General features: G+C 46.2%; 1 protein-coding gene across 3 annotated transcripts; it reads left to right on the top strand.

The window, feature by feature from the left end:
* The first annotated feature begins 9,973 nt into the window (after window positions 1-9,973).
* On the top strand, window positions 9,974-101,177 carry CYTH1 (cytohesin 1). Of its 3 annotated transcripts, none has more exons than XM_032176469.2 (13): window positions 9,974-10,044; window positions 65,039-65,121; window positions 66,498-66,562; window positions 72,406-72,472; window positions 72,770-72,888; window positions 73,255-73,335; window positions 74,561-74,673; window positions 76,072-76,220; window positions 76,663-76,774; window positions 82,516-82,592; window positions 94,213-94,284; window positions 94,913-95,067; window positions 99,050-101,177. In XM_032176469.2, the coding sequence occupies exons 1-13, from the start codon at window positions 9,984-9,986 to the stop codon at window positions 99,126-99,128; spliced, it is 1,233 nt and encodes a 410-aa protein (XP_032032360.1). In that variant the 5' UTR covers window positions 9,974-9,983; the 3' UTR covers window positions 99,129-101,177. The 3 variants fall into 3 exon arrangements, with proteins under 3 accessions (XP_032032360.1, XP_032032362.1, XP_058284432.1); XM_032176471.2 differs by lacking the exon at window positions 9,974-10,044 and adding an exon at window positions 38,064-38,274; XM_058428449.1 differs by lacking the exon at window positions 9,974-10,044 and adding an exon at window positions 51,473-51,830 and having other exon boundaries at window positions 76,663-76,775; window positions 82,514-82,592.
* The last annotated feature ends 18,922 nt before the right edge of the window (window positions 101,178-120,099 follow it).

Genomic DNA, 120,099 nt, shown 5'->3' with positions numbered 1-120,099 from the left:
ATGTGCACAATGTGCAGGTTTGTTACATATGTATCCATGTGCCATGTTGGTGTGCTGCACCCATTAACTCGTCATTTAGCATTAGGTATATCTCCTAATGCTGTCCCTCCCCTCTCCCCCCACCCCACAACAGTCCCCAGAGTGTCTGCCTGCCAGGTTCAGGCAGTTTACCTGCCTCAGCCTGCTGCGTAGCTGGGATTACAGGCGGGCACCACTATGCCTGGCTAATTTTTGTATTTTTAGTAGAGATGGGATTTTGCCATGTTGGGCAGGCTGGTCCCAAACTCCTGGCCTCGTGTGATCTGCCCACCTCGGCCTCCCAAAGTGCTGGGATTACCGATGTGAGCTACTGCGCCTGGCCAGTTTTTGTATTTTTAGGAGAGACGGTGTTTCTCCATGTTGGCCATGCTGGCCTCGAACCCCTGAGCTCAAGGAATCTGCCTGCCTTGGCCTCCCAAAGTGCTGGGATTACAGGTATGAGCTCCCGCACTTGGCCATTTTTTACCTTTTCTTGAGTCTTCAAGGCTTCTATTTCAGAAGCATGCCCTTACCTGGCATTATTAAATCTGTGTTATAATTAGTAGTGTTAGGTATGAATGATGGAACTGGCTAAGGCTATTAAAAAACCTATTTTCGGTCGGGCACTGTGGCTCACGCCTGTAATCCCAGGCCAAGGCAGGTGGATCACGAAGTCAAGAGATCGAGACCATCCTGGCCAACATGGTGAAACCCCGTCTCTACAAAAATATAAAAATTAGCCAGGCATGGTAGCGCATGCCTCTAGTCCTAGCTACTTGGGAGGCTGAGCCAGGAGAATCGCTTGAACCTGGGAAGTGGAGATTGCAGTGAGCCAAGGTCACGCCACTGCACTCCAGCCTGGGCGACCAAGTGAGGCTCCGTTTCAGAACAAAACAAAACAAAACAAACCACCTATTTTCTAGTAATATCACAGGTTTCTTTTTTTTCTTTTGTTTTGTTTTGTTTTTTTTGGAGATGGGAGTTTTGCTCTTGTTGCCCAGGCTGGAGTGCAGTGGCACGATTTCGGCCCACTGCATCCTCCACCTTCCAGGTTCAAGTGATTCTCCTGCCTCAGCCTCCCAAGTAGCTGGGATTACAGACACCTGCCACCACACCTGGCTATTTTGTATTTTTCTTTTTTTTTTTTTCTTTGGAGAGGAAGTCTTACTCTGTCATTAGGCTGGAGTGCAGTGGTGTGATCTCGGCTCACTGCAACCTCTGACTCCCTGGCTCAAGCGAGCCTCCTGCCTCAGCCTCCCGAGTAACTGGGATTACAGATACGCGCCACCATGCCCAGCTAAGTTTTGTATGTTTAGCACAGACAGGGTTTCACCATGTTGGCCACGATGGCGTCTATCTCCTGACCTCGTGATCTGCCCTCCTCGGCCTCCCAAAGTGCTGGGATTACAGTCATGAGCCACTATGCCTGGCCAATTTTTGTATTTTTAGTAGAGACGGAGTTTCACCATGTTGGCCAGGCCGGTTTCGAACTCCTAACCTCAGGGGATCCACCTGCCTCGGCCTCCCGAGGTGTCAGAATTACAGGTGTGAGCCACCGCATCTGGCTCACAGGTTTGTTTCTATGAGTAGTTTGTAATTGTTTATTCAATCAACAAGCATGAGTGATCATTTCATACCATGTAGTCCGTGTTGTCACCGATGCTTTGAGTCTAGAAGGAGGAGACAAACATGGCAGCAAGCTGTGAAGGAGCATGTCACGGTAGATGTGGCAGGTGTGTGCATGAAAAATGTGGGTAAACCAAGGAGAGCAGTGCCAGTTCCACCGGCGTTGGGATGGCACTGGATTGGCCAGGGGAGAGTTTGTAGAGGAGCTGGCCCTTGGGCTGGATTGTGAAAGATGAGTTAGTTCCAAGTAGGAGAACATTGCAAAGAAATATGTATCAAGCAAAGAGAATGAGAGGACAGGAGGTGTGAAGCAGTTTGGCCACTTGGAGCGACAAGTGGTTCTTTGTACCTGGAGAGCAGGCTGTGAGCAGAGGGAGGAGGCCAGAGGCAGGGTTAGAAGAAATGGGGGACAGTTATGGGGGGCTTCAGTATGTGTTGTTACACAGGACTTACTCTCTGGGACACGGAGCTATGAGAAGGTTTAAACCAGGGGTATTTTATGCTGATTATTTTGCTTTTTTTTTTGAGACATAGTCTTGCTCTGTTGCCCAGGCTGGAGTGCAGTAGCATGATCTCAGCTCACTGCAACTTCCGCCTCCTGGGTTCAAGTGATTCTCGTGCCTCAGCCTCCTGAGTAGCTGTGATTACAGGCATGTGCCACCACGCCTGGCTAATTTTTGTATTTTCAGTAGAGACTGGGTTTTGCCATGTTGGCTAGGCTGGTCTTCATCTCCTGGCCCCAAGTGATTTGCCAACCTCAGTCTCCCAAGGTGCTGGTGTGAGCCACTGCGCCCACTCTTTTTTTATTTTTTATTTTTGCCAAGAGGGAGAAGGGAGGTTTCGCAGGTGGAGGAAAGGAGAGGGAGAAGCAGAGCATTCTATTGCATTTTAGAAAGATTCTTCTGACTTAGTGTGGCTCAGATTGGCAGTGGAGAGACCCTTAAGGAACTTCTGGAGATAGGTGAGCTAGGTGATGAGGGCTTGAATTCAGGCTGTGGGAGTAGGCGGTAGGAGAATATAAATACAGGACCAGTGAAGGACATGAAACTGATGGATTTGGTTGCCAGTGTTTGGGAGGGACATAGCATTGAAAGGAGATAAAGGAGACAGAGTGACGAAGGTGAGTGCTAAGTTTCTGTCTTTGGATGACTGCTTGGAGAGTTTCCATACTGAGAATAGGACTTCGGTTTTGGACGTAATCTATGGAGTTTTGTGGTACTTGTACAGTGTCCACTTTGAGAGACCCATTTAAATAGTTGAATTTGAACCTGCAACTCCAGAGATAATCAACGCATGAGTGGGAGTGGAACCTAGGGGTGAGTGATGCCACGGGCTGCTTGAGGAGTCCAAGGATGTCGTCTTGGAATACTACCACTGAAGGGCTGGATGGAGGGAGAGATCTGAAAGGGGAACCTTGAAGGCAAATGTATGTAACTCTTCAGGTGATTAGATGGTAAATGGAAAGAGAGAGGGCAGGAGCTGGAAGTTGATACAGAGTGGAGAGCTTTTTGTTTTTACCTGGGGGATATTAAGACTTTTTTTTTTTTTTTTTTGAGATGGAGTCTCGCTCTGTCCCCCAGGCTGGAGTGCAGTGGCGCAATCTCGGCTCACTGCAAGCTCCGCCTCCCAGGTTCACGCCATTCTCCTGCCTCAGCCTCTCCGAGTAGTTGGGACTACAGGCGCCCGCCACCACGCCCAGCTAATTTTTTTGTATTTTTTTAGTAGAGACGGGGTTTCACCGTGGTCTCGATCTCCTGACCTCGTGATCCGCCCGCCTCGGCCTCCCAAAGTGCTGGGATTACAAGTGTGAGCCACTGCGCCCGGCCTATTAAGACTATTTATAGACTCTTTTTTATACCTTTGGATGATGATTCCAAGCCAGTCTTGAATGAAAACATTCATAGGTGATGTGTTGTAAACCTCCAGGACAATAGGTCTCACATTTCATTTTGTCTGTTCTGGCTTCTGTATGCAGCAGCTGTAGACTATATGTGTTTTTGAAACGTATTTAACTTACTTTCTTTTGTGTTCTCTAATTCTCTGAAATATTATTTCCAACAACCCTAATGATTGAAATTAAGAGAACGTTTGACTCTTAGCTATATTCTGGCATTTTCAAGTGCTTCCTGCACATTTCTCCTTCGATACCCATCATTGTCAGAGATTCAGCATGTCCAAGGCTTGCTCCTGGCCCTTTCATTCTGGTGTTTCCTCTAGACCTCTCTAATTTTTAAACTTTTATCACCATTTACTTATCACTCCAATCATTCAGGCTTGAAAAAAACACTGCATTCTTTTCTCTTTCCTGCCATTTAAATTGTTTCCCATCCGACCATCCGTTTGTTCATCTCTTCATCCATTTGTTAATCTCTTCATCCGTTTGTTCATCTCTTCATCTGTTTGTTCATCTGTTCATCCGTTTGTTCATCTCTTCATCTGTTTGTTCATCTCTTCACCCGTTTGTTCATCTGTTCATCTGTTTGTTCATCTGTTCATCCGTTTGTTCATCTGTTCATCCGTTTGTTCATCTTTTCATCCGTTTGTTCATCTCTTCATCCGTTCGTTCATCTGTTCATCCGTTTGTTCATCTCTTCATCCGTTTGTTCATCTCTTCATCAGCTTGTTCATCTCTTCATCCATTTGTTCAGACTTTTTAAATTCTTTGTGTCAGGGTATTTGCTTTATGCTCAGAGTGTGAAGAATTTTAAGATATAGGCCCTGCTTTCTAGAAGCGCACAGTGTAGGGTGGTTCACGTGGAAATTTGCTGTGGTGGAAATACCAACAAATGCTATGGGAGCCTGGGGACTTTTGGCTTTCACTGTGTTCTGAGTGAGGTGTACTTTAAAAATATTGTTTTAAAAAATTTAGACATGGGGTTTCAGTATGCAGACGAGGCTGGTCTTGAATTCCTGGCCTCAAGCAGTCTTCCCATCTCGGACTCCCAAAGTGTTGGGATTACAGGCGCGAGCCACCGTGCCCGGCTGAGACGTACTTTTGAGCAAACCCAACAGGCAGTTACCTATTGGGATGAAATGAGATGGGAACATGCCAGAGTAGGTGTCACTGCTCCAACTGTTCCCACACTAGCAGTTAACTGCTTGCCGCACATGAAGTTCATTGCTGAACATTTTTCGTAAGTTCTCATTGAACCCTCACGGTTACCCTGTGGGTGGGAATAAATACTGTACTGATTTTATAGGTGAGGAAATGGAGTTGTAGAGAGATTCTAAAGGGACATAGCTGATGAGTGGTTGAGCTGGCACCACAAGCTAGATTTCTCAGGCTCCACGCAAAGGCCATGCTTTGAATGGGCTTTTTCTATACTGGCTGCTCATTCACACCCCCTCTTCATTTTTATGTACTTGCGCTTTTACATACCTTATATGCTATTTGTGTCTTTTCTTTGTTTTTTCTTTTTCTCAGATCTCTCAAGAGATGAATTTATGTACTTTCTAAACTTTATTTCTCCTGGGAGTGGGATACAGAGTTTTATATCTTGATACAGTTTGGACAGAGTTTTGGTTAAACCTGTGTTGCTGGTTATTAAACACATTTACGTTGAAAGAGCCATTGTTAATCTTAGCGTTGAAATTTGAGGAGTTTGTAGGATCATGCAGTAAAGGCAGTATCTTTTTCCTTAATCCTCCGGGTAGCATTTAGTTTAGGGGCTGCTGTTTCCTCCCAGGGACTCTGGTAAACTGGGTTTGATGTTGTGGCAACAAGAATTACGCAGCCTGGCCTTTGATGATTCCCTGGAGCCAGAACATGTTTTGTGGTTGGGCCACTAGAATTTATGAGGTAACCAGGTAAAGGTTAACGAATCTTACTGAGCTTGTCTCTCAGCCATTTTCAGGGGTCTTTTCATGGCTTCTCTTGGCCTTTTTGCCCTTTATGACTAAATAAAAAGGCTGCTGAAAGAACTCATTTAACAGTGAGACGGGAGAACACTAGCAGAATAGCGTTTCTTCCAAGGAGTTACAGAGCATCTTCCAGAGTCTTCCTGCCCGAAGCCCTGACTTGGAAGCTTTGTCTCCTGCTAGAGGAGGGGCTGACCATTTTTTTTTTCTGTAGAGATGGTATCTCACTATGTTGCCCAGGCTGGTCTCAAACTCCTGGGCTCAGACGATCCTCCCACCTCCCAAAGTGCTGGGATTACAGGTGTGAGCCACCGTGCACAGCCTAAGGCTGGTTTTTTTTTTTTTTTTTTGAGACGGAGTCTCTCTCTGTCGCCCAGACTGGAGTGCAGTGGCGCGATCTCGGCTCACTGCAAGCTCCGCCTCCCGGGTTCACGCCATTCTCCTGCCTCAGCCTCTCCGAGTAGCTGGGACTACAGGCGCCCACCACCACGCCCGGCTAATTTTTTGTATTTTTAGTAGAGACGGGGTTTCACCGTGGTCTCGATCTCCTGACCTCGTGATCCGCCCGCCTTGGCCTCCCAAAGTGCTGGGATTACAAGCGTGAGCCACCGCGCCCGCCCGCCTAAGGCTGGTTTTTGACAGGGCCTCATTGGAACGTGAGTACTGTGGTAGGGTCACCAAGGATCTCAAGACCTTCTAGCTTTGCATGTTCAAAAATGGACTTTAGGACTTGGATTTGTGCCAATTTATTCATGCTATTGCAGGACTTTAAAAAAATCAAGTTGTGATCATTTGCCTGCTCTCAGCTCAGCTGTGGACTCTGGTTCTTGGGGAGCACATCCAGGGAGCCCTGGAAACACCATTGTCTTGTGCTGTGACACCTCTTGGTTTTTGTCTTCTGGGGGACCATCATTCTTCAGTCAGCACAGCAACCTGACAATAAAATAGAGTCAGATACAGCTTTTGAGGGCTTGCCATTTGTCTTGCTTGGCATTGAAACCCTCTTGGACTCCTGAATAGCCCACTTCAGGCTTGTCTCCTCTACTCCACACTGACTTTTACTGATTTATTGAAGACGGAGACTTCTTCAACTTGTTCTCTAACTTTGACAAAGACTTCTACAATTTCTCTGTGTCCAGACTGCAGTGACAAAGCATGGAGGAAATTAAATTCCAAAAAGATTTTTAGAATTATAATTGAAATATTTATTTTATGGGTTTATCATATCCTAAAATAAATAGGGATTCCAACCTAGACTTTGGGGTCTACCTTTAGAAGGAGCCCCGTTTTCTGGGTGTGTTCCGTGGTCCACTGAGGAAGGCTTCTCTTTGAGTCTACTGATGCCTCAGGGAGGGCCTCCCGATGATCCTGCTCCTGTTACTTGGGACCCATCAGGGATACCCATGCCCCTCTGCTCATGCACTCAGCAAACTCCTTGCGGTGCTTGGTACACACCAGGCACGCTCCTCAACTCGGGCCTTTCTCCAGCTATTCACTGTACTAGGGATGCTTTTCATCCAAATAACTTCATGCTCAGTTCCCGCACTCTCTCAACAAGACTTCCCCCATTTGCTTAAGCAGTCAGTGCCCCCCTCCTCTCTGCTCGCCACCCTCCTCTCTGCTCGCCACCCCACCCTTACCCTGCTTGACTCCCCCATAATCCTCATCCCCCCTGCCACACTGGGAACCTACTCATTATGTTTATTATACATGGTCAGTCTTCTCCAGCTGAAGTGGAAGCTCCACAAGGCAGGAATATTCATCCCTTTGTTACTCTCCCCTTTCCCACGTGCATGCCAAAAACAGGGCCTGGCACATTATAGGCTCTCAGAGCTTGTTAATTGAAATCCATGCTCCCCCCACTCCCTCTGCTTTTGATATAGAAACTAAGGTCACTGAAATTGCTCATGGAAACTTGTGAGTTGCAGTTAAAATAGATCTCTCTTACCTCATGCATGCATCTAATTTCATTCTTCCATTGTTTTGGGGTTTATTTATAAGCCTGGTTCTTGCTGAAACAGCTTATGTTGATAACCAGTTAGTAAGTTTCTCACTCTTGACTTGCTGGGAAGTTTATAGAGACATTTTTTATGCATTCAGAGATTTCAGTACAAATCTTGGAAAAGGGACATTTAGGCCGGGCGCGGTGGCTCACGCCTGTAATCCCAGCACTTTGGAAGGCCGAGGCGGGCGGATCATGAAGTCAAGAGATAGAGACCATCCTGGCAAAAATTAGCTGGGCGTGGTGGTGGTGGGCACCCGTAGTCCCAGCTACTCAGGAGGCTGAGGCAGGAGAATCGCTTGAACCCAGGAGGCGGAGGTTTCAGTGAGCCGAGATCGTGCCACTGCACTCCAGCCTGGCAACAGAGCAAGACTGTCTAAAAAAAAAAGACATCTAGATGGAAATATTATTCTATGGTATTAGTTGTGAGCATATAAAAAGAAGAAAATGATTATTCTATGTTTTGTTTTTTCTTTGAGACAGAGTCTCGCTCTGTCACCCAGGCTGGAGTGCAGTGGTGGGATCTTGACTCACTGCAACCTCTGCCTCCCGGGTTCAAGCGATTCTCCTGCCTCAGCCTCCCGAGTAGCTGGGATTACAGGCGCACACCACTGTGCCTGGCTAATTTTTTTATTTTTAGTAGAGACAGGGTTTGGCCATGTTGGCCAGGCTGGTCTCAAACTCCTGACCTCAAGTGATCTGCCCATCTCAGCCACCCAAAGTGTTGGGATTACAGCTGTGAGCCACTGCGCCTGGCCTATTCTATGTTTGAAAGATGAGTGTAGCAAATAAATTCTTGAAGAGGGGGCTAGCATACTTTCCCCCTTATCCATGGTTTCACTTTCCATGGTTTCAATTATCTGCAGTTAGCTGTGGTTTGAAAATATGTGAGTATAGTACAAGAAAGTATTTTGAGAGACTACACTCACATAACTCTTATTACAGCATATTTTATAGAACAATTTATAATTAACAATTTATTGTTCTTTATTTATTATAATTTAATTGTTCTTTATTAATTATTAATCTCTACCTACTTTATAAATTTTATCATAGGTACGTATGTACAAGAACAAACATGTTGTATATAGGGTTCACTACTATTTGTGGTCTCAGGCATCCATGGGGGGTCTTGGAAAGTATCCCCTGTGGATAAGGAGGGACTACTCTATAACCTACAGTAAGGTGATTTGTGGTGTGAGTCCACTTTGTTCTAGGAAGTATTAAGGTGTTTGACAAATGTGTGTATAAATGTGTGTATCTTGAGAGGGATTAAAAGTCTTTTTTTTTTTTATTTTTTGGCATGGCCTCGGCTCACTGTAACCTCCGCCTCCTAGGTTTAAGCGATTCTCCTGCCTCAGCCTCCCAAGTAGCTGGGATTACAGGCATATGCCACCACTCCTGGCTAACTTTGTATTTTTAGTAGAGATAGGGTTTCACCACGTTGGCCAGGCTGGTCTCGAACCCCTGACCTCAGGTGATCCACCTGCCTCTTCCTCCCAAAGTGCTGGGATTACAAGCGTGAGCCACCGTGCCTGGCCAAAAGTCTTTTTTTGAGATTAAAAACATCCAGAAAGCAGCCGGATGGACATTTCCATTGTATTAGTTTTCCTGTTGCTGCCATAACAAATTATCACAAATTTAGTGGCTTAAGACGATATACATTATTATCTTGTAGTTTGGAGGCCAGAAGTCTGGAATGGGTCTCACTGGGCTAAAATGTATTTCAGCAGGGTTGTGTTTCTTTCTGGAGGCTCTAGGGAAAGGTCTCCTTCCTTACCTTTCCGGCTTCTAGAGGCTGCCCACACTGCTTGGCTCTTAGCTCCTTCCTGCATCTTCAAAGCCTGCAGTGGCTGATTGAGTCTCACCTCTCATCACTCTGACACTGACTGTCCTGCCTCCCTCTTCCATTTGGAAGAATCCATGTGCTCACTTGGATAATCTGGGACAATCTCCCTCTTCTAAAGTTGGCTGATTAGGAGATTTAATTCCATCTGCAAACTTAATCCCCGTTTGCCACGGAATTTAACATATTCACAGGTTCCAGTGATTAGGACATGTATATCTTTGGGACCATTATCCTGCCGACTACATCTACCTTAGTGCCTTTGCTCATGGAATGTTTCTTGTGAGGATGGGCAGTTTAATCCTTCCTGCATATCATTTTCTTCTTATGGAAGTGTGCCTCATGGGTATTAAGTATTGCAGTACTTTGTAGACTTTGTCTGACTTTGTGAAGCGTTTCTAGTTTTAGAAGAGTGCTCCTAATTCAAAGGTAGGGGAAGGCATGTGCAAAAAAGCCACCCCTTCCACTCTGTATTCTGCTGATCAGCAACACTATTTGTCATCAAATTACCGGAACAGAGACTATCTTGAGTCAGAAGGTTATGTTGTTGCTCTCTGTTCTTAGGAATGTTTTTGTACTCTGAGAGTAAAGATAATTTTTCCTGTTGTCAGGTAATGGAAATGTCCCTGAACAATGGACCTTCATAGGAAAAAGAAGTTTATTATTCTAGAAGATGTTGGCACAACATTATTTGGTAATTATTTTTCCAGAAATCTGCTGTTTTCCCCCATGTCACATGATGGACACCTCATTGTATGGAGGAAGCGGGCCAGATGCTGTTACTCTTTCACACGTTTATGTTAAAGCCTCATTTGGTTTAATTTCCACTCAGAATAGATGTTAAGGATACAAAACCTAATGTCTAGCTGACTACTACTGTTCTTTCCCTTTCCTGCTCTTGCTTTAGACTCCTGTTTTCTCAAACATATAAATGTGTATGTATAGCATTCTAATAAGAGGAATTTAAGCTTTAAAAAGTTTTTTAAAATAACACTTTTTTTTTTTTTTTTTTGAGACAGAGTCTCGCTCTGTCCCCCAGGCTGGAGTGCAGTGGCGTGATCTCGGCTCACTGCAAGCTCCGCTTCCTGGGTTCACGCCATTCTCCTGCCTCAGCCTCCAGAGTAGCTGGGACTACAGGCGCCTGCCACCACACCCGGCTAATTTTCTGTATTTTTAGTAGACACGGGGTTTCACTGTATTAGCCAGGATGGTCTTGATCTCCTGACCTCGTGATCCGCCCGCCTCGGCCTCCCAAAGTGCTGGGATTACAGGCGTGAGCGACCGTGCCCGGCCAAAATAACACATTTTAATGGTAGAAATTAGTGGATGGAGAAAAGCATACAGTTAAAATCTTTTTTTTGAGACGGGGTCCCACTTTATCCCCCAGGCTGGAGTGCAGTGGCATGATCATGGCTCACTGCAGCCTCAACCTCCTGGGCTTAAATGAGCCTCTTGATCCTTTCTCCTTTCTGAACAGCTGGGACTGTTAGGGGTGTGACAGATACCTGAATTACTGCCCAGTCTGCAGCAACCTCAGTTCTTGCCTCCTCAGAAGAAAGAATTCGACTGAGGGGCAGAAGGCAGAAAAAGAGACCTAGGCAAGTTTTAGCGCAGTAGTAGAAGTTTATTAAAAAGCTTTAGAGCAGGAAAGAAAGGAAAGTACACTTGGAAGAGACCAAGTGGGCAACTTAAAGGACATATGCCCCATTCAACATTGATCCTAGGATTTTATGTGCTGGCCGTGGCCGGCGTCTTGAGCCCGTTTGCCTTCATTCTTCTCTAAGGGTGAGCTGCCCACAAGCGCGGTGCCTATCTGAGACTGTCTTCCCTTTCCGGTGGAACGCCCCCAGAAGGTCATACTCCATCATTTTGTCTCTTAATGCGCATGCTTGAGCTCACTTATCCAATTCCTGAGATTTTATTGGAAGCTGATTACCAATTTCAAGTGTTAGTATCTATTTGGGAAATTGCCTCTCCCTGGCGCCAACTGTCAAATATCACTTTAGTGTAACAACTGTGGACCATCAGGAAATTACCTCTCCTTGGCGCTGGCTGCCAATTATTTTATTTATTTATTTATTTATTTATGAGACAGAGTTTCGCTCTTGTTGCCCAGGCTGGAGTGCAATGGCGCCATCTTGGCTCACTGCAAACTCTGCTTCCCAGGTTCAAGCGATTCTCCTCCCTCAGCCTCCACAGGCATGTGGTACCACACCCGGCTAATTTTTGTATTTTTAGTAGAGACGTGGTTTTACCATGTTGGTCAGGCTGATCTCAAACTCCTGACCTCAAGTGATCCACCCCCACTCGGCTTCCCAAAGTGTTGGGATTACAGGCGTGAGGCACCACTCCAGGCTTTATTTTTTATTTTTTGAGACAGGGTCTGGGTCTGTTGCCCAGGCTGGAGTGCAGTGGCACAATCTTGGCTCACTGCAACCTCTGCCCCCGAGGCTCAAGCCGTCTTCCCACCTCAGCCTTGTGAGTAGCCGGGACTACAGGTGTGCATCACCATGCCTGGCTAATTTTTGTATTTTTTGTAGAGATGGCGTTTTGCCATGTTGCCCCGACTTGTGAGCTCAAGTGATCTGCCCACCTCATTCTCCCAAAGTTCTGGGATTACAGACATGAGCCACCATGCCCTGCCAATTATCATGTTTAGAGAGGCAGCTTGATAACCACTGAACTATCACTTGATGATCGCCAACATTCCTGCTGAGGGTGGGGGGGACGGGGAGCCCTCTCCTGACCCGCTCGTGCCTGTACAGGACTACCTGTAACAGGACCACATGTGTATGCCATCGTGCCCGACTAGTTTTTTCATTTTTTGTACAGATAGAGTCCTGCTGTGTTGCTCAGGCTGATCTCAAACCCCTGGCCTCTAACAGTCCTCCCACCTTGGCCTCCCACAGTGGCTCCTACAGGCATGAGCCACTAAGCCCAGCCTCTTTTTTTTTTTTTTTTTTTTTGAGACAGAGTCTTGCTCTGTCGCCCAGGCTGGAGTGCAGTGGCGCGATCTCGGCTCATTGCAAGCTCCGCCTCCTGGGTTCACACCATTCTCCTGCCTCAGCCTCCCGAGTAGCTGGGACTACAGGCGCATGCCGCCACGCCCAGCTAATTTTTTGTATTTTTAGTAGAGACTGGGTTTCACCGTGTTAGCCAGGCTGGTCTGGATCTCCTGACCTCGTGATCCGCCCGCCTCAGCCTCCCAAAGTGCTGGGAGGGTTACAGGTGTGAGCCACTGCGCCTGGCCCCTGCCTCTTGATTTTTAAAGAGGTTTTAATAAGCTTTGAGTAGTGTGAGTGCTTTTAGTTCCCTATATTATCACATTCCCAAGGTCAATTGATTTTAATAGAAAAACAGGTTACATATCACCCCATTCCAGCCTAGAGCAGAAGGACTAGAAAAAAACAGTTCCTGTGAGAATTAGTTCCCCTAGAGATCTGAAACTTGGAGAAAACAAGAACCTCTTGAGTTGGGACTCAAAAGGTGGGGAACTGCTGATGTGTACCAGAATGTGTGCACAAGGGTGTTTATTGTAGCATTGCTATGTGACTGAAAACTTGGAAATCGCGAGATTGGGCGCAGTGGCTCACACCTGTAATCCCAGCACTTTGGGAGGCCGAGGCAGGTGGATCACAAGGTTGGGAGTTCAAGACCAGCCTGACCAACATGTTGAAACTGTCTCTACAAAAAATACAAAAATTAGCTGGGTGTGGTAGTGTATGCCTGTAGTCCCAGCTACTCAGGAGGCTGAGGCAGGAGAATCATTTGAACCTGGGAGGCGGGTATCCCATTTATCAAGAAAATATATACAGACTGTCTCTGACTTATGGTTGACTTCACGATGGGTTTATTGGGAAGCAACCCCATTGTAAGTTGAGGAGCATCTGGGATATATTTTGATTTTGAGAAGTGATGTCATCAGACTTACTTGATAGCTGTAACTTTTAGAAAGATAAGTATATGATGCTTTTTGTATAAAATTACTTTTCACTTCTATTTAAAAGTCTTAAGGTCACATAGCAATGCTACAATGGGATTTTTGATTTTCTTGTGTTTAGAAAAGAGGGTTTTAAGATAGTAGAATGTTGTTGCTTTCTTTTAAATTAATTTTATATATATATATATATATATATAAACCCTAGCTATTTGGATAGAGGCCAGAATTAAAACATCAGTAGTCAAGAGGGAATTCAGTGTTTCTTGAGTTTTTAGCTTTATACATCTAAATTTGTAAAATTCAACCATGTATTTTCCGTTCCACATGGGCACCTTTTGCAATTGTGGTAGTTAGATGTCCTAGGCAGATGAACATGCAGAAGTGGTTTGTTTAGCCTACCCTTTTAAAGTTAGTAATCTAGTAAATTTGGGTTAGAATGGTGGTTCCCATACTTGACTAACCTGCAGAATCCATGGAGGAATCTTTCAAAAAAGCCATTTATTCTGGGTCCTTACTCTAGCCATACCAAATGTACCAGGATCCCCAAGGTCAGATCCACGAATGAGTGAATGAATGAATACATACATACATGCACACGCTTGTACACACATGCACACAAATATACTTTTAATACCCCTAAATTTGGGGACCCCAGGTGTGGAAACCCACGCTTCGGAACCTCAAACTGTTCTCTTCAAGGTCATATCACACAGGCAGGCTCTGGTTTGAGTTGGCCCGGCCAGACGTGGTTCCCTTCATTTCCTGTGTTGAGTGTATAAAATGATTTCACAAGAATTTGTGCGTCCATGATTGTAGGAAGGGATGGCTGAGTGTTTAATGCATTTCCTCAGCTGTAACTATCTAATTTATGTGGTTTTGCTTTAAGCCATTCAGTATTCCGCATGGAGGGTTTTGAACTTACGGAGGTTTTTAAGAAGAGGCTCAACAGATGAAAGAAGCAAAAATAACCAACCTTGGATTTTTTTTTTTTACTCCTTTATCATAGCTACCAAGTGTATAGCTACCTACCCACTTTAGCTTCCCCACGTGTCTTTGTGTGGTTTTCTGTTTTGTTCCTTTTAAGAGATACCTTTTCTTTATGTTGCAGCTGTTGCTAGGCAGCCACTGGCCAGGTGCCAGTTTTAGAGCACTGATCTGTACAACAGTGAGGAAGTGACCTAAAAAGATCCCTTTGCCTATCCCTGTTGGATGAAAGAGGGGCTTGGCACTGGGACGTAGACTGCTAGGCGCACGAGACCTACGAAGAACTGAGGCTGCATCCACTTACCCAAAGTGTCTTTGGAGAGTACCTTTTAGTCCTTCCTCGGGGCAGTTGGCATATAGTCTGAAAGTGAAGCCACCTCAGGCAGTGGGCTTCAGTTGGCTATAATTGTGCCCTTCTTACTTTAGCACTTTGGCAAACATTGAAAAAATTATTATTATGGAAATTTTCTTTCTGTTTTGAGACAGGATCTCACTCTGTTGACCAGGCTGGAGTGCAGTGGTGTTGTCATAGCCCACTGCAACCTCGATCTCCTATGTTTAAGCAATCCTCCCACCTCAGCCTTCTGAGTAGCTAGGGCCACAAGCACATGCCATAACTCCATGGATGCCGAAAGTAGATAACGAGACCTACTGGATCAGAATGAGACAGATTAGTACACATCGCACAGCAAATAGGAGGAACATCAGCATGAGAGTGCTGGTGCCCCTGACCTCAAGTCTCGTGGGGCGACGTGATGGGCCCAGATGATGTCTATGCGTGAATTGGGTTTGTCTACAGCTGAGGAACCAAGGACCACCAAGGGCTTAGCACTTTCCTTTCTTTTTTTCTTTCTTCTTTGTTTTTTGAGACGGAGTTTCGAGTTTCACTCTTGTTGCCCAGGCTGGAATACAGTGGTGCAATCTCTGCCCACTGCAACCTCCGCCTCCCGGGTTCAAGCAATTCTCTTGCCTCAGCTTAGCGAGTAGCTGGGATTACAGGCATGCACCACCACGCCTGGCTAATTTTTTATTTTTAGTAGAGACGGGGGTTTCTCCATGTTTGTCAGGCTGGTCTCGAACTCCTGACCTCGGGTGATCCACCTGCCTCGGCCTCCCAAAGTGCTGGGATTACAGGCGTGAGCCACCACGCCCGGCCTGGGCTTAGCGCTTTTTATAGCAAGTGGTAGACAGGCCAGGCCTCTTCTCCTCGGTGGGGGCATGTCATGCTACAGTCTCCTTGACCAACTTCATGTCGCCAGCTACAAGAAGACAGACCTTGCAGTTTGGCACTCAGCAAGGACATGCAGGGATTCTTGGGGCCTCGGCCAAAGGCAGCATGATATAGATGGACCATAGTTTAATTAATCATCCTGTCTTGTTATTTAGAAGTTTCCACTTTGTTCCTGTAAGAAAGAATCCTGTAACATTCTTGTGGATAAAGTTTTGCTCACATTTCCAGTGATTTTCTTAGGCTAGATTCCTGTAAGTGGACTTAGTGGGTTAGAGAGTTTAACTTTGTAGTCTCTGGGTTTTCAGAAAGTGTGAATCAGTTTACACCTCACACTAGTATATGATGATGCTTGTTAATTTATCCTTCCCAACATTGAATTAGTATTTTTTTAAACTTTTTTTTGAATTTTAACTTTTTTTTTTTTTTTGAGGCAGAGTCTTGCTCTGTCACCCATGCTGGAGTGCAGTGGTGCGATCTTGGCTCACTGCAACCTCCACCTCCCTGGTTCAAGCAATTCCCCTGCCTCAGCCTCCCAAGTAGCCATGCCTGGCTAATTTTTTTGTATTTTTAGTAGAGAAGGGGTTTCACCATGTTGGCCAGACTGGTCTCAAACTCCTGACCTCAGGCAGTCTGCCCGCCTCAGCCTCCCAAAGTGCTGAGATTCAGGCGTGAGCTACTGCGCCCGGCTGAATATTTTTTTAATCATTTGGGTTGTTGATATAATTACAATTTTTTCCTGCTTCTCTCAGCATTGGCAGGATGAACTTTGTTCTAAGAACCTTAGCTAGTGTTCACGTGTATTAGAATGGGGAAATTATAGCAGCTTCTTTCCCAGGTTGTTTTTTATTCATCTATTCAACAGATATTTATTGAACACCTATTATGAGCTGGGCATTCTATGGGCCTTGCAATTTAGACATGAATAGAGTTCTCAGGTACCTTACATTCTAATTAGAAGGAGGACTTTGACTTCTAACCAAGACCTGTTTAATTCATAGGAGGGTTTCTTTTCTTTTTTTTTAAACTGCACTCACTGTCATCCCCCCAAAGGATGAAGGTCTCAAGTTATGGTGAAAATTCAAACCTTGTCCGGGCATGGTGGCTCACGCCTGTCATCCCAGCACTTTGGGAGGCCAAGGCAGGTGGATCACGAGGTCAGGAGATCGAAACCATCCTGGCTAACACAGTGAAACCTTGTCTCTACTAAAAGTACGAAAAAATTAGCCGGGCGTGGTGGCGGGCGTCTGTAGTCCCATCTACTCAGGAGGCTGAGGCAGGAGAATGGCGTGAACCCAGGAAGCCTGGGCGACAGAGCGAGACTCCATCTCAAAAAGAAAGAAAAAGAATTCAAACCTTGAAATTCCACCTTGTGAATAATCTTAGTCTAATTTTTGCCGGTGTTTGTTGGAATATAGGCCAGTCGTTGAACTTTGTGTTCCTAACCTCTCAGCATCCTTGTGTCTCCTGGTGATTGTGAAGGCTTTTTTTTTTTAATGAGATCTTGCTCTGTCACTGAGGCTGGAGTGCAGTGGCATGATCATAGCTCACTGCAGCCTTGACTTCCTGGGCTCAAGTGATCTTCTCACCCCAGTGGTATTTTCTAATAGACATCTGTGTCACCAAAATATGTTAAAGACTTTTGAAGATGAGTCCACTCAAATAATGAATAGACAGATTTTTAAATCCTTTTTTAAATCCTTTTTTGTTTTTTAGATGGAGTCTCACTGTGTCACTCAATTCTCTGAAGGACTTCAAATAACCTCAGTAGCAAACTAGGGGTACTAACTGACATTTTCAGCACCTTTAATTGGTGATGATGAGCACATTAATTTCCATTTATCTATTTGCTGCAGACTTTTCAGGATCCTTCTCCTTGTTTTAAAAAAATTATTGAGGTATAATTTACATGGAAAAAATGGTATCCATTTAAAGTGTACAGTTTGGCCAGGCGTGGTGGCTCATGCCTGTAATCCCAGCACTTCGAGAGGCCGAGGCGAGTGGATCACTTGAGATCAGGTGTTCAAGACCAGCCTGGCCAACATGGTGAAACCCTGTCTCTACTAAAAATACAAAAATTAGCTGGGCGTGGTGGTGGGCGCCTGTAATCCCAGCTACTAGGGTGGCCGTGGCACAAGAATCGCTTGAATCCAGGGTGCGGCGGTTGCAGTGAGCTGAGATCATGCCACTGCACTCCAGCCTAGGTGACAGAGCAAGACTCTGTCTCAAAAAATAAATAAATAAATAAATAGTATACAATTTGATGGGATATATTCAACAGTTTTGTACGTCAGTGAAACCACTATAACAATAAAGCACAATATTTTCTTTTTTTTTTTTGAGACAGAGTCTCGCTGTCGCCCAGGCTGGAGTGCAGTGGCGCGATCTTGGCTCACTGCAGGCTCCGCCCCCCCGGGGTTCACGCCATTCTCCTGCCTCAGCCTCCAGAGTAGCTGGGACTACAGGCGCCTGCCACCTCGCCCGGCTAATTTTTTGTATTTTTAGTAGAGACGGGGTTTCACTGTGTTAGCCAGGATGGTCTTGATCTCCTGACCTCATGATCCGCCCGCCTCGGCCTCCCAAAGTGCTGGGATTACAGGCGTGAGCCACCGCGCCCGGCCAATATTTTCTTAACCTGAAAAAGATTCATGGCCCTTTTTGTTTTGTTTTTCTTTTTTTGGGTTTTTTTTTTTTTTTTTTTTTGAGACAATGTCTTGCTCTTTCTCCCAGGCTGGAGTGTGGTGGCATGAACACAGCTCACTGCAACCTCAACCTCTTGGGCTCAAGCAGTCCTTCCACCTCAGCCTCCCAAATAGCTGGGACTACAGGCTTGCACCACCATGCCCAGCTAATTGTTTATTTATGTTGCCCAGACTGGTCTCGAGCTGCTGGGCTTAAGCAGTGCCCCTGCCTCAGCCTCCCAATGTGCTGCCACCGAGCCTGGCCGCTTCATGTCCTTTCGCAGTCCATTCCTCCCTCTACCCCTGGCTCCAGGCAACCACTGATCTGCTTTTTGTGACTACAGATGAGTTTGTATTTCCTAGAATTTTATGTAAGTGAAATCATACAATGTTACAATGTATATTCTGTGTCTGGCTTTCTTTCCTTTTCTTTTTTTTTTTTTTTTTTTTTAAATAAACCCACTGCCAACATCATACGTGTCTGGCTTTTACTCAGAATGATATGTTTGAGGCTGGGCGCGGTGGCTCACGCCTATAATCCCAGCACTTTGGGAGGCTGAGGCAAGCGGATCACTTGAGATCAGGAGTTCGAGACCAGCCTGGCCAAAATGGCTGTCTCTGCTAAAAATACAAAAAGCTACTCTGGAGGTGGAGGCAGGAGAATTGCTTGAACCCGGGACGCGGAGGCTGCAGTGAGCTGAGATTGTGCTATTGCACTCCAGCCTGGGTGACAGAGCTAGACTCTGTCTCAAAATAAATAAATAAATAAATAAATAATATTATGTTTGAGGTTCATTGTTGGGGGTATCAGTTGTTCCTTTTCATTGCTGAGTAATGTTCCACTGTGTGGCTGCACCACGTTTTTGGTCACCTGTTGATGAACATATGAGTTGTTTCCAGATTTGGGCTATTGTGTATAAAACTGCTGGGAACATTCATGTATAAGTCATATGGGTATGTTTTCACTTCTCTTGGGTTATACCTACACATGGAATGGCTGGATTGTGTGACAGACCATTTTCCCCTTAAAAATGTTTTATTATGTATAAACTATAATAGAGGTTAGTTAGGAATGGAATGTACAAATGATATGTAACTAGTTTTAAAATAAGTCTTAGAAGAGCTTTTATTTAACATAAGTATAATATGCAAATCAGTTAAAGATTATTATAAGTATGTTATTTTGCATAAATTAAAAACTGGATTTACCTGAAAAAAGTGACATAAAACTTAAGTCACAAACTAAATGCAAAAATTTATTTTATATTCCTGTACTAAAAATAACAATTTTGGGCTGGGCATGATGGCTCACACCTGTAATCGTAGCATTTTTTGAGGTTGAGGTAGGAAGATTGCTTGAGCCCAGGAATTTGAGACCAGCCTGGGCAACATAGTGAGACTCTGTCTCTACAAATAAAAGAGAAGAAAGTTAGTTTGGCATGGTGGTGCACACCTGTGGTCCCAGCTACTTGGGAGGCTAAGGTGGGAGGATTGTTTAAACCAGGGAGGTCGAGGCTGCAGTGAGCCAAGATTGCACCACTGCACTCCAGCCTGGGCAAGACAGTGAGACCCTGTCTCAAAAAAATAAAAAATAAAAAAATAAAAAAGAAAACAAAAAAACCCACAATTTTGTATTTCCTTAAAATTGAGGGAAAGTCATGTAAAAACTAGAAGTATAAATTCTTATGGGTAGGCAAATCTACATAAGAGGGTTTGTTTTTGAAGCATGGCAGATCAGAGAAGACAGTTGCTCTTGGAAAGTTCTTTCAGCATCACACGCATGCCTTTCCTTTCCGAGTTTATCTAGATGCACTGCTCCTCAGTAGCCAGTGGCTTTGTCCACGACGGTCCGGACACACAATGTGACATAGCTTCACAAAACGGCCACTTTGACCCTCCCTCCCTACTCCACGTGTATCTGGAGGAGAGGATCCTAGCATGTCATCAGCCAGGTGTTTGCAGTATGCTGGATTGATTACATCATTACCACTCAGTGGTGAATCGTTTTAAAAAAGGGGTGAGGTGGGTGTCTCCATGTATTTTTTAAGGGATTATTTTAAAAATCATTTTAGAACAATTCTGCAAGGGTTTTTTGGTGTCTGAAGTACTAGGCTAGACAATATACTTTGGAACTAAGATTTTAATTAAAGGTTACTCTAAAGAATCAGTGATTTATGTCCCCAGATGAGATAGATGGCAGGAGTTAAAAGTAAAGTTTGCAGAAGTTGGTGTTTTCATAATTGGAGTATGGCAAATCACCTATTTAGTCCATTTAGTACCTTATTATACACTGTCTTCTGTCCTGTTATTACTGCTCAGTTAATGTTTATGATCTACTGTTAGATTCCCTAAGGGCAGTGCGCAAACCCCATGTAATTAGGGATGTCAGCAGCCCTCCAACCCTTCGTTGTTATCTTTATTTATTTATTTATTTATTAAGTAGAGACAAGGTCTCACCATGTTGCTCAGGCTGGTCTCAAACTCCTGGGCTCAAGTGATCCTCCCGCAAGTGTTGAGATAACAGGCATGAGCCACTGCCTGGCCAAGAGCATGAGTCTTCTGGGGAGGTTTGGCACTTGCCTGTGGCACCGGCCTTGTGAGTTGTTTTTATTTTTTCTTCCTTTTTTTCCTTATAATTAAATTAGAGATAGGGTCTCACTATATTGCCCAGGCTGGTCTAGAACTCCTGGCCTCAAGCGATCCTCCTGCCTCAGCCTCCCAAAGTGCTAGGATTGAAGGCATGAGCAACCACGCCCAGCCTGACCATTTATTGACAGTCTGTTAGCTGTGCTGGGGTGGCATGAGAGGCTTGCCTCTGATTGTCCTCATGCTCCTGGTGACTCTGGTGCCCCTCTCCCACCCTGCCCTACACTCACTGTCATACATGTGCCTTAAGACTTTGGGAAAAGGAAGAGTAAACTTTAGGGGAGATTTGGTAATCCTGAGTGTACTTTTTCTTGCTTTATGTGTTCTTGTGTGTCCTGTTTCCCAGGATTTTGAATGTCTTGGTAGGACTAGTCTTGAACTAAACAATAACAACAAAATTCATGTGTTACAGTACTACCTATGGCTTTGTATTTAATTAGGCATTTTAACATTTTCAGTATCATATTTAATCTGTATAATCAATAATATTTAAACAAGAGACACACAACAAAGGAGATGCAGCATAGAGTAATTTGTTGCAAAGGAGAAAGACTGTTTTAAAAGTACATTCTGGCCAGTACATTCTGAGAGAAAAAGGATTCATGGTCAGCTACTTATAAGAATGAGACAGCAGATGTGTGGTATTATTTCTGAGGGCTCTGTTCTGTTCCATTGGTCTGTATATCTGTTTTGGTACCAGTACAATGCTGTTTTGGTTACTGTAGCCTTGTAGTATAGTTTGAAGTCAGGTAGGGTGATGCCTCCAGCTTTGTTCTTTTGGCTTAGGATTGTCTTGGCAATGCGGGCTCTTTTTTGGTTCCATATGAACTTTAAAGTAGTTTTTTCCAATTCTGTGAAGAAAGTCACTGGTAGCTTGATGGGAATGGCACTGAATCTATAAATTACCTTGGGCAGTATGGTCATTTTCACAATATTGATTCTTCCTATCCATGAGCATAGACTGTTCTTCCATTTGTTTGTGTCCTCTTATTTTGTTAAGCAGTGGTTTGTAGTTCTCCTTGAAGAGGTCCTTCACATCCCTTGTGATATGAAGTGTGTGACCTTGCTTATATTTACATGGTTAAGATTATAAACTGAAATACATTGTTGAAGTTCTCTGTCTTGGCCGGGTGCAGTGGCTCACGCCTGTAATCCCAGCACATTGGGAGACCAAGGCGGGTGGATCATGAGGTCAGGAGTTTGCGGCCAGTCTGGCCAATAGTGAAACCCCGTCTCTACTAAAAATACAAAAATTAGCTGTGCGTGGTGGTGCGCACCTGTAGTCTCAGTTACTCAGGAAGCTGAGGAAGGAGAATCACTTGAACCCAGGAGGCAGAGGTTGTGGTGGGCTGAGATCACGCCCCTGCACTCCAGCCTGGGCAACAGAGCAAGACTCCGTCTCAAAAAAAAAAAAGTTCTCTGTCCTGTCTGAGATGATCAGCAGCATTGTTTATCCCTGTAGCCCTGGTACTCTTTATTGATAGTAGAGATTTTACTCCAATTAGGTACTTTTTAAAGGAAATTTCTATGAAAATCTCTATTAAAATGCATATTAAAAAACTCCTTTACAGTGGAAAAGAATAATAACTAACATTTCTCTTTTTCCTCCCAAGCTCTAAACCTACTAGAAATAGAAAAAAAATCTGAAAGTGGAGATCATATGATCAGCCTTGTAACTGGTAAAGAGAGGGAGATGGAAGAGTCCTCATTTCAAACATCTAGGAAATATGTTGCAAATTTGTAAAATAGGTTAAATTTCTCCATTTCTTTCCCAGTAATAGGATCTTTGAACTAGACTATTTGAAATTATCATTTGAGGCCGGGCACGGTGGCTCACGCCTGTTATCCCAGCACTTTGGGAGGCCGTGGCGGGCAGATCATTTGAGGTCAGGAGTTCAAAACCAGCCTGGCCAACATGGTGAAACCCTGTCTCTACTAAAAATACAAAACAATTAGCTGGGCATGGTGGCAGGCGCCTGTAATCCCAGCTACTCAGGAGGCTGAGGGAAGAGAATTGGTTGAACCTAGGAGGCAGGGGTTGCAGTGAGCCGAGATCGTACCACTGCACTCCAGCCTGGGTGACACAGCAAGACTCTGTCTCAAAAAAAAAAAAAAACACCAAAAAAACCAAAAGATGAAATTATCATTTGATATAACAATAGCAGAGAGATACCTGTACTCTGCTTCCTTCTTCGTTTATGCAGTCAATCCTTGTTATTTGTGGATTTTGTATTCAGGAATTTTCCCACTCACTAAAGCTTATTTGTAACCTGCAGATCAGTCCAAAGGTCGTGCTTTCGTGGTCATTTCTGGACATTCACAGAGCAGTGAAAAATACAGTTTGCTCAGTGTACAGATTTCCAGCCTGTGAAACAAGGTGACTGATTCTTGTTTCAGCCCTCATACTGTGAACAAATGACCTTTATGTGGTCTATTTAGCATTACTTTTTTTTTTTTTTTTGTATTTTTGTGCCTTTGCTGGTGACTTTGCTCTTTAAAATGGCCCCTAATCATAATGCTGAATTTCTGTCTATTGTTCCTAAGTACAAGAGGCCATGATGTGGCTTATGGAGAAAATACAGTATGTTAGCGAAGCTTTGCTCAGGAATGAGTTACAGTGCTGTTGGCCATGAGTTCAACATTAATGAATCAACAGTTGGCTGGGCATGGTGGCTCACATCTGTAATCCCAGCACTGTGGGAGGCTGAGGCAGGTGGATTGCTTGAGCCCAGGGCTTTGAGACCAGCCTGGGCAACACGACAAAACCCTGTCTCTACTAAAAAGAGAGCCCATGTCCTCCCATGTGCGCCCATGGTCCCAACTATTCAAGTGGCTAAGGTGGGAGGATTGCTTGAGTCTGGGAGGTGGAGGTTGCAGTGAGCCAGGATGTCACCACTGGACTCCAGCCTGGGTGACAGAGTGAGACCCTGTCTCAAAACAAAACGAAACAAAACAATATATATTAAATAAGCCATCTTTAAACAGAAACCCATATAAACAAGGTTATATATTGTTCATTTGACAAAAGCGTGACCAGAGGTCTGTAGGAACCTAACCTGTATTTCCCCTAGGAGCAACGGTTTAGTCTTTTCCAGTTCAGTGCTAGCAACAACTTTTTTTTTTTTTTTTTTTTTTTGAGATGGAGTCTCGTTCTCTCGCCTGGTCTGGAGCACAGTGGTGTGATCTCGGCTCACTGCAACCTCCACCCCTCGGGTTCAAGCAATACTCCTGCCTCAGCCTCCTGAGTAGCTGGGATTACAGGTGCCCGCCACCGCGCCCATCTAATTTTGTATTTTTCATAGAGATGGGGTTTCACCATGCTGGCCAGGCTGGTCTCGAACTCTCACCTTGTGATCCACCTGCCTAGGCCTCCCAAAGTGCCGGGATTACAGGCATGAGCCACTGTGCCTGGCAACAGCAACAACTTTTTAAACAATAACTACTTTGTATAGCAAGAATCAACTATAGCTTAGCCCTCTTCCTACCCCTAAACTTCAGGCTGTGACATCCCAGTGCCACATTTGACATCTCCCGGAGGATACCTACAGGGTCTCTCATAGTTGGCATGGCCACAGCAGAGCCCCTGGTTCCGTGTCCCTCTCAATTCACCCCACCCAAGAAATAGCATATCTGCTCACACAGGTGTTCCCATCAAATGTTTTGAGTGTTTTGATATCAGCCTTCCCATTCTTTTGTTTTCCCTATCCAGTTCATTAGTAGTACTGTTTATTCTACTTCCAAAATGCATCTTGAAGTAATCTGTTTTTCTGCATCTCTGCTGCTGATATGCTAGTGGAGGCCACTGAATTACTTGCCTGGATGCCACGTGAGCTTCCCATAGTTGATGCCACTCGGTGCACCCATATCTCATGTTCCCTTCCTTCTGGGCACGTGGAGAAGCATATTCTCACCCCCTGGCCATTGATTTGCTGTCCTTTTCAGACCCAGAGGGAGCAGGCTAAGAAATATTTTGTGGAATAAGTATGTGGTATTTTAGGAGCATTTGGTATTTCTTTGGGTAATAGTAGCTTCTGCAATTTGAGGACTGCTTCTAAACCTGTTAGGAATATTTTTTGAACTGCAAGGGATTTTTTTTTAGGGCAGATAAACATCAGATAAACATCTGAACAATGTATTAAGTAAAAGCTTGGAGAAAATTTTGGGGGAAAAAAACACTTCAAAAATAGATTGTTTTAGAGTTCTTTTTTTCTGAAACCACCTGCCTTCTAAAGCAAGACAATTAGATTTTAAACAATAGTTTCTGCTTAGTTAGGTTTTTTTTATTTTTTATTTTTATTTATTATTATTATTTTTTTGAGACAGGGATCTCAATTTGTCACCCAGGCTGGAATGCAATGGCATGATCATAGCTTACTGCAGCCTTGACCTCCTAGGCTCAAGCAATCTTCCCACCTAAATCTCCTGAGTAACTGAGACCACAGGCACACCCACCAAACCTGGATAATTTTTAAATTTTTTTTTTTTGTAGGGGGGTTGGAGTCTCAATCTGTCACCCAGACTGAAATGCAATGGCACAATCTCTGCTCACTGCAACCTCTGACTCCTGGGTTCAAGCAGTTCTCCTGTCTCAGCCTCCCCAGTAGCTGGGATTACGGGTGCCCACCACCAAACCTGGCTAATTTTTGTATTTTTAGTGGAGACAGGGTTTCACCATGTTGACCAGGCTGGTCTTGAACTCCTGACCTCAGGTGATCTGCCTGCCTTGGCCTCCCAAAGTGCTGGCTGGTCTCAGACTTTTGGACTCAAGTGATCCTCCCACCTTGGCCTCCCAAAGTGCTGGGATTACAGGTCTGAGCCACTATGCCTGGTCCAGTTTGTTTTTAAATCAGTAACAGGTATCAAGAAGTTTGGACTGGCTGACCTTGGTGGTCCTATCTGCTGCCACCTTTGCTCTGCCCCACACAGTATGTGGATGTGCTGGGCCCGTCTCGCAAGCTCCTCTATCCTGTGATGGTTCCGTCTTCAGGGCTGTGGCAGGACTGCACTGGTTCAGTTTGCTCTGTGTCAGAGTAAAGGAAGGGTGGAGTACACACCAATTTTGTAACTTGTAACATTTGGTCTTGTGGTTTTGCAAGGAAGGGGTGATGTATAATTAGTAAGGCAGGAGAGCAAAGGAAACAGGAAGGGGATCTGCAGTGCTCCTGTATCAAAGTAGATCTCCAAAGCAAAAAGGGACAAAAGCAAGCACACTCCTCCCGCCCACCCCTGTTTTTACTTACTCTTATTTGATCAGAGAACTTTGCTTTCATAAACATCCTTGAATTAAGGCTGGAATTTTTTGGTAAAAATTCCTAACTGAATTTGGTTTAGAAGTATACAGAAAACCCAATGAATTAATTGAATAATCTCCCTTACCCCCTTCTCCAGACAATTCTCCTGTATTCTGTCAAGTAATAAAAGTACTAGAAAGGTCAATTGTACTTATCATTAAATGGCCGGTGCTTATAGTTTGTTCCTTTAATCCAGTTAAAACAGTGAACTTTCCTGATAACCTAGGCATTGTTGTCCGCTACAGTAACCTGGGCCTGTTGGATGTGTAAACATTTTCCTTTGACCCGGGACTGTGTTGAAACCATTTGTTAATCACACAGCGGGATGATCAGTACTTACACCAGCTGACGGGACACCTGGCATGACTACTCAGTGATCCTGTAAAACCAGGTCAAGCTGGTTCCATAGACAGTTTTCATTTTTTTTTTTTTTTTTTTTGAGGCGGAGTCTCGCTCTGTCGCCCAGGCTGGAGTGCAGTGGCGCAATCTCGGCTCACTGCAAGCTCCGCCTCCCGGGTTCACGCCATTCTCCTGCCTCAGCCTCTCCGAGTAGCTGGGACTACAGGCGCCCGCCACCACGCCCGGCTAATTTTTTGTATTTTTTATTAGAGACGGGGTTTCACCGTGGTCTCGATCTCCTGACCTCGTGATCCGCCCGCCTCGGCCTCCCAAAGTGCTGGGATTACAGGCTTGAGCCACCGCGCCCGGCCTCATTTTTGATGATAGGACTCATAGCTCTCAGAATCAGAGAATGTTTAGAGATGAAACTTACCACAAATGTGGGTCAGCATCTTTAGCTTGTTTCCTATGTGTGGGGTGCAGTGGCGGACAGTGAGAGCCATGTGATGGGAGGCGGCTGCAGAGCTGGACTTTGAATAATGGGTAGGGTTCAGAAAAGTAGAAAATATTGTGAAATTTATTTTATTTTATTTTTTTGAACAAAGCAACAAAAACAGATTTATCGAAAATGAAAGTACACTCCACAGTGTGAGAGTGGACCCGAGCATAGGGGCTCAAGGGCCAAAAATATTGTGAAATTTATTTTAATCAAAGTGGAACATAGATATAGTTTTAAAGATCCCATACAACACAAAAATTTACATGCTTATAGCAGCATTTTTCATAAGAACCCCAAAGTGGAAACAACCAGATACCATCAGCTCATGAATGCGTAAAGAAGATGAAGTCTGTCCCTACCAGGGAAGATTCTTTAGTCGTGAAAAGGAATGAAGTTCTGGCCCACATTGCAACATGGCTGAACATAGAAAACATTGTGCCAGGTGAAAGAAAGCATTCACACAAGGCCATGTATTAGGCAAATCTGTAGAGGCAGAAAGTAGATTAGTGGTTGTCAGGGCTTTGGGGATGCGGGAAAGGGGGTGACTCCTATGGGGTATGGGGTTTTCTTTTGGGGATGATGAAAATGTTCTAGAATTAGATAGTGGTGGTGGTTGCATAACTTTGTGAATATACTAAAAATCATGGAATTGTATTGTCTAAAAATGTCCTCCCTCTCCCAGACAGTGCCTCCTCCCTGCAAATGTTGACCTCTAGATCCTTCAAGATTGAGACCGCAGTGCAGTAGTTGAGTCTCCCCAGATCTCTTCCTAAATACCAGAGAATGCTGCCGAGAGTGTGCATTTTCTTAAAAGTCACTCCCCTCGTTGGTATACCTGTGCCACTATCTTCCCACCCCTCCCAGGGACTTTTTCTATTCTTACTCTACGAGCCTGGAATACTCTGGGCCTTCAGAACCTGATCCTTAGCGTGCCATGTAGTTGTTTTTTGTTTGTTTGTTTGTTTGTTTGTTTTGTGCTGCCATTACCTGTGTCCTCCAATGAACTGTTGTGTTTTGAAGGGGGAGATACTTTGTTCTCTTGACCTTTGTAGGTCTAGCTCTTGGCTAACATAGTGCTTAGCACAGTTCAACAGACATCATTTAGAATGAACACATGGTAAAGAGTCAAATCTTTTTTGAATAAATCAGTGTACACTTTTATTATTATTATTTTTGAGACAGAGTCTGACTCTGTCACCAAGACTGGAGTGCATGGGGTGATGACAGCTCACTGCGGCCTTGACCTCCTGAGCCCAGGTGGCATCACCTGCCTCGCCCTCTGACCTCCTGAGCCCAGGTGGTCATCACCTGCCTCGCCCTCTGAAGTAGCTGAGACTACAGGCACGCGCCACCAACACCCAGCTAATTTTTTAGTTTTCTGTAGAGACGGAGTCTCTTTATGTTGCCTAGGCCATTCTCGAATTTCTGGGCTCAAGTGATCCTCCCACCTCAGCCTTCCAAAGTGCCTAGATTATAGGCATGAGCCATCACGCCTGGCCTTTTAGATTATTACTCTGATGAGTAAATCAATATGTGAAGAGCAGCTAGAAAATGGGAGAATCGGCATTCTAAATGTGTTAGGCTCTTTCAGATGGAAAGTAAGAGAATCTCAGGTTACCATGTAGTGATACTTTATCCTAAGAAGACAGAGGAAGTAGGAAACTTGGTTGCTACACTGTCAACTGTGGGTCTTGGAGCTCAGATCTCCTTGTGGGAAAATGGTCTTTGTAATCAAATCTTGCAGATGTTGTATAATTTCATTAGTCTACGTGGTGAGGAATAGAGGAGGTTTAGAGAAGAATATAAATGTATTTTGTATACCTCAGAATTTTAGAAAAGAGAATCCTGAATATGGTTTTTTGGAGGGGTTGAGGAAGAAGTAACTGAAGTTTAAATTTTATCTTTGCAGTGATGCGTGTTCTGACCATCTTATTTAAAACTTAACAATACCTGACCCCACCCCCTGCCACATACTTCTCTTTTCCCCATAGCACCCATCACTTTCTGGCATGTTACTTATTATTTATTGTGTATATAGTTTTTTGCCTGTGTCTGCCTGTATAGTAGAAGCCTATTATCACTATCCCTCAAATTAGCCAGTGTGTGTGGACAAAGGGCAAACCAATGTTGATATTAACAAAGCCCTTTCAGGAAATAAGTACGGTGAATATGCACATAGAAACTGGCACATATGCTGGGTAGAACATGAATTGCCTCTCCTCTCCCTATATATGTTCAAAAGGTAATGGAATTTGTTTTTCTGTTTTTTGAGACAGAGTCTCGCTCTGTTGGCAGGCTGGAATGCAGTGGCGCGATCTCGGCTCACTGCAACCTCTGCCTCCTGGATTCAAGCAGTTCTTTTGCCTCAGCGTCCGGAGTAGCTGGGACTACAGGTGCGTGCCACCACGCCCGGCTAATTTTTGTATTTTCAGTAGAGATGGGGTTTCACCATGTTGGCCAGGATGGTCTCGATCTCTTGACCTTGTGATCCACCCGCCTTGGCCTCCCAAAGTGCTGGGATTACAGGGGTGAGCCACCGCGCCCGGCTAGGTAATGGAATTTTTTGGTGCAATGTCTATGTCAATCTTTTAACAATCTTTTCATACAGCCAGCAGAGGGCAGCACAGATGGAATTTACTACATTCAGTATTTTTGACTTTATTTTAAAGGGCGTTTAAAACTACTGTAGCAACCACTTCTAGGAGTAGTGTGAAGTTTATTTCAATTTCAGGTTTATTCTTATTCTTTCTCGCTTGTGAATTGTGCTGTTTCTGCTTCGTCTTTATGGAGGAAGTTGTTTCTGTTTACTTTATCATCATGAATATGCCAAATTAATACGTTCCAAAGTCTTTTTGACATGTTTCCAGATGTGTCCGAGGGCTGTGGTGAGGTTGGCGATGGTGGGTCCTGAAAGGGCACTGTTCTTTTGCCTCCAGAAAGTGGCAATTACTTGAACCAGAGTTCTTCAAGGTCTTCCCAATGCTCCCAGGCTCCGCAGTGCACAGAAGACTACAGCCCCGGTGCAAGGGTCCTCTCTGAGCATCTGACCAATGCTCTTGACCCTCTTCTCAGAAAGAAAAATCCCCAAAGTGTACATACTCAAAACCACACAGTTTTTCAGTTTTGTGGCAAGTTATGGAACTGATCATGGATTTTCTTGATAGAAACTAAATAAGATCAGTCTTTGTGATGCATACGTCTCTTATTTTTTTTTCTTGTAAGAGTTACTGGTCCTTAGGCAAAAATTGAAGTAAATGCAAATTGTGTACATAAAACAAAGGATATGGTTTAGGTTTTCTTTTTTTTTGACATCTAATCGGTTTTGAGTTTTTCTTTTGATAACAAAAGTGCTAACAAGTCTGTGTCATGAAGGTATGTACTAGCAAATGTGATCAGAAATCCCATAGCTTGCTTTGCTAGGTACAAGGTAAACCTATGTCAAGGAATGGCAAGTTCTTTGAATTCTTGGTGACACATTACATATATCCTTTGTCATCAACTCTTTTTTCCCCCAAGGTCTAATAGATGCATTAATGTCTATAAACAAAAATAGTGTACGTCTATGTTTTTTAGGTAACCAAAGTAGAAGGAACCTTTGAAAGAATGGTGCAGTGTGTCCAGGTGTCTGGATTTCTGCCTGCAGAGGCTGGACAAGTCTTTGTTATGCTCCACCCCACCTTGCAGATGTTCTTCGGGACTTTGGAGGACACTTGCATGATTGTATGCCCTAAGCTGTCTCTCATTGGCAGCTTGTTAGGAAAGGTCTAAGCTGCAGAGAGAGGATACCAGGAAGCAAAATGATTTACCCCCAAATTCCAGAAAAGCTACAGGGTACCCAGGACCTCTGAGAATGGAGATAAGGAAACGAGGGTGGTTTGAAAGTGTTCATTGTGGCAGTTAAGATTCCCAGGTCTTCTCTCCATCTCCTGCAGCAAGGCAGTTTCTCTTGCACTTCTGGTAAACGTGAAGGTTTAATTTCTGAAGAAGGCTGTGAAGATACAGAGAGCAAGTGAAAATCTATATTTATTTTAAAAAATACCAACCAAGAAGCAGCACTGAAAAAGTCTGTATATTTAACTGTGAGATCCCCATCCTTTCTTCCTCAGTGTAGCCCCCACAAATACTGGTCGTCACTTTTACACTCCCCACAGCCCAGGTAGGGGATTGGAGAATACTTCTTTGGGTAACTAGTCTAAGCAAAAATAAGCTTACAGAGCCCTACATGTGGGGTCTTTACACATTACTGCCTTATCATATTACATTGCCACACATCAATCTGTAGGCCATGCCTACCACACAGCTTTTAACCAGGTTGTTAGTGTGTCACTGTTAAATGAGAAGAAATAGACTATGCTTGCTAGAGACTTAAGGAGAACCTTCAGTGTTAGCAAGCAAAAGAGCAAATAGAAGTTTAAGGAAATACGTCATGGGATATGTAGAAGAAAGCTTTAAAAACTATATACTTAAGAGTCTCAGATATTAAATGAATGAAACAATAATAGGCTGCTATCAAAAAGGACTATGGGTTGAGTATTTCTTATCTGAAATGCTTGGAACCAGACGTGTTCTAGATGTCACTATTTTTTGGATTTGGGAGTACCCGCATTGTACTTGCCAGAGCATCCCTAACCTGAAAACTAGAAATCCAAAATGCTCCAGGGAGTGTTTCCTTTGAGTGTCATGTTGGCACTCACAACGTTTAGGATTTGGGCATGTTTCAGGGATTTGAGATTTGGGGTTTGTGTTAGGTAGACAGCTTCAGAGGCCATGACACGGGAGCGAAGCTGGAAAGTAGGTAGGACTGCTGGCTGGAGACCAGTGTGGAGTCTGGTGCACTGTGGACGAAGACAGAGAAGGAGGGGCTGGTGAGTGGATGGAGATGATGGGAGAATTCTCTACCATCCCAGCACCCAGAGATAATGATTGTGAATGTGTTTAGTATATAGTTTTCCTGGCTTACTTCTTTTTTCATTTTTATAGTCTATGCATTTTTGTTACATGATTTTTTCATTTAACAGTATAACATAGACATCTTTCTGTCTCTACAAAAATAGTTACGCAACATTTTCCAATTACTTTTTTTAAGTGCCAAGGAATACTTTTAAGTAATTCACAGGACAAATGCCCACACTAAATAAATACAACAGAAGCTCTGACACCACCACACCACAGAAGCATACACATTAAAATACTACATTATGTCTGTCTAGTTGGCATGTGTTTTAAATGATAATCCACACTGTGCATTTAGCCTGTGGCTAGGCTAGCACTTTATTTTTTATTTTATTGATTGATTGATTGATTGATTGAGAGGGAGTCTTGCTCTGTCTCCCAGGCTGGAGTGCAGTGGCACGATCTCAGCTCACTGCAACCTCTGCCTCCCGGGTTCAGGTGATTCTCCTGCCTCAGCCTCCCGAGTAGCTGGGATTACAGGTGCGCCCACCACCACGCCCAGCTAACGTTTGTATTTTTAGTAGAGACAGGGTTTCACCATGTCGGCTAGGCTGGCCTCAAACTCCTGACTTCAAGTGATCCACCTGCCTCGTCCTCCCAAAGTGCTGGAATTACAGGTGTGAGCCACCACGCCCGGCCTATTTATTTTTGAGACAGGGTCTCACTCTTGCCTAGGCTGGAGTGCAGCGGCACAATCATAGCTCACTGTAGCTTCAACCTTGCAGATTCAAGCGATCTTCCTGCCTCAGCCTCCCAAGTAGCTGGGACCACAGACATGTGCCACCACGCCCAGCTAATTTTTACATTTTTTGTAGAGACAGGGTCTCACCTTTTCTCCCAGGCTAGTCTCAAACTCCTGGGCTCAGTCAGTCCTCTCACCTCAGCCTCCTAAAGGGCTGGGATTACAGGCATGAGCCACTGGCCCAGCAGGCCAGCATGTTAGAAGACAGCTGGTAAATGAAAACAGTTATTTTGGAAATCAGTTTCATAGCAGTGTATAGTGAGCCTTAAAGTAGTTCGTATCTTTTGACCAACTCTTAAGCCCACTTACAGAAATTTAGCCTAAGGAACTAGTAGGAGCTGAGGAGGCAAAGGTTACAAGGATGTTGCAGCATTTTACAGGATATAAGGAAAGAAAAAGATTAATGCCCAACAGTAGAAGTGGTTAAGTAAGTTACAACATATACATAATGCAACCATTAAACATACCGGCTCCTTCAATTCTGTTCCAACCTTAGGGTTCTTTCTAGACTTCCCCGTTTTCATGTTTCCAAATTCCTTTTCCTGACAGTGGGAAACCTGGCCCCCATGATCTGGCTTGAGGGTTACACCCCACACCTTCCTTTTGCCCCCAGCTCTACTTCCTGTCCGGCTCCATCCTGCTGTCTGCCGGAGGCTGTCCTGGAGGGAGTGTGGTTCCTGGTTGGGTTTGACCAGGAGATGGGAGGGTGAGAGAAGAGTGAAGTCAAGGTGATTCTCTCCTGCTGGTAACTGAGGCTTGCTGAATCCTCTACCAACGCTCTTGCCAGAGAGCTCCCATTTGCCACTTTAGCAGCAGTATGGTGCCCTTGCACCCCGTCTGACTTAGCAGTGATGGGGGCTGCCCCTGTTGCTAGTCTGGGGGGCTTTATTACTCCTTGGTGCCCTCTCTAAACTCTGCCCTCACTTTTATAGGTGGTGCCTATCTTACCCTTCTCCACACTCCCGCTCTAGGAATGCTTCTGTCTCTGGGATTATGATTGATATGGGTATTATGCTTTCAAAAAACAAACCTAACCTAGAATGTTATATAAACATTCACGTATTTTTTTCTACTGTCATTTATTTAATTTTTTTGTAGAAATAGGATCTTGCTTTGTTGCCCAGGTTGGTCTTGAACTCCTGGCTTCAAGCAGTCCTCCCACCTTGGCCTCCCAAAGTGCTGGGGTTACAGACATGAACCACAACTCCCAGCCTAGTTTTGAAACATTTTAGGCAATTACATGCTTGTGTATTCCCACTTAATCTATCATGGGAGGGGGTGAGGCTAAAATCTATTTAGGGGATTTATTAATTAAAAATACAGAATGTCTTTGATCAACAACACTTGTATCAAAATGCCCTAATGTGTGCTTTTTAATATGAATGATGAACGAGTGTTTTCTTCTACTTTGTTGATTTATTGCTTTTCACAGGGCCTGTGCTAGCTCCTGCATGTTTCCGATATCATTTGTGCAGACACCGCTCTGAGGCCCTAGATTATTGTTCTGGTTTTGTAATGTGCCATTATTTTTTTAGTTATTTTAAAGTGTACTTTGAAACTTTTAAAAAGCTTCCATTTAAATAAATACACAGTAATCTAACACTCTGTTTGGGATTGATATTATAGATGTGCCTCATGAGCTGGGTTATTATATGTTTTAATTTCCCAGAGACAATCCCAGTTTATGCTGACTGGCTGATGTGATTATTAATAGTACCCATTTGTAATCTCAAAAATATCTCAATATGGATGATAAATTATATGGTCACTTATAAGTGAGTGAAACATGCAATTTGGTGATGCAGTGGTTAAATGTCTATCTTAAGGAATTGGAGACATGAGATTCATTATTTCCTTTTTTAACAAACAGTGGTAATTGTTGTACTAGTGATGACAGTGTGGTGTTGAGCCAGGTATGCCTTGCCATGCTTCCAGCTTTAAGGGACTCTCCCTGGCCAGGAGCCTATGAGGTGGCCTGCTGTGCCCATGGGTGGAAGGAATGATGGGGCCTGTAAGGCAGAGGCTGTGGGGAGTGGAGACGGGGGACCTGGTTGGCAGCATACCAGAAGATAGCAGCTCCAGGCCTGGTGCAATGGCTCACCTGGTGCAATCCCAGCACTTTGGGAGGCCGAGGCGGGTGGATCATTTGAGGTTAGGAGTTCGAGACCAGCCTGGCCAACATGGTGAAACCCCGTCTCTACTAAAAATACAAAAATTAGCTCAGCATGGTGGCAGGCACCTGTAATCCCAGCCACTTGGGAGGCTGAGGCAGGAGAATTGCTTGAACCCAGTAGGTGGAGGTTGCAGTGAGCCGAGATTGCGCCACTGCACTTCAGCCTGGGCGACAGAGCGAGACTCAGTCTCAAAAAAAAAAAAAAAAGAAGAAGATAGCAGCTCCATTCTTTCACTTGCCAGGCCAGAAAGCTTGGAGTCACCCTTGACTTCTCCCTTTTACACCTCACATGGACTCCATTGGGACATCCTTGGCTGTACTCTGAAAGTAAATATAGCAAGAATATGGCCACTTTTATCAAGTAAGCCGCCAACCCGTCTCACCTGGATGACTATAGCAGCCCCCCAACTGGTCTCCAGCTCCTGTGCTGGCTTGTCTCCAGTCTGTTCTTCCCCATAGCCAGAGTGGTCTTGTTACAAAGGAAGCCACAAAATGCTCTGTTGCTCAGAACCCTGGCAGCAGCTATGCATCTCACCCAGAATGGAAACCAGAGTCCTTAAAATAGCTGCCAAGGCCCCATGCAGTTCGCCCACCGCCCTCCTCACCTCTGCGACCATATCTTCCACTCCTCCCTACACTGTTCTTCCTGCTCCAGCCACAGTAGCCTCCTGGCCCTTCTCAGCAGAGGCCTTCCCTGACTGCACTTCCACTTCCCCCACTCCGCAGTACTTACCTTCAGACATACTGCATATTTTACTTATTTCCCCACCTTTCCCATCTCCATAGAGTGGAGACGCCATGAGGGCAGGCGTTTTTGTCTCTTTAGTCCTCTGATGTCTCACTAGTGGCTGGCACTTAGTGTGCTCAGTGAATGTTGAACGAAACAGATAAGACAAAAGATACAACTATCTTTGTAAAAACTTTTTAAAAACAAGTGACAGGTTATGACAAAATATTTGTAACATTTCATACAAAGGATTTGTAATCTACAAATCATTTAAAAAATGATAAGCGATAGAAAAGTGGGCAACGCCTTTGAAAAAGCAATTCACGAAAGAGGAAATACCTCAAACTTATGAAAAGATAATCAGCATCATCAGTAGTCAGGTCAGTGCAAATGATCAAAAACAACGAGAAACCGTTTCCCACTGTCTGACTGGCAGAAGTTAAGTTTGATCCCATCAGGGACGTGGCAAGCATTTTGGCAGCATCTGTGAAAGCTTTAAGTACTCAGGCCTCATGACCAGCTTTTCTGCCTTTGGGTGTCTATTCCAGAGAAATGCTATACCATTTGACAGTGGGGAGAAAATAGAAGTGACCTGTCCTCTTATAAGTTGGGATCACTGGCTGTGAATCACACCTGATACCAGAAGATAGAAATGCTGTCTGGGAATCATTAAACATGGGTTTTGAAATGGTGCAGGGTGGGACTTACAACTGTGATTTTGACATACTAAACCAAAAGGTGACACGTTGGGTTTATATTAATTGCCTCTACAAAACAAAGTACTTTTTTTTTTAAATACATGCGTGTGTATTTATTCAACTGTTACTAGGCGAGAAAGAAGAGAATGTGATGAAGTCTTTGCCCTGGAGTCACGTCAGCACCTTCAGAGTCTGACTGGAGACAGCGCCCTGTTGTCTTGCCGTAGATGTGCGTGTTCCCAGCTCCCCAGTGAGACTTGCCCAAAGTCTAGCACTTCCTGCAAAGCTGCTGCAGGTGTTTGCATTTACAACCAAGACTAATAGGAGAGGGGTTTGGGAGTCCAGCAGAGAGCAGGGTGTGGAGGTTGAGCTCTGCAGCCAGGTCTCGTGCTTTGGCAAGCCGTGTAACGTCTCTGGGTGCTAGCATCCTCATCTGTGATCTGGGGATGGCAAGGACACTCACCCTATGGGATGTTTTCAGGGTTAGATGAGTTAGGTCACATCAAGCTAGGCACAGAGGAAGCGTGCAATAAATGTTATCTATTATGATGATGCAGTGGGAAGCTATATCTGGATCCAGCAGTTCTCCTTGGGAGAATTTTTTTCTATGCAGATGATTAAAGAGATGTGCCAAAACGTGTGCACACGTGTATTGAGATACAGAGAAAAACTGGAAATCGCTTAGAAGTCTTACAATATGGGACTGGTTAAATATTATGTCTAGACTGAGAAGAATAATAAATGTGATAGATGTCCATTTACAGTCATGAAAAAATGTTATAAGTAAAAATAGGTAGCTATAAAAGGACATACAAAATATCGTGTGTGTGTGTGTGTGTGTGTGTGTGTGTATCTATAGAAGAGAGAGAATCTATATAATACTTACAACAAAAGTCTGGAAAATGTCTACCAAAATGTCATCAATGGCTATCTCTTGGTGATAGGATTAAGGTGTTTTTTTTCCTTGTTACTATTTTCTAATCTTCAACAATGAATATGTGTCATGAACATAATAGGACTATGCAGGCAAGAATCTTTGGGTACAGCATATTAGAAATCATAACGGAGATAAAACTGAACTTAGATTGGGAGTTTGGCCCTTGGATATTTTTTTTTTTCTCTAATATCTGCTTTCTGCTTTTAGCCTGCGACCTCATAACATGCTGTAATGATTACGATCTTAGTCATGCTCTTGGGAAATGGGCTGTTATCTCATTGTGAGGGGACCAGGGATTTTAATGATTCCATTTTAAGAAAATGTAGTCAGCTTTCCATGGGCTCCCCATCCATGGATTTAACCTATTGTGGATGGAAAATATTTGGAAAATAAAAAAAGGTCACACCTGTACTGAACACATACAGTTTTTTCTTTTCCTTTTCTTTAAACAATATAGCATAACAACTGTTCACATAGCAGTTACATTGTATTTGGTATTAGAAGTAATCTAGAGATGATTTAAAGTATATGAGTGGATGTGTGTAACTTATGTGCAAATAATTAAGGACTCAAGCATCCGTGGGTTTTGATGTCCATGGGGGTTCCTGGCACCAGCCCCCCTTGGATACCAAGGGACAACTGTACTGGAAAGTGAAGAGAAAAACAGCAGTGAGCCCTGGCTATGACTTTGGATGAGTTTGAGAAAAGACTAGAAGTGTGGCTACTAAACTAGTTTGACTCCAGTGTAAGATTGCTTTCAGGGAAGCAGATGGTTAACACATTCGGAAGGTGCTTGAGCTTGACTTCAGGAACTGGGTGGTGGCACTGACTGGGAGTGCCACTTCTTTGGAGGCTGGAGGTTGATTGGCCCAGGCATGCAGCCAGCCATTGCTTGTCTGTTCAGGAAGCAGCTCTGAGCTGCCCTAGTGGCTGGACAGCTTCACAGGTATCCCCGGCCTCTCCCAGTCAGACCCCACAGGAAAACTTGGCTCCCAGTAAGTTACCGCTCTCCTGGAAGCACAGAACGGACTTTTTGTGTCCTGCTGTAAGGAAACAAGATGGTCCTTAAAACCAAAGAGGAGGATGGTGAGTCACAGCCACAGCCCCCCAGCCTGGACTGATGCAGCTTGGGGTATATGGAGTGGAGTTTTAGGTATCTCTTTTAATTAGCATGTGAAATCCTATGAGGATAGTTTACCGAGCCTTTTGGGGAGGAGTTAAGGACCAACCTAGACTCTGGTTTTTATCTTACTGATTTCAGGAGAAAGACTGCATAGTCTCTTAGTGGTTAGGAAGCTGAGGCTCTCTCGGGGGTGTGTGTGTGTGTGCGTGTGAGAGAGAGAAGAGAGAGAGAAAGAGCGAGAAGAGAGAGAGATAGTAAGGTAACTCAGTGTTTTTAAACCAAAGAGGTTCCCCTCCAATCTTTGCTTTCGTTAGAGTTCCGCCTTGGGTGTTTCTTGGTAGATTCCACTTCATACTTGGTGATTGTGTCTACTTCCTGTATCGAAATAACAGTTCGTCAGAACTTCTGGGAATTCCACAAATATCCAGAAAGAATCTGATACTAAAAAGTAAAGACATATCGGATTGAAAGAACCAGTGAAGACTTGAGATAAATAATACTTGTTTTATTAAATAAAATGTATCTAAGGGAAGGCCGGGCGCAGTGGCTCACGCCTGTAATCCCAGCACTTTGGGAGGCCGAGGCGGGCGAATCACGAAGTCAGGAGATCGAGACCATCCTGGCTAACACGGTGAAACCCCGTCTCTACTAAAAAAAAAATACAAAAAATTAGCCGGGCGAGGTGGTGGGCGCCTGTAGTCCCAGCTACGCGGGAGGCTGAGGCAGGAGAATGGCGTGAACCCCGGGGGGCGGAGCCTGCAGTGAGCCGAGATCGCACCACTGCACTCTAGCCTGGGTGAAAGAGCGAGACTCCTTCTCAAAAAAAGAACTTCCTTTGTCTGCTCCACACCCGTACTGTAAACAGTGGAGCTATGAGTAATGGGATGACAAGCTGTGCCTTCTAAATCCCAAGAGATTCTGCTGAAGAGCTGTGTCTTAAAGCCCTGGGTCAGCACAGGAGTTGTGTTTGTGGACGTGTGTGTGTGTTATTGTATTTTATTGTGGCACCTTTATCAGATGGTGATGTTGTAATGCTGTAAGACAAAACAGTAAAATGTGTACTGGGTTGTAGCTGGTAATGTATGATATATTTAAGTTTGGAATAAATATTTGGCTGTGTTTCAAAGTGGATTTTGTGAAAGTTATAATAAAACTTGGGGGTCCTCTTTAGGCTTTTCCCACTCCGGTTCACTATAAAGCACATATTTTAAATCCCCACCTCTAAGTGCAAATGATCCTGGACAGTGTCCATGGGCAACACTGAAAGCTGCAGCATGCATTGGGGATGCTGGGAGGGAAGCACGCACAGGTGTCCATCACGATACTTCTGTATCTGAAGAGGGGTCAATAGTGAGGGGATGTGCCAGGCCAGGGCTGAACTGCCTGCTTGGTGCTTTTCTAACTGAAAGGTGAGTCCACACTAGCCAAGATCTAGTTCCAAAGGGAACACTTTTGAGAGTGGAAGAGGACACTAGTGACTATGCTGGGACAGCAGGAGTGAGCCGGGCCTGGCCATGGTCCCTCATGCTTACTTGCTGCTGGTCCTTCCGGGTGAGCCTAGCTTCAGTCTCACTGGAGGTGCTGTGTAATAGTCACTTTTTATCCTGGAGGCTTTAAAAGTCAACATAAACTACCCTATTCAACAGTGGGAGTGATGGGGGTGGGGCATGAGGTTAGGGGCTGGGAGCTTAGAGGTAGAATTACTGAACAGCTTTGCTTTGACCAAGTAACCTTAAAGAACTGGTGCTTCTCCGCTTCCCTTACCCCCTCCCACGGTGTTTCCTTGTGTTGTCACCTGGCGAAGGCAGCGTTGCCCTTTAAACCACTGCTAAAATAGATGCCCTTAGACATTGCCATGAGAGACAGAGTGGCATTTAGGTAGGTGTAAAAGGAGGGGAACAAATGGAGTTTCCTCTGGCAGGTCCCTGAGATCCCAGGGGAGGGCAGAAGTTAAGAGTCAGTTATGCTTCCCATAGAGCTGCTTTTAACTAGACTTAATGCCCTAAAGAACACGCCTAAGAAAGGGTATGTGGGGGTTTTTGAAAATATTCTTTAAGGAAGTCAGACTCTTCTGCTGCGTTAATCTCAAACCCACAATTTTTAGGTTAAAAATATTGCTTTCTGGCTGGGCGCGATGGCTCACACTGGTAATCCCAGCACTTTGGGAGGCTGAGGCAGGCGGATCACCTGAGGTCAGGAGTTCCAGACCAACCTAGCCAACATGGTGAAACCCTGTCTCTACTAAAAATACAAAAATTAGCCGGGCGTGGTGGCAGGAGCCTGTAATCCCAGCTACTTGGAGGCTGAGGCAGGAGAATAGCTTGAACCCGGGAGGCGGAGGTTGCATTGAGCCGAAATCGTACCACTGCACTCCAGCCTAGGTGACAGAGTGAGACTTTGTCTCTAAAAAAAAAGGCCGGGCGCGGTGGCTCATGCTTGTAATCCCAGCACTTTGGGAGGCCGAGGCGGGCGGATCACGAGGTCAGGAGATCCAGACCACAGTGAAACCCCGTCTCTACTAAAAAATACAAAAAATTAGCCGGGTGTGGTGGCGGGCGCCTGTAGTCCCAGCTACTCGGAGAGGCGGAGGCAGGAGAATGACGTGAACCCGGGAGGCGGAGCTTGCAGTGAGCCAAGATTGCACCACTGCACTCCAGCCTGGGCGACAGAGCGAGACTCTGTCTCAAAAATCAAAAAAAAAAAAAAAAAAAAAAAAAAAAGCTTTCTGCCTTTTTTACCTGGTACACTGGTACATACATTAGTCAGTTTTCATTCTGTATATGTGTGTTAGTGAGAATTAACCAGTTTAATTAATTGGGCACTATTTTCTTAACTGCCCTAAGTTATTATTATTTTTAGCTATTTCATCTTGTTAATGGTCAGTCCCCCTTGATTTGCCTTTTTTTTTTTTCGAGACAGAGTCTCGCTCTGTCGCCCAGGCTGGAGTGCAATGGTGCAATCTCGGCTCACTGCAACCTCTGCCTCCTGGGTTCAAGCGATTCTCCTGCCTCAGCCTCCTGAGTAGCTGGGACTGCAGGTGCATGCCACCACACTCGGCTAATTTTTGTATTTTTTGTAGAGACAAGGTTTCGCCATGTTGGCCAGGCTTGTCTTGAATTCCTTGATCCACCCACCTTGGCCTCTCAAAGTGCTGGGATTACAGGCATGAACCACTGTGCCCGGCCTTGATTTGCCTTTGAATGCTCTCTTTGGCATCTCTTTGGGATAGATTCCAAAATCTTTGGTGTGGGACCTGAGGCCCTTCACAGGCAGATACTAAGCCCCTTTCCGGGTGCCACTTCAGGCCTGCTGTGTCCTGGGCCCTGCCCCGTGGTGTGCCCATTGTTACTGGCCTCCGTCACTTCCATACACTTTATCTTGCTTGGTATACACCATTCTCTTCTTGTCCATCTGGGGAATCCGTTGGTCCTTCAAGTTCTGGCTCACAGGCCGGCCCCTCTGAAGCCTCTTGGCATCGCCTGGAATTCTGTGAGTACTTACTACACTTGGCCGCTGTGGCCGGGTGTGCTGCTGCTACGGGCTTACATGCCTATGCCCACTGGCCTTCACTTTTTGTGCAGGCCAGGGACTGGAGCTATTTAAATCCCAGCTCCAAGCACAGGCTGCGCCTATGGCAGATGCTCAGTAAATGCTGAGCTGAAGTGAATCTGTGTATTTCAGTAAGAGAAAAGAAAAAGAGCTGAGGATGCAGCCGGTGACCTGAATGTGAATTGGGCTCTATTAGTAGTGTACCTGAGGTAGATTATTTGTACTCATTGAGTCTTTATCTTACCTGTAAACTGATGAGAACAGGGTGTAGTTCATTGTCAGAAATAACGCAGAGTTACAGTTGAGCTTTGTTAGAAAGTTTAAGAAAGTGGAAATGAGAAAATGTTTTAAGCTGTAAGATAGCATGTGCGTATAAACTAGTATTATTTGCAGGAAAATATGCCAAATAGAATAAAGTATAGGCTTCCTCACTGGGACACTGGGTTTTCAGATTGCATCTAAAATGCTGTCCTTGATATGAACTTTCCACGTTATCCTTTTTTTTTTTTTTGAGATGGAGTCTCACTCTGTTGCCAGGCTGGGTGCAATCTTGGCTCACTGCAACCTCCGCCTCCCGGGTTCAAGCGATTCTCCTGCCTCAGCCTCCTGAGTAGCTGGGACTACAGGAATGTGCCACCACGCCCGGCTGATTTTTGTATTTTTAGTAGAGACAGGGTTTCACCATGTTGGCCAGGATGGCCTCTATCTCTTGACCTCGTGATCTACCCGCCTTGGCTTCCCAAAGTGCTGGGATGACAGGCGTGAGCCACCGCGCCCGGCAGTTATCCCACGTTTTAATGCGTGCCATGTGATTGTGGTAGTCTCTAGTTGGACAAGCTGCTTAGGTTGTGGTGTTTGCAGGAAGACCTGAGGTGCTGTAACTATCAATTCATATCCCCCTAGATATTTCTCACTCCCTTCCTTATGGATTTTGTATTTTGCAGAATCAAAAATGGTTACATCCTTATTTTTAAGCAGGAGCATGTTTGGCATTGTACAAAGCACACATCATAGCAAGAAACCTGTATCACCATCTGCTGTGACAAGTTTTGAAGAAGATTCACTCTGGTTTGAATTTTATAGGCTTTCCTGTTGAGTACACCAGAGATGAATGCTCACAGTATTACACAGAGGATTAGAACTGCCCTTTCTTCTTAATGAAGGTGAATAGAAACAAGGGCTTGGATTCTGCCCCTCTGAAGAAAGCTGACCCTTATCCATTGTCTGAGTCTTTCTGTAGCCTCACAAGTTTTTTCTTCATTATGGAATGTGAAAGCACAGGACTGGCTGTGGGGGGTCAAGACCCAAAGTCTGATTAGGCAGGAGGGATGTGGAAGGCAGCAGGTGGAATTTTCTAAGAAGTCAGTATCGGTGGAGAGAAAAGGCAGGTATCGTAGGTCTTGGTAGGCACAGGTCTGGGCATTGAGAGCCTTTATCAGCCTGCAGCGTGGTCAGCTGAAGGGAGGACAAAGTCAGGGACTGTAGATGCAGATAGGAGGTAGAGTTGAAGCAGGAGTGGCCCTAGGAAACAGGAGAGATTCCCGTTTTCATCCACCCCTCCCTGTGCTTCAGGAGGGTTCTCAGGAACGTGTGTGTGGCTGCAGGCTGACAGAACCTGCAGTGCAGTATACTGCTGGTTAAATCAGAGATGGAGGGCTAGACCTTCTGGAAATTTTTAATAGTATCCATCTCTCATTTTTCCCTTGGATTTTGATAATCCTGCAAAGGCAACTTTACTGGATTTATAGTGTTCTTGTCTCTGCCTTTCTTTCTGTTTTCAGCCCAGCTGAGATTTCCTTTTTAGAAAAGGACTCTTAGAACTGCCACCATCTTCTCCTGTTTACCTTCGGAAGAACTTTAACTTATGGGGAATTCATATGGGTTTTTGTGTTACAGCTGGAGCCATTAAGTAATTACCTGGGACAGAGTCACTAACAGTAGTGTAATCACAGACTCTTAAAGCCATGAGTGCCTTAGAAGTTATCTAGTCTAGCCCTGGTCAGTTCTGCAAATGAAAGCCATTGCTGTGGCTCCTGGGAAGGACTCTGAAAACTGAGCCCAAATCAGCCAGGATTTTAAGTTTCAACAGCCACTGTTGAGTTATGCTGATCTCATGCCTTCATATATTCCAAGTTAGCTTTTTGTTTTTCTCCTGACTACGTGATGGGTTGATTCTGTAGACCTAGGTAATATACTAGGGGAAAAATGGAGACAGAAAAGTCAAATTCTGCTTTCCTGTAGATCAGCTGGTATGTAAAGACATGCCCTAGCACATTCACTTCTTCCATAATAAAATAATTTCGTGCTGAGCGTGCTGGCTCACGCCTGTAATCCCAGCACTTTGGGAGGCTGAGGCAGGCAGATCACGAGGTCAGGAGATCGAGACCTTCCTGGCTAACACGGTGAAACCCCATCTCTACTAAAAATACAAAAAATTAGCTGGGCATGGTGGCGGGCGCCTGTAGTCCCAGCTACTCGGGTGGCTGAGGCAGGAGAATGGCGTGAACCCAGGAGGCGGAGGTTGCAGTGAGCCGAGATTGCGCCACTGCACTCCAGCTTGGGAGACAGAGCGAGACTCCATCTAAAAAATAATAATAATAATAATAATTTCGTAACTTGTATCATGTTCTTCCTTCCTCTACAGAGGAATCATGGAAGCTCAACTTCTGACCTAAAAAAAGATGCAGTGAATTTCTTTTTTTGAGTCAGTGACCGTCTTTTTTTTGAGACAGAGTCTCGCTGTCGCCCAGGCTGGAGTGCAGTGGCGCGATCTTGGCTCACTGCAAGCTCCGCCTCCCGAGTTCACACCATTCTCCTGCCTCAGCCTTCAGAATAGCTGAGACTATAGGCGCCCGCCACCATGCCTGGCTAATTTTTTTTTTTTTTTTTTTTTTGTATTTTTAGTAGAGACAGGGTTTCACCGTGTTAGCCAGGATGGTCTTGATCTACTGACCTCGTGATCTGCCCGCCTTGGCCTCCCAAAGTGCTGGGATTACAGGCATGAGCCATGGCACCCGGCCTAGTCAGTGACTATTGACGCCTTTCCTTCTGGTGTCTAAAGTCTCTTTTTTCCCTTTGTATTTTCTGTGAAGAATCGGAATTCTGAGTCACTGAATTCAGACGAGAGACCACATATGAAATCACAGCAGAATGGGTGTAGTTACAACAGGCACTTCATGGGCATTAAAACAGGATCCAAGGATGTTTCTTCTATAATAGAAATATTGGGCCAGTCTGAGCAAATGTAAGTGGCTGGGGGCATTTCTGTATTTTCTTTGAATAAAAACTTCAACATCAAATTTTGTGTTAGTTGTGGATCCAGATATACAGATAGGCAGAAGAGGAAGAGTCCAGGCCTCCCCCGCTCTCTTTCCACAATCCTTGCTTTGAAAGGTGATTCCTGCTAGCAGTTTCAAGTGCGTCCTTCTCAGAAGCTCCCTGTGCGTTGAGCAAGCCTAGGTGTTACTTGTGAGAAGGTATTCTGTGCCATCCTGTTTCACCAGATGTGTCTTAGAGATCTTTTCATATTAGCCTTTACAAATCACCTCATTCTTTTAAATTACCAAATAGTTCTCAGGTAGTTTAAAATTTTTGGAATTTGGGGAGCATATCCACTGAATTTAAGAATCAAATTCATAAGTTTGATTCAAATCAAATCAAAAGGTGTGTGCTCTTTATGTTTTGCTAGTGCCAAAGGTTGTACTAGTTTACACTCTCCCAGCAGCACGGGAGACTGCCTGTGTAGCTCACTCCCCTGACAGTATTTTATCTCATCTGGCACTCTGATTCCTGGCAGACTAATGGAAAATGGTATGTTATTCATGTTTTAATTTGCATTAAACACAGAGTGACTGTGGGCATCTTTTTCTGTGTGACCATTTGTATTTCTCTTTTTGTAATCTGTCTTCTATATCCTTTGTTCATTGTATTCATCTTTGCTATACTAATTTTTATGCTGCTTTCTTTGTGACTTAAGTAAATTAACCCTAGCCAGGTGTGGTGGCACACACTTATAGTCCCAGCTATTCTGGAGGCTGAGGTGGGAGTATCGCTTGGGGCCAGGAGTTTGAGGCTGCATTGAGCTATGATCACACCACTGCACTCCAGCCTGGGTACAGAGTGAGACCCTCTCTCTAAAAACAATAAGTTAATTTATTTTAAAAAAAGATATTAACCCTTTGTCATATGTTTTGTGAATTTATTGTCCTAGTTGTTTACCTTTTGGCTTATGGGATATTATTTCTCACTCAGAAGCTTTTCATTTTCATGTCGCAAATGAACAGACTCACCAATATTATGACTATATTAATTCATGCTCTATTCTAGAATTATTCAGGTTTTATTTTACATTAACATCTTTGATTAAGCTAGAATTCATTTCAGCTTAGTTTTATCCCAAATGGCTAGCTGGCTATTTATTTGCCCAGCACCCTTGACTGAATAATCCTATTTTTCTTTACCAATTCAAAGTGCTACCTGTGTGTTTCAGTATTTCTTGAGTTTGCTTTCTGGTCTTTTTCTTCTGTTGCAGTTTCAATTACCGAAGCCTCACGTGCTTTAATCTCTGTTAGCTACACCCTCACATTACCCTTTCTCCCTTTTGTATTTTTCTGAATATTCTCATATATATATTTTCCCATGTGAAGTTTAATATCCTTTTTATTATATTTCTGTAAACATCATGTTGGTAATGTAAATAATTTTTTTTTTTTTTTTTTTTTTGAGACGGAGTTTCGCTCCCGTTGCCCAGGCTGGAGTGCAATGGCGTGGTCTTGGCTCACTGCAACCTCTGCCTCCCTGGTTCAAGTGATTCTTGATCATGTGCCACCACACCCAGCTAATTTTGTATTTTTAGTAGAGATGGGGTTTCACCATGTTGGTCAGGCTGGTCTCGAACTCCTGACCTCAAGTGATCTGCCCACCTCGGCCCCCCAAAGTGCTGGAATTACAGGAGTGAGCCACTGCATCCGGCGTAAATAATGTTTTTAAACATCGTGGTGTATATACGAGAACTTTGATTACTGGGGTCCTTCTACCTTTGCTCAGGTCCCCTTTGTTTTCCGTGTTTCTTTTTCCTGTCTAGATGAGAGGCTGGCCCTGCTGCAGGAGCCAGCCTGACTTGGGGAGGATTTACCAGTGTTTGGGTTAGAACAGAGTTTGTCCAGAGAAACCAACTATATCATGCCACCTAGATGTGGGCATCTGTTTGTCGTGGAGGGAGGCCATAGGACACGTGTCCTTCATGTTATCAGGGATTCACTGCCCTCTCACGGGTCAGCGCCTCTTCAGCTAGTTCTGGAGCGGGTGTGCTGCCCTGGATCTCAAAGGTGCGGAGTGTGGCCTGCCTTCTGCTCCTCCTCACTGCTCTCCTTGGCTGCCCCTGCCACAGGTCTCCTCTTTCTGCCTCCTAAAGTTCTGCCCTCTGCATGGGCAAGAGATAGGGGATGGTCCAAGAGCAGCCTCATGAGAGCAGCCAAGACAGAGAAGAAGCCCGCCCTCCTAGCACACTGAGTTGGCACCGGAAGGATGCACTGGCCAGGAGGCTTGGGTCGGCTGTGTCTGCTCCAGCCTTGCCCTGCTGGTAGGTGGAGGCAGGGGGCCAGTATCCCGGGCCTGCCCGTGACTTGGAAGGCTGGTGCCCTAGTCAGCTCCTTCTTACGCCTCTCCCAAACTTTTGCAAACCCGGACTCGGGGCAACTCTGGTAAGGGTGATGTCTGGAACAGGGAGCCAGTTTGTTTCCGTTTTGAGGTGAAGGTAGAAATGACTTCCCTTTCAAGAGATCTTCAAGGCCTTCTCAGAGCAGGAACAGATGCCAGTTTTTGCTTCTTTGAAGAAGGATTTTATGCTCCTAGCGTTTACTAAAGAATAATGAGGCATTTTAAAGTATAAGGAGTGGAATAGAGTTTAAAGAAACAAGTAAAAAAATCCCAGGCCTCTGTTTTCATGGGACACAGAAGGAGGGAGATTGAGAATCCTGACTCGCCTAAAAGCTTTATGCTTATCATGTCTGTGGTGCTTGGAGCCTGTGGCCCAGGTGATTTGGGGTTTGGGGACGCCTTATGGGCGGAGAGGACCTTGGAGCAGCATTGTGAATTCGTGGGTTTGGGATGCTGATGCAACTGCGAGATTTGAATGTATTCCTTGCGCCTCATTTTCCACTTTAGAAATAAAGTGATTGATGCACATTGCCGTTGCCCGCTTGTCAGAGGGTCACTTTCTGTTTCCAGCTGTCCTTGCACCTGAGAGAGAGAACTGGAAAGAGGATGGGAAGTCAGTATCGGTTTGGGGAATTAGTGCTGGATAAGGATGGTAGTTGAAGGTGTGAGCTGGAGTAGGGCAAGAAAACACTTATTTCTTTGCTACCACTTCTGAATGGAAGTGCAGACCGCGGTGCAGTGAAGACTACGCAAAGCTTCCAGTCCTTTTTCTATCTCATGGCGCCTGGCTGCCGCTTCTTGCTCTTCCAGAAGAGCTTCTTTATCTCTCGCCCAACTCAACAACAGAATAGAATCCACCTGTCTCGGTGTCAAATTCAAAGGCACCACAGTCTGCCTGGAGCTTGCCTTCCAGACTCTGTGCCTTGTGCTGTCCTTTCCACCTCTGCCTGGACTGCCCTCTCCCAGGCTCTCACGTGGAGCCATCTTGAACTAACCTGGGCCCTGCTCTTCTCTGACCCCCACTCCACATAGCACCTTGCAGACAGCATTTATTTGGCATTTACGGGCTGCCTGTTTCTTTTTTCTTTAAAAGGAATAGTAACACATGAGCTCTTGGAGGGCCGAAACCATGACTTTTCAGCATTGTGTCTTCCACAGTAACTGACAGGGGGCCTCGTTTCCATGCAGTGAACTTTTTAAAACATTGTTGAAGCTGGGTGCGGTGGCTCATGCCTGTAATCCTAGCACTTTGGGAGGCCGAGGCGGGCAGATCACAGGGTCAGGAGATCGAGACCATCCTGGCTAACGGTGAAACCCCGTCTCTACTAAAAATACAAAAAAATTAGCCAGGCGTGGTGGCGGGCGCCTCTAGTCCCAGCTGCTGGGGAGGCTGAGGCAGGAGAATGGCGTGAACCTGTGAGGCAGAGCTTGCAGTGAGCCGAGATGGCGCCACTGCACTCCAGCCAGGGTGACAGAGCAAGACTCCATCTCAAAAAAAAAAAAAAAAAAAAGACTTGAGTTATGAGTCTGAGAAATTATTTTTTAAAACGTTCATTTTCTCTGTTGGTCCTGAGATTCCTATTCTGTGGCCAGTCGTTTCCTGTGATTCTCTCTGATGGCTGTGGTTTCATAAGCTTGATTGTGCGGTATATATTGTGGCATCTGTTTTGTTCAGATATGAGGAGGGCCCCACTGCAGACTTCTTGGTTGCAGCTTTTTTTGTAACTTCTTTGTCCGCTGACATCCTTTTCTCATGTTGTCTGTGCCTAGAATTAACTGAAAGTGCAGGTTTTTGCCACCTGCAGTCTCTGGCCTGGGTCAAGCTAAAGCCTTTGCCTAGGTTCACACACCGCAGGTAAACCCCGGCTGTGATCCACTCTGTCGGCGTAGTGGAAGCTGGCCATGTTAAAGGGAGAGCCATAGTGAGCCTTGCACATGATGACTGAGTCTTCTGTAGAGAGTCACGGGTCAGTACTCACCTGCTGGGCTCTTTCAATCCCTAAAGAGAGTGTGTATGTGTATATGTGTATTTGTGTAAAAATCAGTGATGTCACCTCAAAATAAGACAGCCCTTAGGACTATGAAAAGTGCTATGAGAATATTTACGGTACAAGATATTACTGAAAAGCAAGAGCTTAATTTCAAGTGAAATCCCTGGGAAACATGGTGGTAGATAACCAGCGTGGATAGTCCAGGCTGTCTTCTCTGAGTTTGTTTTTATCACGTAATTTATCACCTGGTTATTTACCAAGTGATAAAGAAGGTCATCAGGTGATGGTTAATATGTGTAAACTGAGCAGGGAGCATGGCTGGAGGAATCTGAGTTCTCCCTGTAGGAGGTAAGACTCGACGGATGGCGAGGATGAGCTTCTGAACAAGACGTAACTGAGTACTCCGGTGGATCCAGGGAAAGTGGAATCTTCTTGGACTGGGAGGAGAGGTGGGATGGCTTACTAGACAGTGAGAAGGAAGAAGACAGGGGCCCAGGGACGTGTTGCACTGGGACTCTCAATATACATTTTGTAGAATGTAGAATTTTAGAATTTGTTTTTCATGGACTTAGTATGATTGTTTTAAATGAGTACTACTCTCGACACTAAAAGAAAATTGTTCACGCTATGGCTGTTTCTTGAAAGACAGGATGCAACGCAGAGCCAGGGTATTTGGGTCAGGCCTGGTGGCACTGCCTGGTGATGAGAACGTCTGTTTGCATTCCCCAGCCAGCCCAACCCCCATGGCATGGCAGTGGAGGCAGGGCTTGCAGAGGGGCGGGTGCCTTCCATGACTGATTTCCTAATGGCAGGAGACTGGAAAGGAGGGAGGGTATGGGAGTGTTTTTAGGATTCCCACCCCCTCTTCCATTGTTTATCTAGAGCAATGGTTCTTAACCAGGGCAGTTTTGCCCCGCAGGGGACATTCAACAATGCCTGGAGACATTTTTGGTTGTCAAACCTGATTGTGGGGAATCGGGATGGGGGTGCTGCTGGCACCTAGTGGGTAGAGGCCAGGGACGCAGCTAAGCACCCTGCAATGTACAGGGAAGCCCCCACCACAAAGAGTGACCTGCTCCCTGTGCCAGTAATGCCCAGACTGAAGAACCGTGCTCTAGCACAGTGATTTCCCTTTTACTTTCTCTCCTTGGTTATTTTAGAATTGTTTAAAAAATATCTCCTCCCTTCTTAGTCAAAAGCTGTGTGTGGTCTGCAGTAACCCTGTATTCTGTATCACTTAGGGGCCTGGGTCTCTGGAGTTCATGCTTTTGGGACCGGGGTCCCAAATCTGCATGTTTAACAAGTGCCCTTGGTGATTCTCGTGCCCTCTGAGGTTTGAGAGCTGCTATCCTCAGGCTGTAGCCATATTTCTTGTTACCAGCCATCTTGTATTATCATCCCCAAGGTTCACTTGCCTAACATTCCAACCTGATAATAGGCAAGTGTCCTCAAAGGCAATGCCGCAGCCTCTGGTGAAGAAAGAACCATTGGTGGCTGCGAGTGTACTGAGTAGGAGGCGAGTCCTTCTTGGTAAAAAGGCTGGAGTGTCCCTCGTGGAAGTGGAGGGCATGGGATCCCTGGAGGAAGGGAGCAAAGGATACTCCTCCTGAAGCCCCTCCAGGACGGTGTTGGAGCAGTCTGGTCAGTGCCACTTTGCCTGCTGACCTGATGCGGGGCAGTGGGAAGGACTAGGCTTGTGCCTTCGGGGTGACAGAGCATCCACCCCCTAGATCCAGTCTCTTGTTTATCCATGCAGTAAGGAGAGGGCATCTGGAGTAAGGTTGGCATTCTTGCAGTGAAAGCAGGCATCAGGCTTTTGCTTCTGAGGGAGAGAGGAAAGCAAGTGCAGCCTGTGCGCAAATGCTGGTGGTGCCTCCCCTCCCCCCCGGGAGGCCGGGAATGGGGGATAGTAGGAGGGGCTGGCTGTGACTGCATTCATGGAAATGAGCCTGGAGGAGCGGAGCAGCACACACTCGGAGCGTCTGCTAGGGCTGCAGCTCTGCGCGTCCATCTCTGCGCTCTGCGCCAGCCTTCCCCACCAGGCCCAGCGAGTTTCCACCTGCAGGGCCGGTGCTCTCAGCTTTTGTTTTCTCGGGACACCTTCTTCTTTACCCCTGCTGTGCTGGCGCACACATGCTGTCCTTGCTCTGGCTCTCCCTGCACCTACAGCTGTGGGAGCTCCCGGCAGCCTGGGACTGTGGGGTTGCTGCACGGAGCCACCATGGCCTCTGACGTGGAGAGCTGTGACCTGCCGAGGCTTTGATGTTGCTGCCCAGGGCTGGCCAGGACACTGGGGCCGCAGGAGAGGGGACTCACCGTGGGTAAGAGGCTGGTGGATGGCGTGTGGAGCCCTGTCAGCAGATTTCCCATTATGCGTTGCTGCCTGCCTGCCTCTCCCACCCAGCAGCCAGCAGTAGGAGCTGATGTGTGCGTGGTTGTCTCTCTGCATGTCTGTCCTTTGGGTCTGCATTCTGTGCTCTCCTCTGACAGTTTTTCCACTACACCTTTGGATAGGTATCCAGGCATTCAGTGTAGTTTCTTCTAAGCCTGAGACTTAGGAACACGCCAGTAGTCAATTTCCTTGGTCCAGCTTCCGTGAGGTTTGAAATAGGGGGGCAGAAAGCAGAGGGACAGATTCAGGGTGATCTCCCCTCTAGGCCCGCCACCCGTGGAGTTTCTGTTTTACTCAGCAAGGACTTGGGAACCTTTCCTGGGCACGAGTAGTCCTCTTTCCATCAATACACATAGAAAAGGAGTTGGAATTGTACATCGCATTTAATGCTAGGGGTCCTTTCCAGCTGTCAGACTGAGGGAGAATATTTCAATGTACAGAAAAATCCAGAGCATTACAAAGGGCTAGCAAACAAATAGATTTTAGCCACTGAGGGTAAAGTGAGAGAGAATTGACTTCCAAGCCACCAAGCCTCTCTTTTGGACACGGAAAGGGTGTGGTGGCCCAGCTGTGCAAGCTGACAGTGGTTGCAGCTGGCAGGCACGGGGAGTGGCAGCTTCACCCAGGGGACAGGAGCCTGCCTCCTTGGGAGGAGGGGCAAGCAAGCTGATTTGGCTTGTTTGGAGGAAGAGGGAACTCCAGGCTTTCCCTGGGAGTGAAGGAGCAGGCCGCCTGGCTCAAGGAGGCTAGGGCTAGAAAATGGTTCTTCCTTGTGGAGCTCTGCGTCCAGTCCCTGGGATCCTTTCGAAACAGCAGTGGAGTACCAGAAAGAAGCTGCTGGGAAACCCCAGCTATATCAGCTATATCAGGTGTTGTCACTGTGAGCTTTTAGAAAAGGTTAAGGTTCTTAAAATGGTTGTTTTCTAGTTTTTAGCTTTTATTGAAAGCGGATGTTAACTTTATTTTTCTAAACCAAATTCATAGGATAAAATTTTGTCACTTAGGTTCTGTTACTACCTTGAAATGCAAGCTAAGTCTTTGAGTTCTAGGATTTATGAAATTAAATTTTTTGATACCTTACTTTTTTGTTTTTTGAGATGGAGTTTTGCTCTTGTTGCCCAGGCTGGAGTGCAATGTTGCAATCTCGGCTCGCTGCAACCTCCGCCTCCCAGGTTCAAGCGATTCTCCTGCCTCAGTCTCCCAAGTAGCTGGGATTACAGATACCTGCTACCACGCCCAGCTAATTTTGTATTTTTTTGATAGAGATGGGGTTTCACCATGTCGGTCAGGCTGGTCTCGAACTCCTTACCTCAAGTGATCCACCAGCCTCGGCCTCCCAAAGTGCTGGGATTACAGGCGTGAGCCACTGCGCCCAACCAATACCTTCCTTTTATAAGATAGTTGAGAAGGGCTGGGTGACATCCTCATTACATAAGTGAGGAAACTGAGGCTGGAAGGGGTCATTGTTTGCTCCAGGTCACAAAGTAGTGAGTGAAAGCCCGGGCAGCATCTCCTGTGAACGTGAGGAGCTCTCAGGTGAGATGGCTCCAAGACTGAGAAGAGGACAGAAGTCTTCCCTGAAAATGTAGTAGTAATAAAAGTCTTTAATAGATTTACTGTTAGTGGGGAAACTGGGTAGTTTTTACATGGAAGAAATTTAAATTAGAATAGTCTAAATATTCATATTGGCAATTTGCTGGAAGGCACCTCTGCCTCTATGTTGAATACCATTTCTGCTAGCTGCCTGCTAATTTAACTCTTTTTGGTCCTGGGTAGTGTGTGTAAATTTTTTTATTTTTATTTTTATTTTTATTTTTTGAGACAGACTCTTGCTCTGTCGCCTGAGCTGGAGTGCAATGGTGCGATCTCGGCTCACTGCAACCTCTGCCTCCCAAATTCAAGCGGTTTTCTTGCCCCAGCCTCCCAAGTAGCTGGGACTACAGCTGCATGCCACCACGCCTGGCTAATTTTTGTATTTTTAGTAGAGACAGGGTTTCACCACATTGGCCAGGCTGGTCTTGAACTCCTGACCTCAGGTGATCCACCTGCCTCAGCCTCCCAAAGTGCTGGGATTACAAGGCATGAGCCACCACACCCAGCCGTAAATTCTTTTAAGAAATGTCTTAGGCTGCAAATTGGTGGTGAGATACTTACTCTAAAATGCACTACGCAAAAGTCAAATCATAGTTTCTTGGGAAAGGGACTAAGGTAAGCAGACAGAGAAGTTAGAATATTGCTGTGAAATTTTTGTTTATTTTATATTTTTATTTTTTTAAGAGAGGATCTTACTCTGTCACCCAGGCTGGGTGCAATGGTGTAATCTGGGCTCACTGCAACCTCCACATTCCAGGGCTTATGCGATCCTCGCACCTCAGCCTCCTAAGTAGCTGGGACTACAAGTGCGTGCCACCACACGTGGCTAACTTTTGTATTTTTTGTAGAGATGAGGTTTTGCCATGTCACCCAGGCTGGTCTCAAACTCCTGAGCTCAAGCCATCTCCCTCCCTCAGCCTCTGAAAGTGCTGGGGATGGCTGGGTGCAATGGCTCACGCCTGTAATTCTCCAGCACTTTGGGAGGCTGAAGCAGGCTGCTCACCTGAGGTCAGGTGTTCGAGACCAGCCTGGCCAACATAATGAAACCCCGTCTCTACTAAAAATACAAAAATTAGCTGGACGTGGTGGCAGGCGCCTGTAGTCCTAGCCACTGGGGAGGCTGAGGCAGGAGAATTGCATGAACCCAGGAGGCGGAGGTTGCAGTGAGCTGAGGTTGTGGCCGTGCACTCCAGCCTGGGCGACAGAGCAAGACTCCATCTCAAAAACAAACAAACAAAAAAACAAATCAAAGTGCTGGGGGTATTATAGGCATGAGCCACCATGCCAGGTCTTTATTTTTAATGGTGGTAAAATACATATAACAAAAAATGTAACCATCTTCAGCCTGTTAAGTTCAGTAGTACATTCATACGTTCATATTATTGTGCAATCCAGTCTCTAGAACTTTTTCATCTTGCAAAACTGAAACCCGCCATTAAACTTTCACTCTCCCACTCCCCCTCTCTCCAGCCCCTGGCAGCATCCATCCCACAGTCTGTCTCTATGGTAGTTTGACTACTCCAGGGGCCTCTTAACAGTGGAATCCTTCAGTATTTGCCCTTTTGTGACTGGCTTAATGTCCTCCAGGTTCATCCATGTTGAGCATACATCAGAATTTCCTTCCTTTTTAAGGTACTAAGTTTGAAAAGTATTACTGTGTTTCTGACTCAGTGAGTGGGAAACTTAATTGGTTTCCCAAAGTAGATAGACTGTGTGAAGGTGTGAACCCTTCAGTGTATTATTGGCAGAAAGTGTCACCTGGGCTTCCCGCTCTAGTCACACCCCTTTGCTACATCCATCTTTCTTCATCCTCTAATCCTAACAGTTATCCTGAGGACTGTCTCGAAATTTCAGGCTTCCAGTAAAATCCTGGTATCATTACAACTGTTTGCTTTACATCTCTCTTCTGTTACATTTTACCTGAAAGATACACTGGATTTTGGTTGCATTCTTATCCCTGCCTTAAAGATCTGACCCCACATATTTGTAATGTCAGCATGGAGTTTTGTGAAAGTTGAAAATTACTTTTCTCAGTGAGGGAAAAAGTTCCCCTGTAGCAACCCATTCTCCATTTGTAGTAATGATCTGCAAGAACTTTATCTTTCACTCCTCAAGTGTTTTTTTCTTCTTGTTTGCTGCCTTACCTGCAGTTGTTAGCCATGCCTCACAGCACTGCCTTCTTATCCTATAGTTTTTAACTTACCAGATTCTGTATTACTATGGGTTATTTGTATGTTCCCCATGTGATATAAAAGCTGTAGTCATTTTAAACAGTACCCTGCTCTGGAAGTAACCTCTTAGCTTAACTGTTTGCTTTGAGGCACAGATAGGGGAAGTAACTTGCCCCGGGTCATCCAGATGGTGAGTGTGGCCCCAAGCTAGGCTTAGGACTCAAGATCACTCCCTGTAGAGTGGCAGTCCCCAGATCCGTCCCAAAAGTTGGGTGAGGCACCCATGCTGTGGATTCATACAGCCTTGTGCATGATCCCTCGTTGACACGCACACCTGAAGTCATCACCTTCTCAGTGGATGCTTCCAGGGACTGCTGCTCCTGCCGGAAGGAATCAGATCTGTCTCTTCAGTGTTGTACCCCCGCTGCCTTCCACCTAGTAGGCAAGCAGTAAACGCAGGCTGAATGCGTCAGTGATGACATTGTTAGAAAGAAGCAAAAGAGGAAGATGAATTGGGTATGCAGATAAAGGAAAAACATTTGGCATTTGTTGGGCACCTGTTTGTGCTCGCAGTTTTATCTTTTCCATCACGCATTCCTCACAACAATGCTAACTGCAGTGCCATTTTACAGCTGGACAAAACTGAGGCCCAGAGAGATTAGCAGTTTGTTGAACATTGGTATGTCTCCAAAGCGTGAGTTCTTTCCAGTATTTTGAAGTTTTTCAAATTATAAGTCACTGGGATTTTCTGGGAGACAAAGTGACTTACACCCATAGGGTAGTGCAGAGGGAGGTGGACACGCTGGTTTGTTGGGGGTCTAACTAGTAGGATTGACACAGGTATGTGGCGAGTAAGTGCTGAATACTGGAACCAGTGCTAAGGACATTTGGAGTTTCTTAGCCCTCACCCCGTGATCACTGTATCTTTGGAGGTTGGAGGAACAAGATGGTTTCCCAGATGCACGCTTTTGAACCCAAAGCCTGGTTTGTAAATAGCCAGTTGTTCTCCTCTGAGCAGGTGGCAGTTGCTGTAGAGGCTGTAGAAAAGCTGGGTGCTTTATTTCACTACTACCACTGCTGTTTTAGGCAGAGCTTAAGGTTAAGAGAGAAGAAGCGTGTGTGTGTGTGTGTGTGTGTGTGTGTGTGTGTGTGTGTGTGTGTATTCAGTGTTTATGAAACTTCCAGGTCTGTAAAGGGGTGTGGCCGTGATTAGCAGGCGGGCACCCGTTGGCAGCAGGCCAGCTGGAGGGGATGAAAGGGAAATGGCAATGACCTCCTTGGCCTGGGAACAACTCTGACTAAGGTAGTTACTTTTTGTATGTTTACCTTCTCCGCAAATGAGGGCTCACTCCTTGATTACTTTATAAAATGTTTCCCTGCGTTGTTGGTTTAAATATGGACCTTTTTATCCATTGAAGGGCAGAGACTATAAGAAAGATGCCGGTTAATCATTATGGTGGAAAAAAATAAGGCAAGTGATGTATTTTAAAGCTAGGCAGAGGAGTCTGGTGCTAACTGGATGACCTCAAAGAGACATCTCGGTCCTAAAGCATGCCTTGGACACATTCATTTGACGGTACCTACGGGGATTTAGGACAGTGTGGTCCTGGCAGCTGCTATGTGTCTGCCAAGCAGAACCTGCTGTCAGAGAGCTGCGTTTTCCGTGGAACTTCATGGCGTATCCCCGGGCATCTGCCTGTGGCCAGTGGAGCGCGGGTTGCAGGATTTTAGACTAGAGCCCGCCATGTGCTCATGTATCGTCCTCTGGCTTGGAAAGAGGGCTCTGTCCCTTTAAGACAGTCCTCCTTTGTATGCCACTGGCTGGAACCCATTTCAGCTCTGGGTTTCTGCCGACTGTTAAAATCTGCAAAGCAACATTTAAATAAATAAATAAATGAAAGCTTCCCTTGTGTGGCTTTCCTATTCACAGCCAAGCACAATAGCGCCTTGTTGTTTTTGTCACTTTAATCCCCTTCATTAAATTGTAACCCTGGAAAGAAATGGTGATGGGGCTGATGCTGGACCGTCCCCCTGACTGCCAGCCGGACACCTTGCGGATTAACCTTTGTGGGCATGGATTCTGGGTGCCCCTCTGGCAATGGGCGAGGAGGGCGAGCGAGCAGGTGGTGTGTCAGGGCAGCTCCCCCTCTGGTTTGTCTCCATTGTGCTCAGGCTGCTGGCAGGGACAACCTGCTGCCCTCCCCAGTGGCCATTCTTTTAAAGAGCAAGGGGTTCAGCCGCCTCCCTGGCACACTGCCTCCCTGGCACATAAGCGTGGCTGCAGCACGTGGCAGTGGGGGAGGGAGGAGCTGTTTGTTGTGCTGCCATCTGGCCCATCTGAGCCGTTCTTTTGCAGTTTAACCCTAATGGCTACACAGGAGAGAAGTGGCATGAATAGACAGGTTTCCCAGGGTGTGGACGGTGCTTTCCCAGAAACTCCTGGGGTATGAGGTAGACATGGGTATTTCTGACCACCACCTTTCTTGTTCCAGCTGTGGCCTTCGCAGCATCCTGAAGACACTAGCCAAGATTGTAGGAATCAATCACACCTCAGCTCTCCAGCGATAGTGTTGATTCTTTATGCTGCTACATGAAATTAAGCATTTTGTCTTTGGATGTTTTTTCTGTCTTTTGATGTTGCATTGTTAAGTTTATGCAGAGGAAAACACTTATTAAAATGTTAGATTTTGCCTCATCTCAGAATAGAATTCCACTGGAAAAATGAGGTGTAGTTCAGCTTCTTAAAATAAAGTTCTTGAATGATTTGTTGAGCCAGAAGGGAAGCAGCATTATGATTTAAAGTTAGTAAGTATGGAATGGAGAAGTAATTTAGCAGTCAATGTGGCAAATGTCAGGAGATTGGATCAAAATAAATGTAGATAAATGTCTTATTTATTCTAGCTACAAATTGGCCAGAAGCGTTTTCTGTCTGACTCCAAGGACACAGAAGGGCTATCTTTTCTAGTGACCATAGTTGTACATTTTTAGTCTTTTGTTTTCAAATTGTCGTAGTACATATGTCTATGTATTTTAAAGCAAGTATTCAGGGGCTTATATGTCCTGTTTCTCTATTCCCAGACCCACTCCCCAAAGCAGCCACTATTAATTCACTTTTTTCTGCTTTTAGGTCTTCAGTGGGTGCTGCCAAGTTCTTAAATTGGTGATTATTTTGTCAAAATCAAAGATTATCTCCTGCCTTCCACCTGTGATGGATGAGGATGCAGCTCACACCATTCTCTTCCTTTCTTCTCTCACTGTCCATTTTTGGTAGTTGATGACAATTTTCAGTTCCTGGATTTTTACCTTTGGCATGTTTACAGCGTGGGTTTCTTGTTCATGATCCTTGTCCATGCCTGTGGTCTCCAGTGTTGTAGGAGGAAGCTGTGGGGACCATTTGGGACCCTGCTACCCTCTCCACTTTGCTTCCCTCACTGTGGTCAGCTCTTCCCTCACCTCGGTAACAGATAGCTTTGCTTCTCCAGCCTGGGTTGGTCTTTCATGCTTTGTCTATAGGGTGATTCTGCAAGTTAACTGCCAGCGACCAGCACCATGACAGGAATGTAGATACCACTCACCGTAGAGCCAGGTGCCCACTCAAAGGGAGCTGTTCCTAGCGCCCCTGATGGCCCAGAGGACACCACTCGGGGGCATGTTTCATTTCTTCTGTGATTTCCTGTAGTTGAGTTTTTCCTGTTTCCCAGTCCATTTTATTCTCTTGAGAGGAAACCGAATGATGCCTGTTGATATCACACGTGTTTCTCAGCTGCTTTCTCCTTCGTTCTCTGGTTTCGAGTCTGATTTCATTGTTTGTGATGGCATTCCTCTGGCAGCCCTTTGGCTTCCTGCTGTGACCCGGTCTGATGGCAGTTGTCCATCAGAGTTGATGGCGCTTGCTGTCCTCAGGCTCCTGAGTCAGTCCCGTTCCTTGATCCACATCTTGCTCCTGAAGTAGCTTCTTCAGAAGGGGTGTACAGGAGACAAACTTTCTGATCCTTATGTGTCTGAAATGAGTCTGTTTTACCCTCCTACTTGACTGAGAATTCGGGGTTCAGATAATTTTCATTTAGAATTTTGAAAGCTCCACTGCACTATCTTTAGTGTGCGGGCTCTTATACTGACACCAGCGAGATCTTCCCTCGTGGGTGGTCTGATTAATCACTCTCCTTAACCCCTGTGGAGGTTTTAGGATCATCTTTATTCCTGGAACTTCTGAATTTTTCCTATGAGTATTTCTCTGTGGGATTTAAAAATATCTTTATTCAACCGAGTTGATTTTTTTGCTTATATTTCCAGGTTTGCTTATATTTTCAAACCTCTTTTTTCTACAAGAATGCCCCAACTTTAGCTTTTAATCCTTTGTTGAGTTTTTTGATGTGGGGGACAAAAGTATGTTTAATTTGCAAGGTTGTATTCTTTTTCTGTAATTGTCCCTTTTCCAGAGTTTTCTGTTCTTTTAAAGGTTTTTTTCTTTCTTTCTTTTTTCCCCCTAATTATCTCTGTTTGCTCTAGGGTGAGTTTTCTGTTCCCTGTCTTGTCCTTTCTCACTCCTGGCATAGGTGTGGTTATCTCTGTAAGTGTAAGAGTGAAGCAGTAGATGTGTTAAGCGGAAGCTCTGTGCACGGCTAGGCCTTGTGGGCGGGGAGGCTTGGCTTCAGGGTGAGTGGAGCAGAGCCTGCTTGGGGATAGGGTCCTCTCAGGTCTCCGCTGTCCACGTATGGAGGCTTTACCCTGGACACCAGCTCCACGCTTGTCTGCTCATGAGAAAGTTGGCTCCGTTCGTGTGTGTGTGTGTGTGTGTGTGTGTGTGTGTGTGTGTGTGTGTGTGTGTGTGTGTGTGTGTGTGTGTGTGTGTGTGTGTGTGTGTGTGTGTGTATGTAATCCTTAGTGTGCTAGACCCTGTGCTGGGTGCCACAAACACAACAGTGTACAAGGCATACAGTGTCCCTGCCTTTGTGGAGTTTTTATTCTAGAAGATATTAGCACTTAGCACTGTTTCTTTCCTTTCTCTGTTCTGGAAATTTGTTGAAATCTCTTCTGATGGCCCTTCTCTGTGTACTCTTTGATATTGTAGGTTTATGGATTTTTTTATTCCTTTACTATTTTTTTAAAATTTTTAAATTTTTTTGAGATGGAGTCCTGCTCTGTTGCCCAGGCTGGAGTGCAATGTTGCCATCTTGGCTTACTGCAACCTCCGCCTCCGGGGTTCAAGTGATTCTCCTGCCTCAGCCTCCCAAGTAGCTGGGATTACAGGTGCGCACCACCATGCCCAGCTAATTTTTGTATTTTTAGTAGAGACAGGGTTTCACCTTGTTGGTCAAGCTGGTCTTGAACTCCTGACCTCACGTGATCCACCCTTCTCAGCCTCCCAAAGTGCTAGGATTACAGGCGTGGGCCACCGCGCCTAGCCTATTCCTTTACTATTTTAAAAATAGTATCTTGGAAGGTAGAGGACTAGAAGGGCATTTTGAAGTTATATTACAGAAGCTGGATTGTGTCCTTCCAGAAAAATTGTCATGTGTGAATATTAAACCCAGAATGGTTGCGTGCTCAGATTCTGAAAAGAAAGCAACGATTTAGAGTTTGCAGTTTAGAATGATAAAAGTTGGCTTCTCAGGGTATATAGCAGTCTTGAGATAGGAATTTCTTTTATACGATTGTTCTGTTTTTCATCAGCCTCATATGGACCTTGGATTTAGTCTTGCTTCTGTTGGGTAGAGATACATTGATGATCTGATTAAGCCAGCTCTGTAGCTTCAAAATCAAATCTCAATTATTGAGCCTCTTGCAGAGCAGCTGTTTTTAAAAAATGAATGTTGCCTTAATTTCAAAACCATGTTATATTGGAATGAATATGTATCTTCTAGAACCTGAGGAAATTAATTTCTTAAAGGGGTCTTCTACTTGGACTAGAAATTTTTCTGGTCTGTGAAGCATAGAAAAATTGGAATGAACTGCTTTAAGCATGCGTTTCTCTAGAATGGTGTGCATATCCGTAGAGTTGAAGTTGTTTTTCAAAACGGCTTTTGCTTTAACCAGAGCTCACTTATTTTTCTAACTTTTTCCTGAAGCAGCCATTTTAATATTTTTTTTTTTTTTTTAATGTTGGGAGAACTGTTCAGCCTGGGAAGAAACGTTTGGGGTGGTGGGTTTGGCGGGGGGTGCAGGGTTAGAATCCACATAATGCTGATGGATTGCTGAGCTGGCGACCTGGGTCTTGACACAGGAATGGGACTGGAGAGCAGGTGTGTAGGTGAACTTACTTAAGGCTCCATCCTCCAATACACACACCTGAGTGGTCACCCTTGAGTTCTCAGGGATGCAGTTTAAGGCCCACTCTTGTGAAGGTGACCTGGGTTGGATTTAGTTGGTCTGTTGAGATCTTTAGAGTGGCTGTCTCTTCCAGCCTCTAAAGGAAGAGTGTTTTTCAAACCACAGGACTCAGTATATTAGGTAATTATACAATTACCTAATTGATTACGAAATGATTATTTTATTATTATTATTATTATCATCATTTTTGAGACAGAGCTGTGCTCTTGTTGCCTAGGCTGGAGTGCAATGGCACAATCTCAGCTCACTGCAACCTTCACCTCCCAGCTTCAAGCGATTCTTCTGCCTCAGCCTCCCGAGTAGCTGGGATTACAGGCACCTGCCACCATGCCTGGCTAATTTTTTTTGTATTTTTGGTAGAGACAGAGTTTCACCATGTTGGCCAGGCTGATCTCGAACTCCTGACCTCAGGTAATCTACTCACCTAGGCCTCCCAAAGTGCTGAGATTACAGGTGTGAGCCACCACGTGCAACCATAAAATCAGTTTATTGGACTAAACCACTGTTAAGAAAGTTCACAGTGAAATAACAGACATGGTGAGGTATTATTCTTGATACTTTTATGTATGGTGGAGATTGGGTCATGATGTAAAATGCATTTCTTTTTTTTTCTCTTTCTCTTTCTCTCTCTCTCTCTGTCTCCTTCCTCCCTCCCTCCCTCCCTCTTTCCCTCCCTTCCTTCCTCCCTTCTTTCCTTCTTTCCTTCTTTCTTTCTTGTCTGGCTCTGTTGCCCAAGCTGGAGTGCAGTGGTGCGATCTTGGCTCACTGCAACCTCCACACTCCAGGCTCAAGCAATCCTTCTACGGCAGCCCCCCGAGTAGCTGGAACTACAGGCATGTGCCACCATGCCCAGCTAATTTTTGTATTTTGTTTTTTAGTAAAGACAGGGTTTCACCATGTTGCCCAGGTTGGTCCCAGTGGGCTCAAGCAGTCTGCCCACTTTGGCCTCCCAAAGTGCTGGGATTACAGGCGTGAGCTACCAGGCCTGGACTAAAATGCTTTTCTTATTTTGGATTTTGAGATGTTTAAAAAACACTTTTTTAGAGAAGGATGGGGAAAAACTAGGTTAAAAAAAAAAAAAGGAAAAGTCGACTTTTCTAACGTACCTAATTAACCCACTCTGTAAGCTTCACTGTAGTCTATTGTTTCTACCCCCTTGTTGTGATTTTTATGAAATATTTGGGGAAAGTAACTGCTCTCTGAGTGTAGTAGATTAAGTTTTAATGCCATGGGCAGAAGGAAAGTATGTGTATCCTAAGTGTGCTCTCAAGCAGAGATGTTATTCCAACTCTATGCTGTCTAGAAATATAATATGAGCCATAGATGCACTTTTATTTCATGCTAGTTCCTTTGAGATCAATTAGAATATACATTTCATTAAGTTATATCAATGTGCAGTCAATATGAAATATTATTAAAAAGTCATTTTCCTTTGTTTTTGTAGAAAGTCTGGTGTGTGTGTGTATGTATGTATGTATGTATTTATTTATTTATTTATTTATTTTATTTATTTATTTATTTTTTGAGATGGAGTCTTGTACTGTCTCCCAGGCTGGAGGGCAATGGCGTGATCTCGGCTCACTGCAACCTCCACCTCCTGGGTTTACACCATTCTCCTGCCTCAGCCTCCCGAGTAGCTGGGACTACAGGCACCTGCCACCACACCTGGCTAATTTTTTGTATTTTTAGTAGAGACGGGGTTTCACCATGTTAGCCAGGATGGTCTCGGTCTCCTTACCTCGTGATCTGCCCGCCCCGGCCTCTCAAAGTGCTGGGATTACAGGAGTGAGCCACTGCGCCCGGCCTCGGTGTGTATTTTATACCTACAGCACATCTCAAACTGGGTGGTCACATTTCAAGTGGTTAGTGTCACGTGGCGCTCCTGGCCGCCATATTGTACAGTGCACTCAGGCTCACATAGGCACCCACTGAAGGATAGAAGGATCCTCAAACCACCCCTACCCTTGAGAGTGTGGGTGCCCTTTGCTGTGCCACAGAGGGAACAAGAGCCAACACTTCTGAGCTCCTGCTCAGCACCAGGCAGGGTTTGAGGCACTTTAATTACTCTACATCATCCTCACAGCAGCCTTATCAAGTGGGTGATGGTGGGGCCACTTCATTGATGATGAAATGTGACCCAAATAGGTTACATAACTTGTCTGAAGTGACCTAATTTGATATTTGGTAGATTGGAGCTAGGATTTGAACCTGGTTTGTTTGATTCTAATGCTTGTTCTTCTCCTTTGCCCACACGGCTTCCCATAGCATGCTTGAAGGGTCATTTTAGAGGGTGTCTGTCCAAATCTCCTGTTTGTGTAGGTGGGGGAGATTGAGCCATTGGAGGACTGCAGAAGTATTTTGTGGTGAGAGCTGTGATCTGGGAATTAAGTAACTTTGTTCTGATGATAAGAGCACATTGTAAAACATCGAAACAATGAAGAAAGGTATGAAGCAGAAAGAGAAAGTCCCATAATCCCAGTTCCCAGAGTTAAGCACTATTTTAGGTGTATATTCTAGACTTTTTTTATTTCTCAGTGCATACATAGTCTCTTTCTCCAAACCCCTCCCAGAGATGGCACACAATTGTTCGTACATGTTGCTTTGCTTCTTGCCTCCCTTTCCCACCTCAGGGGGTTATGGACATCTTTCCATCTTGGAGGCTCTGTTTTTGACCATGAGGGAGGTGAGGCCTAGAGAGATTAATTAAATGTCAGCCTGAAGTCTCCCAGCTGGAAGGGATGAAAATGGCCAGGCACTCAGCTAATATTCATCCTTTTTCATTCATAGCCAACCTAATTTAACCTTCAGTAATCTCTTCTCTCCTGTTTTTCCTTCTAAGAGTTCCTTCCTCAGAGCTCTTCTGTGTGATTTAAGGGCCTTCCTTTCTTTAGAAAATCTGATAAGAAATTCTTATCACTCAGTCATTTCTGAAACTGACTTCTAGTTTCTTTCTTGATGTCTTTCTCCTTTTGTGCCCTCTGGATCTTCCTTGATTTTTGGCGAGATAAAAGCTTTCTTGTAACATTGCCCTCCATTTTTGTAGTTCCCAGTGACCTGACAGCAGAGGAGCGTCAAGAACTGGAGAACATCCGACGGAGAAAACAGGAGCTGCTGGCTGACATTCAGGTAGGAGAGTGGCATGGTGGTTTCACCACCGTAAGAACCACAGTGACAGTTCCATTTGTATAAAAGGGTGTCCTTTGCAGAGTGTCTCCTCAAGACACTTTTGACCTGCCCTCACTACAGCTCTGCACAAAGCGTAGGTGTTGATAATCACCTTTCCTCTACAGTTGAGGAGATGGAATCTCAGAGAGGTTGAGTGGCTTGTCCAGGTTCACCCAGTTGGTCGGTTGTTGGAGCTGGAGATACCCTGCAGGACTCCTGTCTCCTGAGTAGTCCTCTCTGCTGTGTTTGCCCTTGCGGAGCAGAGTGGATGAGGAGAGGCAATGAGAACGTGGGTTTCAGGCGAAGCTCGGCCCACGCCCTGGCCCTGGCTCTGCCGCTCAACTGGCTGAATGATTTGAGACAAGAGAGTTCCGGTTCCTTGAACTTCAGTTTCTTCATCTGTCAGATCATGAAAACACCTGCTACACAGTTGGAAGGACTTAGCATAAAAGACAGCATAATTTCTGGTCCCTGTAGATGTACTTAGTGATAGCAATTTTACAATTTTTCCAAGTAACTATCAAGCTTGTAGGAAATAAGTCTAGAAGCCAATAGTTGGATTATTTTCGCCCTAAGGCAGCAAATGTTATTCTTTTAGAATTCTTCGTAAAACATTAGGAGTGGGGTTAGGAGGAAATCCTGTTGCCCAAAGTAGCAAAATGAGGAAAGACTTGACTTGCTCCGGAGTTGATTTAAGTATATTTTGATAGTTCTCCCTGATCCTTTGATTCCTGCTTCACTGGTAGATGGTGAGAAAGCTGAGCAGCTCTCCACTTAAGCCCGGCTTCCCCGTGAGAGCCCATCCATTCTGACCAACGGTGTGCTGGAATGAGGAGGGTGGGTGTGGATGCACAGTCGATTTGATCAGACATTCCATTTGCCAGCCTCTTGGTGGCAGTGTTGCCCTGGCACAGCTACTGCAGGCTCTGCAGCCTGGGCTTTGGGTAGGAGACTTTGTCCTCTGAATTTTCTGGCACACTTGGGTTTAGTAAGCTGCAGACTTGTTCTGAAAGATTGTGATGAGGCAGCCAGTTTTTGTTTTTCACATAGCATATATGCTTATAAACTTTGCTAGACCATAAACTCTTTGAGGTCAGAGGCTGTATCCTTTTCTACCTTGGTATTTTCTGGAATGCTTACTATTTGGTAGACACTCAATAAATATTTCTGAAACAGATGAATTTTCCTAATTTACTTTTTTGCATTTTTGTCGTATTTTGTTTCATTTTGCTTTATTTTATTTTGTTTTTGGTTGGAGGGAGTTATGTGAGATGTTAGAAGTTTTAATTTGATCTGCATCTGCCTTTCCTGCTGACTCTGGACTGTCTGTTTAATAGAGGCTGAAGGATGAGATAGCAGAAGTAGCTAATGAAATTGAAAACCTGGGATCCACAGAGGAAAGGTGAGTCTGCCCTGCCGCCAGGTGACTTTTGTGGTTGTAATTTCTTAAAGCACCCAGGCCTTAATTATGCTTACGTGGCATATTGAAGGAAAAAGTCAGCTTTGTGTCTTTCTAGTTCTAGCAAGCACATATACACCCATAATTTTTGCCTTCCATCCTTCACCGCAAAGCCTCCTGAACATAGGAGCTTCTTCCATTGTTTAAAAGGCTGGGTGCGGTGGCTCACGGCTGTAATCCCAGCACTTTGGGAGGCCGAGGCGGGTGGATCACGAGGTCAAGAGATCGAGACCATCCTGGCCAACCTGGTGAAACCCTGTCTCTACTAAAAATACAAAAATTAGATGGGCGTGGTGGTGCACACCTGTAGTCCCAGCTACTCGGGAGGCTGAGGCAGGAGAATTGCTTGAACCCAGGAGGTGGAGGTTGCACTGCGCTGAGATCGCGCCACTGCACTCCAGCCTGGTGACAGAGCGAGACTCCGTCTCAAAAAAAAAAAAAAAAGATTGAACTGGAGAACTTCAAAGGTCCCAGAAAGCCTTAAACTGCTATAAATTTTTATGTGAATTACTCCCCTCTGTTATCCACTATGTGTGTGCATTTTAAAGTTTCTGTTTTTCCTTTGTGTAAAGGAGAAGCTTCATGAATGCTGCTGATACAATTTCAAAGGGCTGGAGTGCCCAGTCATGTCTGAGGATAATCGTGAGCTTATTTGCACCATCCTAATGCTTAAGGGAAAAAATGTAGAAATGCAATGATAGTATAAAAGGACAAGGACTCTTTGCCTTTTTTTTCTTTTATTTACATGAAATGTTAGTGACTTAGTTTAGTTTTGAATGGGGTTCCCAGACCGTTTTCTGACTGCTTAATGGGATAAATGAGCTGTTTCCAATTCACTACGTGTCTGTATTTTTCTAAGCCTAAGTCTTCCTGTCTGGCTTCATAGGACTGTTGGATTTGTTGTTTTAGACTCCTGTGGGCAGTGCCTTCAGGGTGTAGTGAGGCTGAGTCCTCCATAGAAGGCGGCCAGCTCACCACGGCCAGGCTCTGTATTGTCCATTTGGTATTTTGGATTAGTTTTCCCTCTTTCCATTTTAAACACTCGTGGCCTAAATGAAACGGATACGTTGGAGTTCATAAAAATTTAAAACTTCCGCTTTTATAAAAGATAAAACTATTAAAAGAAATGAACAGGCAACAGATTAGAAATAAATATTTGCAACAAATATATCTGAACAAGGACTTGTATCTAGAATATGTGATAGAAAGGCAGCCCAAATAAAAAAATGGGCAAAAAACTTGGACACTTTACAAAAGAAACTGTATGTATAGTAGACACATGAAAAATGCTTAACATCATTAGTTGTAGGGGACGTAATTTAAAACTACCGTGAAACAGTACTTCACATCCCCTAGGATGGCTAGAATTAAAAAGACTGATGGTACCTCACGTTGGCAAGTGCTAGTGAGAATAAAATGGTATAACCATTTGGGAAAGTTTGGCAGTTTCATCAGCAATTCAACTCCTAGTTACTTAAGAGAAATGAAAACATGTCCATACAAAGACTTGTACAAGAATATCTATAGCATTCTTATATAAAATAACCAAAAGCTGGAAATACCCTGAATGGCTGCCAGCAGGTGACTGGATAAACAGGTCGAGGTAATAGACTATTACTCAGCAGTGTGAAGGAATGAACTGCTAGCTTGCAGCAGCACAGATGAATCTCACAAACATTGTGATGAGTGAAAGAAACTGTGGGCATCGTGTGCTTCCATGCATGAGCGTCTAGAACACATAAAGTAAGCTGTGCTAGCAGAAATCATTAACAGTGGCTGCCTCCGAGGTGGTTGCTAGGGTGGGGTGGGGTTGACTAGGAAGGGCCATAGGGAACTTACAGGGATGACAGGAATATTCTATATTAATCTGAGTGGTGCTTCAAGGGTATATGCACTCATCAAAACAAATTGAACTGTACACTCAAGATGTGTGCATTTTGTTACATGTAAATTTTACCTCGATCTTAAAAATGTAAAAAAATGGCTTTTTTCTGATTATAAAGGTAATACACCTTTACTGCAGAGAATTGGTAAAATACAGAAAAGTATAAAAAACAAATTTCTCATAAACACTTATCCCAGAGATAATCAGGATTCATATTTTGGTATGCTTCCTTTCTGTATATTCTGGTGTCTGCACACACGTATTCAGAATTCAGTGTGCCCTTTGTTTTTCTCTTAATTCTCTGTCAGTTACCATAGAACAGCAAGGGAATGCAGACACCAGGAATGTGAGTGCATCCAAAGTACTCAGCCAGTGAATTTGGGAAGACTTGTAACTCATGACCTGCATCTGAAGTTGTGAGTCAGGAAGTAGTCTTTAGGTTATTATTATATATATTTTTTTGAGACAGAGTCTCGCTCTGTCGCCCAGGCTGGAGTGCAGTGGCGCAATCTCGGCTCACTGCAAGCTCCGCCTCCCGGGTTCACGCCATTCTCCTGCCTCAGCCTCCCGAGTAGCTGGGACTACAGGCGCCCGCCACCACGCCCGGCTAATTTTTTGTATTTTTAGTAGAGACGGAGTTTCACCGTGGTCTCGATCTCCTGACCTCGTGATCCGCCCGCCTCGGCCTCCCAAAGTGCTGGGATTACAAGCGTGAGCCACCACGCCCAGCCTAGGTTATTATTATTTTTTAATCTGGAACTTAAAATGGTTTTCCAGTATCGAAAGCGCCAAGAGGGAAGTGATTCTGCAGATCCCTGAGGATCCATCCATACGGGTACTCAGGCTCACCCTGCATTTGTTTCTCAAGCAGGCATTACATTTGCTCGGACTTTTCTTACAGGAGAGAATTCATGTTTCTCATTGACGACCTGATGCCAGCATTTTGTAGGAATGATCCTAAATACTATTTAATCAAGCAGAAATAATATACTCATGTAGTACAAGATATCAGTTTCTGAAATATATATGCATCAGTTAACTAAGGCGATCCAGTAGCAGTAACAGCTGTTTTGCTTTGGACACCTTACTGGGGTGTCAGACCTGTGTAGACTGGGGGAAGCCCCTCAGAGAAGTAGCTGCCTAAGGCCTAGAGCTATAGGGGCTCCAAGTGGGGCAGATGGAGAAGTGAGCTGGCTAGCTAATGAAATTAGGGAGCCATCTCTGGTGTGTCCCAGGCAGTCATGTGGCACAGATTGTGACTGGCAGAGATCCGGGAGTGTGCGTTCTGGTGGCTGCAGGAAAGCCTTTGGTGAGGGACTGGACTGAGGCCCAGGAAGTTGAGCATTCCCAGTAGTTTCACCCCATGCTTCTGTGGGCACCTCTGACGCTGCCTCACCACTTATACTGGAAACCATGAAACAGGCCTTTCCTTGTGGTATTTGTTTGGAAATCCTGATCAGAGTAATCTTCCTGGATTTAGAAAGAAATGATTAGACAGTCATTTTAGTTAAACAGGAATTTCTAGATACCTGGTCATAACCCTTCATTCTGGCTGAAATTAAATGGTGTTTCCCCTGTTACTTTGTTTCCTAAGGCAGCTGTTGACAGGGGATCCCAGATGATCTTACACCTGGAAGTTCTGATACTGCTCACAGTTTTCAGCTGTTCCTTTCAAAAGGTCAAAACAGCCTGGATGCGATGGCTCACGCCTATAATACCAGCATTTTGGGAGGCCAAGGTGGGAGGATTACTTGAGGCCAGGAGTTTAAGACCAGCCTGGGTTACATAGCAAGACCCTGTCTCTACAAAATGTTTAAAAAAGTAGCCAGTTGTGGTGGTATGTGCTTGTAGTCCTAGTTACTCAAGAGGCTGAGGCCGGAGGATCACTTGAGCTCAGGAGTTAAAGGTTGCAGTGAGCCATAGTCACACCACTGTACTCCAGCCTGGGTGACAGAGCAAGACCCTGCCTGTAACAAAAAGAAAAAAACAAAAAACACCAACCCTCAAAACACTTAGGAATATTTTCTTCCCTCCATGGATTTAGCTAGAGAATACATGTGTTCTTCAAGGCAATAACACTTTATGATTTTATTTTCAAGCAACTTTTTTGCTCTCGGAGATTATAAAATTACTATTAACATTGATGGCAGTGGTTCTTAAATTTGGGTGCATACCAGAATTACTGCAGGAGGTTTTAAAAATTCAAAATCCTAGGTTCTGCCCCTTGTACTTCTGAGTTACTCAGCCGGTCCAGGGCCTTGCTACACAGACTCCACACATGGGATCATGTTAAACATACAGAAGCACAGGCCCCTTCTCAGACAGAGAGTCAGAATCTGTTTTGAAGAGGCCCCAGGTGATGCGTATGTATAAACGAGCGGAGCATCTTCACGTCTGATGTGCTCCCAAGGCTGCTTGCTGGTTGGTGGACCAGACTTAGAGAAGCATGGTCTGTGAATCTGCATTTTTCATTCTGATACAGTCAAGAAAACGGCCTATTATTTAGCAACTTCTTAAACAGTTAAATATAGATGTACCATATGACCCAGCAGTGTCCACACCTGGGTATCTACCCAAGGAAAATGAAAACGTGTCCACACAAAGACATATACGCAAATGCTGATAGCAGCCTTCTGCATAGTCGTCCCAAACCGTAAACAGCCTAAGTGTCCATCATCTGGTGAATGGATAAGCGGATGTGGTTTATCCATACCATGGAAGATGACCCAGCAGCAAGAAGGCATGTAGTACTGGCCCACACTCCAGCACCATGACCTTGACAACATTATGCTAATGAAAGAAGCCAGATCTGAAAATCCACATCTTTTATGATTCTGTTTGTATGATGTGTCCAGAATAGGCAAATCTGTGGAGACAGACAATAGATTAATAGTTGCCTGGGGATGGAGGTAGAAGTAAGGATTAACTGTAAAAAGGTGTGAGGAATTCTGTAGGGGGGATGAAAATGTTCTAAAACTGGATTATGGTGATGTTGCACAACTTAGTAAGGATACTAAAAATTCAAATATGTGCCTACAGTAGGAATATTATAAGTAAATTATACCCTGATAAAGTTTTGTGGTTTTTTTTTTTTTTTTTTGAGATGGAGTTTCACTCTGTCACCTGGGCTGGAGTGCAGTGGTGGATCTCCACTCACTCCAACCTCCGACTCCCGAGTTCAAGTGATTCTCCTGCCTCAGCCTCCCGAGTAGCTGGGATTACATGCGCCCACCACCACACCTGGCTAATTTTTGCATTTTTAGTAGAGACAGGGTTTCACCATGTTGGCTGGGCTGGTCTTGAACTCCTGACCTTGTGATCCGCCCACCTCGGCCTCCCAAAGTGCTGGGATTACAGGCGTGAGCCACTGTGCCCGGCCTACCCTGATAAAGTTTTTTAAAAAATCATGTTAAAAAAGAAAACTGGCCGGGTACAGTGGCTCATGCCTGTAATCCCAGCACTTTGGGAGGCTGAGGCAGGCGGATCGTTTGAGACCAGCCTGGGCAACACAGTGAGCATGGTGGCATGCACCTGTGGTCCTAGCTACTTGGGAGGCTGAGGCGGGAGGATCACTTGAGCCCAGGAGGCAGAGGTTGCAATGAGCCGAGATAGCACCACTGCACTTCAGCCTTCAGACCGAGAGAGACCCTGTCTCAAAAAAAAAAAAGAAAGAAAACCTCTGATCCAGGGTAGAAGGAGCAAATGAGCTTGGAGCTTGGAGCTTGGAGCCAGGTTCAGGCTTCAGGTTTCAGTTGGCCTTTCATAGTTCTACCAGATTATGCCTGTTGCTTTCCTGGATATATCTTTCAAAAACTTGTGTAAATCAGTGGAAATGATATTAGTCTTTCAAGCCTTTCCAATGGCCTGAAGTACTAAAATGGCTGTGATGGTTGTTTTACAGGAAAAATATGCAGAGGAACAAACAGGTAGCCATGGGCAGGAAAAAATTTAATATGGACCCTAAAAAGGTAAGTGAGAAAGAAGCGGGAAGTGGTCCATATTAGATGGGTTTTTTTTATAGTGCTCAGATAGACCCTAAAAACGTTTTTTTCCAAGTGTTACAGTTCATGTTGCCGTTTTGTAGAGCAAATGTTATGCGCTAAGCCCTTGTTCCTAAACTGTGACTCCCCAGCTTTATAGGTCACTTAGCAAGTATTTATTAAATATTCCAGTGCACCCACACCCATTTCTTCCTGTGCCCTTTCCCCTTCTTTTCAACTGTTTCCCAGCAAAGCATCATTGGCGTCTTTGTTGTCTTTTTCTAGGGGATCCAGTTCTTAATAGAAAACGACCTGCTGAAGAACACTTGTGAAGACATCGCCCAGTTCTTATATAAAGGCGAAGGGCTCAACAAGACAGCCATTGGCGACTACCTAGGGGAGAGGTAAGGCCTTGGGGATATGTGCATGCTAGGGAAGGCTGCTCAGGAACGACACAAAGAAACAAACTCCCAAATACTCTGAAGTTCTTGGAGGGGTTTTTGTCTTAAAGCATCTGTAGCCCCACTGGTGTTGAGGGGAGGCTCTTCTGGGGAATAGTGATGGGTCTTTTCTGGGGGTCATGGGGACATCTTGCTTGTTCAGCCAGTCAGCAGAGCTAGCCAGTCTTCTTGCTGACAGTGTGCGCAAGTGACTGTCTGGGCAGCCACAGGACCACAGGATGCAGTGTAGGAGACATGGCCTGGCTGGAGATTCTCAGTGTTGGTGCCTGACTCCTGCTTTCTCTCCCATTTTTTGTCTTTTCTCGATAGAGATGAGTTTAATATCCAGGTTCTTCATGCATTTGTGGAGCTGCATGAGTTCACTGATCTTAATCTTGTCCAGGCACTGCGGTGAGTATTCTTGAGGTGAGCCCCTTTGGAAGGCGTCCCTTTGGAAGGCCAGCCTTTGATCATGAGTCTGTCCTGGGGGGCATTTTATTGAAATTATATCTTTGGGTATGATTTTGAATATTTTGAAGTACTTTGGAGGGAAGAAATCTATTGGTCTCTGACTGGAAATGACTAGATGGTCAAGGGGAATTCAATTCTGTTACATTCTGGAGGCAGATTCTGTAATACTTCCTTGAGTCTTACATTTGAGGTTTTAGAAATTGATGAATACTTAAATTTTGAAATTTTTCAGTTTAGAAAATCCTTTAATTTCCTTTCCTGGAATAAGTAGTCACACATTTCATTTTGGAAAGACAAAAGTAAACCTTAATTTTTTATTAAATCTGTTACCTCATACCTTTTAAGAAACTGTCATTCTGTATTTTCACTGCTGTAGGTGTAAATAATGACTTCATCTTTTGTGCTGTCATTTAGCTGGATGGAAATAATCCACAATTAAACCTGTCTGCTGTGGATCTTCCTTTGACTTAAAGGGATCAATTGTTAATGCTTTGACAAGACAATCTTCTCTTTTTCTGCCACCCATATTGTTTTCCGGAAATAGCGTTTGTTTAAAATGATCATTATGTATGTTTCAGTCTTGTATATTATTCTGAGGAGGGAAACCACTCCTCAGTAGGAATTGTTTCCCTCCTAATTTTTCACTTTTTCCTAAGAAAAATTTTACTTTTGATTAAGGTAACAGTGGTGTGGATGGCAACTTTGCATCTGTTCAGAGTTACAGTAACAGAAGGCTAAAGCCCAGCAGGGCTCCCTTTGCACTTTGATGTTAAAAAATCATTGGCAGTGGCCAGGCACCGTGGCTCACACCTGTACTTCCAGCACTTTGGGAGGCTGAGGCGGGTGGATCACTTGAGGCCAGGAGTTTGAGACCAGCCTGGCCAGCATAGTGAAACCCTGTCTCTACTAAAAATACAAAAAATTAGCCGGGCGTGGTGGCAGGCGCCTGTAGTCCCAGCCACTCGGGAGGCTGAGGCAGAAGATTGCCTGAAGCCGGCAGGCAGAGGTTGCAATGAGTCAAGATCACGCCACTGCACTCCAGCCTGGGTGACAGAGTGAGACTCCATCTCGGAAAAAAAAAGAAAAAATCATTGGCAGTTTAACAATTCATAGAGAAATAAATTGCCTCCCCAAGTTCTGGAACACTCTGTCTTTACCCACTCAGGCAGTTCCTGTGGAGCTTCCGGCTACCCGGAGAGGCCCAGAAGATCGACCGGATGATGGAGGCGTTTGCCCAGCGATATTGTCAGTGCAATAATGGCGTGTTCCAGTCCACGGGTAAATACGATCATTCATCCTAGTTTATGATGGGCATTTTACACTGGATTATTTTCTTGGCACCAGATAATTTCTAAAACAAAAGGGCTGAGATTCATGCCTAGGAACGTTTACTCAATGGTAGTTATAATAGTAAAATGTTGGAAATAACCCAAAAGTCTGACAGTAAGGCACTATGAATTTAAATTGTGGTACCTCTGAACTACGAAATACACAGCTATTAAAAACCATGTTTTAGCTGCATGCAGTGGCTCACACTTGTAATGTCAGCACCTTGGGTGGGAGGCCGAGGTGAGAGGATTGCTTGAGACTAGGAGTTTGAGACCAGCCTGGGCAACATTATGAGACCCTGTCTCCAAAAGAATTTTTAAAAATTAGCCAGGTGTGGTGGCTTGTGCCTGTAGTCCTGGCTATTTGTGAGGCTGAGGCAGGAGGATCTCTTGAGCCCAAGAGTTTAAGACTACATGCAGTGAGCTATGATTGCACCACAGCACTCCAGCCTGGGTGACAGAGTGAGACCCTGTCTCAAAAGAAAAAACAAAAACTAAAGAAACCCATATTGTTACAAAGAGTTTTTATTGACATAGGAGAATGATATTAAGATTAGCAAAAAAGCATATATATGTATTTGTTTGTTTCCAGTTTTGTTACAGTATATGTTTGTGAGATAAATATGTGATGAGTTATACATAGACATATTTACATAGAGGAAATAAAGCAAAATAAATTATTGCTAGATAGTGGGATTATGGGTCATTATAGGTCATTTTTTTTAAAAACACATTGTGTTTTTCAGAGTTTCTACAGTGTGTGTATTCTCCTTTCCAATCTGAAAAAATAAACAGCTTTAAGTCTTGAATACTTTATATACTTTTTCGTGCCTTTCTCCTTTCAGACAGCAGTGTGCCCTAGAGTGTACCCATACATGTGGATTCATCTCATTCTTTTGAGAACATGGGTTTTTTTTGTTGGTTTTTTTTTCTTTCTTTCTTTCTTTCTTTTTTTGAGATGGAGTCTCACTCTGTCGCCCAGGCTGGAGTGCAGTGGCGCTGTCTTGGCTCACTGGAAGCTCCACCTCCCAGGTTCAAGCAATTCTCCTGCCTCAGCCTCCCGAGTCGCTGGGATTACAGGCGCGTGCCGCCACGCCCGGCTAATTTTTGTATTTTAGTAGAGACAGGTTTTCACCATGTTGGTCAGGCTAGGCTTGAACTCCTGACCTCATGATCTGCCTGCCTTGGCCTCCCAAAGTGCAGGGATTACAGGCGTAAGCCACTGCGCCTGGCCAAGAACGTGGTTTTTTATTCCTGATTTCATCTGGCATCTCTTGCTCTTGCGGGTGGGATGTTTCTGATCATCTGAGCATGCAACAGCTCCCCTTTGCTTTTCTCTCATCTTTAGATACTTGTTACGTCCTCTCCTTTGCCATCATCATGTTGAACACCAGTCTGCACAACCCCAATGTCAAAGATAAGCCCACTGTGGAGAGGTTCATTGCCATGAACCGAGGCATCAATGATGGGGGAGACCTGCCGGAGGAGCTACTCCGGGTAAGCAAGGAAGAATGGTCTTCATTCAAGTCAAGAAAGAGTTCACTGGGAACAGGATCGTCTTTTGTAGGAGGGAAGAAAAAACATACAGTTTATCAAGGGTCTCCTCTTTTAATTTATTTAACCATGTGAATTTCATTAAGAAAGTGGTAGTGAGGCCCAGCTACGGAATCAGGGAGGGGACAGTGGTTTGTAAACATGAAACTAAAAGCTTGAATAGAAGTCAGTCTGCTTCTTTATTTTCCTAATTGGGAAGTCTTATTTATTTTGTCACTGTGAGCTGCCCGAAAGCAGAAATGGTCATAATCTTCTAGTCTCAGCACCTAGCAGGCTTGGCTTACTACAGGCACATAATGAATGCTTGTGGAATGAATGAAGAGAAAGGGGAGGAGGAAAAAATATTTCTAGAATCAGAGACATAAATTGTCATCTTTTATCCCAGAATCTCTATGAGAGCATAAAAAATGAACCCTTTAAAATCCCAGAAGATGACGGGAATGACCTCACTCACACTTTCTTCAACCCAGACCGAGAAGGCTGGCTATTGAAACTCGGTAAGTGCATCTCTGAGTTAGGGCTCCTAAAGCTGAGACTTAGGAAGAAAGGCTGTGTGTGTGTGTGTGTGTGTGTGTGTGTGTGTGTGTGCATGCGTGTGTGTGCGTGCGTGTGTGTGTGTGCACGCACATGCATGTTCACATTCATGGACACACACACACCATGTAGGAAAGGGGGTGGCTTATAGGGGACTCCAGAGAGACTTTGGTATGAGTTCTGTTCTAACAAAGGTCCGCTTCCATAAAGGAAGTGACTTCATAGTCATTGCCCCATGGGACACAGAGACTACTGGGGACAGACTTTACTCCACCATAAATATTGCCCACATGTGTTTGTGCTCCACATTTTTACTCTTGAATTGGTTGACCAGGTTTTGTTTCAAGGCAGTTCCCTGAGCACCTGGTCCGTTTGCCTTCCCTGTCCCCATAACCACTGGGAGGGTGGCCGACCTTGTCCATCTTTCTACTTCCATCACACAGATTTGTACCTGGCGCTCCTGCCCCCGCCCCAGTGCATCGTCACTTCCTTCTGCATCTGGCTCCCCCACAGGCAGTGTGCATGGCAAGCCTAGAGCCCTTGGCTGCAGCTCAATCCACAGCACTCTTACTCATTCTTGGGCAGCGGTTTTTTTTTTCTTTTTTTTTTTTTCCACTCCTTTTCAATCTGAATCAGCCACATTAATTATTTTGTTCATTTAGAAAAGCTGAAAATGCATTTCTCTTCCCTTTGCCAGAAGTGATGAGCTTGTATTGCTGAGATTTGTGGTCATGCCTTGCCGTGAAGGTGACAGGGTGATCAATAGGAAAGACATTAGTAGGGTTTTCATACCCATTCATGTCCACATGTGTTTACTTTATTAATAGTTTCCGAACATAGAGCTCTAGACTCTCCGGACATAATGATGTCTTTTTTTTTTTTTTTTGGACACTAACAGGGTACTTTGCTCTGTTGCCTTCTGCTTTAGCCTTTGATGAGTTGGGTTCTCACATTAGCACGGGCTGTTCCGTCCTATACCAGCCCAACTGTTCGCCCCAGTGATTAGAAGTCAGTACTCTCTTGGTCATTACCGACACATCTAGGAAGGCTAAAATGGAATCCTTTATTTCTGACTAGGTCAGATAGCAATAGACTTTATATTTCCTTTTAAAGGTATATCCCAAATCCTTGTGCTTATACATGCTGACTTAATTCATAAATTCCCCTTACAGCACCACTTCACCAATCAGTTTTAAATATCTCTTGAATTGGCCATCATTTTATATATCTTTAAGCCAGCAGAATCTTTGAAGTTAAGGCTCTAAAATTACTAACCCCCATAGGCAGCCTTCCCTTCCACATTCCTATTGCCAAGTGGATGGAGTTAAAAGGAAACCTACTGGAAATGTTTAAAGTGTGTCCAAGTTTGGATTTACTTCCCCCTCCAGCGAGATTTGTTTAAATGCTAATACTAAGTGTTAGCTTTGACAGCCGAGATACTAAAATTAGAACAGTACAAAGATTATCTTGGTTCTTAGACCAGGATGACATGCAAATTCATGAGGCATCTCATATTTTAAAAAAGAGAAAATTTAACCAAGTGTGGGACTCAGTTTTAGCTCATTGCATTACTTTTTCTAAACCTCGATCAAATCCTTCTAGACTCCGAATATTGTGTTTTCATTGTAGCACACTTAGTATCACTCTTTATGTTTATGTGCTGCAGAAGGCAGGGCTTCCAGCCGTCTGTAGCTGTGTGTATATGTCTGTATGCATATAGCCATAAGAATGTGTATTCTTGTGTATACACATAAGTACATGTGTATTCATGGGTATACGTGTGTGCATTCTTACGCACACTTTAAAAAGTGACAGCCATCTCAAGAAAGACATTTAATTTTCTCTGAAATAGCCTTAGCTTTCTTTGCTCTGATTCTGGATGTACTAATAAACATTGGCTTTGTAAGAGCCGATTTGTGGCATCTTTGGGGCTAGGTTTCCAGTAGTGCCTCAAATCTTGCCTTGGTGAGGTGGGACGTGGCATGTAAGAGCCCCTCGTTCACGTGCCAGACAGTAGTGGGATCATTTGCCCATTTAGTGTTTTTAGTTCAGCTGTCTCCCCAGGCAGGCATGAATGTGACTGATACATTGCACTTTAAGATTAAGGAATTGGGTTTAATTTCTTTGTTTTAATTTTCTTTTCTCCCTCATTTGTATGTTTCCATGATTTTGGCTCTCCTTTTCCTTGCCCCAAACTCCAGGAGGTATGTAACCCTCAGCCTGCTCGCTCGCTCTGCTAGGCCACTGTCATTGCTGCAGCATTTTCTGATTTTGTTATTTTTGGTTATTTTGTTTTTTAATTGCTGGTGGTAGTGTTAATGCTGCTTCTAACTTAACTGTACAGTCCCTAGGGAACTGGTCAGGATCAGGGGTTTGGAGCAATTTTCGTTTTTCTCTTTTGGAGGAGTGTATGTTATATTCATTACTGAATGCAGTAATGCAAGAAAACATACAAGAGTGGGTTTGTAAAAGAAGAGGAAGTTTCCACGACATTTTCACTTGGAATTATTGGCTAAGACATGCGCTATGTTTGATATTCAATTTGACGTCCATTAATCGGCCTGACTGAAAGTTAATCTCTGACGTGGGGAAGAGGAGAAAGAAGAGAAGGAAGTCTTTCTTTTTTCTTCTTTTTTCAAGCTGAGACTTAACTCCAGAGAGAACAAAGTCTTGACTTCCCAAAGCTATGGAAAGCTTCTGATTTACCATGATGGAAAAGCACACTAGGGAAAGAATTAAATTAGACGATACTTAAGACATTTGCCCGTGCACGAAAAGGGGAAATGGTGTTTCCTAAACTCAAAATGATACCGAGTGAAGGTGAAAAAAACAACTCCAAACCAAAAAACCCTCCCTGAAGTCCTCGTGTTTAATTTCCTGGGGATCAGAGAAGGGTATTACAGCCTCGGCTCTGTTGTCATGTTTTGTTTTGCTCCCTCGCTTTTTCAGTGAGTCCTTGTTAAAGCCCCGAATCGGTCTCCTAGTTATGTTTTTGGTGTCTCCTCTCCATTTGCTGGTTTGGGGAAACATGTTTTCCTAGCCCGAGACACTTCAGGTTTGTGCCTAAGCATTCCCTGAGCAGTAGCCACACTTAAAAAGAACAACCCCAAACATGCACACTTACTCAGATGCTTCAGGGACTTGTCAGGTTGTTCTCAGCTGTAGGGGAAGATGGCATCCGGCCTTGATATCTCGAGGAGGTCACAGGAGGCCTGAGGAGCCGTGCAGTGGGAGGTGGTCCTGTGAGTTCCACAGGGACTGTCCTAGGCGCGCATTGATCTGTCTGCTTGTTTCATGTCTGCTTTTCTTTCCACGTGGAAATGTTCCCCGTGGGCCCACAGTGATGCTTTATGGTAGAGGTCTCTGTAATGCAACAAATTGTCCAGGGATAATAACCAAGCTTTTGTAACCAGGCAAAGAATTTCTTCTGGCTTTGCTTTTTCTCCTTGATTTCCTTCCATCTTGTTTCTTTTAGCATCTGACTTGCTTTTTCCATGATCTCCTATGTCCCAAGGGTTCCCCGGGTAGTGTCCTGTGATGGACCGCATGGGAGGTCAGCATGGGTTGATGTTCCCTTTGTGCCGAGCCTCCGTGGGCAACCAATGGCCTGCCAGGCTCGAAGACCAAAGCTCTCAGACTCTGAATTGGCGGAGGGGGTTCCTTTTTAAGAACAAATTTGCTTCAATCCTGAATACAGTCCTTGTCTTCTTTATCCTCCTTATTTAATTCTGCCCAGGCTTTCCTGTTTTCCATATGCATGTCATAGTATCCATTTATGGCTTTCTCTTAATTCATGCCACCTAACCTTTAGGGACCAGTGGCAAGGGCGCACATGAAACTTACAAGTCACTGGAGGGAGAGAGTCTCAATTTGCTTGATACAGCACAGGATGGGCAGGTGGATGGCATGTGCTTGCTTACAGCAAATTCCCTCGCATAACCTAGATCTGTGTCATTTGGGATCTTGGCAATTAATGATCAGTCACGTGAGCCCGCCTAGAATTCAGCATCCAAGCAGGGTGCTAAAAACTGGCCTGAAAGTCCAATGGTCCTTTTACTTGTCTGCCAGGACCTACGCTGGGACATTTTCTTTTCATAACATTATTTGATTACTCCCCTTAGGTTTCTCTGGTGTGAGCATGCAGGCAGGTCCTGGCAGTTAGAAATAATCCCTGTAAAACCAGTCTCCTCTTTGCTCAGCTATTTGTGATGAGGGTAAGAGAGAAAGCATGATTGGGGGTATGAGATTTATGCCCCATGGTCCTTGCTATTTAGGAAGATTGGAGAAGCGGTATTGTCTGTAGGTTAAGTCTTAGCAGAAGAGCAGGGCACAAGAAGTGTTTCTAGAATGCCATGCATAGCTTCACAGGTAAAGGCCTTAGGGATAAGTTTTGAGTGGTTCATGTTCAGAAAATGTTCCCTTGATGGGAGGGAGGTGGAGGAAAAGAAAGCCTGTGGTCCCGATTTGACAGCAGGTGTAGCTTCATTCAGATAGGCTTGGGGAAATTTTTCCTTCCTTCATGTCTGTCTCAGCATAACTTCACGACCCCAACCCCAACTTTTTTTTTTTTGAGAGGGAGTCTCCCTCTGTCACCCAGGCTGGAGTGCAGTGGCGCGATCTTGGCTCACTGCAACCTCCACCTCCCAGTTCAAGCGATTCTCATGCTTCAGCCTCCTGAGTAGCTGGAACTATAGGCATGTGCCACCACTCCCAGCTAATTTTTATATTTTTAGTAGAGATGGGGATGCACCATGTTGGCCAGCGGGTCTTGAACTCCTGACCTCAAGCGACCCAGCCACCTTGACCTCCCAGAGTGCTGGGATTATAGACGTGAGCCCCTGTGCCCGGCCATGACCCCAATGTTTTGTGCTGAGAAATACTAAAAAGAAGCAAGGGAGGCCCTTGCCAGCCTCTGAGCCACTGCCGCCGGAGCTTGTTTTGCCATGGTTGTATTTGCCAGCTGTTTCTGTTACAAGCTCCAGGTGAGAAGCCCAGAACAGAAAAGGCTCCTGAGGCCACCTCTCAGTACGAGTTGATTCTTCCTTGATAGAGGAATTCTGCTTTGATTCTCACCCAGGACTTGGGAGATTTTGTTTTCAGAACACTAGCACATAAGGTTAAGAGCCAGTGTAGAAGCTCACTGTAATCATGAAGGTGAGGAAGAGAGTAGAACCACAGGGATTTACTTCATGTTCCAGGGAAAGTGTGGATTTGATTGTGAAGGCTCCCAGCATCTCCCCTTCTGCTTCCTCCTTCCTTCACCTCCAGTGAAACACTCCTTATGTGCCGGGCTGCTTGTCAGTAGCAGAGTAGCCTGCACTAGGTGCTGACCCTTCCCTCTTTTTCTGTTCTTTGGCGATTTCTACCACATAGGCTTTTTGCGGACTCTGGCAAATTTGCATTGTTTGTCATTATTGCCCCAGGTTTTCCCGCCACAAACCCATGCTCATCCTGCTGTCCCGATTCCATCTCCAGGTGTCACCTAGATGCGCTTGCTGTGCTTGTACCCACAGGCTTTCACTTTGTGAAAGGCGCTTGTGTTTCGGCTCTGTGTCTTGTTACTGATGTCAGTGTTGTGGGCTCCACGTTCTCCTGATGCCGCTCCCCCAGCCCTCTCTGAGAAGAGAGGGTGTCGTGTGTGTGCGTGGAGCCTGCGCTTGTCTGGGTGTCTCTTGTCGAACGTGCATCTCTTTTTGCTCTGCAGGTGGCAGGGTAAAGACTTGGAAGAGACGCTGGTTCATTCTGACTGACAACTGCCTTTACTACTTTGAGTATACCACGGTGAGCACCTGCTGGTCGGTCTCCAGAGTAGGGATGGGCAAAGTCTCCGGTTCCAAGTGTCTCTAATCAGACGTGGTTGAGGAGACCATTGGATTTGCCCTTCTGTGTCTGTGGGGGATGGGGGAGAGTTTAAGCAAAGTGGAAGAACTGAGGTAATTATCAGAATGGGGAACCCCTGAGAGGATGTGCGCACCTTAAACGGCACTGGGGCTCAGAGCAGGCACCCGGTTCCGATGAGACAGGAAACACCCGGCCTGGAGGAGGGAGAGCATGGAATAGCAGCACTAGAAATGGGTTTTGGAACTGGGCTAGAAAGAATGAATTTGCATTGGTTGCCGAGAAAGAGTATGTGGCCGTAATCGAAAGGGAGATGAAAAGAAAAAGGAAATAAACGTAATTTAGAAAATTTACCTATTCTGGGTTAGCAGAAATGTGATTTCAGAAGAAACAGCCCAAGGGGTAAAATATATAGTGGGGGAAAAGGAAGTGAAGTGAAATGGGAAAAGTTAATTTGAGATTATCTGGAGTTTTAAGAAGTTTTGTTGGTTTTTATTCAGTGGGAGAGACAGCTGCAAATTTGTTTTATATATGTATATCCCTTTTGTAATAATAGCTAAAGAGAATAAAAATCATAAATTAGCTCTTTTCAGAGCTCCCTCTAAGCAAGGTACCCAGAACCCTGGCAAGTTAGCACTAGGTGTGGAGACCGTGGCTTACTGGACTGGTGATGGGGTGCTTTTTCTGCCACCTTTCTTGGTCATTGTAAGGGCAAAGCGGGCATACCCCCATGGCATTGAACTTTTGTCTTAAAATAAATCAAGCCCGTTGAGTTGAGAATACTTTGCTTTTATTCTCCAAGTATATCTTCATGGAGCAAAAGTCATTGATCCCACTGAGAAAATTAAGACTCAGAAGTATCTTTTTAAATAAGTTTAGAGCAAAATGAGGCTTAAGTAAAACACTGAAATCCTGACTATATTCACCGGTCACTTATTTAGGACCAAGAAACAGGTACATGTCTTGGCATTTTCTGCTGTGAGGCGTGAAGCTGGGTTTCCGTCGTGTCCAACACTTAGCGTTGTTCTCCATCCCCACGGACATCGTGCACATGCAGCTTCTCACGCAGGGAATGCACTTGGTAGCCCATCAGGCTGCAGATCAGAGCCGCTCCTTCTGATGGTTTGGTGACTGAGGATAGTAAATCACTGTGAAGGGAATTCTGGCCGGGATTTCATATGTTGCGGGGGCTCAGCTCATGCCCTGCAAGTTCTACACTGGCTTTGCTTTTCTGTTGTTACAGTCTTTTTGTATGAGAGCAATACACTTCAAATATCTGCAAAATAATAAAAAGCTGCTTTCTGCTTCACCCCCAAAGTACCACCGTGAACATCTCGGTACATTTTTTTCTGTTTTGTTCACCCTTCTGCCCCATATTTTGCCTCTTTTCTGAAGACACCTACACTAACGATGTCTTTAACATCGTGTCTGAATTTGTCTCGCTATTCTCTGGGTCAAAATGATACATAAGCATCTAAGTGGTGTACTCCTAAGTCCTGGACAATCCTATAGCAATGCTATGAGATTCTAGAATCTTGTGGTTTTTCATGCTGCCCACAATAGTGGTGTCACCTTAATCCTTAATTCAGCAACATTTATTCAGCAAAGTGTAGCATTTTATCCAGCGATGGAAATACAGAGAAAAATACATTTCTTTCTTTTCTTTTTTTTTTTGAGATGGAGTCTCGCCACTGTGTCTCCCAGGCCGGAGTGCAGTGGTGGTGTGATCTTGGCTCACTGCAACCTTTGCCTCCTGGGTTCAAGCGATTCTCCTGTCTCAGCCTCCCGAGTACCTGGGACTAGAGGAGTGCGCCACCACATCACCATTGGGCCAGGTGGTTTGAATCCTGACCTCAGGTGATCCGCCTGCCTCAGCCTCCCAAAGCGTGGTTACAGGTCCCCTGTCGCCTGGGCTGGAGTGCAGTGGCGCGATCTTGGCTCACTGCAAGCTCCGCCTCCTGGGCTCACGCCATTCTCCTGCCTCAGCCTCCCGAGTAGCTGGGACTACAGGCGCCCACTGCCACGCCTGGCTAATTTTTTTGGTATTTTTAGTAGAGACGGGGTTTCACCATGTTAGTCAGGATGGTCTTGATCTCCTGACCTTGTGATCTGCCCGCCTCGGCCTCCCAAAGTGCCGAATACATTTCTTAAGACACAGAGAGGATGCTGTCAGAGTTAAGATGGTAGACTGAAACTTCCACACAGAATTACCTAGCAGAGCAAAAGACTAGTAAAAAAATAAGTAGGGAAAAATAGCAACCAAGCAGGGGAAGGGGCAGAACGAATTCAGTGCACTGCAGCCCTGGGCTGCAGCGGAAGCAGCAGTGGCGGGGGCAGCAGTCAGGAGCAGTGTGCAGGGTTTCTACCTCACAGCCCGGGATTTGAGGAGACCTGGCAGTCTCGCTGGTTTCTCAGGTCTAGGAGGAAGCAAACTGAATGGGACTTGTTATTTTTTCCTCCCTGATCAACGAGTAGTAAAATCTCCTGCTGGGTGGACATTGGTGAAATGGGAAAGGTGAAAAAAGCAGCTGTTATAGACATAAGTAAAGGCTCAGACTGTATATTCAATGGGGAACACATGGAGGGTCTCCCATGAGCATGATATCCGTCCCCAAATACAGGGGTCCTCAACCCCAGGCCATAGGACAGTACCAGTCTGTGGCCTGTTATGAGCCAGGCCACACAGTGGGAGGTGAGTGGCAGGTGAGCAGTGGAAGCTTCATCTGTATTTACAGCCAGTTGCTCCCCATCACTCACATTACCTCCTGAGCTCCACCTCCTGTCAGATCAGTGGCAGCATTAGATTCTCATCGGAGCACGAACCCTATTGTAAATTGTGTGGGCCGGAGATCTAGGTTTTGCACTCCTTCTGAGAATCTAATGCCTGATGATCTGAGGTGGAGCTGAGGCAGTGATGCTAGCGCTGGGGAGTGGCTGCAAATACAGATGAATGTTAGCAGAGAGGTTTGACTGCACAGAAACCATAATAATACATCAGTTGCTTGCAGATTCATCAAAACTCTATCAGTGAGTGGCAAGTGACAATTAGCCTGCCTCTGGTGGCAGGCTTTATAGTGGCAAGTGAGCTGATGTACTTCAATTGTACAGCTGTATCTGGTGGCAGGCTTTAAGTCAGAATCCAACACTTATTTCAGTCCATGCATGGCCTGCCCGTTATTTTATTTACCACTGCCATCTGCATCTCTTTCCCACACTGTGTACTTGTCTCAGCCACGGTTTTGGTAAGCCCACTCACCAACCCTAGCCAAAATGAGTAAAAACCAAATGTCACTGGAGAGCTTCTGTGAAAAGGGGGAGAGACCCATTGATGAGACAGCAGAAGACGCCAAGACTGTCAACAAAAATAAAGCTGCATAGTAAAGAAAATGCCAAGAGATCTACTCAAATTCTAGGTTCATTTCAACAGGTGATCACATTCACCACGCCCACTTTGTAGAATATGTGGTGACCAACTACCCAACAAAGCCATGAAAGCTTCAAAACTGCTTCACCATGGAGAGAAAGCACCCTGCATCAAAAGACAAGCCTTTGGAGTTTTCAAAAGAAAAAAACATAAACATCAAGAACAGAAGCAATTATTGAAGGCCACCCCTTCATCAAATATGTCTGCACTGAAAGCATCATTCTTAGTGTCTAACTGCATTGCCAAAGCCAGGACTGGCTGTTGGTGAAGAGTTGATCCTGCCTGCTGCTAAGGACATTTGTCATGACCTTTTAGGAGAGGCTGTGGTTCAAAAGGTGGCACTTGTTGCTCTTTCGGCCAGCACCATAACTAGATGGATTGATGAAATAGCAGCAGATACTGAGGCACAATTGTTAGAGAGGATTAATGAGTCACTGTGGTACTCAATCCAGGTTGACAAGTCCACCGATGTTGACAACAAGACAACAATGCTTGTTTTTCTGTGACATATTTTTCAGGGGGATGTTCATGAGGATATGTTATGTGTGCTTTAGTTGCCAACCAACACCACGGCTGCTATTCAAGTCTTTGAATTATTACATATCAGGGAAACTGAGCTGTTTTGTTTTGTGTTGTTATATGCATGGATGGAGCGGCTGCCGTGACTGGACAGCTACTCAGGTCAAAGAGGTCACTTCTAAATGTGAGTCTATGCAGTATGTCATCCATAGAGAAGTGATGGCTAGCCAAAAAGTGTCACCTGAACTTAACAACATTTATGCAGGATGTAATTAAAATTACCAACCACATTAAAGTACATGCCCTAACTCAGGTCTGTTCATGCAGCCCTGGGAGGAGATGGATGCAGAGCACACACGGCTGCTCTGATACACAGAGTGAGATGCTTTCTAAAGGCACATCACTGGCCAGAGTTTCTGAGTTACAACAGCCACTTCAGAGATTTCTTCTAGAAAAAGTCACCACTAGCAGCGCATTTCAGTGACACAGAATATAGGTCAGGAAACTTGCGTACTTGTGTGACAGATTAAACCTACTCACAAACTCAAACTGTCACTTCAGGGGAGAGTGACAAGTGTGTCCCAGTCGGCAGATCCAGTGGCTGCTTCAAAGCCAAACTGGAATTACAGGGGTGATGAGTGAACACTGAGATTTCTGACATGTTTCAAACATTAGAGAGATTGTGAAAGAGACGGAGCCAGGGCTTTCTTTCCCCCAGCTGGTGCATGTCACCTGCCTCAGCTTTCAGAAGAGCTTGAGCGATACTTCCCAACCACAAAAGAACCTGAACTGGAAAGGAATGGATCCGTGACCCATTCGAGAATAAGCCAGGTGAATCAACTTTGCCAGTGCTAGAAGAGGATCGACTGCTTGAGATCGCAAATGACAGTGGCCTTAAAAGTACGTTTGAGACAACTTCAAATCTCCATATGTTCTGGATTAAAGTCAAGGCAGAATATCCTGAGATTGCCCCAAAAGCACTGAAAGCCTGCTTCCACGCCCAACATCCTGTCTTTGTGAAGCAGTGTTTAATGCAGTGACAGCAGCCAAAGAGTGATTACAGAGTAGACTGGACACAAGCAACACATGTTGGGTGTTACTGTCTCCCATCACCCCCAGATGGGACTATCTAGTTGCAGGAAAACAAGCTCAGGGCTCCCACTGATTCTACATTATAGTGAGTTGTATAATTATTTCATTATATATTACAGTGTAATAACAATAGAAATAAAGTGTACAATAAATGTAACGTAGGCTGGGCGCGGTGGCTCACGCCTGTAATCCCAGCAGTTTGGGAGGCCAAGGTGGGCGGATCACCTGAGGTTGGGAGTTCGAGACCAGTCTGACCAACATGGAGAAACCCCATCTCTACTAAAAATAAAAAATTAGCCAAGTGTGATGGCACATGCCTGTAATCCCAGCTACCAGGTGAGGCTGTGGCAGGAGAATCGCTTGAACCCGGGAGGCGGAGGTTGCGGTGAGCCAAGATCACGCTATTGCACTCCAGCCTGGGCAACAAAAGCGAAACTGTGCCTCAAAAAATAAAAATTAATTAATTATTTATTTATTTAATGTAATGTGCTCGAATCATCCCGAACCATCTTCCCTCCCCTGCTTTGGTCCATGGAAAAATTGTCTTCCACGAAACCAGTCCCTGGTACCAAAAAGGCTGGGGACTGCTGCCCAGATAGATGGAGCAAACCCTGACGTTGGATACTTACAATCCCAGAGGAAAGACCAGAACTCAGGGAGTATCTTAGATGAGCTCTCCCACCACTCACCATTCTCTTACGAGACTGCATAATATGCTAGAATGCAGAACACCTGGCCGCCCACCACAGGTCAGGGTAAGTGGTTAGGGGGACACAAGCAGATCAGAGATTCATGGGAGGAGAACCAGGGGTCACTCACAGATTTACCAGAGCCAGCTGGAAGGCCAGAAACGCAAGGTTTCCGTCTTCAAACAAGTGAGAACCCAAGCAATAGCATATACTTACAATGTAACCATTAATATATAATCATAGAATTATAACTTATTTATTGACAGATAAGTTAAAACTTGAAGGAGTGGAACAAATTAGCTGAAAATATAATCATGTCCTGTAAATATAATGTCTTAAATGCTTGAGCCAGTCACAGAGATTATATCTGAAAAAGACAAGTATTAAAACAATGAGAGAAAAGCTAGCAGATGCAGAGAACAGAAGACGATCCCAGTAATACCAGAGTAATTGGTGCCTGCAGAATCAAAGATACAGTGTGGCATGAGGTTATTTCCCTGAGAAAAAGGAAAAAGCCCTGAATCTGCAAATCAAAGAAGACACCGTATTTCAGGAAACTTTGTTACAGAAAGGGTAGCTCCAAAGCCTGGCCCCTTTAGACCATTGAACTCGGAGCCAAGTGTCTGGTCATTCTGTTGGAAAAAGCAGATCATCTCCAGCAGCTTTTAGTCCCAGAAGTTAAAGCATCAAGGTCTGCACAGTTTCGAAGAGAAGAATGACCCAAGACCCTTTATCCAGCCACGTTGTCGTTTAAGTAAAGCACAGCTGGCCGCACTCTCCTGAAGAAAACATGTGAAATGCGGCACTTTGGAACCCTTCTTGAAAACAAAATTGCTTGACAGTAACATCCAGCAAGTAAGAGAATGAATCACAAGAAAGGCCCCGGGAAGTAAAAGACTGGTAGTGAGCACTGAACTATTCATTTAAATACATAACTAATACTTAAATATACAACCAATACTAAAATATGCTTAAGTACAGAATACGAAAATATACTTAAGTATGGAACTAATACCAAAATATACTTAAGTATAGAACTAATAGCTAAATATACCTCATATAGAAGTAATAGCTAAATAAACTTAAATATAGAGCTAATACTAAAATATGCTTAAATATAAAACGAATACTAATTAACCAGAAATTGTGGCTGCAGGATAGACCATGAATGTTATAAACCTGGGCAATGTAAAAGTGAAATAATCAATAAAAATCAGGAGGTGGAAGGAGGAACGATGTGAAGAGTTAGAAGATTTTGTACTTTTTAAAATGCAGAGTCAAGAAATATTGTTAAAATGGAAGCATGTTGTATTTTTTTAAAAGAATGAGTAAAACCTCTTTTTTTTCATTTTTATTTTTTTTTGAGACAGAGTCTTGATCTGTCGCCCAGGCTGGAGTGCAGTGGCGCGATCTTGCAGTGGCTCACTGCAACCTCTGCCTCCCGGGTTTAAGAGATTCTCCTGCCTCATCCTCCTGAGTAGCTGGGATTACAGGCACGTGCCACCACATGCGGCTAATTTTTGTATTTTTAGTAGAGATGGGGTTTCACCATGTTGGTCAGGCTGGTCTCAAACTGCTGACCTCGTGATCCGCCCGCCTCAGCCTCCCAAAGTGCTGGGATTACAGGCGTGAGCCACCGCGCCTGGTCAGACCTCTTAATGTTTTCATAAACTTCTTTTTTTTTTTTTTTTTTTTTTTTGAGACGGAGTCTCGCTCTGTCACCCAGGCTGGAGTGCAGTGGCGCAATCTCGGCTCACTGCAAGCTCTGCCTCCCGGGTTCACGCCATTCTCCTGCCTCAGCCTCTCCGAGTAGCTGGGACTACAGGCGCCCGCCACCACGCCCGGCTAATTTTTTTGTATTTTTAGTAGAGACGGGGTTTCACTGTGGTCTCAATCTCCTGACCTCGTGATCCGCCCGCCTCGGCCTCCCAAAGTGCTGGGATTACAAGCGTGCGCCACCGCGCCCGGCCTCATAAACTTCTTTGTCTTAACTTGAATAAGGTTATTTCAGGAACTCTTGTGGTAAAGAAACATTTACTTTGAAGTTCAACACTTCTTCAGTTTCTGCTTCCTTTTTTCCCTGTTAAATTCTAAACAATTAAAATAGAATGTGTTTTATGAAAATAATACCACTTGAAATATCCCATTTTCATAAAACCTGTTTCCCTCTCTCTGTACACACACAAAATATCTTCACCTAATGTCAGCAATAATTTAGGAGTGATTGGATTTGGAGTATTTTTAAACCTTTCACCTGTATTCTTTTCTACAATATTTAGTTCTTTATAATAAGCAATTCATATTTTTACAACAACAGTGATTGTTCTTAAAGACAAATTTAAAAAGCCAAACATGTTGGCCTCGGTTATTTGCCTCTTCACAAGGGAAGTGAGTGGTTATTGGGCACGCACAAGTCATCAATGAGGGGTGCAGCCTGCCTATTCTTAGGGCTGCCAGAGTCCACTTGAAGTTCTAGACGGGGGCCTTTTTAATGTTTGGGATTTTACACTGCTGCCCAGGAGCTTAATGTTCAGTTGTTTCCATCAGTGGTTCTCATTCTGTCTTTCACTCCAGCACTGAGGGATAGCGTGAGCACCTGTCTGTGATGCTGGCTCACTCAAGCCAGTTCTCAAGTGGCAGGATGAGTGTGCTAAGAAGAGCGAGGAGGGCCACGCTCTGCAGGATGGAGCAGGAAAGAGGCGGGGCCAGGAAAGATACCAGAATCCCCAGTGGGTTCTCCCAGTGACCAGGAGGGTCTTTTTATAACTTGGTCCCCACTCCCAGGCTGAAGACCATGGGTGTAAATCATTTTGGTTTAAAATCATTTTCCATCGAGAACGTGCATCACGCATGTGTAACCCGGATGCCACAGGCCTCACCAGTCAGAGTATACATTATGTCACATACTTATTGAGGTCCAAAGTGTGATTACTCTTAGACCACCCACCTGCTCGCCTGGTGATGCCTCAACCCAGTTAACCCAGCGGAATCCTCAAAAGGTGCAGGCACCAGTGAAACCCTAGAAGTGAGAATGGAGAGGGTAAAAACCAGAAGCAGAATTGGCTGAGAACTGTTTAGGAAACAGACCAGCTGTCGCCCTCACCTCATGCCCCTGAGGGCCTGTCTCCACCCCCCAGGCAGAAGTCTGAGCACTCGCTCACAGGAGAGACTGACACCAAGCGTTTCTGGATGAGGGACCCTAGGCCTAGTTGAAGGCAGGGGCATTTTCCCCAGACAGGAGTGTAGGGTAAATGCACCCTTCTCGAATGTCGAGGACTTCTCCCACCCCCAGCTTCCCCTCACTCAGCTCTAGGAACCACAGGTAGCCAGGTCTGTAGCTTGCAGACAGAGTGGGAAGCTTCTCTGCCCAAGAAGAGATGCGTGAGGATATTTAGTCAGATTCCCCAGCAGACAGCCTAGTGAGAGGGCCCTCGTAGATGGCCACAGTCCACAGGCTTCGGGTCCCAGTCAGCTCTTAGTCTTCCACTCTTCAAATGGGACAACCAGGGAGTCCCAGATACCTGAGGAATTCCTGCCAGCTGAGAGCAGGTAGAGACCAAAGCAGCCGAACAGCCAAAGAGCAACTTGGATGAGACGGTGGGGGGTCCAGGAAGAAGAAGGGTCCGCCGCCAGCTCTAAAGAGACTCTCGGCCATCTCAGGTGACATCACAGCTGCGAAACAAGAACAGGATCCTGTATGAAGCCACGGAACAAAAATAATAAAAAAAAAATCCTCCTGGAAATTCAAAGCATGGTAGAAGTGAAAACTCAATGGAAAAGTTGGAAGAAAAGCATTAAGAAAATCTCCTAGAAAGAATAAAAAGGCAGAGGGAAAATAATAAAGGAAAGACTTATTTTCCAAAGAAGAACTAGTCCAGGAGGTCTAGCATGTTCCAGAGAAGCTGAGAAAACGAAGAGGAGGTAACCCTTGACAAAATAATTTTTAAAAACCTCCCCCAAATGACGGATGTGTTTCCAGGTTGGAAGGCTTACTGAATACCCTGCATGATGACTGAAAATGAATGCACGCCAAGGCTGCCTCCTTAGGGGCCTCAGAGCACCGAGGACACAGAGGACGGCAGTCATGTGCAAAGCACCAGCAACCAGAACAGCTTTGTACGGGGTGATATTGAATGCTGAAGGCAGGAATGCTGGGCGTCCCAGTCTTGGAGGAGGGTCACGTCCAGCCTAGATTGTTAGGCCCAGCCAGGTAGCAGCCAGGTGTGAGGGTCAAATAGAAACATTCTTAGCCAAGTGAGATCTCAGAAATGTTACCACCCACACACCCTTTCTCAGGATGCTGGTGGAGGACAAAGGCCTTGGTTGTAGGAAACCAGAGATCTTGAAACCTCTTGTTTCAAGAGTGGAGGGAAGAGTGCTCTGGAATGGAGAGTGCTGAGCTTAAGGATGAAGCAATTTACCAAGTGTCAAGGCAACCAGTCCAGACTGGAACAGGTTTCAGAGGCTCCAGGAAGGATTACTTCAAGAAAGGAAAATTAATAGGATGCCTGATACAAATTAGCATTAGCAAGGAGATTTTGATAAGAGGTTAACCATTTGCAATTGGTTTTGGTGGTAAGGTCACAGAAATAAAAATCAAAGGAACAACTCACTTCTCCCCCCTCCATAATTTTGGTTCCAGTGGGGAAGGAAGCTTTTCGGGAAGGAAAAAATTAGGAAGTTCACTATATGGCACAGGTCAGAAGAGAAACATGGTGTTAATGAAGACACTATATAGCCCTACCTCAGATGACCAGATCGTTATTTGAGGAGGATGGCGGGTATGAATATGCCTGGGTAAGAGGAGGAGCTCAGTCCTCTCCTGTAGGTAACATCTAAAATCAAGCACTCAAAAGGCAGCAGTTCTAATACGGTATTTTGGAGATGTGTGAGATACAGGGTAAAGACCAAGCAGGTTGACTTGAAGAAGTTGGAAATAGTTGCTACCTGGGATGGGGAAATGGCTGAAAGACTCTTTTTCGCTTTTAGAGAACTCATAGAACTGGTTGGTTTTTTTTTTTTTTTTGAGACGGAGTCTTGTTCTGTCGCCCAGGTTGGAGTCCAGTGGTGCTATCTGAGCTCACTGCAAGCTCCATCTCTCGGGTTCACACCATTCTCCTGGCCAAATATAAAGACTTTAACAGTGCTAGGACTTGGCCATGGGTTGGCTGGATATCAGGGGACTGTGAAGCTGCCGTCAGACGTGTGCTGGAAGTGTCTGCAGTGCCGTGCCTTCTGCAGATGAGACGGGACTAGTTGGCGAGTGCAGCTCTGTTCTGGACAGGAGTCGAGGTGCCTTTGGAAATCCAGGTGGAGTTGTCAAGATGGCGGTGTCTCTGAGGATTGCACTGTCTGGCGGTGGGGCGATGGACAGAGGCAGTGAGTGGTTAATGGTCTGACCCACAGCTGCAGTCCCAAGCATCAGGGGCACTAGGGTGAAAGTAGGAAAGGCTTCCTGGAGTTGTTGCCCCAGAACTGAGGCTTTGGAGGTGAGTGGGAGAGCCAGGCAAAGGGAAGACGGAAAGGTTCTTTCTAGGGGAAAGGGGCCCGCACACTCCCTGCTTGAGGACCGTGCCCAGGTCATTGCCGGCCACACTCTCACGGTGTCTGTTGATTCTTCTGGGCTTTCTACTTGCAGAGGACTTCCAGTTATATTGACAGTCCTCAGACATTTTTGGCATTATTCTTGTTTAGAATGTAAGGAGTTCTCTTAGGCTGATTTGTGAACTTCATGTCCTGGGAGAAGGCAGGAGAGTTCAGATGAGTTGCCCGCGAGGAATCTGACAGTGTGTGTCCTTAAACTGTGATCTTAAACTTCCTCTCTTCAACTGTTCTGTAGGATAAGGAGCCCCGTGGAATCATCCCTTTAGAGAATCTGAGTATCCGGGAAGTGGAGGACTCCAAAAAACCAGTGAGTATTTTTGCTGAGATATTTTGAGGGGAGAGAGGGGATGGGCATTTCAAAGATTTTTTTTTAAAAACTCAAAACCAAAAAACTGAAAAGCGCGATCAGGCTTTTATTTAGTCTAATTTTTTATTATATTGCTCAAGCCAAAGATGAGCCTCGAAATCACTTCTTCCTGTGCCATCCGTCTGCTTTATCATTTCACTTAGTGAATGTCACATGAGGTGTAGAAGTTGCCCCTCCTGCAATGGCAGCGGCAAGCATGCATGAGTGGGCTATGTAGTTTATAACCTTGGGACGCCTTCCATTTATTTTTCCTTTGTTTTGGACTATCATGATATGACTGGCTTGACTTTAAAAAGTCTTAAGTAACCTGCAGTTCTCTCCATATTTTACATGCATTGGAAGTGGAGCTAACTTATATCAGGCCGATATGTTTGCAAACGAGACTTATTGATATACAATTTACAGTCTCCAGAATTCCACTTCTAGGCTTCACTTTTCCACAGGAAAGTATGTATTCCTTGTATTTTGTGAAGGTCAGAATAAAGGGGCTTTGGGGAAAGAAATCAGCATGTTTCTCAGTTAACAGCTTCCTTTGCTCCACTCTCTCCCTCTCTGTTTTGATTCTCAGAACTGCTTTGAGCTTTATATCCCCGACAATAAAGACCAAGTTATCAAGGCCTGCAAGACCGAGGCTGACGGGCGGGTGGTGGAGGGGAACCACACTGTTTACCGGATCTCAGCTCCGACGCCCGAGGAGAAGGAGGAGTGGATTAAGTGCATTAAGTAAGTGACTGCTGAGAAAGGGAAGTGCGCGCCTGATGCGGCCCTCACCTCACCAGGTGTTGATCGTCTTAGTGGTTAAACATACCGCCCGCATCTCTTCCGTGCTCCAAGTTCTTAGGGAAGCTTCGTCCTGGTTCTCAGCTGACGATTTCCCAGGAGGCCTTTGGATTCTTGGCTATTACAGCATATGTAAGAGAGCACGTCCCATCTGGGTTCCCCACGTGTCCTCATAGACCCAAAATAGGAAGAGGCGAGTGAGCTACCCGCACAGATGCCATCTGCTCAACTGGTCTTTCTGTGTCTGACGAAGCCGCTCTCATTCTCATAGTGATAGCTCAGAGGAGATAGTAGTCATGTTCTGTAATTTGTGAATCCTGTGAGTCACCATTTTCCTAGCTACAGATGAGGAAACTGAGGCCTATAGAGGTTAAGAAATTTGCTGGAAGTCACATACCGTGATCCAAGGTCCGGGAGGAGGGAGAAGCTTCCTCAGGGTTCCACAGCTGAGAAGTGGAGCTCCCAAATCCAGGCCTCTGACTCCTAGCTCTCGGCTCTGTCGGCTCCACTGGGCCACGCCATGTAAGGTCTGTCACGGGGCTGGAAATTTCCTGATGTGACAAGTATCTGGAAACATGGCTTTCTAAAGCCAGTTGGCTTCTCTTGCTTAATGTTCTTCTCTGGGACTTGGTCCACCTGGCTCTCCCTCCAGTCCCTGTGCGAGGGTCAGCAGTGAGCATTCTGACTTTGCCTTCCCTCGGTGATCCTTTCTCCTAAGAGCACAGCCTTGTCCTCTCCCTCCTGGGTGCTTCATCCATGAGAGTTCACCTAGCTGTTTTCCTGAGAAAGACTCCTCAGCTGCCTGTGACTTCACCTGGAAAACAGGGAGAATGTGCCCACAGGTGACTGCCAAGGCTCCTGTAAGTCCTCTGTGTACTGTGTGACAGGCTTTCTCCCACCCAGACTACAGCCCCGTTCCCGAGGGAGTGCAGTATCCTCTAGCCTTTGTTTTATCTTTTGGTATTTCTACTCAGACCAGTGTAGGTTTTGGCCGAGGCTAAATACCTTAAAACTGACTGAAGATGGAGATGATGTGATGATGGAGGGAAAGGAATAGATGATGTATCCTCTCAAAAGTAAATTCATGCAATGAAAACAGACAGGAACCAGCTGGAGAGAGGATGGATTTGGCACCAGGTCACGCTGTGCTGAGAGTCCTCGCTCTGTCTCTCTGAGCGCAGTGCCTGGTAGGTGGGTAACCTACCTCTTCTGTGTGATAGAGGTCATTTCTGCCTCACGGGGCTCTTTTGAGGATTAAATGAGATCGTGTAGTGGGCATGGGGTTTGGCAGCTTCCCTGGCATGACAGCCATCATGGGAAGTGTGGCCCTGAGCAGGGGCCAGCCCACCCTCCATTGAGCAGACACGGCGCCACGGTGCTTTCAGAGTCCCCTACCAGTAATGGCACAAGCCCTGTGTTCTGGGGAAGAAAACAGCACTGTTGTGGGGGACCTGTATCCTTTTTTTAACATACTGAAAAAAAATTTATTGAATCATTATGAAATGTATTTTTTATATAAGATTTGAAGTAAGGGTTGTAAGTTTGTTCTCACGAATGAATAGCTGATGGTCCGGACACCATTTATGGATTCATTGGCGTCGCCCCCACTGACTTCATGTGCTCTCCTTAGAGTGTACCCAGCTCCCCCGCCACGCTTCATGCACCTGCCGCTCGGCCGCGCCTCCCAGCGTAGCATCGTGGTGTGCTTTGACTGTGCTGGCTGGCGGGTTCCCTGTCCTCCCCTCACTGGTCTTTCAAAAGTTTTGGCTGGTTTTGTACATGTGTCTTTCATATGGTTTTTACTTCTATAGTCAGAAAAACTAAGCATTTTTCAAAGTCACATTTAGAATCATTCAACCCTTTCATGAGCGTGAGTGCCAAGTTCTCCTGTGGGCTTGCTGGGCTCCTCTGCTCTGTCCCGGAGCGGGCTGGCCTCAGCCTGGGGATCTGCAGATACCCTCTTGGCACTCTGCAGGCATGCCGTCCTCAAACCTCCTTGGACCCAGTGCGAGGTGGGCCCATTAGGATGATTATCCCCATTTCACACATGAGGACACTGAGGCACAGCAAAGTTGAGTGAGTTGTCCAAAACCACACAGAGGTGGAGCTGGTCCTCAAACCTGAGCAGTGTGACTCACGCAGCTGCACTGGTAACCACCGTGCAGCCTCAGCTGTCCTTGGCCCTAGATACTTCTCCCAGTGGAAACATTGGTGACAACAGGAGCAGGAAGATGATCTGGCTGGTGGATGCCTCCTCCCCAGTATTGCCAGAAAGGCTTTCAAAGTCAAGTTCAGGACATGTTTTCCTCTCACGAAGTGCTTTTCCTAGAGTTCCCAGCACCCTCAGTTCTAGTGCCCCTGCCGTGCGGGTGGTCCCAGCACCCTCAGTTCTAGTGCCCCTGCTGTGCGGGTGGTCCCAGCACCCTCAGTTCTAGTGCCCTGCCATGCGGGTTGTCACAGCATTCGGTTCTGTAGAATCAGGTGTGTTCTCTAATGCCGGGACTTTCTTCACGCTGTACCCAGAGGTACAGCAGTAGAACTGCGTGTCAGTGGTAACAGCAGCTGCCATCGAGTGTGTCGGCCAGGTGCTGAGATGTGCTCTTTGAGTACGGGATCTCTTTTTGACTCTCTGGAACCCAGGGAGGTGGAGGTGGGGCATCTCCAGCTCGCACGTGAGGAAGTGAGAGTTGAGGAGCAGCAGGCAGGGCCAGGCCTGGGGCCTGGTGTCCGACCGCAGCCCAGCCCCCCTCATCACCTGACACTGTGCCTCTGCACACAGGGCAGCGCCACACATACCTCTCTGCAGAAACCCCCAGCTTACCCAAAAGGGTTGGCCTACCCAGGAAGCCAAGGGAGATTCACCCCAACACCTCCAAAAATGAAAGCACGTGTTCCAGCCACCAGACTCCCTCGTGAAAGCACTTTGGGTGGTCAGACTGCTTCCTGGTGAGATCCCATCAGGACATGTTTCTAGTGCTCTTCAGTTCCTAGCACTCCCCGGGGAGCTGCGGAAGCATTTTCCCATGGACACACTGTCTCTCGTGAACAGGTTCCGGGTCAGCCCAGGAGAGCCATAGCAGCTGCTGGTGCCACCGCTTAGCAGGGGTGAGTGCCTTGCCTGCAGTCAGGAGGCTTGTGCCCGGGCTCTGGAACAAATCATCACTTAGGATACGGCTTCCCTGGAAAGAAATTAAGTGTCAGAACTTTCAGACCATAACTTGCTTGAAAGTCGAGAATGGCAGACATAGGGTTGTGGTGTTGCCACTGCAGGTGCTCCAGCCCGCGGCGCGGCCTGTGTTGCTGTCTTTGAGGCTGTAGCACAAGCATGAGCTCGGGCCCCCTCCCTGTGCACCGGAGACCCAGCCAGGTCCAGCCGGTCTGTCCATGGTGCCCCACCAGCAGCATCGTGCCAGGCAGTGCCGCCTGCAGAGTCATGGAGCCTTAGTTATTGAGCAGGTGCACGTGGGGGGCTTGGAAGGCCCCACTGCATTACCATGCCAGCTATCACACACCCCGTGCCAGAGGACTGCATGTGGCACAGCTTGATTATGTGGCACTCACTGCTGCAAAGCGAAGTCAGATGTCATCATGGAAACTCAAGCATCAGTTTTTTTCTCTGAATTGGAATATAGCTGTAAGAATGTGGCATGATTCTGTTCCTAAATGTGAATTGATTATTATGTTGAAAGAGGTAAAAACCCCAAAATTTTCTTGTCATGTGTTCCTGTGTCTCTTTTGAAGTGTGTCACCTTAGGTCACTGTGTGGACACAGCAAGGGTGGAGGACACTAACTTGGCCTTTGCAGTGATGGTGGGGTGGGACAGGGGTTGTGGGGCACGAGGGGCCCCTGAGAAGCCCCTGCCTGGGTGTGTTTCTTCTGATTCTGTCCCTCACGTCTCTGTTTTCTCCCTTTTCTGTGCTCCAGAGCAGCCATCAGCAGGGACCCTTTCTACGAAATGCTCGCAGCACGGAAAAAGAAGGTCTCCTCCATGAAGCGACACTGAGCATGCAGCCAAGGGCGTTGGTCTGCAGGGGCCTTGGAGCTCCCGCTCTTCTCCCGCACCTCCACGGATGCACTGCTGCCGAGCAGAGTGTCCTCTGCCAGGCCCCCCCCTGGATTCCTAGAGACTAGCTTCAGCTTTTACTATTTTTTTTAAGTGGGAGAAGGGTGGGCAGTTATCACTGGGGAAGAGAGGACCGGCCACCTGTCCAGCATGGGCTCTAGAGCCTTCCTCTCTCACAGGGCAGAGCTCTTGTCGGCAGGGCAACCTCCTGGCCAGTTTCTCTGCTCAGTGTTCTGGTAGCAGAGCTCGGAGCCAACTATTTACCTCTTGGTTGTCCCCGTGAAGAAGCCTTCAAACCCTGCACCATAAATACATGTATCCATATATTATTATATGTTCAGAGAAAAAGGTGGAAAGGAAGAGAAGCCACATACTATAAAGATCTATTTTTTTTTTTTTTTTAAGTGAGAACGTAGTGCTGTTCAGGTGCATTCTGCCCTGGCTGCTCTGGGGAGCTTCTCCCTGGAGAAGAGCACCCGGGACTGTGGCCGAGGGGCATCAGCCTGGACCCATAGCAGGGCCTGGCCTGCCTCTCCTGTGCTGTGGGAGCTCGCTGCCTGGTGCTTGTCTGGGCGAGACAGACAGGTGAGGTCGAGGGCGCAGAGGGCAGAGGCTCAGTGGGGCCTCAGACGACACAGGCAGACTCGGGGGCCTGCCCTGGCCGGGGGTGCAGTCGGCAGCAGCGTGCAGTCCGGCAGCTCCCGCGGATGCTTTTCCATCCCAAGTGCCTGCGGAGCGCCGAGGAGAAGAGAGAACTGACTGGACGCTTACGTTGTTTTCCTCCTTCAGAATCCAAGTTCTTGTTGGGCTTTAAAGTAGAAAGTCAGCATTTTCCTTGAGCTAAATACCTAATAACCAAAACTGTGAGGAAGGTTATCGGGACAGAGGTTCCGGATAGCCTGTTTCATTTTGGGTTTTCTTCCTCTTCCCCAGACTCCAGTCCTCGTTCTAGAGGAAGGAGTAGGACTTCCCTGATCCCCGTAGGGCTTCAGCTTTTTCTGCCTCAAAACCAGCCCTAACTGGACTACTCTGGATGCATTTTGTGGTGGGCCCCCTAGCGGGGAAGACGGGCCTTCATCTGCTCCGTGGGGTGCACTGGAGTGAGGGGTGTGGCCGGGCTGCCTCTCACATCTCTGTCTTCCCCTGCAGGCACTGTGTGAGCTGGCCCTGCCCCTCCTCATTACAGTACGAAGGGAGCCATGACACGCAGCATTTTCCTGCCGTTCTCTCAGGGACTCTCAGGGCAGCTCCTGTCACTCCGCCAGGGCCAGCTTGCCAGTCCAGGCAGAGCAGGTGGCTGGCTGTCTGGCCGTCTCGCCCCGCCCCTCCACAGGACCCTGGACCAGGGTGGTGCAGGGCGCGGCCCCGAGGAGGCAGGTGGAGGAGCTGCGGGTTTCCACAGGGCCGTGTTGCCACAGCTCCTCTGATCCTTTAGGGTTGGCGAGCATCTCTGGAAATAGCTTTTGCAGAGGAGTGGTGGGAGGAATAGAGGGGGACAGTCTGTCACCTCCCTCCCCGCCACTTTGTGTAGATCCTACCTGGAGGGAATGGCTTTAGGTACTTTTGTGCCAGAGCTTGTGAGGGTGACAGAAGAGGGTCCAGGCTGGAAACCTGAACTTTCTGTGTGGGAGAACCAGGTGGTGCCTGTCGAGGTCTGGGCGTGTTTGGGCCGGCGCTGGAGCCTGTCCAGCTGGCCCGGGCCCTGGCCTGGTTCTCAAGTGTTTCCTAGACAGAGAGGCACCTGGGTCAGTATTAGTCTATTTATCAGAGGTGTAAATAATCTATGTATAGTTTTTCTCCTTTTAGATTATTTTGTATTTGTTTAAAAGAAGTTTTGTCAAAATACAAAAATATAAAGAAATGACTGAAAGTTGTTGACAGGGTTTTTAAGAAATTATAATTATTCTAATTGTTTTTGTTTGTTTGGTTTTGCCTTGTAAACTAGCGCCAAGGAACTGCAGCAAATAAACTCCAAATCTGCCCAAGCCATCTTTGTTGTTTGTGGTGTCTCTGGGTTCAGGTGGGGCTTCGAGGTGGGAAAGGAGTGCTGACCGGACGCTTGTGCAGGAGGGTGTCACTCCAGCTGCACCTTGAGTTCAGTCGTAACACCTTGAAAGTGGGAGGAGGGTTCTGTCTTCTGTTAAGAGCAGAGTCAGAAAAGATAACTAACTTAGTCTTTGCACCGCCCCCCCGCCCCTGCTTTTTTAGAAGAAGAAACGTGAAACGTCAGTTTTAAACTAAGATCAAGAAATATGCCTTCAGTCAATAGAATACACTTTTAGTATGATTCCAGTTTCCAGAGATGACTTCATAACGCCAGGGAATAAACAGGGAAAAGTCTCAGTGGGCTAGAACCCAGAAGCAGGGGAAGGCGCTTGGTGAACCGGCACCGAACAGAGACAGCAAAGCACCAGGCTGTCCCCTTCTGTGGGTCCATCACGGGCTGGTCCGCGTTCTTCCACACAGCAGCAGTCATGTTTCCTCCTTGCTTCAAGCCCCCAGTCTACCCTGCCCATTCCCCAGGTGACTGCCCCACTTTACTGAGAAGAGACGACCATCAGGTGTGAAGGGCAGCATTCCTCCTTTCCACCTCAGTCAGAAATGTTTTTGTTCCCTCCCATCGCCGGAAGAAGTGGCCTCCTTTTTTTCTGTCTCCCCTGGATCCATCTTTGTCAATCATCCTCTGTCTTGTACATATCCCCAGTTTCTTTCCCCATTAATTTCTTTCCCTCAAACCACAGAAACGCCCATCTCATTGGAAAAACAACTCCCTAAGCTCGAACAAGACAGAGATGTCCACTCTTACCACTTCTATTCAGCATTGTACTAGAGGTTCTAGGCAGGGCAATTAGGCAAGAAATGAAAGGCATCCAGATAGGAAAGGAAGAAGGGAGATTACATTTATTTGCTGGTAACAATGACTTTACAATGCCTAGCTGAGCCATGGGAACAGGGCCACTCCCAAGGCTCCAGAACTGTGGGACCACCAGCTTGCCGCCCCAGCCTGGAGAGCTGTATGTAGGCACTAGACGCCATCCTGTGACAGCTGCGGCATGGGCAGAACCCAGCACGGGGTGGGGCTGCTCCTGGCCTTGGGGGATCACGTTAAGGTGAGTCAGAGATTATTCTGGAGTCTTAAGATTTAATGTCTGCCCTATTGGGTTTGAGACTTACTTGGGATTGGTTATTCTTTCCTTCTTGCCCTTTTTTCCCTTTTGGAATGGGAATGTCTTATCTCATGCCTGTCCGCCACTGTATTTCGGAAGCACATAACTTGTCAAATTTCGAGGCTCTCAGCTGGAGGGGATTTGCCTCAGAATGAATCGCGCCTTGAGTCTCACTCATATCTGATTTAGAGGAGACTCTGGACTTTGGACTTTTGAATTGGTGCTGGAGCAAGTTAAGACTTTTGGGGCAGTTGGGATGGAATGAATGCATTTTGTACTGAGAATGGCGAGTGTGGGGGAACCAGTGGCAGAATGCTATAGTGTGAATATTTGTTCCCTCCAAAACTCATGTTGAAATGTAACTGCCATTGTCACAGTATGAAAAGGTAGGACCTTTAAGAGGTGTTTAGCTGAACTAAGGAAAAATCCTGCAATAGTAATACATCTACAAAGTTATTAAACCACCAATAAAATCCATTTGAGAACAGTTCATCACCCCAAAGCACATGCTGTCTGCTCATCAGCAGCCTCTCCTCTTCCCCTGATCCTGGGCAGTCCTAATGGTTCTGTCTATGCACTTGCCTCTTCTGGGCATTTCATGCAAATGGAGTCGTACACACATGGGCCTTCGCGTCTGGCTTTTTTCACTTAGTGTTATGTTTACACGACTCATCCCAGTAGCGTGTGTCAGAGCCTCATTCCCTTTTATGCCCAAATAACATTCCATCGTATGGAGACCACATTGTTATTCATTCACCTATGGGCGTTTGGGTTGCTTCCGCCTCTTGGCTGTTAGGCCTGCTGCCGCTGCCTTTCTCCGCAGGCATTTGTGTGGCTGCAGGACTGTAGAAAGTAAAAAGTTTCCTCTTCAAAGTTTCCCTTCTTATTAAAGAATAAATCATAAGTGTTAGAAATACTCGTTTCTTTTAAAGACTAACTTCCTTCAAGCCTCCTTGCTTTCTGCTAATAAATCTTTGTTAAGCCCCATCCTATGTAGCTGTTAGACATGCTCAAGGCACGTGGTACATTCCATGTCCTTGTACCTTAACCAAAGTATCTGTGCTCACGTGCTCATAGGCATGTTCCAGCTTGCAGCCTATGCTCCTTCCTTATTTGAGAATAAATTACTAGTCAATTGGGTTTTAATGTAGACTGTGAGGCCCGGCTCCAGCCAATGGAGACAGGACACAGCAATAGAGACCTCATGCGTATGGAATAAATATTCTGGTGTCTCTTTATTCCGCGTGTGCCCTCCCCATTGTTCCATCTGCAAGGGACACCCTTTCTGCAGAAAGTAAAAATTGCCTCGCTGAGAGAACTTTTTGTCCGAATGCTAATTTTTCCTTGCGACACCAGGGAACAAACGTTTTGCATTTCTAACAGGGACTCCCGACAGTTCCTCGTTGCATCTACGTCCTCACTTTCGTTCACTCCTCAGCCAGGGGCCTCCGTCCTCTCTCCTCTCGGCTCTGGTGGATTAGTCTCCCTGGGCTCTCCTACCTGTCTGACGGCTCCCTGTGCGTTCTTTCCTTGGCCTCTCCTCTCTGCCCACCCACCAGCTGCTGGACATGCCCCAGGATTCTAGCCCCCAGTGTTCCTAAGCCCTCTTCCTTGACAGGTAGTCCCGCTACTGAGCCTGCTGCTACCCGCTGGGGGCCCCTGTGTGTGCCTGTGCAATTCCGGCCGTTCTAGGCTTCCCTCTCCACCTCTGACTGCTTGTGGGATGTCTCCACCAGAGTGGCTTCCGGGCCTCCCCAGCTCAGCCTGTCCACAGCCGATAGCCCCAAGACTGCCCTTTGTCCTGGGGACTCTGCTGCCACCCTCAGAGAGCCTGTTTAGGCTTGGAGCCCTTTCTCATGTGTCTCCCCCTCTCTCCCTACACCCAGGCATTCCCAAGCCCTCCCTGTGGACCTCTGGAGTGGCTCCTCACAGCCACTGTCGCAGCCCCGAGGCAGACCTTCATCATAGGCCTGGCCCACCGGGGCGGCGTCCCCACTGGTCTGCGGACCTCTAAGCTTTGCCATCTTCTACTCCATGATCGATGCGGCTGTGGAATTTTCATCTACCGATCATGTCATTCCTCCGTTCAGCAAAACAAGCCAACAGAACCTGTCCCTTTGCTTGCAGAAGAGAACCTGAATCTGCCTGATGCTCAGCGCCTTCTCCACCAGGCTCTGTTCGCCTTACTAGCTGTGTCCATCCTTAACTGCGCCCTCCCTGCCCTGTGTCCCAAGCTCTTCCTCCACAGCCACTGTTTAATAGCTAATAGCTTTGCTCATGAGACTTCCTTTTGCCATCTCCTCTGCCAGCCTGTTTGTGCAAAACCTTCTCATTCTTCGAAGCCTCGCGTCATCCAGATTGGCCCAGCTTTTTCCTCAGGCTGAAGGACCTCCTCGTGCTTCTGAGCGGTGAGTCCACTGGGTTCTGGGATGGCTCACGCGGACGTGCCTGTCTCCGTGGTTGTGTTGGGAGCAGGAGCTGTGAGGCGTTTGTTCCCTGCTTCTAACCTGAGGGAGCAGGTCCTGTGCGCCCAGCGCTGGGCTTCGTGCCCGTCAGTGCGCGTGAGGCTGCACATCACAGGGAACTCACCTAGTGGGGACGTGACTCATGAGGACACAAATAAGAACAGGAAGTCCCAAGTGTGCGCTCCAGGTTGTTCTGCTGCCCTGGGATGTAACCTAGGACCTTTCCTCCTCCTCCACTCTCCCGGAACACTCATAATGACCTGGTTGCGGCACAGTTATAAGGAGGGGACACCACATCCTCACACAGTGGCACTCAGAAGGAGGAGCAGGGAGCGAGGGGCAGCCACGGCCCCCCATGCTTGCCTCCCTTCATCAAGGAGGAAGTGTCTTTCCCCAGATTCCCTGCAGACGTGTCCTTACGTTTCAGCGTCACACCGGGTCTCGTCTCCACCTCTCGGCCAATCCTCCGCTTGGGCCCACTCGATGCCTCACTGCGGCTGGGCACACATCCTGCAGACACAGTTGGGGTGCCGTGGGCCGGACGCTGGCAAGCAGAGGGTGGAGAATGGATGCTAGGTCGGCAGAAAGGCTGTGGCCGCCACAAGCGGAGAGTGGGAGCAATGAGAAACTGTGTCTGGCGCTCACAGTCTGGGTAGAGGGGACATGAGAAAATCGAGTGAGGTGATCCCGGGGTGCGGGGGGCTAACCCCAGGAGCAAACAGGTGGGCGGCTATTGGAAAGAGCAAGTGGAGGGGTAACTTGAACGAGCTGATGAGGGAAGGCCCCACTGAGAAGAGGTCGCTGAGCTGAAGAGGCCACCCAGCAAGGACCCGGGGCGCTGCTTAGAGTGGGGTAGCTAGTGGTGGGGTGGAGGGAGCCTGAAGGAATTGCTGGGATGGGCTGGCTGAGGCCTGGGGTGGCAGGGGATGCAGAGGAGAGGTCAGCAGGGGCCAGATGGAGTGGGACCAGGGCCATGGTAAGGGGACGTCTGAGGTGGCGTGGAGCTTGGGGGCTGGGGAGGGACTCTGGCTGCTGGAGGGAGAATTGTTGGGGGAGGAAGGTGCCAGCACGAGGCTGTGACATGACTCAGTTGGGGGTGATGGGGATTGCACCAGGACAACCATGAGGGAGGTAGGGGACAATTAAAAATTCATGATGTGCCTTTGAGGGAGGGGCAGCAGAACTTGGAGGTAGAAATGGAGGGAAAAGGAGAAATCGGGATGAGTCGTAAGTGTTGGGCCTGGGCAGCCGACAAGGACAGGTTTAGGCTGGAAATCCAGGTTCTCTCCTGGAGGTGTCAAGATGGCGATGACTCTTAGAATGGCCGGCAGGTGGGGAGCTGGCTGGTCACATTGGGAGCTCTGCAGAAAGACGAGTGACCACCTACAGGTCACATGTGGCTTCCCAGTGGTCCACCTGGCGAAGGGCTCATGGTTCATGGCCTCAATAAAACTTGTTTAGTCTTAAACGGGTCGTGTTAAGAATTCCTTTGTTATTTTGTCCTGCTTTAAGGCCCAGGAAAAGCCTGGGCAAAACTCTTGGTGGGCTTTTGTTACGACGCAGCCTTTGTGTAAGGGGCCTGACTCTCTCAGCTTTTATTTTTATTTATTTATTTTTTTTTGAGATGGAGTCTCACTCTGTCGCCCAGGCTGGAGTGCAGTAGCATGATCTCGGCTCACTGCAACCTCTGCCTCCCGGGTTCAAGCAATTCTCCTGCCTCAGCCTTCCGACTAGCTGGGATTACAGGCGTGCGGCACCACGCCCGGCTAATTTTTGTATTTTTAGTACAGATGGGGTTTCAGCATGTTGGCTGGGGTGGTCTCAAACTCCTGACCTCGTGGACCGCCTGCCTCGGCCTCCTAAGTGCTAGGATTATAGGCATGAGCCACTGTGCCCGGCCAGCTTTTAATATTAAACTTCACCACTTGGTCAGTGCTGAAACAGTTGTTATGGAGGCCTGCGTTAGTGAGCCTGGCCTGCCACAAACCCACAAACATCTACCAGTGTGATCTACACCATTAACAGAGTGAAGAAGAAAACCAGGTGATCATCTCCATCAATGCAGGAAAAGCGTTGGACAAAATGAAACTCCACTTCACCAGGAAATACACCCAACAAGGCAGGAGCAGAAGGAACCCTCTCAACGCAAGCAAGGCCTACCGCGGGACACACTTGAGACAGTATCGTCCCCTCCTTCCCAGGCCGGAAGGCGCCAAGAGACCAAAGAAGGACTGGGGCAAGTCCAGCCTGGTGAGTAGCAGAGTTGATGAGGACCCGCACGCAGGGTACTGCTGGACGGCAGCAGAACAGCTTTAGAGATCTGCGCCGCGCCCCCATCTCTAGGCTGCTTTTATGCTGATTTTCTGGCTCTTTGCCTACTGTGTGTGTGTGTGCCATGGGACTTTTCCTTTGCGGTTGCTCAGATCCTCTCTGGGCTGTGTGGGTTCTCAGGGACACCTAGTCCTTGGCTGGGCACCATGGCGTGGACTCACCATGTGGCCTCCAGGGTTCAGGCAGCAGACATATGCCCTTAAGTAACCTGGTCGAGGACCTGTTACAGTACAGTACAGCGAAAACCCCACAGCGAACTTCATACTCAACGGAGAGAGATTGGAAGCTTTTCCTCTAAGATTAGGACCAAGACAAGGATGCCTGCTTTTGCCACTTCTACTCAACATGGTCCTGGATGTTCTAGCCAGAGCAATTAGGCAAGAAAAAGAAGGTCTACAAGTTGGAAAGGAAAAAGTAAAATGATCTCTGTTCGCCATGCCATGATTTTATATATCTATATATAATATAGATATAAAACCTTAAAGATTACACACACACACACACAAACGGGTAGAGGTAATAAGTGGATTTGGCAAAGCTGCAGGATACAAACTCCATGCACAAAGCGGTGGCCTTTGGGGAAGAGCTCTGGCTGCCCCTCCCAAGCCCACCCTCTGAGGTTCTCAGGAAGTGTTTCTCTGCCTCCACGTCCTGCCCTGGGTGGAGCAAGGAGCCCCATTGCTCAGGGCCTCCCCAGGATGTTTGGGTTCTCAGGGACACCTGCTCTTGGCTGGTGATATGGTTTGCTCTGTGTCCACACTCAAACGCATCTTGTAGCTCCCATAATTCCCACGTGTTGTGGAAGGGACCTGGTGGGAAATGATTTAAGTATGGGGGCGGGTCTTTCCCACGCTGTTCTCATGATAGTGAATGGGTCTCACCAGATCTGATGGTTTTAAAAAATGGGAGTTTCCCTGCACAAGCTCTCTCTTTGCCTGCCACCATCCACGTAAGGTGTGACTTGCTCCTCCTTGCCTTCTGCCATTAAGGTGAGGCCTCTCCAGCCACGTGGAACTGTGAGTCCAATTAAACCTCTTTCTTTTGTAAATGCCCAGCCTCGGGTATGTTTTTATCAGCAGAGTGAAAAAGAACGAATACAGCTGGGCACCACGGCCTGGGCTCACCACCTGGCCTTCAAGGTTCGGGCAGCAGACATATGCCCCTAAGTAACCTGGCCCTGGGGTCCGGCTGCCCTGGGGCCACACGCACTCTCTGGGGTGCTCAACCAGCGAGTCCTTGAGGGCTTTCTCTGGCAGCTCCGGCCTGAGTGCAGCAGCGAGCTGCTGGCGCTAATCAAGGCACCAGCCAGTCTCTCCACCCTCACTCCCAGACCAGTGGCCAGTGTCACATCCAGAGGATCAAGCTCAACCTCCCCTCCATGGTAACACTTGACACCACCCCAAACGTGCTCCCAGCTATCCCACCACAGTCTCCTGCTGACCGAAATCGAGACTGTTGAGGCAGAAATTATATTCTTCCGTTTTTTTCCCAATGTTTTTTCTTTTTTGATTGCTCTGGCAGAGCAGGGTTACCCTGTAGGCAGAGAGTAGCCAAGGCAGAAATACTGTGATCTGGTTTATTGGAAACCGGAAGTGAGGATGAACCCCGGCAGACATGCCAACAAAGATAGGCGTGTCCTGGGGCCTGCTCCAAGCTGGAAGGCTTTTAGAGGAGAGTGTAGCGGGGGCCTCCTCACACTGGAGCTGTCCTTTTCATTGGATGCTGCAATACAGAGGTTACAGTCACTGACTGCAGATGACAACATACAGGCTAAAATGTCTGTGAGCAAGACAGTCAGTAAAACGTCCTGGTTTCAGAATCCATCCTCATCCTTTTTGATGTCTGTGGACCGCACACTAATCAGAATGTGAACAACGTGCGGAAGTCGTGATAAGATTCTCTACTGAGGGACAGGATGCCGCCAGGAACCACAAGAGCTTCCCCGCCCGGGCAGGTTCATTTGGAAACCCCTTTGCCTTTAAAGTAAACTGCCACATGTGACCTGATAGGTTATCAGCATACCGCAGGGACAGCTTTGAGGACTAATTATTCAGAATGATGCCTTTTTTCTTTTCTCCTTTTAAATCTCCTTGCGAGGCCTGGTTGAGATTTAGCTTCTATGGCTGTTGATACTTGAAGGGAATCAAGCCTTCCCACCAGGCTGGTGCAGGATGATATGCCAGGCCCGGGCAGGTGCCAGCCCTCTTCTAACACCCATTCTCTAACTCAGTCCTCACAGCAGCCCCGAGATGAAAGCAGTGCTGCTAGGGCTCATTGCTACCACGATCACTGCCGCCCGCAGCTCTCCCCAGCTCCTTCCCTGCCCAATGGCACCTCACGACTTATTCCTCTGTCTCCCTGTTCCAGGATGTAAAATCAGTGAGGGCGGCAGCTTTATTTTCACACCTGTATTCTCTGTACTTGGAACAGTGCCTGGTAGATAGTAGGTGCTCAATACATATTTGTTGAATAAATGACAATGTCATGAATGAATGCACGAATGATAAAGACAAGAAAACCGAGGTTCAGAGACATTTAGAAACGTACATATCCAGGGGTTCGCAGAAACAGGGAAGTCAGAATTGGGCCCCAGGACGGCCGGATCCCCAAACCCACCCTGTTTCCAGTGTCCAGGTTTCTCCACTACAGATTCAGAGATGGGAACTCAGTTGACATCATTGTTGGACCTGTCCCAAATGTCTGGAACTTCTGAGCTAACAAACAATCATTGGAGCAGCTGAAGCTGAGGGTGGATTTCATGTTTCCCAGTTCGTGCCCTATGTGATTTAACACGTCTGACGGCTGCATCGTTGGAACTAGCCACCATGAGCTAGAGGTGCCCCTTGTGTAGCCTTGTCCCTGGTGCCTTGGACACCACGGACAGCCATGAACACCCCAGAGAGGCTCTGCTCTCCTGCCCTGGGACCACAGTAGGCTCCACACTGGTTTCCCTCCAGCCAGTTTCCCGTGGTGTTGGCTGGTCTTTTCAGGACTCAGATAATGTGATTGTGTCCCACCAGCCACCTCCTAGAAACCCCTCAAAACACCTTCCTGACAATGGGGTAGCCCCAAACTCCTTAGGAGGGGGAGACTGCACCTCCCAGGCTGGAGTCCCTTTTGGCCTCCCCATTCCATCTCCTGCAGCCTCCCCAACAGCCCTGCCCCAGCCATGGGACTGAGGGGACCTGGAACGCTGCTGCCTTAGCCCTGCTCATTCCCAGCCCTGGGTCTCACCCACCCCTCTCCCAGCCAGGTGAGCGCCTGCTCATTCTTCGAAGCGCCTTCTCATTTGTTGGCAGAACACTGCTCTAGTGCACACCCGCACCGTGGGTACAGAGATAAGGACGGACCGTGGGAGGGTTCAAGTGGCTTTACACAGTCCACAGGCAGGCAAGCGTGCATGTATGTGGATGACGGCCACCTCAGGGAATCACCGGGGCCTTAGGAAACCTGCCTAGGGCCCTCCATCCTAAGCTGGGGCTGGGTGGCAAAGGGAGACGCCGGGAGGGCTCCTGGAGGAGGAATTCCCCTAAAACCGGGACCCCAGCTTCCTTCACCCGAGAGCCCCCCGATGTCATCAGCTTTGTTCAGGTGCGTGTGTGACGTGATGCTTATGAACTCACGCTGAACCGAAGCCACTCACACCTGTCAGGTATTTGCCCATTCACGCTGACGATGTCTTAGAGCAGCGCCCCCGCTCCATGCTTGTGCTACTGGGTTCTAAACTCTGCACGCTGCCTTGTTCGAGCGTAACTTGTGTGTGTCTGCTCCACAGCATCTGGTGCACCCTTTCGGTCACAGGAAAAGGGGTGGAGACCACTAAGTTCTCACGTTATGCTGGGCACCGTCAGTGACAGCAGACATCACACATCACAGCCCAAGCCCATTGGCCTCACTCAAGGTGCAGACAAATTAGCCCACTGTTCAGGGCCCAAGGGATACCATGGAGACTTGAGGAGGCGCCTCCCTGAAATACCAGTGCCCTGCAACCTCCGCCTCCCGGGTTCAAGCGATTCTCCTGCCGCAGCCTCCCGAGTAGCTAGGATTACAGGCATGCGCCACCACACCCGGCTAATTTTTGTATTTTTTAGTAGAGATGGGGTTTCGCCATGTTGGCCAGGCTGGTCTCGAACTCCTGACTTCAGGTGATCCGCCTGCCTCGGCCTCCCAAAGTGCTGGGATTACGGGCGTGGACCACTGCACCCAGCCTCCTTCTGATTTTAAAAAATAAATAGAATATGTGTTCCAGCTTCCACTTAGGATACAGAAAGCTAGAAGGAGCAAAGTTCCCACCACATCTAGAAGAAAGACCCAGAAAATCTGCAAATTTTCTTTATCCATTCATCTGGCGATGGGCACTTAGATTGCTTCCAAATTTTGGCTATTGTGGACAGAGCTGCAACCAACGTGTGAGTGCAGGCATCTCTTTGATCTACTGATTTCCTTTCTTTGGGGTACAGAGTCAGCAGTGGGATTGCTGGATCATATGGTAGCTGTATTTTTAGTCTTTTGAGGAACCTCCATGCCGTTCTCCATGCTGGCTGTATGGACCCTCTGCTCTGTTTCATCCATCTCTGTCTATACTTATGCCAATACCATATTGCCTTGATTGTTGTAGCTTTATAGCAAGTTTGGCAGTCAGAGATAGTAAAAAATCCTCCAATTTTCCCAAATCGTTTTGCCCATTTTAAGTCTTTTTCATTTTCATATAAATTTAAAGTCAACTTATCAATTTCCATAAAATGCTTGATGGAATTTTGATTGGGAATACACTAAATCTGTAGATCAATCATGCGAGAACTGACATCTAACAATATTGCAGCTTCTGATGCATAAACAGCACTTATTTCTTCATTTATTTAGGTCTTCTTTAATTTCCCTCAGTAATATTTTATAGTTTTTACCTTATAGGTCTTGCACATATTTTATTAAATTTGTCCCTAAGTTTCTCATCCATTTCGATGCTATTATAAATTACAAATACTATTATTTTTATTTTTTTATTTTTCTGAGACAGAGTCTCGCTCTGCCACCCAGGCTGGAGTGCAGTGGCGGGATCTCGGCTCACTGCAACCTCCACCTCCTGGGTTCAAGCGATTCTCCTGCCTCAGCCTCCCAAGTAGCTGAGATTACAGGTACCTGCACCATGCCTGGCTAATTTTTGTATTTTTAGTAGAGACGGGGTTTCACCGTGTTGGCCAGGCTGTTCTCAAACTCCTGACCTCAAGTGATCTGCCCGCCTCGGCCTCCCAAAGTGCTGGGATTACAGGTGTGAGCTACTGTGGCTGGCCTATACATACCATTACTTTAAAAGTTTAATAGCTAGTTGTTTGTTACTAGTATATACATACATGATTGATTTTTTTATTGATTTTATATCTTGCAACCTTGTTAAATTCACTTATTAGTTCTAATAGCTTTTTTGCATATTTCTTGGGATTTTCTACATAGACGATCATATTGTCTGCAAGTAAAGACAGTTTTATTTCTTCCTTTCCTTTTACTTTCTTATGTATGCCTTTATTTCTTTTTCTTTCCTTATTCTACTGGCTAGGACTTCTAGTGCAATACTGAATAGAGATGGTGAGGATGAATTCCTTGGTCTTGCTCTTGATCTTAGGGGAAAGCATTCAGTTCTTTAAGTTTGATGCCAGCTGTAGGTTTTTTTGTTTTTTTAGAGACAGAGTCTGGCTCTGTCGCCCAGGCTGGAGTCCAGTGGTGCGATCTCGGCTCCCTGCAAGCTCTGCCTCCAGGGTTCACGCCATTCTCCTGCCTCAGCCTCCTGAGTAGCTGGGACTACAGGTGCCTGCCACCACGCCTGGCTAATTTTTGTATTTTTAGTAGAGACGGGGTTTCACCGTGTTAGTCAGGATGGTCTTGATCTCCTGACCTCGTGATCTGCCCGCCTTGGCCTCCCAAAGTGCTGGGATTCCAGGCGTGAGCCGCTGCGCCCGGCCGTTTTCTGAGAGTTTTAATCAGGACTGAGTGTTGTCACATGGCTTTTCTGCACAGATGCAGATGTTCATGATTTTTCCGTTTAGTGCATTCGCATGGTGAATCAAGTGGCTTTTTTTGTGTGTGTGTGGTCAATCAACTTTGCATTCCTGAGATAAAGCCCACTTGGTCGTGATTTTTTAAATGTATTTTTGGATTCCATTTGTTAATATTTCGTTAGGATATTTTGCATCTACATTCATGAAGGACAGGGTGATATGGTCCTTTCAACCATGACACTAACTAGATGGTCAGCTCTGTGGGAAACGGGATTTCATCTCTTCACTTCGTCTCTGTGTTCCCAGCTCCTAAACAATGCTTGGCATATTGTGGGCCCTCGGGTGTGTCTGCTGAATAAACAATGCATGGGAATAAACCACAGGCTGCCTCATGCCAGGCAGAATCATGTGAATCACTTATCAGAACCTGTTTCCTGCACCGAAGAGAATGTGGTTCAGGTGTGTTCACAGGGTGTCAGGATGGTTGTTTTAACTCTTAAAGTGGTTCTAACCCTTGAAGAGTGGAGGTGATCTGAAGCTGGGAGAGAAAAGAGAGAAAGAAGGAGCCTGTTTTTGGCAGCGTCACTGCTGTCTTCTAACTCTGGACCCACTTCACTCCACCAGACAGCTCACTAAACTCCCCTCCCGACTGGGGTTTGGGCAGCTGCAGCACCTCTCCTTACAGGCCTGGCGGGTCCTGGCATCCCTGCGCCACCTTTGTGTACAATCTCACACACCGAAGGCAGTGCGGCGTTTCTTCTGTTACACACAGACCCTGAACTCACCCTTCACGCTCTCATTTTCATCACCACTGTGATCCTTAAGTATCCATCGGGAGAATGGCCACGTGGCCACCAATCTGCTATGCTCGGCACCCCTCGTTTCTCTGGCATTTCATATAAGAAATCGTGCTTATGACTCACTGGCTCCCTGCTATGTACTGGGTGCTCATATGCTATTTCTTTAGATTAAGTGAACTATGATGCTTCGCAGAGACAGATGTTTTCATAGTCTGGAAACCGAGTTGCACTCACTGGCCAAAGCGTGCGGTGGACAGGGTCTGGGCTGTTTCTCTTGTTTGTGCTGCTCCTCCTCAGAGTGGCTAAACCCCGCAGGCTGTGTCCTGTGCTCTGGGCATTGGCCTGTCTGGCCGCCCTCAGTAACATCACCACTGATATGCTTTGGCTGTGTCCCCACCCAAATCTCATCTTGAATTACAGCTCCCATAATTCCCTCGTGTTGTGGGAGGACCCAGTGGGAGATCATTGAACCGTGGGGGCGGTTTCCCTCATACTGTTCTCGTGGTAGTGAGTAAGTCTCACGAGATCTGACGGTTTTATAAGGGGAAACCCCGTTAGCTTGATTCTCATTCTTTCTTGCCTGCTGCCACGTAAGTTGTGCCTTTTGCCTTCTGCCATGATTGTGAGCCTCCCTCCTCCCCGCCCCAGCCATGCAGAACTGTGAGTCCATTAAACATCTTTTTCTTTATAAATTACCCAGTCTTGGGTATGTCTTTACTAGCTTTGTGAAAACCGACTAATACAACCGCCAAGCCTCAGTCCCCATCCCCGCGCCCCGTCAGGCCTCCTGCAAGCATCTGTCGTGGTCCCACCCAAGCTGCCCTCTGTCAACAGCTCAGCGATGTTCCTCTCAGCCCCCCATGCCATTCACAAGAAAATCCTCAGCATTTCTAAAATCTGTTATTTCAAGGTATTTTCAAACTGGCATAAAGGTTGCAAGAATGGTACAGAGACACCCCATATACCTTTCCCCGATCACCCATTTTAAAGCCTTCCCCCACATTTCACTTTTGCCACTCCTGTTCTTAGGGTTTGAATTTCTGATTCTAGTTGTTTCTTTTTATAGATCTCCAAGTGCCTGTGTTAAGATACCTAATTAGTCTGAAGGGCTGAATTACAGCTTTCTTCTGTTGCATGGTTGATTTCGGGGCGAGGGGTAGGGGTGGGGTGGGGGGGGATCCAAAGTGCTTTGTTTCAGGTTTTCTTTTTTATTTTCTTTTATTTTTGTTTTTTTGAGATGGAATTTCACTTTTGTTGCCCAGGCTGGAGTGCAATGGTGTGATCTCAGCTCACTGCAACCTCTACCTCCCAGGTTCAAGCAATTCTCTTGCCTCAGCCTCCTGAGTAGCTGGGATTACAGGCATGTGCCACCATGCCTGGCTAATTTTGTATTTTTAGTAGAGACGGGGTTTCTCCATGTTGGCTAGGCTGGTCTTGAACTCCCGACCTCGGGTGATCCACCCGCCTCAGCTTCCCAAAGTGCTAGGATTAGAGGCGTGAGCCACTGCGCCTGGCCTTCTATTTTGTATAGAGTTGCTCCTGACCACTCCTGGCCACCCACTTCATCACTCATTCATTCAACTAATGTTGACTGGGAAGAATGTTGAGTCTCCTAGACCCAGAAGCCAAAAGCACTGTCAGGCTTGAATCCTCTTGAGTCTTCCTCTCCTGCTGCGCCGTCTCCACAATCCCTGTCAGGAGGAACGTGGCAGCCTGTGGCCCGTGAGCAGCTGCACTTGGGGGCTGGGGCCACTCCAGGGCACCCGGATCGGGTGACTGCATATGAGGCTCGTGAATCTCATGTTTTCCTAAACTTTGCAAAATCAACAACAGGTGCCTGCCAGAAGGACGTTACTCGAATGAACAGACTACTGTTGGTGAGCAAATACAAACGCGTGTTTTTCGTGTTATTCCAATGGCATGACGGAGAGTCTTAAATACAGAGAAGCAAAGTGCTCCGAGGGGCAGCGTGGCGGGGGCCGAGCCTCCTCGTCTGCCCTCCGCGAGCTGTGCTGAACAAATGGGGTGACCTCCCACCCTCCTGCAGGACAGTGTTCTCTCCCTGGCTGGTCTCCTGGGCTCCAGCCTTTGGGCAGGGCTAGCCTCGGCCTTCACCCCTGGGTGACGATGTTGCCGGCTTTGGCCCTCACTATCACTGCACAGACCTTGACCACCACACCCTGGAGGGCAGCGACTTCACCCTTTACCACTTGAACAAGGCCTCACTCAAGTGGCTGGACAGTAACAGGCTCCCAGGGTCAGACCTGTGCAAAGGTGTCATCACTGGAACTCTGCTTCCTGTGAAAGCAGCCCCCTGGGAGCTGGAGAAAAGTGGCCAGTGCGGGAAGATACCGGATGCCAGGGCCAGGACTGGCCCTGGGCTCAATTTTAAATTTTGATATTCACCTGTCTGTCTCCTCCATGGCTTCAGTTCTTCTGGTTGGAGACGTCCTTGGTGAAGGAAGTGGTGAGTGTTGGCCCTCAAGTTAGGAAACTTCAAGTCTGTCTCCCCTTGTGGCCTTCCGTGTCCCTCCTGCACACATCCACCTGGCGCCTTTCTGATTCTCAGGGCTCCTGGGGCAGAGCTTTGGCTTCCCCTACCTGAGCTCCCGTGCGTTGGTGGTGGCAAGGAGGACCCCATTCCTCCACTTGAGATCAGATCACAGCATTAGTGTTATCATAGTGAGGGCTCAAAGAATGCAACACAGAAAACATTCGGACCAGGAAGGGGGAGATCCAGATACCTTTAGAAAGCAAGGACTCCAGCTAACATGCATCAGAGTCAGGACTGTTATGGAGAACTTGGTCTCTCTCCTTCTTCTTCTTCTACAAGCTCCCCTCTGCCCCAGTGCATGCACACACACCCACTCACAAACTCCCCCATCTCCCCAAGACTTGACTCTTGTTTTCAGTGCACTTTTTTCTAACTAAGAATCTAAATTTAAGAATCGGCTGGGCACGGTGACTCACGCCTGTAATCCCAGCACTTTGGGAGGCCGAGGGGGGTGGATCACCTGAAATTGGGAGTTCAAGACCAGCCTGGCCAACATGGTAAAACCTCTTCTCTACTAAAAATACATAGTGGCGGGCACCTGTAATCCCAGCTACTCGGGAGGCTGAGGCAAGGAGAATCACTTGAACCCAGGAGGTAGAGGTTGCAGTGAGCTGAGATCACGCTATTGCACTCCATCCTGGGCAACAAGAGTGAAACTCCATCTCATAATAATAATAATAATAATAATATAATCTAGGACAGAATAGTCTTTTCCGAATTACGGATTATAAGTCATCTTGGCCAGGCACAGTGGCTAATGCCTGTTATTCCCAGCACTTTAGGAGGCAGAGGCAGGAGGACTGCTTCCACCCAGGAATTCAAGACCAGCCTGGGCAACATAGTGAGACCCCCACTGTCGCCATCTCTAATTTTAAAATATTAAAATAATCATCTTATTGGCAAATGCCAGTCAGAAAGGAAATCTGCACCAGAATGCAAGAGGCTCAAATATGTGTATAAAATCTGTCTGGTTAGTGGTGACAGGAAGCAGCAATAGCACCAGGTGCTGGGGAACGGCCTGTGCGTGGCACTCGCTGGAACAGGGTATGCTGGGCTAGGAGTCTGGGGCAACATCTCAGTCCACGAGACGTCACACTTGGAGGAAATAGGGACTTGGTGGCTGCAGTTTTTCACATTTGGGAGAATGGAACACGGGACAGATGATGGGGACAGGGGGACACGAGGGTCAGGCCGAAACCAGGTCAGGCTGCACAGTCAGCCCTCCTGCTTCTACTTGAGAGGGAGTCTCACTCTGTCACCCAGGCTGGAGTGCAGTGGGAAGCTCCACCTCCTGGGTTCATGCCATTCTCCTGCCTCAGCCTCCAGAGTAGCTGGGACGACAGGTGCCTGCCACCACGCCCAGCTAATTTTTTTTGTATTTTGTATTTGTATGTGTATTTTTAGTAGAGACAGGGTTTCACTGTGTTAGCCGGGATGGTCTCGATCTCCTGACCTCGTGATCTGCCCGTCTCGGCCTCCCAAAGTGCTGGGATTACAGGTGTGAGCCACCGCTCCCGGCCTATTTTTTTATTTTATTATTTTATTTTTTCTGAGACAGAATCTCACTCTGTTGCCCAGGCTGGAGTCAATTGGCATGATCTTGGCTCACTGTAACTTCTGCCTTCCAGGCTCAAGCGATTCTCATGCCTCAGCCGCCTGAGTAGCTGGGTCTACAGGTGTGTGCCACCATGCCTGGCTAATGTTTTTGTATTTTTAGTAAAGACAGCATTTCACTATGTCGGCCAGGCTGGTCTCGAACTCCTGGCCTCAAGTGATCCTCCCACCTCAGCCTCCCAAAGTGCTGCGATTACAGGTGTGAGCCACTGCACCTGGCCAGCCTGCCTGCTTTTAGAGCCTTCCTGGTGTTAGGTGTTCAAGGAGAGCAGGCGCACCTAAAAGGGATGCATGGGGAGTGGGGGAATAACATGGGGCCATCGGTGGATGGCAGAGTGGGGAGTGGTGGGGAAGGGCTGGGAAGGGCTGGGATGGAAACTTGCGGGGTAATACAGCACTTGACTCTTAGAGGTGGCTCACGATGGGGGAGCTCCAGCACCGGTGACGTGAGTGTTCAAGGGCTGTTGCTGACCACCCCTCAACCCCACCCACCATTTGCCTCCCCTGCATGGAAGGGATTTAGCCGAGGAGAAGGCAGGCTTTTCTGAGTTGATTGAGATTTCTGCCAAGGTCAAGCCTGCCCAGAGGATGCAGGTTAGAGGCAACACTACCTTCTGAGACCCTTGAACGGCTCACAACACAGAGACTTCCGTGGGGTTGATATTGACACATCAGGCCCCTGATGTAAATTTACGGAACATTCACCTGGCGGAGGCTGGTGTGGCTGGAGCATGCCACGCCGTGTGGATTTCATCAGATGACGCGGATGTACATGCATGCACAGAACATTTTGCCCACAAGGTTAGTGATCGACAGGCCCCTCACGCCAGTCTATGGACTGCAGGTTATGTGACAAAGTCACACTCTTCCCATGTATTTGGAAAGTGGGGGGGGTTGGAACAGCATCCAACATGGGAATGTGAAATTGATCTTATTTCTTTCTACACAGTTTTCCTTAAAAGTCTAATTCAAGGCTGGGTGTGGTGGCTCACGCCTGTAATCCCAGCACTTTGGAAGGCTGAGGCAGGTGGATCACCTGAGGTCAGGAGTTTGAGATGAGCCTGGCCAACACGGTGAAACCCTGTCTCCACTAAAAATACAAAAATTAGCCAGGCGTGGTGGCGGGCACCTGTAATACCCACTACTCAGGAAGCTGAGGCAGGAGAATTGCTTGAACCCGGGAGGCGGAGGTGGGAGTGAGCTGAGATCGCGCCACTGCACTCCAGCCTGGGTGACAGAGCGAGACTCCATCTTAAAAAAAAAAAAGTCTAATTCAAGTGGGAGTTTAGGGGAAACCCCATTGATACAATCATATCTGCTGGTGAAGAACTTTATCTGAGTAAATGGATTGATTGTGGAAATGCAGAAATGCAGAAAGAAGTCGCTTTCCCTGCAGTTCAAATGATAATCTGATAAAGAGTCTTAAACAGAGATAAGCCTCTACAGAGCTGTTGGAAGACAGTGAGGGGTAGAACAAGAATGCAGGGTTATCCCATTTCCCCCAAGGAGACCCTCATTAGTTCATTTAGTTATGGAAGTTGCATCTGACACAGCATTTTGGTCATAAAGAGTTCATTGTTTTAGGTTCCTGCTATTGGCTACTTTGCTGGGAATGCTGACTAAGTACGTCTTGGATGCTTGAAAGTTGGTTCAGGTTCGTGAAGATGAGGACATTGCATAATTGTCCTGTTGAAATATTGCAAATGTCTAAGAAGTTATCTCTGTCAACTTTGCCAATGAACACATGACTCCAAGATTGAGTGAGGAAGTGCTCTCAGAATGGGGTGAAGAACAACCGTGTGTGTGTGGGTGTGTATCTGTGTATATGTGTGTGTATCGGTGTATGTGTGTGTATGTATTTGTGTGTGTGTCTGTATGTGTGTATCTGTGTATTTGTGTGTGTATGTGTGTATGTGTGTGTCGGTGTGTATGTGTGTATCTGTGTGTGTATGTGTATGTATGTGCCTATATGTGTGTAGTGTGTGTA

The sequence above is a fragment of the Hylobates moloch genome, unplaced genomic scaffold (assembly GCF_009828535.3).
Source record: "Hylobates moloch isolate HMO894 unplaced genomic scaffold, HMol_V3 SCAFFOLD_15, whole genome shotgun sequence".
Lineage (NCBI taxonomy): Eukaryota > Metazoa > Chordata > Mammalia > Primates > Hylobatidae > Hylobates > Hylobates moloch.
The sequence above is the reverse complement of the archived record's forward strand: the minus strand, read 5'-3'. Positions and strand labels throughout refer to the sequence as shown.

What these genes read in the sequence shown, in the direction of transcription:
- CYTH1 (XM_032176469.2), top strand. Translation starts at nt 9,984, where the DNA reads ATGGACCTTCATAGGAAAAAGAAGTTTATTATTCTAGAAGATGTTGGC. An exon ending in AGCTGCTGGCTGACATTCAG is followed by an intron (nt 65,122 to 66,497) that starts GTAGGAGAGTGG and finishes TCTGTTTAATAG; the next exon opens with AGGCTGAAGGATGAGATAGC. An exon ending in TGGCGTGTTCCAGTCCACGG is followed by an intron (nt 74,674 to 76,071) that starts GTAAATACGATC and finishes TCTCATCTTTAG; the next exon opens with ATACTTGTTACGTCCTCTCC.